This window comes from Spermophilus citellus (assembly GCF_964194105.1).
Source record: "Spermophilus citellus genome assembly, chromosome: 18".
In the NCBI taxonomy this organism is placed as follows: domain Eukaryota; kingdom Metazoa; phylum Chordata; class Mammalia; order Rodentia; family Sciuridae; genus Spermophilus; species Spermophilus citellus.
Window position 1 is genome coordinate 4771149 of NC_138200.1, and position 105253 is coordinate 4876401.

Consider the following 105253-nt stretch of genomic DNA (forward strand, 5'->3'; position numbering starts at 1 on the left):
AGCCAGTGACTGTGGGTTGAAATCACACCCTTGTTCCTGTCACCTTGCCATCCATCCACTGGGAACCCAGTGATTTTATGCCTGTTGAAACGAGTCTTCAAAATCTGGATCAAGTCCTCATTCCCACACTGTTGAAGACTAAATATCTAAGAAATGCCAAGGCAAGAGCAAAACATATTTTAAAAGCATAGAACAAGGGGGTGGTGGAAAGCGAGAGAGAGAGAGAGAGAGAGAGAGAGAGAGATTGATTCCTCCAGAGAGGAGGGAGTCCAGAGCTGATTCTTGAGGGGGGGGGCGGGTCTTGTTCCTAAGAGCAATAAAGAGCCAGATGTATGCAAACTTCAGGAATCAGTTCAGATCTTTTATTCAGGAACATAGTCACCAGGAACAGGGTTTGCAGGGATGGGGTCTTCTGTTGGACCCACTTTCTTGGTGGAAATGAGCCACTAAACAAAGAAAGGGACCAGGCTTACAGGGGTTATACTCAGAGGTGATTTAGGAGCCTGTCAGGTTGGGCAATCAGGAATCTGAGTTGTTTGGTTGGGGGTCAGCGACCAGCACCTGGAGAGGAATTGTCCTGGAGAAGATAAGTGTTTCCTAGAGGCTATGATTCTAGATTTGCTGGAACACTCTCTCTCCTCCTGTGGCCAGCATCTGGAAGGTTTTATCTTAGGAGAGATGAAAGCTGTCAATGTATTGCTTTCTTTTTCATTTTCCCAGGCCTCACAATCTTGGGGTTTTAAGTTTCCATTTTCTGTATCTCCTTTTCTAGATTTCAGGTTTCCTTTCTTCTCCTGCCCCCTCCTTTCACCCTGCCTACCTGGTGAACAAAAGGGCAGGAAGAGAGCCCTCCAGGAGGCACCTCTCCTTATTTCCCACATCTGCCCAGAGAGCCAACAGGGGAGATGCCCAAGGGGTGTTCACCAACAACTCTTTGCTGGAAGGACCAGTTCCCTGGGGGCAGGTGACATTGGTCACAGGTGAGGAGGAGGAGTGTTCTGCAGGAGTTAGCATTTCCTGTCCTTTGGCACCAGCTCAGTCTTCCCAGCCCCACCCATCATCTGTCTGTCTGGATGGCCTGTCCTTCTGTTCTTGTCTTGCCATGACTTCCTGGGTCACTCTATCCTGTGAAGTCATAGCCTGGCATGGGCCTTAACCTGGAGTAGGATTTCACATGCTTTTCCTTTTTTCACAGAAGTTTCTCCTGAACAATCTCTTTGGACCTCACAGTCCAGGCTCTCTGCTTCACCTTCTCATGTCTTTCATCCATTTCCCTGTGTCCTCTGCTCACTCTTGTCCTTCACAGCTGTGCTCTGTCCCTCTCTCAACACTTCACTGTTAACAGTGGCCCTGGGTGTTTTTAGTAAATGCCCTTGAGTGCCAGGGCTCACAGGTGAGGGAGTGCTGAGGCAGCCACTGGAGGAAGGTGAGGCCTGAGCCTCTCGGCAAGCCTCCAGGCAGGTTCCAGAGCGAGCATTCCCTAGGATGTGCAGGGCCAGCTCCACCCCTCTCCTCATCCCTGGGCCTCTCTTTATTTCATCTCTGTTCTCATCACATGAAAGTCCTTTGTTGGGGAGGGTCTGTTCATTCCACAGGTAACCCAGATACTAGCTGGGTTTAGTTTTACACCTTGAAAATCGAGTACTTACCAAGTCACTTCCACTCCTTGAAAAGTCGATGTTTCCCTGGGAAGTTGAGATAATACCTGAGGGGTTTCCCCTATCAGAAGCTCCTCTATACTCATCTCACCTTCTCTATAAAATTAGACTTTACCTTAAATAAGCAAAGCCTTAAAACTCAAGCACCTTCAAACATTCCTAAAAGAATCCACTTTCACAGTGAAACCTCAACTACTCATGAAGCCTTTCAGAAGATAGCATATGGGTGGCAGAGGAACATAGATACTAGGGCAACTGAGGGCAAAGGGACTCATGTTCTACAGTAATCACTTTTCCCCACAGCCCCTCCATGATGCTATTTCCTGGGGAATGCTCCCAGGAAGCCCTGTGTATCTTCCCCTCCCCCACTGCAGTTCTCAGCCTGTGGTGTTATGCTCTAGTTCGGGACCCCCAAAAGACCACCAGAGACCAAGATCGATGTAAGCAGCAAAGAGGTGTTTATTGCAAGCTAGCTTGGTTTTCCACGTGCACACAGCAACTGGTGACGCTGAGAGGCCCCGAGCCCAGGGTTTTCAGCAGTTTTATGCACTCTTTGGGGAAGGCAAGGACTTCACATACATCATAGCATCTCTTACATCATCACGCACCATGGGAAAAATCATAAAACAACTCTAAAACATGATTAGCACATTCACTGGCAGGAACAAGTTGGGTAGGGGTGATTGGTTAGTACAAGAGCAGGATTCATTTGAACTGATTGGTTTAAACCACCAAGGGGTGTACGTGCTGAACTACATGGTTTCCCAACATGTTATCAATCACCATAAACTACTGGGAGGGTCATCTGACATCTCACGTATTTTCCCTGTCTCATGATAATTGGTGGTTGCTGGGAGGTTGCTATGGGTCCTCACCTAGCCTGACAGAGTCAGGGACACCTGGTTCTGCAGTTCTCTATTGTTATTTGCAAAAACTCAGGAGGGTGGGTGTGTGCCTAGGACTGCTCTGTGGGTCTTTCCAAGGACAAGAGTCACACTACCCTCCTTGGACAGGCTTTGCTCTGAGGTACAGGTTGGTTTTTCAGTGGGACCTGCTCCTGCACTTCTCAGGACCCTGCCTGCACCAACAAGAATACAATCTAGCCTAAATACACAAATTTATTACCATTGAGCTGTGATAACTTGTACTTCATAAGAGTGAAATAGAGATGTGATCAACTATCTTTCCATTTTTCACCAAATCTGAGTGTGACATTATGCTACAACTCTTGTACACGTCCCAGCAGGAGAGGTGCAATTCCTAGGTGAGAACCCAGGGCTCCTTCTTGTGGCACAGCAGGCAGCAGGAGCACTGTGCTCCCACCAGCCTTCCCCTCTCCTGCCAAGTACAGTCTGGGTGTGTGGAGTGGCCCAGGTGGACGCTGCACAGGAAGAACTGGGAATGACTCCATTCTGTTTCCCTCAAGAACATGAACTAGGATTGCTGCCTGTAGGATGCTCTGCATAGGGTGCGAACCACCAGCTCTGCTCCCCTCCACCATGGCCACATGGGTGCCGCTACCAGCTGACGGCCACACTGCCTTTTAGGGTCAGAAAGTCATGTGACTTTTCCATATATTTTTATATTGGTGCATTGAGTGTGAAAAATGATGAAGCATCATATAAAAACATGCAATCTATATATACTGATAGTAAGATTAGGCTACATTTTACCTATATATTTTTTTTTTAAAGAGAGAGTGAGAGAGGAGAGAGAGAGAGAGAATTTTTAATATTTATTTTTTTATTTCTCGGCGGACACAACATCTTTGTTGGTATGTGGTGCTGAGGATCGAACCCGGGCCGCACGCATGCCAGGCGAGCGCGCTACCGCTTGAGCCACATCCCCAGCCCTACCTATATTTTAATACCATGGATGCTTTGCTACTGACCTTCATCTTCAGCCTTATTTTTGAGATAGGGTGTTGCTAAATAGTTGAGCCTGTCCTTCAACTTGTCTCAGTCTTCCAGGTTCCCGGGATAATAGATGTTTTCCACAGCACCCAGCAAGATTTTGTGGTTTTTATACAGACAAAGCAGAGCCTAAATAGAGTGCAGGCAGTGGACTCACGGCTCATGAGAATAAAGGGGCTGACCATGGGAAAACACACTAAAATTAGCTCATTGGTGTTCACCAACCACCCTTTGGGGCTGGAAAATAGAGCAATATGAACACTTAATAGGGAGGAGAGGGTGTGGAAAGTCACAAAGGTGCCCACCAGGACAAGGATTCTCTGGGTGGCTCTAGACTCAGGGGAGGTTCTGGGGGAAACTTTGATGCTGTGAATGTGCTGAACCCTCTGCTTGTGCCTGTACAGAAGGAGAACCATGGAGCCACTGGACCAGATCATTATAATAGAAAATACAACCTCAGGAAATATAAATAAGCCTGCATAGATTGATTCTGTTATTTTGTCACGACCTACAGAACAGTATCCTTGATCTCGTTTCTCTGTTGTGTTTTTCCTACTCCATTTGGTATGCATATAGAGAGGAAAAATGGAATTTACCACCATGTACAGGATCCAGCAGAGGGAAATGGAGAAGCCAATGTACTTTGGAGTTTTTCCTTTGAGATCCTTCCAACAGGAGTTCACGGGGCTGATGGTGATGTTCTGGAAGACGCTCAAGAGGCAGGTGATGAAAATGGACACACTCCTGCCCACTCGCTGAATATACAAAATAAGTTTGCAACCAAAATCACTGAGAAAATATTTCAAGCCAAAAGCTGTGATTGTCTGGGGAATTCCTTTAGAGAGAATGACCAAGGAGTTGGCTATCATCAGGTGCTTGAGAATCATATCTGTGGCCCTTAATGTACAGTCATTGTAGGAATGGACTAAATAATCATAAAGCAAAGAGAAATTTCCCAGAATTCCAACAGCAACCTGTGATAAGAACATCATACCTATTGTCACATTCCTGGAGACCATTTTGTCATTCAGCACAATGTCCTTTACATTATGGTAACAGTAGTTCCTCTGAGCAAAAAGACTCATTGAAAATAGTTGTGCCCAAGCACAGTGGGAAGCACCTGTATCTGCTTGCTAGCTGTGGGGAGGAAGGAGGAGAATCACTTGATCCCAGAAGTTTAAAGCCAGAGTGAGCAACATAGTGAGATCTCCATCTTCAAATCATGTTTGATGCCAAGAGTAACTTTCATTGCATGCACCTGTGGGATTTCAAAGCCCTCAAGATGCACAGGTTGATGGGGAGACTTAACAGTATGCTGTGTAGAAAAAATGAGCCTTGACCATCAGATGATGCTAACCTGGGAGAGGCAATAAAAAGTGAGAACAATTCATAGAAATAATTTAAAACTTAAAGTTTCAGAAAGAACTGATATTTGCTAGTCACATTGGAAAAAAGAACTTCAATTGCCACTCACACCATACACAAAAACAGATCTCAGAGCATTTCTGACCTAAACTTTAAAAGTGAGCATTAGGACATTGATAATAACAAAAAGAATATTTCTGTATTCTTAGTTAGAAAAATGAATATTAAACAGCACAAACACATGAAGCATATGGTTGAAATGACATGTTAGGTTATATTAAATTGAGGGCTACTGATCATCAAGTGCCACACACTGGGTGAGTTTGGTGTATACAGTACTGATACATCTTACAGAATGCATAATAGAAGAAAAGATAGGTGAACATTTTCAAAAGGTATTTCAAAGCAAAATCATCATTGAATAAATAAATAATAAATACGGAGGAGGGAGTTTCACATCGTTATTTAAACAGCTCCTCAGTACAAGTGCACACCAACCAGAATCAAAAATAAAATGGTAGGAAATACCGCAATTGGAAGGATGAAGATAGGCCAGGAATATCAAGAACTGGCAATGGTGTTAAAATTGGTGCAAACATTTGGCCAACTGATGGGGTTCACTTACTGGATGAGATATATGATCCTGACCTCTATGATCAGCAATTCCAATAAGACAAATGATCACGCAGTCCTTCAGGTTGGCCAGTGTCCATGTTGGTAAATTCAAGACTGACCCAATGTTCAGTTCCGCAGGAAACAGGGGGAATGGGGGCGATGAGGTGACTGAAAGGAATGTAGTGGGTACTGAAGTGGAACAAAGGGTCCAATGAACCTAGTATTTTGTGTAACTCTAATGCTCTAAAAAATAATTTTAAAATTAAATGAACAAAAACTGTTTTTGAGGAATCAGTCTACAAGTTACAAAATTATGTACTCTTTAAATTTAAAATAAATAAATACAAGAATATCTGTTGGAAACAAAGATTTAATTCCAGAGCAGAAATACTCATTTGTTGTCACTGAAGAAATAAAAGTACAGTAGAATCTCTAAAAGAATTATTCAGAATTATTATTTGGTCCTGAATAATGGAACATGAAACACTAATCTCTGATAAATACTTTAGGATAGAAATGGAGTCCTCACTGATATCAGGCTAAGAGCTCCTGGGCACGACAGCTACATGACTGCAACCGTCAGTGATGAAGCAGGATTTGTGGAGGACATTTCAGTACAAGAGACATGTCAGTAGAAGCTGGAGCTTGTGAATATTTTGCTGAATGACATGGAAAACAGAGAAAACTGTCATATATTTGTGATTAATGATTAAATATTATTAAACCAGGGGAAATACCACAGATCAAATTTTTCCAGCAACCACTGTGCAGTTCCTGTCCCTACAATGAGCCTTCTCTTGTGTGTGCGTCAGGGAGAGAAGTCTCACCACAGCCATCACAGCACGGGGACTCAGGGAGGTACAAATCCTGTCTGCACTGGGTGGATGGAAATGCAGTGTGAGGAGAACACAGCACTTTTGTTTCTGACACAGTCCCAGGTGTTCTCTGCACAGGATGAGGTGATGCTTACAGTTCCCTTGCCATCTTTCCTGTGGGCAGGGAGACATCACAAACAGCCATAGAGCACTTCAAAATATGCTCTATGATTTCATACAGTAATGTGGAGAACAGACTAGTGGCCAACTTCAGTCCTTAGGCTCCTTTCAAATAAAACCCACTAACGATGGTATTATTCACCTGTAAACCTCCTCAGGGTGCATTTTATTAAATAACACTGAGAGCCAGGAAGACTTGGCATCAGGTCAGGGACACTTCTCCTTATACTACTGAGCTCATAGTGAAGGGATTATTTCTTTTTCTTGTCCACCTTTTCACTGAATCAGTTTCTACCCCCAAACCCCTCTGCAGACATGACCACGTCCTCAGACTTCTTTTTCTGACTGTTGATGCTGGAATATAAAATACTCACCTTGCTTCTTGTGAACAAGGAGTGGAGCTAGTGTGAGGTCCTGACAGCAACACAGGGAGGAGGCAGTTGCACCCTGAGATAAAGGTTTTTCACTCCTGTGACCTCCCTTCCCCTTGGGGCTGCAATTATCACCTCACCTGTAGATACAATGACAGTGCAGGCCTGGGGAACCCAGGACAAGGTTGAAAAAAGGTTCTCCATACTTGACGATTACTAAGGCAATTATAAGTTCCTTGTTAGTAACTTCAAAATAAGTGTCAAGGACTTTGGGAGAGGCTGTTGCTTTTCCATGATCCCTGAAGGCTGATGGTGTCTCCTACGGAAGGTTCGGGAAATATTGAGGTGGGACCTCTGAGTGACCACAGAGGGTTTGTGTGTCTCACTGGACTTGTGAGTTCCCAGAGTTCCTGACCCCATATCTTACTAATCGTGGCTTCTGTCCCATCCTTTCCCATTCCTTTCTCTTCTGGGAATAGTCTGGGACCTGGAACTGGGCCTATCCTGTGGTTCTGTGGCCTCAGCTCCAGGCAGGCTGGGGTATGGAGAGTGTAGACCACACCCAGGGTGAGTGCTCCTGTTTGTGACATCTGATGGTGGCATCACATCCACTTCTTGGCAATGGATCATGTCACAGGAAAGAAGACTCAGAATGTAGCCAACAGGATGGATCACTTGAAGCATATGCTGAGGAGCATATGGAGAAGGTGGAGGCTTGGGAACAGGACACCTACCCCCGGCACTGGGAAGGATCTAGGTTTCAGTGATGAGGCGTGGTGTGTGCAGTATTCTGCTCCCAGGGGATGTGCACCAAGCCTTCTCCATATGTTCTATGGAATCTTAAGGAGCCAGTGCAGCCTGGGGATGCCCACAGATGAGCTGCTACATCATGACTGCATGAAGCTCCTGTGCTCCATGGAACAGCAGCAGAGGACACATGTGGCAGAGCTGGGGACACATCTTATGAGCATAGATAGCAGCTGGCAGAGCAGAAGCAAGCCATTCAGCATACATGTGGGCAACCACAGGATCAACTCCAACCCTCATACCTGCAGGAGAGGTGGAATACAAGGAGTTCCTGGAGGAGGGCTCCCTGCAGCTGGCCACAGTGTCCCTGGCGAGAGAAATCTGGAACCCAAGGCTGTGATAAAGTGTGTCCTGGTGGAGAGTGGCTGTCCTTCTTCTATTGTCAATGAGCTGATTGAAAATTCACAGGAACACCCTGGTCTCAGATTCTGGCCACACTAGAGAGACAAGACAGATGAACAGGCCATACTATGAGAACTATGTGGCCACATACATCTCTGGCAAGCAAGCTGCTGTCCCAAGGGCCTGTGAGAACCAGCCTGCGGATGATTACATGGTGCAGGAGCCAGGGCTTGTCATAGTTTGCATGGTGTAGACAGGATACAAGAGATCTGGATCAGCTATCAGGAAGAGAGGGAGACCAGGAAAGCCCTATCCCTGGGTAGCTGGGCCTTGAGTCACCAGTCTCCTTGATGCCTTGGCTGAGCTGGAGTCACTCATCTCCCTGCTGTTCTAGCACTGAAGGGTACTGAAGCCCTTTGCTCAGCCTTTCAGGGGAGAAGCCCATATTTCTGTTTTTTCCCCCCAGTATTTTCCCCCTTAAAATGTCTGTAAATTGTCAGTCTGGGTAGGAATGTCTTCACTATTTATTTATTTATTTTGCATCCGAAGTGCCCTTCAACAGATGAATGGATAAAGAAAATGTGGTATGTATACACAATGGAACATTACCTAACCATAAAGAAGAATGAAATGTCAGCATTTGCCAAGGGTGGATGGACCTGGTCACTATCTTGGTAAGTAAAATAAGCCATTTCCTGAAAACCACAGGCTGAATGTTCTGATATATGGATACTAACACACCATGGGAGAGGGGAGGGAAGTATAGGATTTTATTAGATTATACAAAGGGGAATAAAGGGAGGGGAGGGGTGGAAATAGAACAGTAGATGAATAGAAGATAACTTTCTTATGTTTATGTATGAACTCGACCTGTGAAATTCTACATCATGGACAACAGGAAGAACGGGATTCTGATTAGAATAAGTTATCATCTGTGTATGTATAATGTGACAAAATACACTTTAGTGTCATTATATTAAGAAGAATGAATAAAATAAAATAAGATTTTGAAGAAGCACAAGAAGATTCATTTCCTTAGAGGATCAGGATGGCAGGAGGAATCTCTAATCATCCCTCTCCTCTGAAAGCAGGAAACCAGAGCAGGCTGCCTGATGATTCCAAGCAGCATTAACGGGCAGCTCTGGGGTCTGACATCCAGAACAAGTGATAAGTGTGGAACCAAAACCTAAGAAGTAACTATGAGCCCAGTCAGTGTCCCTGGATGGTAGCCCTTAGGGGCAGATTGGCCTCTGTGCCAAGCACATCTCTGTTCAGCCACCTTAAGTGTGCAGGTTCCACTGGGTCTGCAGGTGCACAGATTGGATTCTGGGGATTCCCAGATGAGCCCTTTTCCCTTTCTCATAATGAAGGATGACAGGGTTGTGGGTGGGGGTTTGATTATGGGATTCAAGTGCTCAGCAAGAAGCATCATTTTAGCAAATGCTGCCTCCTCAACCCAACAGCAATGAATGGTTATCCAAATTATCTGCAGTTGTGATTGCTAAGGAAATAAGAAGAACACATAGGTGATGTACATAATGAATAAATATAAAATGCATTGGTCCAAGATCAGTCCTTTGCTTCTAAAGGGATGACCTCTATCCTCTATCATTGTCCACTAATAGGTTTGAGGGGCAAAGGCCACACAGGCTCACCATCCATTCTGACCATTTGTAACCCTGGGAATTCATGAAACACAGAAATCTGTGAGACTTCTGGTTGTGGTTCACTGCAGGGAAGGGATGCAAGTTACAGTCAGCCCAGGGAAGACGCTGACGGGCAGAGTCCAGGAGAGGTGCCCAGGGTGGAGCTCCCATCATCCTCCCTGTGGAGTCACAGTGGCTCTGCTTCCCCACTATTGAGACACTTCTGGATACTGTCAGCCAGGGCAGCTCACCTAGGCCTTGGTGCCCAGAGCTGTTCCTAGAGCCTGTCCACATACCTGAATTTAGCCTCAGCTCTTGTGGGGCTGACCTTTACTGACGGACCACAAACCAGCACATTTCACATAATTATAGCATCTGGTGTCCAGGCTCCAGGCAAATAAATCCTCTTCCTTCAGGCATCACATTTGGAGACCGCTGCCAAGTAGCGGAAGGAAAAGGATTGACCTCACCTAGGTAAGCTAGTTTTCCACTTCAGACCACCTCCTGGTCTCTGCTAAAGTCTCCTTACAGCAAAGTGAGCATTTTCCCCAGGAAATCTACATTTTGTACCTAACTGACAAAACTCAGGCAGCAGTGTGATCATATGAGTATGTCCAGCATTTGTAAGGGCCAGAGAGGGACAGAGATAGGGTCAAAGAATCAGTGACCCAGAGGAAAGAGACAGGTGTTGAGTGGGGAAAGTGACAGCATTTGATGGCTTAGGCATTGAAGAGGATCTCTGAGGACCAGGAATTGGATTAAGGACACTGGAATGATAGTGGATATGGATCCACAGGGAAGGAAGAGGAGGAGGTGATGGAAGGCAAGGAGTGCCCACCAGGGATGCCTGAAGTGCGTGGGCACAGGTGTGGCAAAGGGAGGGAACCAAAGGGTACCGCAGAGCTGGTGTGGAGGCCTTGAAGCATCAGTTTGAGGTGGGAGGGTCTGTTGCAAGTGCAGGCTCTGGAAGGTGGTCTCACTGGGTCTACAGAATGGACAGAACCTAAGGGGTGCACTTCAGGAGGGAAGCATTGAGGTCAGGAGGAGGGGGCCACTGGGCAGGTCAGAGGTCAGTAATCCATTCCTCCTTCCATTAGTGCCCCGTTTCCACTGGGCTTGCAGCTCACTCATGGATCCTCTCCATGTGAAGCCCATGGAGCAAAACAGAATAAAAAGAGGGTCCACTTTAATCTCAGAAAGGGTTACATCTGGGAAGAAAATAGTGCTGCCCATTGGAAAGAAAGTCTTGGTACTGGTGATTTAACCCAGGGGTGATTTACCTTTGACCTAAATCTTCCAAGCTTTTTGTTTGAGACCAGATCTCACTAAATGTACCTTCGGTGCTGAGGCTGGCTTTGACCTTGGGATCCTCCTGCCTCAGTCTCCTCAATAGCTGGATTACAGGCATGCACCACCAAGCCAGGCATGTGCCATTGTGCCAGTTATAATGTGTCCCTTGTGAGAGCAAAGCCTTTGCTTTGCAGATGTAAACCACAGAGTTACTAAAGTACAACACTGTTTTCTCTTGACAGATCACAGCCCAACAGAATGAGCCCAAGAGTCTGTCATTTCCCATGAACAGGGTGTCAAGCCAGCAAGCCAGATGCCCTCTCTCAGTTGCTAGGAGGAGAACCATGGACAGTGGGAGATAAAACCCCTGGTGTGAACAGTCCAGGTGAGGGGGAGAGCAGCTGGGGAAGGTGGGGTGAGCAGCACCTCCCACATCTGCCTCTTGGTGAAGACCTTCCTCTTTGGAGGGATTTATAGAAAAATATATTCTTTACCTCCTTTGGGATCTGATTTTTTTCCTTATTAGCCTACATCTTGAAGTTTGTTGGCATAATTTTCTTCCTACAAGTCCAAGATATTCCCTTCTTTATGCTTGCCAGTTCCAGTGCTATGAATTTGCAGCTTCAAGATATTCCCTTCTTTATGCTTGCCACTTCCAGTGCTATGAATTTGCAGCTTCAGGCTCTTCTGCAAAGGTTGAACTCGGAATTCTCTTTGAACTCTGACTGCTGCACCTCCCACCCCATGGGGCTGCTGCCCAAGGAGACCTGTCACTCAGTTTGCCTTGGCCCTGAGCCTATCCTCATGGAAGGTCCTCAATGCCCTGTTTTTTTATATCTTCTTATCTGTGCTCACCCTTCAAAGTCTTCTTCACTTCAGTAAGTAAATATTGTTTTGTTCCCAGAGCCAACTCCAATCTGATGTCCCCTGAAATCTCCTAGTTCAGATTCAGCTCTCTGGTGTTTTGATTTTGCCCATGGTGTTCAGGGAGAGGACGGCCTGGAGAAGGAATTTTATACTGATGAAATATTCCCCAAAGAGAAGAAAAGTTACAAGAAAAAGAAGAGCCAAGGGCAGTTAGAAGTTAGGTGAGGCCAAGTTTGTTGGCTTAGGCTTGTAGTTCCAGCTACTGAGGAGGCTGAGGAAGGAGGATCCCGAGTTGGAGGCCAACCTGGGCATCTTAGTGAGAGTCTGTCTCAAAATAAAAAATAAAAAGGGCTGGGGATATATTTCAGTGGTGGTTCCTTCCCCAGGACCAGAAAGTTAAATTTTAAAAAGGGGTATTAGATGAGAACTTAGTAAAGCAGGATGAGAGAACATAAGAGTTCAGGACAGAACTTCTCTGGTGTCCTGTTGGCAGTGAAAGTATGGGTACATTTTCATGGTAGTATAATTGCTCTGTCCAGTGTTTCAAGAACTATGTTAACTAAAAGTGGTGAAAGAGGGCATCCCTGTCTTGTTCCAGTTTTTAGAGGGAATGCCTTCAATTTTTCTCCATGTAAAATGATGTTGGCCTGGGGCTTAGTGTAGATAGCCTTTATGATGTTGAGTTAAATTCCTCTTATCCCTAGTTTTTCTAGTGTTTTGAACATGAAGATTTTGTCAAATACTTTTTGTGCATCTATTGAGGTGATCGTATGTCTTATCTTTGAGTCTATTGATATAATGAATTACATTTATTGATTTCTTTAAGTTGAACCAACCTTGCATCCCTGAGATGAATCCCACTTGGTCATGGTGCACGAATTTTTTGATATGCTTTGTATTCGATTTTCCAGAATTTTATTGAGAATTTTTGCATCTATGTTTATTAGAGATATTGGTCTAAAGTTTTCTTTTCTTGATGTGTCTTTGCTTGGTTTTGGAATCAGGGTGATATTGCCCACATAGAATGTGTTTGGAGGTCCTGTCTCTTTTTTTATTTTTTCCTGAAATAAATGGAAGATTATTGGTATTAGTTCTTCTTTAAAGGTCTTGTAGAACTCGGCTGTGTATCCATCTGGTATCCTGGGATTTTCTTGGTTGATAGGCTTCTGATGACAACTTCTATTTCTTTTTTTCATATTTTTTTAGTTGTTGATAGATAGACCTTTATTTTTTATTTATTTATATGAGGTGCTGAGAATCGAACCCAGTGCCTCACACATGCCAGGCGAGTGTGTTACCACTGAGCCCCAGTCCCAGCCCAGGCATCTTCTATTTCACCACTTAATGTTGGTCAGTTTAAATTCTGTGTATCTTCCTGATTCAATCTGGGCAGATCATAGGACTAAAGAAGTTTGTTCATGCCCTCAATATCTTCTATTGTATTGTATAAGTTTTCAAAATAATTTCTAATTATCCTTGGATTTCTGAAGTGTCTGTTGTGATATTACCTTTTTCATCACATATGCTGGTAATTTGAGTTGTCTCTCTTTCTCTTCATTAGCATAACTGAGGTTCTGTCAGTTTAATTTTTGAAAGAATCAACTTTTTGTTTTGTCAGTTTTTTCAATTGTTTCTTTTGTTTTGATTTCAGCTCTTATTTTAATTATATCTTGCCTCCTACTGCTTTGTTGTTGATTTGTTCTTCTTTTTCTAGGGCTTTGAGATGTAATGTGAGGTCATTTATTTGTTGACTTTTTCTTCTTTTAAGAAATGAACTCCATGCAATAAACTTTCCTCTTAGAACTGCCTTCATAATGCCTAGAGATTTCAATAGGTTGTGTCTATGTTCTCATTCACTTCTAAGAATTAATTTAACCTCTCCTTGATGTCTTCTGCCACCCATTGTTCACTCAGGAGCATATTGTTTAGTCTCCAGATGTTGAAGTATTTTTTATTGTTTATTTTGTCATTGATTTCCAATTTCATTCCATGAAAACTACAGAACTCTAAATAAAGAAATCAAAAAAGACCTTAGAAGATGGAAAGATCTACCTTGCTCTTGGATAGGCAGAATTAATATCATCAAAATTACCATACTACCAAAAGCAATGAACAGATTTAATGCAATTCTGATCAAAATCTCAATGGCATTCCTCATAGACATAGAAAAAGCAATCATGAAATTCATCTGGAAAAATAAGAGACCCAGGATTGCTAAAGCAATCCTTAGCAGGAAGAGTGAAGCAGGATTATTGTTACTTTCATCTCAAGGAAATAAAATTACAATCATTGGCACTGCTGGTATTAAGTTGATTGCTCATTTCCCCCTCAACCTATGAACAGTGCTTTGGTTTCACTAAGTAGAAACTCTATTAGCAGGTCCAGGTGTAGAGCCCTATGTCTCATCATATGCTTCCCAAACACACACACACACACACACACACACACACACACACAAATTCATGTGTGGCCTCAGAGGTGTGCGTTCTCACATGCTCAGTCAAATGCTGGCACACACACAGGCCTTCCAGGATCTCACAGTTGCCTTGCTCCTTCACTCACACTCGAAATGCAGACACCCACACACTCACAGTTCTGTTCCCTTTCTATCACTCACATAGTCACCTGTTGTGTGTGTGTGTTTCACAGAGGTCTCTGCCATCTATAACATTGTGCACATCTCTAAGTCTGTGACTGCCTGGATATGAGTTGTCACGCTGCCTTTGTCTTGTTCCCCACCACATGACAGCAGGACCATATTTCCCATGCACGGCATTTAAACGGTATTCTAAACTTAGCCACATGTTGTCATGAGATAGAGAGTGTGGGGGGTGGCTGAGTGTGACAGGGTGAAGGAGGGAGGGTGTGTGGTGCCCCTGTACTCCTCAGGGTCAGCATGACTCAGAGGGCCTGGGGCTTAGAGGGGTGGATAGCGCAGGGAGGGGAGAGAACTGGCAGTGGGCAGCTGCGTGAGGCCTAAGTGTCCTCTGCAGGCCCTTCTCCAAGAGAAAGCACTAAGCCCTCCTTCCCTGCCTGTCTGCCCCATGGGTCCTGCTGCCCTGGGGAGGGGGGCTTGTGGCTCATCTGACCTTGGTCCTGAGGCTCTCCATACGGGGAGGTTCTCAGGACCCTCTGCTTTCTATTTTATTATCTGTTCTCACCTTTAAAACCTCCTTGATTTAATAATTTAAGGTCCTTTTGTACTCAGAACACACTCCATGTAGACATTCCTGCTGTCAGACTTCAATTCTCTGCTGCCTTTGATTGTACCCAGGTGGTTCACGGAGCGAAGAGGCCTGGAGAAGAAATTTTCTACTGATGAAATCTGCCAAAGAAAGGAGGAAGGCCACGAAGTAAAGCAGCACCTCGGGCAGTTAGAAGTCATGGGAAGCCAGGTGTGGTGGCACAAGCCTAAAATCCCACCTCCTCGGGAGGCTAAGGAAGGAGGATTCCAGGTTGGAGGCCAACTTAGGCAACTTAGTGAGAGTCTGTCTCCAAAGAAAAATAAATAAATAAAAAGGGATAGGGCTGAAGCTTAGAGGTAGAGCACCCCTAGTTCCCTGCCCAGGACCAGAAAATAAGAGAAAAAGAAAAAAATGAGAACCTAGTACAGTGGGCTGAGAGCACAAGAGGTCAGGCTGGGAGTTCTCTGTGTCCTGCCGGCAGTGGGACTGTGGGGACATTTCCAGGCAGTGTGACCTTTATGGCCAGGCTGACTGTGGCAAACTTATGGTTCTAGTTGATGGTGGAGTTGTAGACTGTAGGTTTCCTGTTCTACATTTTTCTAGCTTCCCTTTTCTTCTCAGGTGAAGAATCCTTCTGTCCTGTTCCCAGTGAAGTTGACGTAAAGCTGCCATGACCATGATTCAGGAAGAGGCGGTCCATTTAGATACTGACCAAAGCCGGGCGACATCGGTGCAGAATTGTGGGATGCTGCTGTTAGTGGAAGGTTGAGGGCTCAGGGAACCTGAAGAAGGTGGACCCTACCTGTCCAGGAGCAGCATGAAGAGGGGCAGCACATCCTGTTAGTGCAGCTTGGTCCTCCACCCATTGTGATGTTCCCTGAGGGCCACTGCTGCCCTCCTTCTGTGGGAGTAGACCAGGGTGTCACAACTAGGTCAGTGGGCAGAGTGTCACCCAGAAGTAACACTGTGAGGCAGCGCTTTGAAAAAACTGGTTGCCGGTGGTGGCAGGAGGAAGAAGATGAGTTTTAGGAACAGGGTCAGCACCCAGGAGCTGTCCCAGCAATAGGTTGAGTCTGGAAGAGCCTGACTTGCCCTGGGCTCCTTGTTCCAGCCACCAGTGTCCTCTGTCCTGCTGTCAGGAGGAGCAACCTGATTTCCTCCAGGGGACTTTTCCTAGTTTCCAAACTCTAAATGTAGAATGGCCCCGGGTTTTCATCTTCTTTGAGTCCTCATGTTCTCTGAAGGTGATCTTGTCCTGTTCTGTTTCCTTAATAAATTTTTCCAAGTATCTCTCCAGTCCAGAGGTTTCTCAAAGTTTATGGATCCTTCAAATTCCCCATGTCTACACCTGGGCATGTCGTGGCCACCTTCAAGTTGAAACCCTACAATCCTGCCTCCCCATTCTGGGCTGCAGTGTTTCCCCTCTTTAAGAAGCACTCCCTGCCTCCCTTAGCTGGGATCGAACCCAGGGAAGTCCACCACCAGCCATACACAATGACCCTCTATATTGTTTATTTTGATACAAGATTCTCCCTAAATTTCTGAGACTGGCCTTGAACTGCTGATCCTTCTGCCTCAGCCTCTCAAGTTACTGAAATTATGGGTGTGGTCCCCCTGCCCCATTTGTGCCACCTTGTTTTCTGACTCCTGCCCTCTGTACCACCTGGCTTCTCCAGACCCTGCGATCTTTGTCTACATCTTTCTTCAGGCAGAAAAGTTCCTGGCCTCGGTGCCATCTGCAGTCCAGGATCTCAGGAGCCAAGGGCTGCAGGCCAGCTTGGGCGGCACAGCAAGCACATTGTCAATACAGAATGACACAAACTGGCCTGACACGGTGGCCAGGATGTGCAAACACTCCCCTGGTCCCTGCCTAGAAGTGGCAGTAGAGCATGACAGGCAGAGCTGGAGAGCAGGGGCAAGTGGGGTTCCTGGCAGCACAAGCCATCAGGAGCCTGGGTTGAGAGTCCATGGCCAGGGAGCCATGGCTGCTGACCTGTCACCCCAGGGCTCCATGGCCCAGAGCTGACACCTGCTGTAGCAGCCAGTGCCAGACCCCAACCCTCACTGAACATGTGCAATTCCGTGACTTCAACCTCCAACTTCCTGAGACCCAGGAGAAAATAAAGACAGACAAACCCCAGTCGCATTCAGCACTAACCAATAGCAACAGTGCTTTTCTGAAACTTAATTAGCATAACTGGGAACCAATAGCATTCTTCCGTTTTCAAACCCTGATTAGCATAAGTTTGAACCAATAGCGTTCACCCAAGTGCTATATAAACCCCGCACTCTAGCGGGAGCAGGTTTCCGTCTTCTGCTGTGGTTCTTGTTGCTCTGTGAACTTGAGGCGGCAATTCTTACTTTTCCACATCTCACTGTAACATGGGAGGGCTCTAGCCCACCCCTAGGAGCTGCCCAAGGCCATCTCACCAGCTACCACAGGTAGAAAATTTGAGTTTCTTCTCCAAACTGCAGTTTCATATTTTGATGTTTATCGTGGGCATCTTTGGGTAAGTGAAATGATCTAAGAAATATGTGGATTTTTTTTTCAGGATTTCTGAATTTCTTTTAAAATCTGTTTCAAAAATACCAGGCTTCTGTTGTGCTTTAAAAGAAAATATCACTCAAATATATCAGACACCTGTTGGTCTTTTGAAAAATCTCTATTAAAATGCTGGGCATCTGTTAGTCTGTTTTTTGAACTGTCAAAATACAAGGCACCTGTTGGCCAAGTGAAAGGGGCTGGGTGTAAAGGTGCCTGCCTCTAATACTAGTGGCTTTGTCTCAGCAATTTATCAAGGTTTAAGAATTTAGTGAGATCTGTCTCAAAAATAAAAAAGGGGGTGGAGGACCTGTGGAATGGTTGAATGGTTAGGCCCCTTTGGTTCAATCCCTCCTAACCCGCGCACCCCCCCCCACTTCCTCAGTAAATGCTTGGCCCATGTCTGAAGGCAAAGTTGAGAGTCCTACTGCAGTGAGGCTTGCTCAGCCCCCTTTCTTCCTGATGGAGGAATGTAGGTCAAGCTCTGTTTCAACTCAGGACTTGAGTTTCATCTCAAAAATCTGTTGTCAAAACCTTCCCTGACTTGCCCTTGGATATGCTCCCACTGCCCAGGCTAACAATCTGGGGTTGGGACACTAGCTCTTCTCATAAGGATTCTGCCCCTCTGTAAGAAGGGATGTGAGGAAGGCTGATGGTCACCAGGCTGTTGGTATGAAGCAGGGGGCTTGCTACTGGTGGAGATGATTTTCATCAATGTTACTGGTGACACCTGGGGTGGTGGAGGCTACAAGGCTGAAGGGCCCAAAGGAATATGCCAACTTTCCTGTAGCACACCTTGAATGATGGCTTACCCACAGGTTGGCCTTAACTCCCCACGAAGTCTCTTGGGGTCACTACATGACCAGCAGGGAATTTCTGTTATTGGTGCTTTGCTAGAGAGAACTTGGGGAGGTGGTCCTAGAAATCCTGCTGTTTTTTTGAGGTCCTTGGCACCAGCTCTGCTGGGAGGGATGTATGAGGATCGGTGGTTGTCACCAGAGGGGTACAGAGAATTCTTAAGATGGGGATACCAAGTGGAAGTTATCTAGTTTCTCAACCTTTTTCACAAAATTGAAGGACACTTCAGGAAAACAAGGCAAAGATAAAGATTTATTGAAGGACATCTACAGAATTTACACTCAGTAAATTCTGAGAAACCCTTGTCTGAAGACATGAGTGAGGTATCCAGCTTTGAGCTCTCTACATATGATTTAAGATGGACTGGGATCCTAAGTATAGGAGCTATTGTTAGATTTTACTGATTTGGTAAGGGTTAAACAAGCTACCTTGATTATTGAGTCTCCTGACAATCAGATCATGCGATCTCCACCTTATGCATGAAGGTTAGCAGGTTTTTGTCAAACAGTCTAGCTGTTCCTAACATCCTGGCACATTCTATAGCTCTCTCAGGTGGATGATATTGGAGTTGATGTCTGATCTTTGATAAGCTTATGTTGAATGTTGTTTGTCATCACCCAAGGATGCAAGCTCAACCTGACTTATTTTCACAGGTCTCCGTTTACTAAGGGTCCATTTCCTCTCCCCATTTTACCTTCCCACCTCAGGATGAGGGCCTGAGCCTATGGGCCAGTGATAGTGTCTTGAACATCCAAGAAGAGGGTGTGGGGGCTGATAGGGGATTTGTGTCAACAACCTGAGAGCTCCTGAAATTGCACCTTGAAGAATCTCTGTCATAGATGGAACATGTGTGGGGTCATTGATGGATGGGCAGCCTATAGTGTCAAAATTAGATACCTGAGGGATAATGGGCCCTTTGAAGTCCTTTTTGTGTTCGGTAATATGTTCACAGGTTCTGGGTATTAGGATGTGCACATCTTTGGGGTCATGACTCAAGTCTGTCACAGCTACTATACCCAGTGTAATGTTTTTGATTCATCAGTTCAGTTCATGTATGAGCATTAATTTCTTCATATTGCTGAGTGTTATTCCAGTGTATGAATGCATATGCAAAACCTTATTCCATTCTCTTCCTGATGGACACTTGGACAATTATTACTTACACCACACATAAATGTTAACTCCAAATGCCTCAAATGAAATTCTTGCAAAAATCTAGAAGATTACATAGAAAAATATTCAGGCAACTTTGGGCTTGGCAATGACTTTTTAGGTACAAACACAAAAGCATGTTCATAAAAGAAAAAAGCTAGAGGCTGGGAGAAATGTTTTCAAATTATATATCTGATAAAGGGCTTTTATGCAGAACTTATTACAAAGACCTCTTAAAAGTCAACAAGAATAAAAACAACCCAGATGATAATTGGCCAATGTCCTAAGCAAAAATTTGCCCAAAGGAGTTAACTAGATGGCAAAAGAATATAAGAAAAAATGCTCATCACATGTCATTAGGGACCAGAACTTCTCATCCAGAAAATCATGCAGCATGGCCTATAGAGGCAGTTTGACCCAGAATGGCATCATTTAAAAATATCCACTTTCAACCATAGCATGGCTCAGAGCATTCCGGTGGCCCAAACCATCATCTGGTACCTGGACAGACAATCTGTTGTTCATTGCTTCTCCTTCCCTGTGCTTGGTCCTCATTTGGGTGCAATTGGACCTGCTTATGTCATGCTACCCTGTCCCCTACAGATGCAGAGAGCAGCATGTGCACCAGAGCCATGCTCGGAGTTGGAAAAAAACTCAGAGCTGTGAGGGTCATTGTCCATCAGTGCATCATGCTACATGTCCTTCTCTCCAACACTGTTGCCTTTATATCCACCAAAGCCCTCTCATCCCTCACTTCCATACAGTCCTTCTAGTCTATCCTTGTTAGCACAAAAGGACCAGGGTGGACACACACTTCATGGATCAACTCAGCGTTTTATTAAAGAATGGAGTTTTATTGAGGAAGGGAGTAATCCCTCGGATGCACCATTTTTCCTGGAGGAAATGGTCCTGCAGCCCAAGGGAAAGTCTGTGCTTACATAGGTCACACTGAGAGGTGACTTAAATAATAAGGTGTCAGTTTGGGGCACTTAGGTATTTGGGGTCTGTCTGATTGGGTGAGATGGGGATGTCTATGGTCAGTGGCCAGTTTGGCTTTTGGAAAACAAGTTTGTGAGAATTGAAAAGTTTTACACAGAAAAGAGTGCAGGGTCTGAGATCAGCATTCTTTGATTATCTCTTTCTTTTCAGGGTCCCATTGTCGTATGACTGGGAAAGAATATATTTGAAGAAGGAGCAATGCTTTGGTTTTCTTTCTAGGGGTTGTTGTGTCACTGGGAAAGAATGCATTGAGAAAGGATCAATGTCACGAATGTGCTGCTTTCCTCTCTACACCTTCTTCCCAGGCTATACTATTTTGGGGTTTGTCATTTTTCATGTTCAACAATAGTGTCCCCCAGCATTACAAGAACCACTCACCATACCTTCTTCTGCATACACCATCACCTGTGTCTTTTCTCTTTCCCTATATCTACTCCTAGCCCCAACATTCCAGCCTATTCCCTGTCAATGGATGGAGTTGGAAAATATTATGCTAAGTGAAGTAAGCCAAACCCCCAAAACTAAAGTCTGAATGTTTTCTCCAGTTAGTGGATACTGATCTATGATTGGGGTGGGGACATGTGGGAAGAATGGAGGATCTTTGGACTAGGCAAAGGGGAGGGTGGGAGGAGTCAATAGGGTATCAAGATGATGGAATGAGATGGACATCATTACCCTAGGTACATAGGGTATAAAGGTGGTGGAATGAGATGGACATGGTTACCCTAGGTACATAGGGTATAAAGGTGGTGGAATGAGATGGACATGGTTACCCTAGGTACATAGGGTATAAAGGTGGTGGAATGAGATGGACATGGTTACCCTAGGTACATAGGGTATAAAGGTGGTGGAATGAGATGGACATCATTACCCTAGGTACATAGGGTATAAAGGTGGTGGAATGAGATGGACATGGTTACCCTAGGTACATGTGTGATGACATGGATGGTGCGTCTCTACACCATATACAGCCAGAGAATTTAAATGTTGTGTTCCATTTCTGAATGATGAGTTGAAATGCGTTCTGCTGTCATATACAATTAAGCAAAACAAATTAAAAATATATATTTAAAAAAATTGAGTGAATGAGACATTTGAGTCTGTGGTAAGAAGGAGGGCCATGGTCACAGGAACAGAGGACAAAACAGGATTGTGACTATGGGCTGAAGTCACTTATGGACAGAGATAGGAAAAAGTTCTGGAGAAATAATGTTCACCAGGGATTAAAGGACAGGGGAGGAGGTGCCTGTGTTTTATTTGACTCAGAGATAAAGGGAAGAGACCACACACTGACGTCTGCCTAGAAGATCTGCAGATCCTCTCTACTCACACTGCAATGGAGAGCAGGTGTCAGGGTCACCACAGAGGGATTGTTCCTAGATGCCTGATGACATCAAGGTGGGGATGGCTTGAGGAGGGTCATCAGGGTGAGTTTTCCAGGGCTCCCAGCTGCTCTGTGCTTTGACTGATTTGAACAACTCCATGGGCCCTGACATTCAGGGCCTCTCCCTATCTGGACCTGGGCTTCAAGGAATTTGGCCTGCTGCTGAGTAGCAAAATAGGAGGGAGCCCAGAGATGATTGCATAAGGACACAATCAGCTGGTTGAGAGGGCAGTTGACCTTCCTCTAGCCAGGGCCTTCACACTGTCTCAAGATGACAGATTTCCAAACCCAAATGTGTTAAATGGAAATATCCTGGGAGTTATTAGTGGTACAAGGTAGAAACAGAGGCACAGGAGGAAGATGGCAGGGCAGGGCCAGAGAATGACCTCTGATCCCGCCACAGCCCAGAAAGGAAGCAGTGACGCCATGGCTGACCACAGAGGTGGGTGGCAGTGTTCATGCTCTAAGAATCATCTTTAAATACAGATATTTGAAGATCTGTCACTGGAGCAGGAAATAAGGGTCAGAGATCTTGAGGTATCCTCAACTCACAGTTCAAACGAAAGCACGTCACTGCCAACCCCATCCTCCTCCAGTTTTCTCCAGGGTGCGCAGCTCTGACTGTAATGTGTGTATGGTGTAAGGCAAGACACATTTGTTGGTTTTACTGGTGCCTTTGCATGACCTCCATCTACACCACTTGGATGGAGCAATGTCCCCTCCTACTTAGTCTTGAACCCTAGAGAGCCCATCTTGTAAGGTGGTCTCTCTGATGCTTCTCTTGCTATTTGGGGGTCTCTTGGCCTCCTTAGCTTTCTCAACACACTGCCCTCTCAACTGCCTCATAGCCCTGTGTCTAACTTGTCTCTCTCTCAGACCCACTACCTCTCCCTGATCCTTTCTCCTTTCCAGCCACTCTGTTATAGCCTCTACTTAAATCCAGGACATCAAACCCACTCATATTAATATCTTCCTCTCAAACCTGTCTATTGATGACTCAAGATTTAAAACTTTTATGAATTTTGCAAGCTGCTGACCATCATCACTTTGTTTCATGCCAACCTCCAGGATCCCTTCATCCTATGAAAACATCATCCCGGTCTCCACAACCAATGGGCCCCGTGTCCTTAGTACCCACTAACACTTTGCCCCTGCATGCTCAAGTCCAGCCATGTGCTGACTCCTCTGCATTTCACCACCTTTTTCTTCCTCTCCACCTTCTCTTCCCTGTTCTTTTCTCAGCTTCCCAGGAACTCGGTGCTACCTTCTCCCCATGTCCTGTTCCTGCGTCCCCTTTTCTCTTGCCTTCTCCTCACACCCCTGTAGAGTTCCTGCCCAGGCACTCCACTGTCCTGAAATGGAAAAGCTCATAGTGATTTTAGGACTCTTCACTCTCACCAGTGTTTCTTCAAGGTTGGATGAATTGGAAATATTGGAAATGGCTGCCTTTTGTGGTCACTGCGTGATGCTCTGTAGTTAGTGTTCACAGCAGGGGTGAATCTATTGACAACAGAAGTGGTGATCTGGACTCTCAAACCATCTGGGGCTGCTACTGTCAATTCTGAGGGGCCCTTTACAGAATTATCTATTTCTTGTAAAATCTCTCCTGTCACTAATGGGATCAGTATTGGTAAAGTATATTTTCCCTGAAATTGTTTGATATTAACTGTCATGGAGTCATGCAAATGAGTGAAGATGAATTGTATTTTTTTCAGAGGATTGATGTTCAGAAAGCATTAATGCTCAGAATGCATTGTTAGCATATTCTTTTACTTGTGTCTTTAAAAATCCTTCCCATGTTGAGTCTCATTCCATTTCTCCACTAACAGGTAAAATAGGGGTTCCAAGTAGGTAAATGCGGAAAAGGAAGCAACAAGATTCGGAAAACAGGGAATGCAGTGAGCTGCCAGTCCCTCACATGTCAGACCACAGTATTTACTCTTCCCCTGCATGTGACTGTGTGACTCCAGGGATCATGGATAAGCAAAAGCACCTCCCAACACTCCAGGATCCTCATGATAGATGACAACAAAAAACTTATAATTGTTTTTGCTAAGTGTCATCTTGGGAGAAGGTTTTTAGCAGTGTCCTCAGCTCCCCAGCCTGCACACTTATTGCTACTACAGGCACAGTGATAATTGCAGGTCCCAGGGGAGGTGAAGTCATAGAGTCAGAGAACCCATATCTCAGGAGTGGCCACCTCTCTTCAATACCTGTTCCAGTCACAGAGGCCTCTGCACTGAGATCACCATCCTGCCAAAGAGAAAGAACCTGGTGAGTATTCCAATGTCAGACTAAAGAGCAGCATCTGTGAGGGAAGATCTATCTCAGGAGTCTGGGTAAATGATCACATCTGAAAACAGGATTCCCTGTTGCACCTGGTTGAATGCCAGAGCCACACAGGAAGCAGAAAAATTCCTAAGGAGTAGATTCAGGCAGGGAAGGGCAGTGAGTTCCTAGGACCTATAGCCATACTTGAGGGCTCTTAGTGGAGGGTAAGTGATTCTCACTGATAGGGACTGCTGAATAGACTATACCAATTTTCAAAATGCATTTGAATTCAGTCTCCTGAATTCTATGCTAACTTCTCTGGATTTCTAGAACAGGACTTACAATATCTCCAAGCCTATTGTTGGAGTCGGAAGAGCTTACAGGAATCCTCTAGTACCATGTAGAAAGGGATGTGAATGGTGAGCTTGAGTAGAACCTTATTTCTAACTCTGGGCATGGTGCAGCTTTTGGAGACAATCATTGTACCAGTTCTGAAACCATCTGACGTCTGTGAATTTTTGAGGCTGTTTACCTCTTACAGTGTTAAGAAACTTATAAAGAAAATTGAATATAATAATTGTGGTTTCCAACCACATATTATACATATATCTTGTTTTGCCTGTTTGAAAATATCTTCCTCTTTGTGTCAAATGCACCACCTGGTTTAGGAATTTCATTGTGGAGTTGGGTAGGAGTATGTAGGGATAGATGACAAACCTCTTCACCTTTGTCTCAATTTTTCTACCAGCCTAAAATTGCTCTAAACAATAAAGTCTATTGAATTAATATATAGGAATGATAGCTAAAAATCTGCTCTCTCAATATTTTGAATCATAAAATTTCATGCTGTATTCATGCCAGTGTGTCTCTGTGGCTCCTCTTTTAATATCAGTCACTGATATTGTTTCTTGCTAGCAGTTTTACTGAACTCAGGTGTTGTTTAAGACATTTCAGAGTGTATCCTCTTAAATCAGCACTGATGCCACTACTACCCTCGTGTTGATGTGTGACAAAGCATAGGACATAACATGGAGGAACAATTCCTGTGACAGATGTTGTTGCCCTTGTATTCCTAACCCACAGCCAAGTGAGCCCTGTGGTCACTGTCCTGACATGGAGCCAGGACTGTCTCCCTGAACATAATGCACCATGGGACAGGTGCCTGCTGTAACAATAAAAGCTTAAAATACACCGAATCAGAAGTTAATAGTAATTCAGAGAAAAAAAAGCTAGACACAGGAGTGGATTGTTTGAAGAACCCCACTCACCACTGTTAAAGAGGCCTGCAGGTTCCCAGTACTGACTCTTACCACTCAGCCAGGCTCATGTCCCCTCCACTCCTCTAACCAGAGCAAGAATTTAGACAGATGTTTAGCTTCTACGTGACGAGTTCTCCTGGTCATTATGCAAAGTCATCTCAGCACCTGCCTCAAGTCTTTTTTTTTATTGGTCATTATAATTATGCAACAGTGGAATTTGTTATATGTGCACACAATAAAACAGTATAATTTGATCAATATTATTTCTCAGTACCTGCCCTTTTCTTCCCCTCCCTCTCCATGATTCCTTTCTTCTATTCTAGTGGTTTCCCTTGTATTTTTTCAAATTTGTTGTAATTAGTTATAGTGATGGTAGAATGCATTTTGACCCATTGCACCCAAATGGAGCACACCTTCTCATTCCTCTGGCTGTCCATGGTGCAGAGCCACCCCAGTAGTGTGATCATAATGTATAGGGGTAATAATGTCTGTCTCATTCTACTGTCCTTCCCACCCCCACGGCCCCACCCCTCCCCTCACTCCCCTCTGCACAAACCCAAGTTCCTTCCTTCTTTCCTATCTCTCTCCCCGACTATGGATCAGCATCTACTTAACAGAGAGAACAATAGGCCTTTGATTTTGGGGGATTGGCTTATTTCACTTAGCATGAACTTCTCCAGTTCCATCCATTTACCTGCAAATGCCATAATTTTATTTTTCTTTAAGGTTGAGTAATATTTCATGGAGCATATATACCAAATTTTATCTTTCCATTTATCTGTTGAAGGGCACATAGATTCATTCCATAGTTCAGCTATTGTGAATTGAGCTGCTATAAATATTGATGTGACTGTTCGCTGTAGTATGCTGATTTTAATTTTGGGGGGTATAAACTAAGGAGTGAGATAGCCGGGTCAAGTGATGGCTTCCTTCCTGAGTTTTATGAGGAATCTCCATACTGATTTCCATGGTCCAAATGGCAATGTATGACTGTACTTTCCCCGCAACATCCTTGCCAACACTTATATTGCTTGTGTTCTTGGTAATTGTCATTCTGACTGGAGTGAGGTGAAATCTTAGTGAATTCTTATCTATTCTACTCTATCTGCTGTTTTCATGCTTGGAAAAGAATCCACCAGACATCATTAAAACCTGCTAGTAAAACAAAAGCATGCAATTTTTACAGTGGGGACACGGGAGAGTGGGAAATGCTGGGTTTTGGTTGAAAGAACACATGCAGCCCAGGCCTCCTGTTCCCCTGCAGGAAACTCTGGCTGGCACAGCAGGGAACTGGCAGGATGGCAGCCAGTGATGAGATGGCTCTAGGAATCATCTTCTTGTCACAGACTGTGGTTGGAGCTCTGGGCAATTCCTCTCTTCTCCTCCATTACCTGGTCCTTTACTTCACTGGGTGCAGGGTAAGACACACAGACTGGATTCTTCAGCACTTGGTTGTGGCCAACTTGTTAACTCTCCTGTCTAGAGGAGTTCCCCAGACAGTGGCAGCTTTTGGAGGGAAAGGTTTCCTCAGTGATTTTGGATGCAAGCTGCTTTTCTATCTTCACAGGGTGGGCAGGGGTGTGTCCATTGGCAGCACCTGCCTCCTGAGTGTCTTTCAGGCCATTAAGATTAGTCCCGAGAATTCCAGTTGTTCAGAGCTTAAAGTGAAATCTCCCAAATACATTGGTTTCTCCATTTATCTGAGCTGGATTCTGTACCTGCTTGTAAATATCATGATTATTTCACATATGACTAGAGAAAGGAGCAACAATAATATCACAAGCATGAAAGATTTTGGATACTGTTCTGCTGTTCATCTTGACAAAACCTTACAATCACTGTATGCAGCATTGGTGACATTCCCTGATGCCCTGTGCATGGGGCTCATGCTCTGGGCCAGCAGCTCCATGGTGCTCATCCTGCACAGGCACAAGCAGAGAATGCAGCAGGTTCATAAGTCCAGCTCCCCCAGGTCCTCCCCTGAGTCTAGAGCCACCAAAACCATCCTCCTCCTGGTGAGCACCTTTGTGTTTTTTTACACACTTTCCTGCATCTTTCAGGTTCGTGTGATTGTTATTTATAATCCCCACTGGCTGCTGGTAAAGATGGCTGCAATACTTTCTGGGTGTTTCCCAGCTGTCAGCCCCTTTCTGCTGATGAGAAGGGACTCCAGTGCATCTAGGCTTGGTCTCTCTTGGATAAGGAATAGGAAAACCCCTGATTTCAGGAGGAATATGTAAATTGTAGGTTTTTGCACAATTCTTCCATGTTTCTTCATTTGTACTCCCAAATTGAAAGAAGAGTGATACAGTCATATCTTGAAGAATGACAACCAGCATCATGCATTTTTTTTATTTTAGTGTGTGCATGTGTGTGCGTATGTGTACCTGAGTATGTGCATATGTATACCATTTAGATTTGGCTTTATTGTCTATCCAACAATATTTTGGGGGAAAGTAGATGTAACAAATATAAATTTCTGATTCCACATAACCATTATAACAACAGCTAAATTCTTCAGCATAAAATCTGCTTTCTTTATTTTCCTGCTATTCTATTTGATTAACTTGTGAAAACAAGTGACATGTATTTTTCATTTATCTACATATTATGGTTATGTCTCAGATGTGTCTTTTGAAGGAAATATCAAAGTGAACACTATCAAATGTTTTTCTTTTGCAATGAAATGAGACATTTTTTCATGTAATCTTGGACATGATGGGAAGCAAAGGTCTACTGATGTCCTCTTTATTAAACAGCTTATATAGAATTTATTGATTTCTGTGCTGCGTTTTTCAACAATGCAATTTTTCTCTTCATAAGCTAATAAGAATTTAATCATTATTGAGTGTCCACCTTGGTAATTCAAAACACTGGGTACTAATAAATTTTATTTTACTAATTACTATTGAATTAGTGTCTTTGAATCATTTGTATGTATGGGTTGGTAGGCATTTCTGATAAAATTTCACAAACTGAATACACTTGTCCAAGAAGCTGGTACATGGTAAAACAATGTCTTAGTCTGTATAACTCCTCTTTCCTGCATGTGTTCCCAAGAGTGACCAGTATGTGACTTCTAAACGTAGAGATCACTTTCAGTGTTTTGCACTTTACATAAATGAAATCATTCAACATCATCTGTTTTATATTTGACTTTGAAAATTCCATGTGCTTCAAATTTGTATTTTTCCATGTTGTTGATGACAGAATCTAACTGAAGGAATTTCAAACAATTCTAGCATTTCTCCCTTGATGCACACATGCTGTAGTTTGGATGTGATTTATGTTTCCAACCCAAGTTCCATGTATTGGAATTTTTGCCTCATTGTTATGTGTTGGGTGGTGAAACCTTTGAGAAGTGGGTGCAATACAAGGTGGGTGGTCATGTGGGGGTCACTAGGAGGGGATTAATGATGGATTATATTAGTTTCCATGAGAACATGAGTTGTCCTACAGCAAGTGCAGCTGTCTCCACTGTCTCTTGCTCCTGTTCTTCTCTGTGGTCTCTTCTGTACGGGATTCTACCTTTGTGATTCCATCTGCTGTGAGGCCCTCACCAGGACTGAGCAGATGCTGGCACCAGGCTCCTGAGTCTCCAGAAATGTAGTTCAATAAATTTCCTTTCTTTATAAGGTGTTTGTGTAGGCATTTGGATAGGCAGCAGAAACTGATCAGTACAACACATTGGAGCATCATGATCAGCACTGACATGTGGGATGTGCGACATGTTTTCATGATACTTTCATGTGTATCTTCACACACGTATATATGTGAACATACGTTTATGTGTAAGTATTTATAAATCACACACGTTTGATCATAGGTTTATATCAAATTGTCTTTAGCATGTATTGCCAGAGTTCACCAAATATTTCTATAAATTTCAACCCATTAGGTGCTCCTGCTTTTATTTTTATATTTTTAGAAGAAAATACTTTTATTTACCTGAACATAAAGAAACCCAAAATCTTATTAGAAGTAAACCTGATTAAATAATGCTGTTATGAAATTTACATTTCTCACATTCAATTGAGAGGAAAATGTTACATATCAGGACTCTTATTGGTGTAATGAACTCATTTCTACAGAATTTTAAAAATAATAAGTAGCAATTGGCATATGTTCTTAAACTGTGCTACAACAGAGTTAGAATCTCTGCTGATCAGAAGCAGCAGGATGAGGTCTGCTTTGTTAAACATCAAGAACTACATTTCTAATGAGACTGCTTCCTCAGTGCGCCATTTTTATTAATGTGGCCAGTGGTGGCTGTGGGCACCACATAATTAGCACATTTCTCCTGAAGTAATAGATACTTATTGATCAAGTGAGTTTTCTTCCAAATTCTTCACGCTTTCCAAGAAGAAACAAATATTCTGGTCTTCTTTCCCCAGGGAGGCACATGTGAAATGTAGCTATTATAAACCTAACTCACAATTAAATGTAGGCAAAGAATTATTATCAGAAACTTCTCTGGAATTGAAAACAATAGTCTTCTACATAACTCTCAAAAGTAGCTTTCCATTTTCATATACAACCTGATAAATAAAACATGTGATATGTATTTTAGCAGGTCTTCTTTTATACTGCACTTATTCCTCAATAAGTGTTAGAGCTCTGTTCTCAAAGAATTTCTACATATTAAGCATCTTTGAAGAAGTTTTGTTTTTATGCAACTGAAGATTTCCTTTGCTTATGTATCCATAGAGATTAATTTGAGCCTGTACATACATACATACATGGCATACATACATATGTATGAGTGAGCTATTTTCTCCTAGAATAAGACTAGACTTGAGGGGACAAGTGTGAGGTGCAGTCTAGGCTTCCTAGAACCCTCCTCTGTGTCGAGGAGGCAGGTAGAGTGTGCTGCAGATGCCACAAGGCTGTGGAAGGTCCTCATCTGTTAACTCCCATCACTGGTATCCCCAACACAGCTGCACCCACATCTGCTTCCCCTGCAGCACTGGCCTCTACCATCTGTCAGAAATGAGATGTGCTTGTTGTTACATCCAAAACTTTTTGCAATGCTCTGGATAACTCCTCCTCTGCGCTGGTGAATCAAGAATTTGAATCAAGAATTCAAAAATAGTTTCTTTTGCAGCTTGTGTGTCTTGCATACTTCTGGAAGAAGATACCTTTATTCAAGCTTCTCTCCTCTTTCTGACTGCTGGGACTCCATCTTCATGCCCAGCTCTAAAGGGCACCCTCCACATGTGGCCCTGTGGTTCTTTTAGCATTACAACCTTTTGGTCCAGTGATATGTGTGGGCACACACCATCTAACAGGTTACTGGATTATGTATTTTAGTTACCTACTACACACTCTAATACTGTAGAGATAGTAGCAGCTCCATTCAAGTGGAAATCTTTCCAGCTTGTTTTCTGAAAATATTAACATCCTGCTGGTAACCTCTCCTAATGTGTCAGCAGACATCTTTAACTTCTTCTTTGGTTAAGAAAAAACAAAACGTCTGGAAGGTACTGGGATTCTCTGCTGTGTGGAGGGTGGAGCATGTTGTCCCAGTGACACCTTGGGCTTGCAAGAAGCCCTTTATATCTTCTTTCCTGCTTTGTATAATCCCATATGGAGGTTGTTGAAGATTTCTCCGTTATTTTCTGTGTGTGTTTTTTTTTTTTTGGACTATCACACCAAGTCTTTACATTACCTGGACTCCTCTCTATCCAGGCTCTGGAATACAACCCTTCCAAATCTTTTCAGAAGTGTGTTGATTGTATGTTTATGCACAATTGTCAAATATTTAATTGCTCACTTCACACAGCTTTCTAGGGAGAGGCAAGGGTATTTCAGCTGGTTGCATGTGGATTGGCCTGGGAATGGTGGAGATGAGTAGGTTGGGTTGACCTCATTCTTGTGCACAGAATCCTTTAATGTCACTTTGGTTATTGCTTTTTAAAAAATCTATTTCTTTGTTTTTGCTGTGCTGGAGATTGAGCATGAGGCATTGTTCATATGAAGCAAGTTTTCTACCACTAAGTTACATCCCAGCCTCCTTTATAAAACACTGTGTTTGCAGCATGATCTCACTAAGTTCCTCTTGCTAGCTTCAAACTTGAAATCCTCCTGCCTAGAGTCCAGAGCATCTGGGATTACTGGTATTAGCCTCCTTGTCTGGATGCCTAATCACTTCAATCCTTACTAAATGTTGCTTGAAGCAAAGTTCTACTAAACTGTTCACTCATGGAAACAGTTTCCAGCATAAAGAGAGTGACAAAATGGGCCTGGACATTGTTCAACATTGATTGAGTTTCCTATGTGTGCTCATGTCTCAAGGGTGGGGGCATGTGCTGTTTTTGCTACATCCTGTTCTTTCCTGGATGTTTAGGCTAGTTGAGAACCTTCAGGACAAGGATTGTGTCAAATTTTGGGGCAGAATCCAGGTTTGATTACTGTAGAGAGAAACAAGATGGAAACCAAAAAAAATAGTAAGAAGTTTGGACATCTGTGAAAGAAGATATGCCCCAAAGTGTCCAGATCCTCAAGCTACATCAAGAGACATCTAGAGTTATAAAACCATCCCAAGTAAATGACTCTCGTGGGAACAGGGCCATGTGGCCTCCACCATGAATGCTGGTTGCCCCCATTCTGGGTTAAACATGTGTTTAAGTGCACTTTGCCCATGAGCCCATGTTAGAGGGAACTGTAGACTTGTCCCACTACAACAAACGGGCCACAGACACAAGGCTTTGGAGAGCTCCCTGCCTCATCCTCAGGTTGTGCTTGTGGACCTGTGAACCCTCCTGGGTGCTGTGTGTCCATCTATAAGCCTCAAGGAGAGAAGGGGTTTTGGTGCCTGTGCCATAAAGCTTCAGGTTTCAAGATCCAAAAGAATTTAGGCCCTACCAGGTGGAGAGATGATCTCAAGAGACTGAAGTCAGGAGAGCCTGAAGGCCGGATGTGGAACTGGGAATCTTCCAGAGGGAAGAGTCTCTGCCTCTCACACAGAGATAGGAGACAACATGCATAAGCCTGTTTCCCACGTCTATGACAAATCCCTAGAAGCTCAGTTCCCTGAAGAGAGAAGAGTTTGTCTCATGGTTTTGGAAGATCATGAGTATGGCACCAACAGCAGCTCAGTTCCTGTGAGTCTCCTGGGTTATGTCACAAGATGATATTAGGGGAAGAATGAAAGGCCAAGGTTCATTGTCGGAGATTAAAATGCACACACACAGATAGCAGTGACAAAGATGAAGCACTTTATTGCAAGCTGCTGCTATCTTATAGAGAAAGTGAGAGTCAGTTATCTTAAACCAGGAAGCTCCCAGGGCCAATCATAGTAAAGCTCAGGTCATCACCTACGGTGCATGCATGTCCACCCTGCATAAGATTCATGGGGGGCACGAACTGTCCACGAGTACGGAAGACGGGAGGACCAATTAGAAGGTTTTCAAAACCACTTGTTATCCGCCCACTGGCAACTTGCCTGCCGTCATGTTGCATTAGGGGCTCCTTATCTGAAAGGCCTGGGAGTTCTAGCCGCCCACTGGCAATTTGCCCACCCATGTTTGAAAGGCCCAGGGAGTTCTCAGGGAGACTCCCAGCAAAGAATGTGTGTGAGAGGAAGAGGTGACATGGGGAGATGTATTCTAAATGTCTACTAGGCCCATTGGGTTTATAGTACTATTTACGTTGGTAATATCTTTGTTGATTTTATCTTTGGATGACATATCTATTGGTGATAAAAGTGTGTTAACATCACTAGGTATTATTTTATTGCAGTCTATCTGGGATTTAATGTCAAGAATTATTTTATTTAACGTATCCTGACATTTGGGGCATATGTATTTACTACTGTTATTTCTTCTGGTTGAATTGTTCCTTTACCAGAATGTACTGTTCTTCTGTGGTTATTTTTTGCTTGAAATCTCCTTTGTTTTCATGTGAGAATAGCTAGCTCCTCCTGATTGTTTTCAGATTCCTTTGTGTAATATGTAAATGTCCTTTTACAAACTTCAGCCTGTGGGCATCTTTGTCTCTGTGGTCAGTCTCTTGCAAACAGCATCCTGTTGGATCTTGTCTTTTGATTTATTCTGCTAATCTATGTCTTTTAATTGGAGATAGAGACCATTTATTTTCAGAATTAGTATGAATATAACTTTGTAGTTTCTTGATATTTTTATTTATTTGCCATATTTAATTTGGTTTTGGTTTTCATTTAGTTGGTTACTCTTATAGTGAGCCTCATCCACTTGGGTCCTTTGGGATTTGTTCTGGATATCTCTGTGGGCTGGATATCTCTGAGGGCAGCATATCTTGCATATTCTTCATAGTTCTAGCTTGGTGATCATAATTTCTTTTAGTTTAGCTTTATCATGCAATGTTTTTATTTCCCAACTCATTTTGAAACACAGCTTTTTTTGTATATAGAAATCTTGCTGAAAAAATTTTGTTGAGCTTGAAATATCTCATTTTAGTCTTTCTTTGATATTAGTATCTGAGTTGAGAAGTCAAAAGTAAATCTTATTGATTTGCCTCTAAATGTGCTCTGATGCTTTTGTTTTTCTTGCAGATTTTAATATTGTGTCTTAATTTTCAATGTTGATTATGATGTGCCTTAGAGAGTCCTCTTGGCCTTGTCTAACGTGTCATCTATGATTTTCTGTATGTTGATTTCTGTATCATATCTTATGAGAACTGTTTTATGACACTATGTCATTGTGTTAAGATTGTTATTGATATTTTGATGGGTGTGCATTACATTTTTAAAATGGTTTTGATTATATTCTGTTCTATAATATTCTTATTATTGTTTGCATATAGAAAAATGACTGATTTATGTGTTGATTTTATATGCTGCTACATTACTGAATTCATTAGCTCTATGAATCTTTTGGTGGTATTTTGTATGTACCTTCTCAACATAGGATTATATAAACTGCAAAGAAGTAATTTTATATTTTTCCTATTTTTATTCCTTTGATTTTCTTCATAAGTACCATGTTAAATAGGTTTCCCAAAAGTGGACATCCTGGACTCCTTCCTCTTTTTATAAGAAATGACTTCAGGTTTTCTACACTCAGTGTAATGTTTCCCTTTGTTCATCATATAAAGCCTTTATAATGTTGACATTAGTCCCCTTTTCCTCTCCCTAGTTACTGTGTTTTAGAATTGAGTGGTTGGTGGAGATAGTCAAATGACTTTTCCAGATCTATTCAGATGATCATGTGTTTTTTTTTTCCTTTTTAAAAAATTTTAAATTAATTTTTTAAAACATAAATGACAGCAGAATGCATTACAATTACACATATACAGCACAATTTTTCATATATCTGGTTGTATATAAAATATGTTGACACCTATTTATGTCTTCATACATGGACTTTGGATAATGATGTCTATCACATTCCACTATCCTTGCTAATCCCCTGCCACCTTCTTTTCCCTCCCACCCCTCTCCTTAAGTCTATTTATGTGATGGGTCACATTTATTGATTTTGTAGTTTGAACCAATCTAGCATCCCTGCAGTGAAACCCACTTGATCATGGCATGCTGTCTTAATGGGTCTTTGAATGTGTTTGCCAGTATTGTATTTGAAATGTTTGCATCTACACTCTACAAAAGTATTGGTCTGAAGTTGCCGCAGTCTGGCTGGGCACAAAATCATGAGCCACTCACAGCCTTGTAGATTCAAACAGCAATTCTTTATTCCTGAACTCACACCGGCACTCTACACACGTTCTGGGGAAATTCACGTTCTGGCCAAATCCACATTCTGAATCCCAAATACTCTGGGAGCGGGCGTGCCTGAGGCAGCAGGATACGCCCTATTCCCAGCAGGGTACACCCTAAACCTGGATCCACCCTAATCCAGTAGGATCCTCCTTAAACCCGGATCCACCCTGGTCCTTGAGCAGGGTCACCTTTCTCAAACATACATGCAATGTGACTGCAAATGTCCAAGGCAAGTCCATTTCCACGAGTCCTTCACGCTGGCAAGGAAATTGTCGTACCTACTTGGCTAATGGCTCTCAGCATGAAGTTCTCTGTCTTTGATATGTTTTTGTCTGGTTGTGGCATCAGCATGATGCTGGCTTCATAGAATGAACTGAGCAGGTTTTTCTCACTTTCTGTTTAGTAGAATGGTTTCAGGAGGATTGGAATGAGTTCTTCTTTAAAGGTTGTAGATCTCAGGTGAGAATCCAAAGGTCCTTGGGATTTTTGTTGTGGAAGTCTTTTAATGCTGCTTCAGTGTGATTGGTTGACATTAGCATGTTTGTTTTCTACATACCCATGGTTCAATTTGGGTAGGACATGTCTTTAGGAATTTTTCAGTGTCTGAAAAATACTAGCTTATTGGAGTATACATTTTCAAAATAATCTCTAATGATCCCCAGCATTTTGGTCATAACCGTGGTGATATAAACTTTTTGAGCTCTAATTTTGTGAACTCTAGTTCTTTTTCTCTTTCTTTTGGTTACTTTGGCTGAGCTTTATTGTTTTATTTACATACCCTAAGAAACACTCTCTATCACAGTGATTCATCATGGTCCTTTTTTATTTTAAACTTCACTAATTTTGGCTTTGGTTTTGACAATTCTTGTCTTCTACTGATTTTGGTATTCATTTGTTATTCTTTTCTAGGGACTTACAGCACAACATTAGATTGATTATTTGATATCTTTCTTTTTTTTTTAATTGTAGCAACTCAGTTCTATAAGCATTCCTCTTAGAAATGCCTTCATACTGACTGGTCCAAGAGATTTTGATATATTGTATCTCTATTCTGATTTGTTTCAAGAATTTTTTAACTTCTTACCTTTTTTGTGATTATTTCTTCATTTAAAAGAGCATTATTTAATCTTGTGGTCTTCTATTATTTTCTGTTTTTGATCTTGATATTGCTTTCTAAAATCATTCCATTATAAGTTGATTGAATGCCAGGAAAGTTTGTATTTTTTGCAATTATTAAGATTTGCTTTTTGAAGACCTTAGAAGATGGAAAGATCTACCTTGCGCTTGGATAGGCAGAAATAATGTTATCAAAATGACCATATTATCAAAGTGATCATACTACCGAAAGAACTATACAGATCTAATGCAATGCCAGTAAAATCCCAATGACATTCCTCATAGAAATAGAAAAAGCAATCATGAAATTCATCTGGAAAAATAGGAGACCCAGAATAGCTAAAGCAATTCTTTAGCAGGAAGAGTGAAGCAGGTGGCATCACTATACCAGACCTTAAACTATATTGCACAGCAATAGTAACAAAACCAGCATGGTATTGGCACCAAAACAGGCTGGTAGACCAATGGTACAGAGTAGAGGACACAGAGACTAATCCACAAAGTTACAATTATCTTATATTAGACAAAGGTGCCAAAAACATGCATTGGAGAAAAGATAGCATCTTCAACAAATGGTGCTGAGTAAATTGGAACAAAATATGCAACAAAATGAAATTAAACTATCTCTCACCATGCACAAAACTCAACTGAAAGTGGATCAAGGACCTAGGAATTAAACCAGAGACTCTGCATCTAATAAAAGAAAAAGTAGGCCCTAATCATCTTCATGTAGGAATAGGCCCCAACTTCCTTAATAAGACTCCTGTGATGCAAAAATTAAAATCAAGGATCAATAAATGGGATGGAATCAAACTAAAATTTTTTTTCTCAGCAAAAGAAACAATCTGTGATGTGAACAGAAAGCCAACATACTGGGAGCAAAGTTTTACCCCTCACACATGAGATAGAGCACTAATCTCTAGGGCGTATAAAGAACTCAAAAAGCTCAACACCAAAAAACAAAAACAAAAACAAAAACAAAGACAAATAACCCAATCAACAAATGGGCTAAGGACCTGAAAAGACACTTCTCAGAAGATGATATACAATCAATCAACAAATATATGAAAAAATGTTCATCATCTCTAGCAATTAGAGTAGTTTTGATTTGCATTTCTCTAAGTTACTATCTCACTTCAGTCAGAATGGCAGCTATTATGAAGACAATCAATAAATGTTGGTGAGGATGTGGGGGAAAAGGCACACTTATACATTGCTGGTGGGACTGCAAATTGGTGCAGCCAGTATGCAAAGCAGTATGGAGATTCCTTGGAAATCTGGGAATGGAACCTCCATTTGATCCAGCTTTCCCTCTACTCGGTCTATACCCAAAGGACTTAAAATCGGCATACTACAGGGACACAGCCACATCAATGTTTATAGCAGCACAATTCACAATAACTGTGTAGCCAACCTAGATGCCCTTCAGTGGATGAATGGATAAAAAAATTGGCATATATACACAATGGAATTTTACTCAGCAATAAAAGAGAATAAAATCATGGCATTTGCAGGTAAATGGATGGAGGTGGTGAAGATAATGCTAAGTGAAGTTAGCCAATCCTCCCAAAAAACAAATGCCGAATGTTCTCTCTGATATAAGAGGGGTGATTCATAGTGGGGTAGTGAGGGGGAGCATGGGAGGAATAGACAAAATCTAGATAGGGCAGAGAGGTGGGAGGGAAAGGCAGGGGACAGAGGGTTAGAAATGATGGTGGAATGTGTTGATCATTATTATCCAAAGTACAGGTATGAAGACACAAATTGGTGGCAACATACTTTATATACAACCAGAGATATGAAAAATTGTGCTATATAAGTGTAATAAGAATTGTAATGCATTCTCCTGTCATTTATTTAAAAAAAAAATCAATAGAAATAATTGTAAGCAAAAAAAGTTTTTATTTGTGCTCTAAATATGATCTATTTTAGAGTGTGTTGCATTTAACACTAAGAACAATGTAAATTCATTTGTGGATGAATGAAATATTACCTAGATCTCTGTTAGGTTCTTGATTAAGAGTATTTTACATTTCTGAAAAATCTTAGTTTACTTGTTGATGATATATCTAGTCATGAGAATGTATGGTGAAGTTACAACGTATTATTGTATTGTGATTTATTTGATTTCTAATACTGAGAAGAGTTTTTTTTTTTTTGTCTGAAGATGTACCATTGTTTGGGCATAAGAACTTACAATTATTATTAACTTGTTAATGGATTATTCTCTTAACCAGTAGGAAGTCACCTTTTTATCTCTTCTTATTAATTTTGGCTTGAAATCTATTTTGTCTGACATGAGTATAGCTTTCCCTGACTGTTTTTTGTTTCTGTTTGCTTGGTATAAATTTCTCATCCATTGAACATCACTCTGTGGACAATGTGATTGTCAGGTTTGTCTTTTAGAAACAACATATCATTGGAGTTTTTAAAATCCAAATAGCCAATCTATGTCATTTTAAATATTTTTGTAGTTTTTGATGAACAGAATGCCTTTCTTTTCTTTTCTTTTTTTAATGTGGTGCTAAGGATTGAAGTGCTCTTCCAGTGAGCTACAGCCCCAGTTCCAATCTATGTCTTCGGATTGAATGTTTTAGGTCCTTTGATTCCATTTTGATTACTGATTTCTTCTGTTCCTCCTTGCTCATTCATGCATGTATTATTTAAGTGTATTGTTTAAATGATTTGATTTTCACCTTGTTTTTGGTTTCTAATTTCAGTTTTTGTGTGAAGTATTTTAATAAGGATGTTTTGTAGTGCTGTCTTATTGGCTATGGAGTCTTTTGGTTTCTGCTTAACATGGGAAAATTTTATTTCATTACCAATTCTGGTCTATAGTTTTGTTTTGCTATAGAAACTTCTCTTGGAGGCATCAGGGACTTCTGTTTTCAGAATGTGCATTGATTGGCTTCCATTTCTTTAGGGTCCTCTGGATCCTCCATATCGGGTAGTCCAGTAACCCTCAGTGAATTCTTTCGAATTGCAGGACCCTTAGAGAATTCTCCCCATTTCTTGAATCCTGGCTTCTATTACAGGACAAAGGACAACATATGGGCTTTTTGCCCCAAGCCCTTTGACTTCCTTTATTTTGCTCTTCTTGTTTTGCCTTTCAATAAGTGGATTTCACCAGTCTTAAAGTGAGAATAATGATTTTTACTTTTGTTCCCTCTAATTTCATGATTACCCCTTTTGTTTAATTAGCGTCAGCATCAGTACTGGAAATCAGCATTATATCCTTTAGATAATAGCTTATTTTCTTAAATTAATTCAGTTACTTATGTTTGAAGAAATATATCTGGAAACCACTAACAGGCAACAGTCATAAAGTTTGACAAAGAAAATAGAAGGTGCACACTAATACAACTTTGGTATCTATTTAGGTTCTAAAAAGACTTGCACATTAGTCAACTCAATTACATAAAAGATTTACTTTCTTTTAATACTGTTTCACAAACCTTAAAATCTTTTACAAGTTACCCAAACTTTTAGTTACATTTTGTGTCACATCCCCACTTAATTTTGAGACCAGAATAATGTTTACAACAAAAATTTATCTTTGGAGCATAATTGAAATAATCTTAGTTACTAGCCCACTTTGAACCTTCCAAGAAGGATGAGAGGCAGAATCCTAACTCAGGTGAGGCTGTCCTCTTGTCAAATCTTGAAGCCTTTTATTTCTGTAGCTGATCTTTTCCACTTTTTAAAGGGATCATTCTACAAGTTCTCGTGTATTGTTTCCTGCGTCTCTCTGAATATTAGAATACATAATAAGACATTATTACATTTGAAACATGAAATCAAACAGAAAAACTAACAGAGTTGTGAACTTCACTTAATGAAAACTATGGTAAACTATTTTCCTGTCTCATATAGTCAACGTTTGAACAAATTAGGTTCTCCATGTTACCTTCCAAAAATGCATTCGAATTCCCATCCCAGTGTAAAATATGAAATTTTATTTATAGCATTGATAACAGGTTACCTTGCCTGTAACACTAACATAAACTTTCATTTTATAAACTTTCACACAACATTTAGAAAAGGCTCATACAAACATTTTTAATTTCAGATGTATACATATATCTAGTCACATGTTTAGTTTGTTAATTGTATTTTAAGAACATAAAATAACAGTTGTTAAGTTACCAGTACCTTAAAATAGATTCAAACCTTAATTCCTGGAAGACATTAGTTTTCCTAAATAATAAAACCTAAGAGAAACACGTGATTATCTTAATTGATAAGAGAAGATCAATATTTGAGACTGTTTCATGTCAATATGTTAAAATTAAACCTTAGGAAAACCTCGTATAACTTTGTGCTGGTTATGGCCAGGTCACTCACACACACCAGCTTTGTGAGATGTATTTGCTACAAACCTTCTGCAGCATTCTACAACTTGCTTACAGCCTTAGTTTTGTCCTCACTTTCATCTTGGAATTTAGCTGTACCACATACATTTTCTCCAAAAGCACTAAAATATATTTACCTACACTAACTTTCTTGTAACTCATTTCTACTTTCAGACACTTTCTTAAATGTATGTTTTTTAAATCAATCTTTACGAATATAACCTGTGCCCCATGAGTTTTAGTGTTCACAAGTGATCAGGTTCTGTGGCATGTTGAAGGGGGAGAAATAATAAGCAATGAATTTATCATCAAGCTACCAAAGAGGTTCAAGAATCAAAATTCACCACGAGTGTGTTTTTAGGTGTATCAAGGCTATTTCCAATTCCTCCTTCCTCCACTAGAGGGCAGACTCTCACTGTGCCTTCAGGGCAGCCTTGGAGCCCAGGCAGTGGGGCTGGATTGAGCTTGGTTAAAATGACAGAAGTCTCCATTGTGCTGTCTGCTGTGGATTGTATGGGCTGCTCTGGACGGGGAACTGCAGGGCTTCTAGTCAACATAAAAGAGTTTGAAGTGCTCCATCACAAGTTCAGACATTTGTGGTCAACTTCAGGTTAAATGGAGAATCCCAGAGACAAGAGCACTTTCCCCTCACTTTTATTAGTGTCTGCCATCATGAAACTAGAGTTTGAGATGTAACTATATTCTCTGATATGCTAATTTATTTATGCGTTTTTTAATCACAATTTTGAAGAATAAAATATGTAGACAATACAGAAAACAAGAGTGAATAAAGTAAGATTTATTTAAATGAGGAGAAAAGAGAATTTCTGCAAGGGTAGAGAGAAAATTATAGCAACTTTTTCAGCTTAAATGTACCAGTTTATAGGGCTTATATAACTTCTGGTAGGGGCATTGAACAAAATTCAAGCTTAACAGGTATTGAAATAGTGTTAAAGATGTTGTCTTGCTCTGTGACACTCCAAGTGTCTGTGTCTTTTTAATCTTGAGTTTGAACATTTCTGTAATTTCTGTCCTAGTATGCACCAACTTCCATTTTTAGACACTCCAGGACAAAGGAGTTGGCTGGAATATTTGGAAGGTTTCTACAGTTTAACCTCAAAGAGTGGTGTTTACTCAAAAAAACCCTGAATTTAAACCAATCACCATGATTACTTGATGATTAGTGACATGTTTTTATAAAGTTCTAATTTATTAAAAAATACCATCATCAATATCTTACTGTCCCTAACTTACAAGCTGAGCCTTGTCATAGCTACGCATACGTGTACAGGAAAACAGTTATGTTGGTAGTGTGCATGGTTTCCAGAATTCATCAGGCATCATGAACTGCATCCCCTGCCTGAGGAAGGAATACTGTGTGATATTCTCCATGACCCAGTGAAACAGATCCCCACCTGCAGGGCCACCCCATCAACCTACTCTTCTCTAGGCCTCCCTTTATTTCACCTCCATTCTCTAATCACACAAACATTATGATTTTGAAAAAAACAATAAATTAATTCTTCTCATTTCCCAACTACTATTAAGTCTGGTCTCACTCCAGAGCAAAAGCTGTCCATACCATATAAGCATATGATATAGATATATGGAGAACGGTTCTCCAACAATATCCATCACTCATTTCTCCACTCTATTGTGGCCAACATTTTCAGTAGTCCACCATATGTCCATCATGTTGGTTAAAGTTACATTGAAGGATGGAGAATTAATCCATTCAGTTGGCCTCAGGAGCATGAATTTGGATGACCATATACAGGATGCTGTTCATCATACGAGGACAATATTCTTTATTTCTCTGCATCATGACTATAGAGATCCCTCATTCAGGCAGCTGAGGACTTCCATGATGATGCATGTTTATAAAGGAAAGAAAAGTGGCCCTTCTATGGTTTCTATATTGGTGTGTTAAGAATGAATATGACTAAACAATTGGACATTGTAGAAAGCAATTCCTATATTATCAAAGTTTGGAATTACATATTCAAAGCTGAACCTGGAGAGAATGAAGTTGGGTCTCATAAGAAGAAAGGGGCTGACAGCAGGAAAACACATGGAGATCAGCACATTGGTATTCACCAACCACCATCGAGGATTGAAATAAAGGTTAATTCATCATTTAATAAGGAGGAGAGGCTGTAGAACGTGCACACGAGGACAAAAATGCTCTGGGTAGCTTTGGTCTTGGGCAGAATCTAGAGGAAACTTTGGTGCTGTAAATGTCTGGACCCTCTGCTTGTGTCTGTACAGAATGAGAACCATGGAGCCACCAGACCAGATTATGAGCATAGGAAATACCAACAGTTCTGCAAAAGATGCTTCTGTGACTTTGCTATGATATATGTAAGGAGAGTACCCATAAGCTCTTTTCTCTGTGAGGCTTTCACTTCTTCATTTGGTAAGGGGATAAAGAGGAAAAGTGGAATTTATCACCATGTAGAGAATCCAGCAAAAGGAAATGAAGAAGCCAATCTTCTTTGGAACTTTTCCTTTGAGATCCTTCCAACAGGAATTCATGGGCTGATTGTGATATGCTGGAAGATGCTCAAGATGCAGGTAATGCCAATGGAAACACTCCTGCACACTCAGATTGTACAAAATTCTTTTCCATTTAAAGTCACTGAAGAAATATTTCAGGCCAAAAGCTATCCTTGTCCTGGGAATTGAACTAGTGAGAATGATTGAAACAATTGGCTATAAAGGTACTTGAGAATCAGATCTATGGATCTTAATGAGCACTCATTACAGAAAAGGACTAGATAGTAGTAAAGAAGTGAGAACTTTGCCAGAAATCAAACTATAGTAAGTGATGGAAACATCAGTGTATTACCACATCCCTGGAGTTCATGCAGTCATTTAGCACATTTTCCTTTAAATTATGGAACAATAATACTGTAATATTTCATCTCACTCCAGTAAGAATATCAGTTGTCAAGAGTACAAGCAACAATATTTGTAGGCAAAAATATGGGGGAAAAGTGCACTCATTCACTGCTGGTGGGACTGAAAATTGGTGCAACCCCTGTAGAAAGCAGTACAGTGATTCTTCATAAAACTTGGAATGGAAACAACATTTGATGCATTTATCCCACTTTTTGGTCTATACTGAAAGGTCTTAAAATCAGAATCCACAGCAATGTGGTCACATCAATGTTTATACCAGTTCACATAGCTAAAGTGTGGAACCACATAGGTGCTTTTCAATAGATGAATGAATAGAGAAACTGTAATGTATGTTCACAGCGGGATATTATTCAGCCTTAAAAGAAGAATGAATTTATAGCATTTGCAGGTAAATGGATGAAGGTGGAGAATATCATGTGAAGTGAAATAAGCCAATCCAAAAAATAAATAAATAAATCAAAGGCCAAATACTATCTCTGATATTTGTGTGGTGTAAGAAATAAGGACCATTAGATTGGGCAGAGGGGAGTGTCAGAAGGGACGGGGCTATGTGGGTATAAAAGACAGTTGAATGAGACAGACATGATTATCCTAAGTATGTGTATCTTTGCCCGAGTGCTGTGATTCTGCATTGTGAACAACAGAGAAATGAAAATCTGTGCTCCATTTGTGTGCAATGAGTTGAAATGCATGCTGCTGTCATGTTTAACTAATTAGAACAAATAATTTTTTTAAAAAATGCAGTGGGAAAAAAATGCACACTGAGCCAACAGAAGCTATGTTTTCAGAAATGTATGGACTAGATTGTGCAACAACCCTAATACATGTTGAATCCTCAATTTCCAATAAGATTATTTGGGGATGGAGCCTGTGAGTAAGTAATACAGGGTAGTTGACACAAGAAGAACAAGGTCATAGTCCAAAAGGAGGGTGCCTTTATAAATAGAGGAGACATGCTGCAGTCTGGCTGGGCACAAATAACCAAGCTGCAAAGTTTTCTCTCTCCCAAATGAGAAAAGAGTGAGAATGTAGCCACCTGCAAACCAGGAGGAGAGCCTTCTCCAGACAATAACCTGACTTCAGCTCTCCAGCACTGTAAGGTAAATTTATTTTTTAAGCCATTGAAGATTGATGTTTTGTTAGGTTAATCTGAGCTGGCTAATTCAATGGGAAACCAGAAGAAAGGTATTGCAAGAGCCAAATAAGGCAAATGTTTCGAGAAGAAAGGTGTCACTTAGTGTTGGTTTGGAATTTATTAAAATTGGGTGAATAACCTTCCTTATTTAGAAAAAAAATGCTTTTACATCATGATTACATTTTCTGCTTAGGCAAAGTTATATGATAGACACATCATGTGACATTTCAACAGAAGTTTGAAAATCTTTTAAAAGTTTCTTCATAGATACTTTGATTTTCAAAAATTATTATTTTGAGTCATTAATCCACTAAATTTGTATTATATATATATTCTTTTTTCTCTGAAACTCCATAGTATCAGTAAATTTATAAATTTCTGTCTCAATTATTGTGGGAAAAAGTAAATTATGGTAACAGTCATTGTTATGAACAGAATGATCAAGAATTTCTGTAATCAGGCACAGTGTTAGGTGGCTTCCCAGGAGGCTGAAACAGAAGTACCATGTGGTTCTAGGAGCTGGAGCTGAGCCTGTGCAACATGACAGTCAACTCAAAATACTATATATATATATATATTTTACACCAAAGAAAACATTCATCTTATGCACTTTTGGGAGAGCCAAGGACATCAAGATGCATGCATTATGTTATAAGAGATTGCCAAGACTTTTCAAAGACAAGTCGGCATTAAAATTAGGTGATGATATCCTAGGAAAAGCAATGAAAAGTGGGAGAACTGGGCAGAAAGCACGATTCAGTTTTTCAAGAATAAAGTGATATTGGGTGTTGATAGTGAAAAAGACCAAAATTCAATCACTATCTATGCAATGAATCAATTCGGAATGGATTTCTGATGTAAGTTTTAAAAAATAATGGAACCCTTATAATAAAAAGAACATCTGTGGTCTTAAGTATGAGTGTCTATTGACCAGAATGAGCACATTAAGGATATATATATATATTTGAAATGACAGATTATGACATATTAAATAAGACCTTGTTTTCATCAAGCACTGTACCTACACTCCCGGGTTGGGTGACAGCGAGAGAGTCCAGTGGGAGTGACACTTACAGAGAGCCCAACAGAAAAAATGAGGAACACAATCCAACAAACCCTATGAGAATAGACATTATTCAATGGGTGATTTGGGTAATAGTCTAGTGTCTGGGTTAATACCATTCCTGGTATCACACACCAATAGAAGCAAAGTAGAAAAGGCAGGAACTACAGAGTTCTGATGAGATAAACTAGGAATCTCGTGCAATGACAGTGCATTCTATAATTGGTACAGACATTTTTGAAAAGTCATAGGTTCTACTAATAGATTCATACTACATGCTGACAATCCCATTCTACAAGTAGAACCCAAATACAATTTCTATTTTTATCTTAAAACACAAGTTTTAGAATTTACATAGTACTCATAGTAATAAGAGGAAAGGCCACTGGGATATCTCCATTATTAGCCAAATGATTCAATAGACTGAGGATCACACTATAAAATCCCATACTGCAATGTCAACAAGTGCCAAAAACAGAATAAAAATCAGATGTACTGGGAAAAATATGAAATAATTTATCTGTCCGAATCCATGTGTTATAGTACAAAACAGGTAAAAGTCACTTCAACTCACATATGTTAGAACAGACCGAAAGCTGTAGCTCAACAATGTCACTCCTACAAATAAACCAGGAGACGTCTGCGTGGGGGCTGTTGACTTAGCAGAGGCCCAAGGGTCTTCTGGGAAGCCGACAACATTCTGCTTTTTGATCCGTGTGTTGTACACTGAAGTGTGTTGCATTTGAGGAATTCCACTGAACTGTGCACTCAAGATTTCTGCATGTTCCTTTAATTAAAGAGAACAAGTACAAATTACCAGAAAAGTGAGCTAGGGAAAGGTTGTGGGAAAACTGTCTGCACAGGTTGAAATATACAGAGTCAGATGCCCAGATGAAAACACAAACACAAGTCACTGAAGAATAACAAACATATAAAACATATACATTATGCCTATACTCTATAATACATATCGTGATGTGTGATCTCATCACACTGTTCTATCGGGGGTTGATGGCCAGTGTGTCATTGGTGGATCTTCTTCCTGCCCAGAGGGTTCTAATCCATCCTACAACTTAAAGACTCAAATAATTAGTGAATAACAAAATACAGATACTCAAATATATTTACAAAAGGCAAAGCCCCTGATAGATATAGTCCACATGGGCTCTGGAACTAGAAAAAGAAAAAGGCTCTGCTGGTTTATCTAAGGGGGTACATCAAAGGCAGCGATAAGGGATTCTGCCCCTCAGAAAGAAGAGGAAGTTTTTAAAAACAGATTCGTTCTGGTGCTCCCTGAGGAGCGTGTGTGTGTGTGTGTGTGTGTGTGTGTGTGAGATTCGCTTGTTAACTTGGGAGATAGCATTCCTCAGACCTTCTGGCCCGTCCCTGAAGTCTGAATTGCTTGGTTTCCATTGTGGTTGTGTGCTGCAAGTCAGATAACTTGGCTTAGAGTGGGAGAAAGGTAATCCTGTTTCCTGAGGATATGGAGAGGGAGAGGAAGAGAGAGAGGAAGAGAGAGAAGCCTGTTTTAAAATAAGCCACAGTGGCAGAGCAGAAAGGTCAATACTTAAAGGTGGACTACTGTGACATTTTCTCCAGGCCTGTGGATGTCAGCAGGAGGGTCCTCACCTCTGCTCTTTACATTCCTTCCCCATCCCCACAGCCCTCCAGGACAGCATTTCACACATGTGGCATCTGAGTGTGCTCTGGTGTTTGCTGATGATGGAGGGTGGGGAGAGAGCTGACCTGAGTCAGGTTCAGCTGAGTTCCTCTGTGAGAGCGAATGGAGGTCCTGTGGGTTAGATGAGTTTTGGGGGCTCGTGGCTGGGCACTGTGGAGAGTACAGTAATAGGGACATGGCTGTGGAAGAAAGGGCACATGGGCTACAGAGGGTGGTGCATCTTGAGTGCAGGGGGGGTTTGAGGGACCAAAGGGCAAAGTGTGCACAGAAATTAAGGGGATGAGACAGTTGGGGTCTCAGATCCTATGGGTGCAGCAGTCCTGGGGACAAAGGATACAGTGGGGAGGTGGAGACCATGAGCTCAAGTGTCTGAAAGACAGAGGTAGGAAAACTTTAAGGACAGTTAAAATCCCCAGGGATAAAATACCCAAGGGAAAAAGTGCATTTAAATCATTCCTTCATTTAAAGACTATTTGGATGGAAAGACAAACACACAGACACATGGACAGAAGAACTGCAGAAATCTTCCCCATGTACAGCTGCAAAGGAGAACAGAGGTCAGGTGGGCCACAGAGGAGATGCTCTTGGAGATGAGGTAGCAGCCAGTGGGATGGCTTCAGTGAGGAAGTGGGATTGCCAGGGCTCCCAGGCACAGTGTGCAGTGACTGGTTGGAATAATTTCATGGGCTCAGGAATTGAGGGACCCTGCCTAGTTGTCTGTACCTAGCTCTTGGGAAATTTGGTCAGTTGGTTAATAGCCATGTGTGTGAGAGCCCAGTTAGAGATATGGCTTAAATGTGGACTTAATCAGTTGCTCAAGGAAAGGAAATGTTTATCGTCTAGCCAGGGTCTCAAAAGTGTGTCAAGGGCTGGGATTGTGGCCCAGTGGTAGAACACTTGTGTGGCATGCATATGGCACTGACACCACATTAAGAAACAAACAAATATACAAAAATATTGTGTCCATCTAAAACTAAAATTTATTTTTTTAAAAAAATTGTGTCAAGCTGGGCACGGTGGCACCCAATTATCATCTTAGTGGCTAGGGAAGCTAAGGCAGGAGGATCACAAATTCAAATCGAGCCTCAGCAAAGTGAAGTGCTAAGCAACTCAGTGAGACCCAGGGCTGAGTATGTGGCTCAGTAGTCACGTGCCCCTGAGCAATACTTAAGTATCACCCCCCCCCCAAAAAAAGAAAAAAGTGTGCCAAGAAGTTCAAAATGTGTGTGTGTGTATGTGTGTGTGTGTGTGTGTGTGTGTGTGTGTGTATGTCTGTTGATAAAGTGAGGTCCTGGGAGTTGTTAGAAGTACAGTAGAGAAGCTGAGGGTGGAGACAGGAGCCAAGACCTGAGTTTGAAGGATAATGGGACAAGGAGGCATAATGGTAGCTCTTGGTGACTCAGGGAGGTTGGGAAGACTGTCGGGCTGAACAGAGTGAAGGCCCCAGAGGAAAAGTGCAGGAGCAGATGGGGACACAGTATTGTATCCCACAAAAGGTTTGTGGCTGAGATTTCCAAGGAGGGCCCTAGAGGTCATGGGTACCGGGTTGAGGTCATTTGAGTGAGCATATTGATGCCCGTGGAGGAAGTCTCAGAGGGGAGAGAAGGTGAAGAAAGTGTGTCAGTCCTTTTTTCCTGTGACAAACACTAGAGGAAAACTCCTTAAGTAGGAAAGGTGTCTTGGGCTCATGGATTTAGGCTGTGGTTGCATTCCTCCACTGCTTGTCTCTAAGGTGAGAACACATGGAGACACAGGGATCCAGGTGCCTGTCACCAGCTCACAAGGAAGAGCAGGCTCACCACCACTAGGACCCCATCCTCCCATTACTAATCACCTCTGTCCTGACCCAGGTCAGATAAGGTCACTTTCTGCTGTACATTGAGAGGTAGGGCTTAAGACTTTTCAGTATATTAATTTGGGGAGTACAGAATTCAAAGCCATGTTGCAAACTGGTGCAGCCACTACACAAAGTGATATGGAGATCCCTCAAAAAACTTGCAATGGAACCACCATTGGATCCAGCTATCCCAGTCCTCAGTTTACACTCAAAGGACTTAAAATCAGCATACTATAGTAATGCAGCCACATTGATGTTTATAGCATCTCACTTCACAAGAGCTAAACTGTGGAACTAATCTAGGTACCCTTCAACAGATGAATGGGTAAAAAAGTGAGGTATATATACACAATGGAATATTACTCAGCATTAAATAAGAAGGAAATTATGGCATTTGCCAGTAAATGGATGGAGTTGGAGAATACTATGCCAAGCAAAATAAGCCAATCCCCAAAACAAAGGCCAACTGTTTTCTATGATATGTGAATGCTAATTCACAATAAGGGGATCCAACTTTGGAGGAAAATAATTACTTCTTTTAAAAAAAGAATATTTTTTAGTTATACATGAGCACATTATCTTTATTTTGTTTGTTTATTTTTATGTGGTGCTGAGGATGAAACCCAGTGCCTTACACGCACAAGGCAAGCACCACTGAGCACAACCTCAGCTCTAGAGTTACTTTTGATTAGGTAGAGGGGTGTGAAGGGAGGAGAGGAGGTGTGGGGATAGGAAGGATAGTAGAAAAATATCAGGTATTATTACTTTATGTTAATATGCACCCGCATGACTGATGTGATTCTGCAACATGTAGAAAGAGAAAAATGAGAAACTATTCTCTATTTATGTATGATATATCAAAGTGCATAAGTGCATTCTACTGTCATGTATAACTAATTAGAACAAATAAAAACAAAAAAGGATTCAAGCTATTAATGTATACATATAAAATTCAAAAGGCATATTTTCAAATGTAGCTGTGTGTTTGCAATATAAGAAGAAAGCTGCCTAGAGAATTGGAAGGAAAGAGATTTTTTTCTTTTACAGGCAAATGTTAAACCTTCCATCCCATGTTCCACCCTCTTCCATTAATGTAACTCATTCTGTGTTGACGAAGAAGTTGACAGTTTAGTCCACATAGACAGACATACATCAGTGTTTATAGCAGCTTTATCCTAAGGAAACAGCAGGGGAAGAAACCCTCAAGGAGGTCTCCAACAGGCTCCTGGAGCAATTTCTGTGGTTGTCCAGACAATGGAATATCATCCAGTGGTGAAGAGCCATGAGCTATCCTGCCATGGAAACACATGGAGGAACCTGAAAATGCAGGTTTCTAAATGCAAGAAGGCAATCTAAAAGGCCACACTGCAGAGCTCTTCTCTATGGGCAATTACAGACACCCCATGAGAGGGTCAGTGGGTGTCAGAGGACTGCAGAAGGGAAGGATGGACAGTAAAGCACGGTGGATTTTTAGTGCCCTGAAACTTCAGTAGGATATGGCAAAGATGGGTCCATAACACGCATTTTTCCAGTTTTATATGCAGTTACAACAATGAGTGAACTCCAAAGTAAACAATGGACTTCAGCTAAGAATAATCTACGTACAGTTTGATGCTGTAACACAGATCACACATATTCCAGATGTCACAGTTATGGAGACTGTGTGCAGGGAGTAGGGGTATATTGAACTCTAGCATATGCTCGATCGTTCTTTAAATACAGATTGCTTTAAAAACTGAAGTATTAATGTAAAGATGTATAATGCATCGAAACCAAATGGCTCTTACCTTGGAAGTGAAAGGTACATTCACTATTGATAAGGAGTATCATTCAGAACACTAAGTGACTAAAGGAGAAAAACCTTTTTAGGGCATGAACAGATGACTAGGAGCATGGGACAGCACTCCAACTGCATTCATGATAAAAGTGCTAAGCAAGTGCTCTAAATGGGCACTTCCCTGATAACATTGTTAACCACTACCCTATGTGCCCCCCTCCACAAAAAAAAAACATCATCACACATCCCTACATCCCTTAGCAGCTCCAGGACTGCCAGGATCGGCATCCTGCAGAGCTTTGGCCACAGAGCGGATGCCAGTCCAAGACGATGCCACCTCCCAGCGGCAGTGGACCTGTGCAGTACAGCAGTAGTCACCGACCAGCACAACCCTAACTTAGATGTCAGGACAGGTGGACAGTGAGTCCACACAAGAGTATCTGCCCTCCAGGGACAGCCTGAAGTGACACAGGAAAGGTATTTTCCACTGTGTGGCTCATCTTTAATCACTGCCACTAGTTGACCTGTGGGAATGGGTGGCCTGATCCTCATGCTGGTACTCAGGAATATTTGGCCCTGGGAAGATGTGGCAGTTTACCCTGAGATGACCGTAAATGGTCCCCACTGGACTGTCATTCAAACAGTACTGCTCCGAGCTCAGTTCTCCACTTAGGGGACCTGCTCTGACTGTCCCTGTGTCCCTACCTGCACCAGCAGCTTCATTATTTACAAATGAATTGGTTCTCATATGAACACAAACCATCTCCAATACATAAAGGTATTATAATTTAGAGAGGCGTTAGTGCTGCATTTTAAGATTTAAGGTGAGGCCAGGAGTGGTGGTGTATGCCTGTAATCCCAGTGGCAGCTGAGGCAGGAGGATCACAAGTTCAAAGCCAGCCTCAGCAACTTATCAAGGCCTTCAGCAACTCAGTGAGACACTGTGTAAAACTTTAAAAAAGTAACTAAATGCTAGGGACGTGGCTCTGTGTTTAAGTGCCACTGAGTCCAATTCCCAGAATACGGGGGAGGGGGGAAAGGGTAGGTGAGGATGTGACCATTTATCTATTATATGTCAAAATATCTGTGTATTTTTAACAAAATGTGAAAGTGTGAAGTTATACTGCTACAGTCATGCAGAGCCCAGCAGGAGAGGTTTGATTCCTTCATGAGGAAAAGGCCTTTCCTCCTGGAGGTACAGCAGGCAGAAGGAGTGCTTTGCTCCAGGCCGCTCCCCTTTCTCCTGCCAACCACAGTCTGGGCGGTGTGGAGTGGACCAGGTGGATGCTGCACAGGAAAGGACTTTTCATCCCACCCAAGGATCCCTGCACACAGGAAATCAAACCCTTTCAGGAGAATTCTGAATAAGCCTGCCTGTTCCTTGCCCCTGAGAAATATTATCTTCATTTCATTGTGCAGGAAAAAAATTTCCCCTGTATTCCAGAATTTGTTGCTAAATCTGTCCTCCCAAGCTCTGTTTTCACAACTAGTCAAAAATTAACAGTTTGGAACAAACTTTCTTGGAAGCTATAAACTGACTGATCATGGTAAGGAGAATTATCCATGAACAAGGTGCGCTACTCATTTCTCCACTGCATTTACTCCAGACAAAATTTCCAGGAGTGTAGCACTTGGTCGACTAGTGATTCAACTGACCTGGAAGGACTGAAGAAGTCATCTGCTGAGAGCCATAGCCAAGTAGGAATGACACATGGCATTTTGGGTTGAAAGGTGACCCTGCTCAAGGATTAGGGTGGCTCCAGGTTTAGGGTGGATCCTGCTGGGAATAGGGCGGCTCCAGGATTAAGGCAGATTCTGCTGGGATTAGGGCGTATCCTGCTGCCTCAGGCGCCCGCTCCTTTGGAGTTCCCGTTGAGTTCTCCAGGGGTTTTGAGAGAATTGGTACATGGAGCCGGGTGGAGGCAGGGTGTTCACGGGAAGTGTGGGTAGAGTGTTGGTGAGAGTTCGGGAATAAAGAGTTGCTGTTTGAATCTACAAGGCTTTGTGGTGGCTCGGTGATTTTGTGCCCAGCCAGACTGCGGCACTCATCCATTCCATGTGCCTCCAGGAACAGGAACTAGGATGGCTGTCTACAGCATGCTGTGCATAGGGTGAGGACCACCAGTTCTGTTCCCCTCCACCACAACCATGTGGGTCCCACAGTCAGCCAGCTAAGGACCCCAGTGCTCTTTAGGGTTTTTAATAGAAAGACAAGTGACACTTCCATCCATTTTTCTGTTGATGTTTTGAGTATAAACACTTAAACATTTGTGTAAAAATATGCAACTGATGTAATTTTGATACAATTAGGCAGTTTTTAATTGTATTTGGAACTGGCAATGAAGACCAGGATTGCTTTGCTCCTGAGCTTCATCTATAGCATTTCTTATTTTTTATTCTTGAGATAAGGATTACATTGTTGAGGCTGGCCTTTCATTTGTGATCCTCCTCTTTGGGTCTCCCAAGATTTGGAGAAAATATGTTTTTCCACAGTACTCAGCAGGATTTTAAAAATTTTTTATGCAAACAAAGCAGAGTCTGGATAGTTTGGATACCGTGAATTCATGGCTCATGAGAAGAAAGGGGCTGACAGTGGGAAAACACAGTGAAATTAAGTCATAAATGTTCACCACCCACCAAATGTGGTTTGAAGACAGAGCAATATAAAGACTTAATAGGGAGGAGAGGGTGTGGAAAGTCACAAAGGTTCCCACCAGGACAAGGATTCTCTGGGTGGCTCTGGACTCAGGGCAGGATCTGGGGGGAACTTTGATGCTGTGAATGTGCTGAACCCTCTGCTTGTGCCTGTACAGAAGGAGAACCATGGAGCCACTGGACCAGATCATGAGCAGAGAAAAGACAACCTCAGGAAATACAAATAAGGCTGCATATAATGAATCTGTGAATTTTTCACGACCTACAGTAAAACAGTACCCATAATCCCTTTTCTCTGTTGTGTTTACACTGTTCCATTTGCTGTGTATATAGAGAGGAAAAATGGAATTCACCACCATATACAGTATCCAGCAGAGGGAAATGGAGAAGCCAATGTACTTGGGAGCTTTTCCTTTGAGATCCTTCCGACAGGAGTTCACGGGGCTGATGGTGATGTTCTGGAAGATGCTCAAGAGGCAGGTGATGGCAATGGACACACTCCTGCCCACTCGCTGCATGTACAAAATAACATGGCATCCAGAAATACTGAAGAAATAACTCATCCCAAAAGCTGTCATTGTGAGGGGAATTCCTCTAGCGAGAATGACCAAAGAGTTGGCTACCATAAGGTGCCCAAGAATCAAATCTGTGGACCTCAATGTGCACCCACTGCAGGAAAGCACCAAATGATAATAAAGTACAGAGAAATTTCCCAGAATTCCAACAGCAGTCTGTGATAAAAGCATCAGTCCTATTGCCACATTCATGGGGCCCATTATGTCATTCAAAACATTGTCCTTTATATTATGGCAAGAGTTGTTCGCCTCAGAAAAATGACTCCTTAATAATAGCTGTGCCCAAGTATCGTGGTGAGCAGCTTCCCTTGCTACCTGCAGAGCTGAGGAAGAATAATCACTGAAACCTACAAGTTTGAATCCAGCCGGAGCTGCATAGTGTGATTCCTCATCTTAAAATAATTTTTGATACCAAGACTAATTTTCATTGAAAGCACTTGTGGGATTAAAAAGACATCAAGGAATTTCCCTTTTGTTCACCCTTTCCCTCCCACCTCATGTCTCTGTTTAATGTTAATCTTTTCTTCCTGCTCTTCCTCCCTGTTCTGTTCTTTGTAATGTTGTGAACAACCAATAAAAAAAAAAAGACATCAAGGTGCACATGTTGATGGGGAGAATTAACAATGTACTTTATAGGAAAAAAGACTTGATGAGGTAATGCTAAATTGGGAGGAGCAATAAAAAAATGAGACCAAATGCTTAGGAAGAATTTAGCATGTACTATTTCAGAATGAACTGACATATTGTAGTCATGTTGGATAAAGAACCTCAGTCACCATCCACACCATACAAGAAATCAGATCTCGGTGGATTTCTGAACTAAAGTTTAAAGATCAGTCATGGCCTTTTTAAAATAATAACAAAAACTATTTCTATGGTTTTAGAAAACAAAACATGTATTAAACAGCACATACACATTAATTTTTACATGCCTGTGTTTTATGCTTGTGACTGTTCACGGTGCTCTCTCCTCAGCTTCCTTTCTTACATCCAAAGTCACTAAAGTTTTAAAGCATAATATTTATTCTGAAAATGGATCACTGGACTTTCTCTTTCTCATATTGTTATTCCAGGAATAAAAGAATAGTGTAATATATAAGTGAATTATTAGGAAATATACTTTGTTCCTCAACAATGGCACATGACAAATTAGTTTAAAATAAAAACAAAGTCCTCACTGATTTCAGGCTAAAAGCGTCTGTGCATTGATAGATACATTGGTGAAACTCTTAGTAATGAAACAGGATTTGTGGAGGACATTTCAATACAAGAGATGCATCAGTAGAAGTTGGAGGCTGTGAATTCTACCTCTTTGCATGAATTGAAATAAAAAGAAAAATATCCTGAGATTATGATAAATATTGTCATATGACTACACAGGAGAAGTTATGGAATTCATTTGGTCCCAACATCCACTCTTCAGTTCTCCTCATTATAATGTTACAGTCTGTATGTCCAGCAGGGAGAGAAGTCTAGCCACAGCCATCCCAGTGGGCGGATTCAGGGGAGACACAATTCCTATCTACACTAGGTAGATTGAAATGGAGAGTTGGAAAAAATAGCTTTTATTCCAGAAACAGTCCCAGGTCTGGGCTTCTGCACAAGAGGAGGTGGTCCTTACATTTCCATCCTCATCTTCACTAGAGGCAGGAAGGGCTTAAACCCACAGCCATTGTAGCAGTTCAAAATATGTTCTATGATTTTCTAAAGTAACAAGAAAAGCAGATTAGTTGCTAACTAGAGACCTTCAACACCTTCCAAATCAGAACTCTCTTAATGAATTTTTTCTTCACCTAAAAATGTCTTCAGTGATAATTTTGTTATAACTTTAGGAGCCACAAGGAGTTGGCATCAGGTCAGGGACACTCTCTTTTACTACTGCGATCATAGTGAAAGAATTATTCCTCTTTTGTCTGCCTTTCCACCAAATCTCTTTCTACCCCAGAATTTGTTTATGTCCTCTGCAGACTTCAGCAGAATTTCAATCAATTTTCTATCTCTTCTGAATCAAAAGACTGATATTGAAAATACTCACTGTGCTTCTTGTGTGCAAGGTGCTGGGCTCAGTGTGAGGTCCTGACAGCCAGCATGGAGGGAGGGAGGCAGCTGGGCCCTGAGATAAAGGTCTGTGCTCCTGTGACCTCACTTCCCCTCAGGGCTGCAATTATCACTTCACCTGGAGAGGCAAGGACAGTGCAGGCCTGGGGAGCCCAGGACAAGGCTGAAAAACTTTCTCCACACTTGCTAATTAATAAGGCGATTATGAGTTCCTTGTTAGTAACTTCAGTTGAAGAGTTTGGGAGAGGCTGCTGCTGTTCCATAATTCATGGAGGCTAACAGAGGAAATAGTGAGGTGTGAACCATGAGGGACTTATAGAGGGTTTGTGCATCTCACTGGACTCCAGGCTTCCCTGGCTAATTATAACAAATCTTACTAATTCTGCCTCTTTTCCCCCTCTTTCTCCATTCCCATCTTCTTTGGGGAGAGGCTGGGACCTGGATCCAGGCCTATCTGGTACCCTGTCTCCTCATCTCAGGAAGGCTGGTGTATGGAGAGTGCAGACCACACCCAGGGTGAGTGCTCCTGATTATGACATCTGATGGTGTCATTACATCCATGCCTTGGTGATGGAGCTTGTCACCAGGAAGGAGAGTAACCAACAGGATGGGTTACTTGCAGCATATGCTGAAGGGCACAGTGTGGAAACATTAGGGCTTGTAGTCTTGGGGACAGGGTACATGTCCCCCAGCACTGGAAAAGACCTGAGTTGCACTGATGAGGACTTGGGTGTCCTGTAACCAGCTCCCAGGGGAGACGTACAAGAAGATCTCATCCATTATTTTTCATGGTGTCTTGAAGGGTCCAGTGCCTCTTGGAGCTGCTTAACCACAACTGCATTAAGCACTTGGCTCTGTGGTATAGCAGCAGTTGACATAAAAGGCAGAGCTCTAGAAGACATCAGCTGATCATAAACAGCAGCTAGAAGATCAGAAGCGAGATATCCAGCAAACGTGTGTAATCCATAGGGTCAATGCCAACTTTCAAACCTGCAGGAGAGAATAGAACACTTGGAGTTCCTGGAGTGGGTGGAATCCCTGCAGCCAGCCACAGTGACCTGCTCAGCAGGATGATCTGGATCTCTGGGCTGCATGCCAGGATTTGGATCAATTAGTCCTTGGTGGAGTGTGTCTGTCTGGCCTCTATTGTCAATGGGCTAAAAATATCCAGGAACATGCTGGTCCCAGGGTCTGGCCAAACTAGAGACAAGCCAGATGAACTGGCCCCACTGTGAGGACTACATGGCCACATGCATCCCTGGTAAGCAGGTCATGGTCCTGATGTTAATTTTGAGATATTCGGAGCTGGAATGACTCCATTGTGACAGTTGTAACTTTACCCATCCATATTAGTTTGAATGGACTGAGCCATTGGAAGTCAGGTGTGGTGTCACTGGGGGAGACATGTCACTGGGTGTGAGCACTGGAAAAGGGCATCTTTCCTTGTGGCTTCTTCCTGTCTTCCCATTCTGCTTCCTGTCTGCCTTGAGGGGAGCAGGTACCCTCTACCATGCCATCTCCCCAAGATGCTCTGCCTCACCTTGGGCCCAGAGGAATGACGTCAGTCGTCAATGCACTGAGTCTTCTGAGACCATGAACCCACATTATCTTTCCTCATCTAGGTAATCCTTGTTGGGTGCCTTTGTCGCAGCAATGGAAAGCTTCCTAAAGTGGCCTGCATATAATTGGAGTCACTTTATCTTTTGCAGATCAAGAGGTTCTATGTATCTTTTCTTTAAGAAAGGACTATTGGCTATTCCATAATGAGAAATGAGGACAAGTGGTTACTGTTTAGAGTTTATAGCCCTATTGGTATCCCTTAATACTACAATGACATTCTGCCAAAGATCTCAAGACTTGGCTTGCCCTGTGTCCCTGGTTCTGGATTCTGAGCTTGAAAAAGATATATACATACAAAAGAAATAAAAATGTCAAAATTCACTAAAACATCAAAATCCAAATACACATTTATATTTTTAAAAATGTGTACCTGTATTGAATATAAAAATATACATGTGTCTGTGCATACATATCACTTGGATTATGTTTATTATGCATCAAATATTAATTCTAGAAAATTATATGTAATATGAATTTATATTTAAACACCTATTTCAACAATGGCAAATTCTTTGGCATAAAATCTGCTTTCTGTTGCTTTATTTCTCATTTGTTGATTCATTTTTAAAATTATGTGCCTGTATTTCATATGTATTCCTGCTTTTATGCCTGTGTTAGCTAATGAATATGATATATTCATATTGGCTAATGAATATGATATATTAAATATGGAAAACATTGGTCAAATATTCTCATTATGACACTTGTTCTATATAATTGGTATATTTCTAGATCCAGTTTTCAATCAAAAAATCAAAATGTGAACAAAGAATGTGTGATACTGACCATTCAAAGGATGAATAAAAAATAAAGTAATAAAAATCATCCATGATGAAGGCGGTTTGGTGTCCCTAACAGAGAACATCAGTTTAAAAAACAGTCTTTATAATATTGAAAGAACTACTAAAAGACTTAAGTAACCCCTCAAGGTAATGTGTGGTCAAATGGAATTACCAGCGAAGAGACCCAGAGGACCCTGAGAGCAGATCTGGAGCTGTCCCAGAACTGAGAAGGAAGTTTCCCAAGAGGGATGTAAGATATAAGCAGACAGAAGAGAGAACTTTAGATATATCTTGAAACACCAAGGGAAGAAGGATACAGGGTACCACGACAGGATACACCGTAACCATGTTTCTTTCAACAATCAAAGCCCTATCAATCATGTTTTTTCCCATGTTACAGGAGCATCATAGTTGTACATACTGATGAGATTTGTTGTTACATATTACATATTCACACAATACAGAGAATTAAAATATAATTTGCCCAGTGTCTGTCCCCAGCACTTCTAATATACTACCATCCCTTGGTCCCTTTTCTCTACTAATCTGCCTTTAATTTTTGGAGATCTACCTACACATTTCTTTTCCCTTTTTATCATTTTCACATGTAAGAGAAAAAATATGACCCTTGATTTCAGTTTGACTTCTTTTGCTTAATTTGATTGCATCTCATTCCATCCATTTTATTTTAATGGCCGGAAAAATAGCCTTGTGTATGTACGCCATATGTTCTTTATCTATTCATTCATTGATAGACACCAAGGCTGGTTCCATAGATTGGCCATTGTGAATTATGCTGCCATAAACATGGTTATGCATGTATAACTGTGGAAAGATAATTAAATTTTTCAGGATACATATTGAGAAGTTGTAGAGCATCATCATATGGTGGCTCCATGCCTAGTATTTTGAAGAACCTCCATACTGATTTTAATAGTGGAGGGACTAATTTACAGTCTCACCAAAAGTGTTTCTTATTCTCCACATCCTCTCCAGCACTGATTTTTCATATTCTTCTTTTTTAAATTTGAAAATATTATTATAGTTGTCAGTGGACCTCTATTTTATTTATTTGTTTAAATGTGGTGCTGAGAATTGAACTAAGTGCCTTACATATACTAGGTAAGTGTTCTACCATGGGAAGAGCTGTGCCTGAGGACTCCCCAGATCCTCAACCTATAAGGAAGAGGGGTCATGAGAGTGAGTTATAAGGCCATCAAATGGAAAGTGAGGGACAGGCCATCTAAGGGCTCCTATCACAGTGTTATGCTCACTCCACCGAGGATATTGTCAACACTCTGGATAATTTATTTTTTTCTTAAAAAAATCCTTCTTGTGATACAATGCCAAAGCCAACTCTAAACTTGTCCCACTCTAATGACCAGGGTCCAGATATTGTGCCCTGGGAAGTCTCATTGCCTTATTTCCAGATTGTACTGGTTGGCCAGGTAAAAGTCCCAGGTGTAGTGTGACCATGTGGATGTCAGAAGAACAGGTAGATGATATTGATTCCCCAAAGCTTTATTATTTAAAATACAGAATAAGATTTAGATCTTAGTAAGGAAGAGATGATCTGAGGAGGCTGAAATCAGAATCAAGGAGGGTGTGTGCAGTTGACACCTCCTGATCCCGAGGGAAGAGTCTATGCATCTCACATGGATATAGCAGAAAGACCACTTTATTAGCCTATTGTCCTCTTCTATGTCAAAACCCAAGACATTGCATATTTTACAGAGAGAGAGATCATAGTTCACAGTTTCATGTCCACCCACATTGGCTCAGTTCCTGTGTGGCCCCATGTTGTATCATAAGGAGGTGGTGGACATCATGAGAGGAACATGTGTGTGAGAGATCACATGGAGACTTTTAAAACTAGAGAGCAGACTGGGGCCAGTCCTCTCTTTCTATATCAACCCCTTCACGAGAACTAGTGAGATCTCGTGAGAAATATATGTATTATTTCAATGGACAAAGGCCCAATGACCTGTCAACCTCCACCAGGGTCATCTCATAAAAGTCCCACCACCTCTTAACATTGCCACACTGGACACCAAGCTTCTAATTAGAATGTTTGTGGGACACACCACACCCAGTAGGAAGGGCATCCATTTTTACAAGGAATCGTGAGCCCTTCCAAAACTCCATGAAAGAGCAGAGTGAGGCATAGGCAGCAGTGAACTCCACCCACGAAAGAAAGAACAGGAAATTCCTTTGCAGAAAAGCAAACTCAATACCAATCTCAGCAAAGACTAAATCCACTTCATACAAGTGGATATGGCAAACACAGCACACTGGAACTCAGAAGAAATAGGCAGTTTCTGGAATAATCCAGGTAAAACAAGGTTGTAGGTATGGACGGCAAACAGGGACATCATGCCGAGGCAGATCTAGGAGCAATTTGGTGTAACCACCTTCAAAAAGAGTGAGCTCTACTGTAAACATGCTTCCTTTGAGAGAGATTTCCCTCCCTGTTGGTTCTTTCTCCCTGTCCTCAGGTCACCTAGGAAGCCCTAGGCACCTAGAGCTGCATAGAAGAGTGTTCAGATCAAGATGTGGGAAAGAGGAACAGATGAATTCTATCTAAAAAAGGAAGAAGGTCCTATGTGACCACAAGTGTTTTCCAAACTCTTCTGTGTGGCCTTCAGTTTTTGTCTGTATCAGTGTATTTGACACCTATTAATCACTGGACTCTATATTTGTTAGATGTGCTTATTATTTGCAGTTTGGAGATAGTCAAGGTGGCCCCTAGCCTTGGGAAGACTAGCTCTGCCAGGGCTGGGAATCTCTTAAAGGAAGAAATTGACTTCACAGAACATGGGATTCATATAAAAATTCATCTACCCATGGCTGTGGGTAAAAACCTACCAGATAGGAAATAGGGTGAGCAGTTAAGGAAATCTCAGGTATAATATACTGACATGTTAGACGTTCTGTATTCTGTATAGGAGTTTTGCCACATAATTACATGATTAGTGTTCTTCACATGGGGGAATGCATGTCTATTTAAGAGAGACAATGGGTAAGTGAGTTTGTCATATTCTAGTGACCATTTTCTATATGTTATGGTGTTCTACTATCTACATTAACATGCATAGTAAAATTTATCATTTTTAAAAATTGGGCAAACTACATGAGTAGATGTAGTTTTAGAGAAGACAGAGTGGCCAGCATATATGTCAATTATACTTATAATGACTAATCAGTAAAATGCACAAAAATACAAGGAGATATTACCTCACAAGTATTGGGATGGTTAATGTGAAAAAAGACCAGAGAAAACAAGTGTTGGCAGGAATATGGGGCAAGTCAACCTTGGGCAGATTATGTGGGAGATCAGGAAACCTCACACCATGGCAAAGTGCAGGAGGATGCCTCTGAAAATGGAGAGTAAAACTCACCTGTGGGGCAGCAATCCCACTCCCTGCTGCGCATCTAAAGGAAAGTATTCATAGTCGGCAAGATGTCTGCACCTCCAGGTTCACTACAGCACTGTTCACAACAGGAAGGACAGCAGAAAGGTGAGACGTGGTGTCCACCAGAGTGTGCAGGTGTGTAGGTGAGGTGGTGTGTCCATCAACACTCAGGGGAGTTGTACTGAGCCTTCTACCAGGGAAATCCTGCCACTGTGCTGACCAATGATCCTGGAGGGCAGCATGGAAGTGGCAAATAAGAATACTGTTGGGGGGGGTTTGGAATATAGCTCAGTTGGTAGAGTGCTTGTCTCAGATGCACAAGGCCCTGGGTTCAGTCCCCAGAACAGGCAAAACAATAACAACAACAAAACTATTTGATCTCCCCCCATGTGCCTTCTAGAAAAGTTAACTTCACAGAAACAGAGTGGAATGAGTATTGTAAAGAGGTGGGTAGTGAGAGACATGGGGAGCTGGTTGGAAGTGCACAGAGTTCTATTGCCACATGAATGAACTCTGGGATCTGCTGTACAACATAGAAACTGCAGTTAGCAAGACAAGGTTGTGTTCTTGAAATTTGCTGAGGGATACACAATGTCCCCCACACAAGTTAGATATATTGCATGATAGGTAGGTAAATTAACTGGTTTTCAGTAATCATTCCATAGTATCTACCCATGTGAATTCCTCATGTACACCACAAATGTACAAAAATTCAGTTGTCAGTCTCACTCCATAAGCAGGGCTGATCTGAACACATGTTCCCCTACTGTTCTTGAGGCTTGGCTCCTCACTCTGAGCTGTAGCCACACACTAAACCTCCCCATCCCTCAGAGCCATTAATCCATTCCACATCCAACCCCCACACAGCTGTGTTGTGACATATTTAATGTCCGTTCCTCAGTGATGTCTCTCCTAGTGGCCTCAGGACAGCCCTTCTGCCTTCCATTAACCCAACAAGACTCATCATCCGAGCTCTGTCTTCTCTTGTATCCACCCTCAACTCCATTTCCTCAGTTGGTCCCTTAGAAACTTATGTTCATATGCTGCGTGGTTTCTTTACCTTTTTAAATAGGCTTTTCTTTTTACTTTTATTTTTTAAATACATGACAGCAGAATGCATCACAATTCTTACTACACAAATAGAACACAACATTTTATATCTCTGTTGGTATATAAAGTATGTTCACACCAATTCATGTCTTCATACATGTGCTTTGGATAATGATGCCCATCACGTTCCATCATCATTGCTAACCCCCTGCCCCTTCTCTACCCCTCCAGCCTGATGCTCTATCTAGAGTTTGTCTCTTCCTCCAACGGTCCCTCTCCTTACCCCACTGTGAGTCAGTCACCTTATATCTGAGAAAATACTCACCATTTGTGTTTTTGGGGGGATTGGCTAACATCACTTAGCATTATCTTCTCCAGTGCCATTCATTTATCTGCAAATGCATGATTTTGTTCTCTTTTATTGCTGAATAATATTCCATTGTGTATATATGCCATGTTTTTTAAAATCCATTCATCTACTAAAGGGCATTTAGGTTGGCTCCACAGTTTAGCTATTGTGGATTGTGTGCTATAAGCATTGACATGGCTGTGCCTCTGTAGTGTGCTGTTTTTAAGTCCTTTGGGTGTAGACCAAGGAGAGTGATAGATGGATCAAATGGTGGTTCCATTCAGAATTTTCCAAGAAATCTCCATACTGTTTTCTGGATTGTCTGCACGAATTTGCAGTACCACCAGCAATGTATGAGTGTGTCTTTTTCCGTACAGCTAGCTCCTTTGAACCCTCTTTATATCACGAGCCCGGCAAGCTGGGGTTAGTTTGGTGGATGTGCTGCCCCATTTTCTGTGTGTTCCCCACCCCCAGCACCTTTCTCTACTTTCCCAAGATTCCTCCCTAACTAGCTCTCCTTTGTCAGCACAAGCAACACAAACCATGATGACATCAGATATGTTAGGTCATATGTTTTTGCATAAATTTCAGTTTTCTTCTCTCATTATTCTGTAAAAGCCAATACAGAAATGTAAGAATAAGACAGATCCTTCTATGGAAGACATGTAAGAGTTGTAAGCGGTTGCCTGTTGGACCTGCTTAGAAATGCAGGAGGTAAATACAGGATGCTGGCCTCACTCTGGTTTGCAGTAGCCTCCTCACTTCACTCTTCCTCAAATGTGGACTGAAGCAATTAAACGCATCAGTCCTACGACAGCACTTGAGGACTTGAAGCATTTCCTTCAGAGGTTGCTCTTGGAAAGATTCACTAAAAGTGAACACAGCAAGGAATGGGCAGTGGACCTTGGTCTGAGACAAATCTCTCTGGGTCTTCCATGTATGTGGACATCCCCTGGGAGGATGGATGTGCCGTTTTGTTCATGCTTATTTATCCTGATACAGAGCTTTGGATTATAAGACATCATCAACCAGAGGATAGAAAACATATTTATTTAGTACAGAGGGAGGTGAGACTCCAGGAAGGGAAACCCAACTCCCAACACGTCAAGGGTTTTGGAGATCCATGGAAAAGCCATTACAGAGGAGTCCCCAGATCCTGAACCTACACAGAGAACAGCCCTGAGAGAGAGTTATAAAGCCTTCAAAGGGACGTGAGGGATGGGCCATCTAAGGGCTGCATTCACCACGCCATGCTCTCTCCACCCTGCACAGAGGTTGCCAGTATCCTGGAGAGTTCTCTTCTTAAAAACATCCTCCTCGGGACGGCATGATAAAGCCAACTCTAACTTGTCCCACTCTAATGACAATGTCTCAGATACTGCTCCCTGTGACATCTCACTGCCTCAGCCCCAGACTGAGCTTGCTGGACACGTGAGAACTTCAGGGGCTGTGTGTCCATGCACATGTCAGAATGGAGAGATGGTTTTGATCCCTGTGCCCCAAAAGAGTAGGATTCAGAAATCCAGAATAAAATCATTCCATATTGAATGGAGAGATGACCTTAGGATCCTGAATTCAGTAGAGCATCAGGGAGAGAGTATGGAAATGGGGCCTCTCAACCCAGAGGGAAAGATCACTGCATCTCATAAGGGTATTGCCAAAAATATTGGGTATTAGCCAGTTGTTCTTCTATAAGAAAACCCCAGAGGTTGGATACTGTATAGAGCACAGATGTTTACTTATTTTACTTTCAGAGTTTTAAAAAATATTTATTCTTTAATTGTAAGTGAACACAATCTTTATCTTATTATTATTATTTTTTAATATGGTGCTGAGGATAGAACCCAGTGCCTCATGCATGCTAGGCAAGCACTCTACATCTGAGCCACAACCCCAGCACACTTTCAGTGGTTTTGAGAATGATACCACCATAAATTTCTCTGTGGCCCTCTTCTGGTTCTCAGGATAGTAGATGGCAGGACTCTGTGTGAGAGGGACAGGTGAAAGCCAGAGGCAGGCTGGGGCCAGTCCTCTCCTTCATAACAACCCTCTTGAGAACTAGCCAGATCCCAGGAGATCCACGTTGGTCATTTCAATTAGCAAAAATCCAGTGACCTGTCTCCACTAGGCCTCACCTGATAAAGACCTCACCACCTCCTAACATGGCCACACTGGACATCAGGCTTCCAAGACAAAATCCCTGGAGGACAAACTTCAAGAGTATTGGATATTTACAGAAACGATAGATCTGGCCTGGTTCTGCCACTGTCTTTGGGGAGGAACCCATTAAGAACCTGCTCCAGTCCTTCTGTGGATGTTGATCTGTTTCTCCTCCTGTCAGGACTGGGGGTCCGTATTGGGAGAATACATGTATCCACACTAGAGGATATCAGTTACAATTGGATTGAGCAAGTGAGTCCAATTAACTGACTCTCATTTGTGCAGATGAATCCAGTGACTTCCAAGGTGAACACCTAGCACCACATTCTTCCTTTTCCTGGTACCTGTGTTAATATCCTTCCTATAGGTTTCTCTCTCTCCATTTCTCTGATGATACCTTCAATGATGTTGCCACTTGTTGAAATGAAGAACAGGAACCAACTAGACTTGTAGTAGAAACTTCTCAGGGAAGCAAGGAATGCAATGGGACATGCATAGCTCACTGCCAGTCCTTCACATGACAGGCCTCAGAATTTCCTGTTCCCTCCAAGTGAGACACGCTGCCTTCAGGGACCAAACACTCCAGGGTCCCCTTAAGACATGTTATGAAGAAACCTATAATTGTTTTGCTACGTGTCACCTGGGGAGAGAGTTTCCAGCCGTGTCCTCAGCTCCCCAGCCTGCATGCCCATTGCTGCTACAGGCACAGTGGTAATTGCAGGTCTCAGGGGAGGTGAGGTCACAGAGTCACAGACCCATATCTCAGGATGTGGCCACCTCCGTGCAGCACATGTCCATGTCACAGAGCTGTGTGCACTGAGATCACCATCCTGGTAAAGAGAAAGAACCTGAGGAGTAATGCACAATCAGTGTGAGAGCAGCATCTGGGAGGGAAGACCCAGCTCAGGAGACTGGGTAAGTGATCACATCAGAAAAACGGGGGGCTGGATGGAACCCGTAGAAGCCAGAACCACAAAGGGAGAAGAAGAACTGACGAAGAATGGGCTCCAGGTAGTAAAGATGAATGGGGTCCCAGCCTCAATGCCAAACCATGATGGATCCTAATTAACTTAATGTGATCCTCATTGACAGTGACTGTTATGGTTTAATCCAAGTGAAAAGGAAATGTGATTTTTCATGATGTACAAGGATGTTGTTTTCAATTCACTCAGCTGCTCAGTTTCTCTCATAGGGAATTCCACCCTAAATGTCTGTGATTTCTAGTGCTGGACCTACAGTCTGTCTCTGCCTGTTGTGTGGAGTAGGAGCAGCTCACAGGAATCCTCTAGTCCTGTGCAGAGAGCGAGCTGACGGTGATGCTTGGGCCACAAGTTTTCTCTGACCCTGAGCATGGTGCAGCCAATGGGGACAGTAATTGTACCAATCCTGAAAGCCTCAGAGTTAAGGAGAATGAGGCCATTTCTCTCTGATGTGGAAACAACATGTATGGAAAAGTGGACATGATTATTCAGTTGTCCAACACCACCTGCCTGTTCATAATATTCTGATTGTAGGGAACTCACCATCTGGACTAGGAATCTATAGTAGAGCAGGTTGAATGTCCTGGGGATATAGGAAATCTCTTCACTGTCTGTTCAAGTTTCTGTGAACCTAAATTTCTCCAAATGATGAACTCTGTTAAATTATGCAGTCAAAAACCTCAGAAATTCTGACATTTCAATGTTAAAATGAACATGTTTTTGTGCCACATAAGCCAGTTAGTCTGGGAGGTTTCTATTGTGATGACATCACCCGTCTCTCTTCCTTGAAACAGTTTTTTTTAACTTGGATATTAATTAAGTCATGTACATATATGTCTTCATAAACCAGTGAATATTTTATTTCTACTCTAAATTCTGTTATCACATATGGATGCTTTATATCCCAATATTAGGACCTGGCTTGGGAATGTGGCACATTCCTATGATAGTTGTCACTGTACTTGGGCTCCAAACCCACCACCAAGTGATTCATGAGGTAGCTATCCTGATGGGGAGCCTGTCCTGCCTCATTGCTTGTGACCCACCAGGGGACAAGTGCCTGCAGTACTAAAGTCCCCTCACTGCATCTGCAGTTATTAAACTATCTAAATGTTCATTTATAACTCATATTACATGTAGAATAAACCTTTATAAGCAAGTGGAAACATTTTCCTAATCAGAAGTTTAAAGTAGCACTCATTCAGAAGACACTAGCAATGCAGAAAAGCAGAAGTAAAATGAGCTGATGGGTAGAAGAACCCTGCTCCCTAGCTTTAGGGAAGCTTGGTGGTTCACATAGCCTCAGCCAGTTTCAAGGCTCCTTACTGCACTGGATCAGTTATGAATTGCTGTGCCCAAGTTCTCCTGGTCATCAGCAAAGTCACCTCAGCTCCTGCCTCATGTTGTGAAGATTGAATAATCACCATGTGCTGCCTTCACAGCAGGGATTTATACACACTCCTTGCCTTAGCTAGTCACTCCAGGCTCATTACAACCTGGTAGTGAAAATAAAACATTAAGTAAGTTTTCACAGTGGGAACTCTGGAGGAGTGTGTAATTCTGGGTTTTGGTTGACAGGAAATGTACAGCCCAGGCCTCCTGTTCCCCTGCAGGACCCTCTGGATGGGACAGCAGGGACATGGCAGGATGGCAGCCAGTGATGTGGCTGTAGGCATCATCTTCTTGTCACAGACTGTGGTTGGAGCTCTGGGCAATTCCTCCCTTGTCCTCCATTACCTGGTCCTTTACTTCACTGGGTGCAGGGTAAGACACACAGACTTGATTCTTCAGCACTTGATTGTGGCCAACTTGTTAACTCTCCTGTGTAAAGGAGTTCCCCAGACAGTAGCAGCTTTTGGAGTGAAAATTTTCCTCAGTGATGTTGGATGCAAGCTGCTTTTCTATCTTCACAGGGTGGGCAGGGGTGTGTCCATTGGCAGCACCTGCCTCCTGGGTGTCTTCCAGGCCATTAAGATCAGTCCTGGTGACTCCAGGTGGGCAGAGCTTAAAGTGAAAGCTCCCATGTACATTGGCTCCTCCATATACCTGAGCTGGATTCTATATCTCCTTGTAAATGTTGTTTTTCTTATGTACATGACTGGGAGAAGAAGCAACAAAAACTTCACAATTCTAAAAGATTTCGTATACTGTTCTAGTGTTCGTCATGACACAACCACAGACTCACTGCATGCAGCATTGCTCACATTCCCTGATGTCCTGTGTGTGGGGCTCATGCTCTGGGCCAGCAGCTCCATGGTGCTCATCCTGCACAGGCACAAGCAGAGAATGCAGCATCTTCATAAGACCAGCTCCCCCAGGTCCTCCCCTGAGTCCAGAGCCACCAAAACCATCCTCCTCCTGGTGAGCACCTTTGTCTCCTTTTACATACTTTCCTGTATATTCCAAGTTTGGTTAGCTATTATCTATAATCCCAACTGGTTTGTGGTGAGCGCGGCTGCAATCATCTCTGGGTGTTTCCCAGCCGTCAGCCCCTTTCTGCTCATGAACAGAGACTCTACTGCATCCAGGATCCACTCAACTTGGATGCAGAATAGAAAAAAATGACAATTATGTGAGAAAAATATACATCATTTAGTTTTGTACAATCTCATCTCCACAGACTCTTAGTGATAAGGCAGTCACACTGTAAGTGCAACACATGCACATACGTTTGCATAGTGTGTTATAATGTGTGTCTCTGCATCTACCTGAGTATGTCTGCCCATCATTCAGATGATGTTTAGTATGCATAAAACAATATTAGAAAATTTTATGTAAGTTGTGCAAATTCAATATTTTAACATAATGCTCATTTGATAATGACAATTTGCTTAAATGCAATGTTTATTTATTGGATGTTTGTCTTGCCATTCTGGTTGATTAAGTGGTTATAATTCCATGGATATATCTTTATTTACCTACTTCAATTCTTAGGTCTTAGCTATTTCTGGAGTCAGATGTGCTACTGCTGTGCCTGGGGGCCTTCATATCTCAGTCTTTTCTCTTGGAAAAAAAAATGTCCAAATGAATATATTCAATAGAATTTGACTCAAACCACAATTAGTCTTCATGTTGGTGTAATCATGGACACACCTGGGAAGGATTTACTAACAAACCATGTGACACTTGTTCTGTGTTTAAATATCTGCATTGATTCCTTTTCTCCAATTTATTTTCATAATTTCATACTTCACCCTTTTTCTTTCATGACGTGTATTAAGTATATCTTAGATCAACCTAGAAATGATAGTCCACATGTGAATAGTCACACAGTAAAGATATTTAGAATGTTTGGCCTCTTCCTTGACAATATAAGACTATTGGATTATAACCTGTTTACCTTCTTTCAATGTACTTTTAATTGCTCCTATGTCTTTAAAATAATTTTATGCAGGGCTCATGATTGGTCTGCTCAGTGAGTTTCACTAAGTGACCACAGCTCTGCAGGAAGCTTCAATGTCAAAAGAAGCAAGGTCCCCCTCACTGGTGCCTCCTCATTTCTCTCCAGTCACTGTCCCTGGGTGACCACGATGTGACAGCTAACTACATGGTCACTTTCTTCCCTTTGTATTCTGTATAAATGGATCCACACAGCACGACTTCTTTAGTGTTTGACTTTTAAAGTTCCATATGCCTGTTACCTTCTCTGCATTATCACAGTTAGTGACAGGATTCCACTATGGGGGTTTCCAGCAATGAATCATCCCTCCCTTGATGTCCAGGTGAGGCTTCAGTTTGGGGCCTCGTGGATACTCTTACCATGACAGTTCTGCCTCATGCTGGAGACACAGCAGGGCTTTCTGTTGGGTATCAGTGTGGGAAGAGTTGGGTCTCCAGCTTGCACGTAAACACAGGTTGATTTCTCTGCATTTTCACTAAATACTTCCAATCAGTTTTCTAAAATTCATATACACATTTCATAAAAACATCTCTTAATTTCAAACTATACAACTTGAAATATTTACCTTGATTCTTATGTCTTTTTTGTTGTTTTCTTTAACCGTTATTTTCCCAGGACAGGCACACAGGTGAGTAGTGGAACATCTGTTACTCACCACCTCTGTGATCCTAGTCCCTTCTTGGTTTCTTTGGTGACTCCTGCCCACTGTCCCCCTAGAGTCTTCTCTAACCTCTGCCCTGTTGTCCCCTTGCCCAGGTCTCTTATCTCCCTGTCTCAATCTCCCCCTCCCACAGTTTTAACCTCCTTGGATCACTGCCTTCTTCCACAATCTTCCTGCCCCAAACATGCTACTCACCCCTACAACACCTCGTTCCCTAAACCCCTCATGGAACTTCTGCTGTGACTTCTACAAACCACCAACTTTCACCCTTTTGCCCAATATCTCCCCATCCCCACTTCCTCCTTCACTCTCACAAAGTCCTGCCCTCCCTCCTTAGCATCTGATGTGCTCCATGCCCTTAAGTCCCCTCCCTGCACTTTGCCCATGTCCTCAATCCCTGTAAAGCGAATTGACCCCTCAGCTTCTTGTAACACCATCAGACCCTCTCTCCTACTTTCTCTATGGTGCCATGCCACAGACTGTTACCTCACCCTCTTACCCACCAACACCCTGTCCCTTTACCCTTCTGGATCCCTCTGTCCTCCACCCAAGCAGTGTCTCTCCTGCAAACACTGCGGCCTTCTCACCAGGCCTCACACTCATGCCAGTTTTAAGGCTGTCTCTGAATTTGGATGTTGAATGTCCCCACAGTTTAGTGTGTTAAAGGCCTGGTTCTGGGAGGAGGACTTTTTAAGATGGAGGACCCAGTGTGAGATCCTCAGGCCCTGGCTCTTGCCTGTGATGTGGACTGTGGGATACTGGCACTTCCTCTTCCTATCTGCTTCTTGCCTTCCAAGCTGAATGGTTTCACTCTGCCACAGACTCTCACCATCATGTGCCACCTTGCCACAGTGCCAAAGTAATGGCACCAATGGACATGGAATGGACCCTCCATAATTATGAGCCCAAATGACCATTTCCCTTTCTGAGTTGATTGTCTCAGGGACTTCATCACAGGGAGGGAAAGTTGACAGAGTTATGTGTTACTTTATTCCAATAGGACTTTTTATGGGTATAAGGATTAAAATGATGGCAGAGGCTCTCTTTGCTATCACCCAGAGTTGTAGTTATGTAACTCTTCTGTATATGGACAGGTCATCAAGACACATGCCTGGTGACTACATAAGTTATAAGAATGTGAATGTGTATATCTTTGGGGGTATTATAAATATGAGTGGTGAGGGTGTATGTGCAAAGTTTCTGCATAAATGATTGAACATGCTAGTGAGTCTGTGTATGTGAGGGAACGTATGAACATAAGCATGTGAGTGTATACGTGTACTTGAGTGTGGGTTCCTGCATATAAATATTTGCATTTCTGACAGTGTAAATGAGTGTGTGTAGACTTAGATCTATATCCTTATAATCCTTAATCTACATTTTTTTGTATATGTAACCTTAAAACCTGACAGAAACAACTTATAGGAGGGGAAATATTTATTTGGGGCTCACTGTGTGAGAGGTCCAGTCAATGGCTGGCCAATTCCTTTGCTGTGAGACAGAGATGAGGCAGAAGATCATGACATAAGAGTATGGTGAGGAAAGATCTTGCCTAATGGAAGTCAAGGAGAAGAGAATGATAAAGGTGCCAGGGACAAAAATATAAAGCCCAACGTCATGCCTCAGTGACCTCCTTCTTCCAACAATGTCCCGACTACCCATAGTTACTACTTAATTATCTCAAATTAGGATGCACTGATTAGGGCAGAGGTTTTGTAATCTCATAATTTCACCCTAAAGTACCCCTGCAGTAACACAGGAGATTTTGGGAGATGCCTCATATCCAGTCAAAAGCATGGCACCTCTGGCCATGAGAGGATGAGAGCAGAACATAGCTGGAAAATAATTCCTATATATCTAGGGTGAATGGCAATAAAATGTTACCTTCAAAGGACTCGTGTAGCTCTGTCTTGGGGACTTGCCATTTGCCAACCATGTGGCCTCTCATTAGACTGGCTCTGTCCATAGCTAGCAGCTTATCTCAGCAGACATTGCACATTACTGGCATCTCTTAATCCAGGGATCTATTTTTTTCAATATTTTTTTAGTTGTAGATGGACACAATACCATTTAAAAATTAATTAAATAATCAATTAATTAATTAATTAATATTTATATGGTGCTGAGGGTGGAATCCAGTCCCTCACACATGCTAGGCAAGTGCTGTACCACTGAGCCCAAACCCCAGCCCCTAATCCAGAGATCTTCAGTCCAATTTTAGCTTAGTTTTACAGCTTAATGCATTGCCCTATAAGGGGCTGCCTCAGTGGTTTCCAGACCTACTACACTTTGCCTGTCCTCCCATATCTTCCTTTTAAATCTCAATGGGAGCCTTCGTGATCCCTCAATTCCATCATCCTGCATTCCTACCATGCCTGGACAGGTGAGCATGGTGAATAAAATCCTTTCAAAATAGCTTCCTAAGAATCCCTGCATGGGAACATTGTCCCTATGTTCTCCTCTCAATAGAGTTTTCTTTTTCACCCTCTTGAGCCTAATATGGGTTGGTCCTGCTAATCCCTGAGATATCTCCAAGGAATTTCCCCATTATCTGTGTAAAGTACTTAATTTCTCTTTATTGACAGTAATCTCTTCAATAGCCACACTTCATTGGTGTCAATTTTACCTGTGCTTTTTGAACAAAACTGCATGTTTTAAAAATTCTTCCTGTGGAGACCAGCTCCAACAGGGGGTCTCAGGAGACGAACGGATGGTGAGGAGTCGGCGAAAGGGGGGTGGAGAAACAACACAGACACCAAAATGAAGGTGTTGATCCCAATCTTTACTTGTGAAGTTGATCATATATACTTTTCATTTTGGCAAGCTCGCAGTACTTTGTGGTTACAAAACAGGAAACATTATTCAAAGAAACAAAATATTACGTAGCTACAATTAGAATAGAAGAATGTATCTTGGCTTATGCATAAGCAAGCATTTGTACTTTCAGTTCAAGTTTTGCTTTGAGCTGTTTCTGCTTAGTTAACTTTTAATAATAGTTAGAAATGTCCCAAACTATTGGCCTATACCTTGACTATTCTTTTTTGACTTACTGACTGGAACTGGTGCCATGGTTATGGCAAGTGGTTGACTTGTTATTAATTTTAATCAAACAAGAGTAAGAGCACAAACCATTGTGCACAGGAACAAGAACAAGTTTCCCAGTACTAAGCACTCATCTGTCTTCTTAACATTAATTTTTCTTCTCTAGATTTTAATTTAATTTCTCAAAAACTTCCTTGACAGGAATACAGGGAGTTTTTCATTAGACAATAACAATTTACATTCCACAGCTGAATCATTGCATTTAGAGCAAACAGATCCATTCTTTAGAAGTAGTTGCATTAATTGGGAAAGTCATGTTTTTTCCTTCATACTTAATGGTCCTATGAGAAGTCGCAACTATACTTATTAATGGAATACAAAAACAAATCAGCCCATTCCCAGAAACATACTGTGCTCCTCCAGAGGATGGACGCCTTGTGCCATCCACCTCAGTAGGGCCTTGCCATTGCCTGAGTCAGGGGAGGGGCGCAGCACTTTCCACTCTACTTTCTGTTCCTGCTTCTCCCAGTCTGCCACACCCTTGCCAAGGCCTGAATATTGTGGTGACTGGAAACGTTCCCCACCAATTTCAATAGTACATCGTCATAAAATTTGGCCCCACACAAAGTCCCGGGATGTGAGGAGAATATAACACACTTGCCTTCGAGCCAAATTTCCACTCTTTATTCCTCTTTGAGGTTTCATGCACACAGTCCTTACAGTCTGCACTCCAAGCATCACTCTGATTTTCTGTGTTTGCACCAGAAGCCCCATGCAGCTTCATCTCCATTCTGTCTCAACCACAACTCTCACAGACCAGATGAACTGGATTTAAAAGAGCTGGCTGCAACATTAAGCTAAGAAAGTAGCAAAAAATCACACAACATTAAGCTAAGAATGTAGAATAAAAATCACACAGCACAGAGAGCAGTGGGTTTTTTGTTATTGTTGTTTGTTTGTTTTATTTTGTTGTAACTGAGCTTATTTTTATTAGATCATTTATTTATTCTAAGTTATTATACATGATGGCAGAATGCAATTCATTTCATATTAAACCTATAGAGCACAATTTTTCAAGTCACTGGCTGTACACAAAGCATTTCCACACCATTCGTGTCTTCAAAGGTGTACTTATTGTAGTGATGTCTAACTCCTTCCACCACCATTCCTACTCCCTTTCCCCCTCCTTCCCCTCCCTCTCCTTTGTCCTATCTGAAGACTCTCCATTCCTTGCATGCTCCCCCACCTCCATCACCATAATGAGTCAGCATCCTCATATCAAAGAAAACATTTGGCCTCTGATTTTTAGTTTTTAAACCCAGGTTGGGATGGCTCTGTGACCTTAGGGGTCAGCTTCCACTCTGGAAAGACTGTGTGAACCCATGTTTTCTTTATTTTATATCAGGGACATCAGAGGCAGGGATAAGGATTCAAGGGTGGAGCTTGGCTTCCTGATGTCTTGTGGTCAGCAGATTGATTGACATCTTGGCAAGCCACACCCACCTCAGGTGCTGTGTGGGATGTTAGGCAGAGCTGGGGGGAGGCAACAGCATCACAGGATCACACCCTGACAGATTGTGCAGAGCCAGGCCTATGCCCTCATTTGGCTGCTATGCATCATAGTTCACACGCCGCCCATGGATGCCTTGTGACAATGCTATGTCTCCAATCCTTTCCAAACTCCTTACATGTAGCAGTTCTAGTGTCTTGTGAATGACATGGTTTTACCAGTCACAGCATGGACCCCACTTCTCAGTACCAATTTCTGTCCCACTTCTCAGTACCAGCTTCTCATTGCTGAGACCAAAATACCTGGAAACTACCAAGATGAGGAAATTTTTATGTTGGTTCATGGTTTTAGAAGTTTAGTTTGTGCTTGGCCAACTCCATTGCTGTGGATTTGAGGAGAGGGATGGAAGGCGAGTGACTCAACTGAGATGGAAATTCAACCAAGAGATTTTATTGGGGGCTGCCTAAAGGGGAAGAAAAGGAGAGGAAGAGAGCAGCAGCCTCAGCTTAAGAAGGGTTGCTTTGGCGATGTGGCAGGTGCTGATTGGCAGGGTGACTTGGGAACCTTCAAGGCCAGCCCCAGTGATGTCATTCCCCCAGCCCTTGTCCACATGCCTAGAGTTGCCATCCATTTAGTTCACTCAAATGTGGAGGGACCTATTCGGTTAGAGCTCTGATAATCCAATTATTTCACCTGTGCACACTCCCTCAGTAAGATTTGTAGGATAACTCATATTTGAACCTTAAAACCCTGACATGAATATCTGAGGTGATTGCTTTAATTTGTTTAAAATTAGAGTTGGTGGTCTTTTCTTTGTGTTGGGGTTAAACACACACCAAGAGCATGGATTTCTCCTCCTCCATTATCTGTCCGTCCATGGGAATTATGTATGAAGTATTTCATCTCTGAGTTTTATGCACTTGGTTGTATGTGACTTGAGAGGAGTGGCAGGAGGAGTGGTTGATTTGGGATGCAGAATTTCTGAATTCTGCCATTGGAAATTTCCCATGAGGTGACACTAAATAATGTTTCCTTGTGGTTCGAGAGGCTGAGTCAGGAAGCATCTTCCAGCTAGGTACTGGCCTAAAGCATAATGAAAACTCAAAGCATGTTCTGGTTTCTGTACAGACCCTGGAGTGATTGGCAGCCCCTCCTCTTCTGTGCTTGGGCCACTGTGTTGTAGTCAGAGCAACTGGTGCTGAGCTAAAGCAGAGGTTGTCTGCAGAGTGAGCATGTGTGCACTAGAGTCAAGCTCTGGGTGGAAATGGGCCAGGAGACACAGGAAGTTCATTTCCTTAATGTATCCTGCTATATCCTCCATCCCTTCATACCTGGACCTTTAGAAATCCACTAAATCGCCAATATTCCTCGTTTTCACAAATTTTTTCTACTCCATATTATTGACTGATTCTGTGACCTTTTGTGAAAACAACAACAAAATTACCCTTTCCCCTTTCTTCCAGAGATCACAGACTCCCCCCCTAACTGTTAGGTCCTTAGGCCAAAGTAACTCCATTTTAAAAATTTTGGGGAGCTGGGGCTGCTGGTCTCTAGCCCACGTTAGGGGATCAGCCACTGATCAGCTTCCTTTGTGTACATAGAACACAAGCTTGCTTTAATTTGTTTAAAATTGGAGTTAGTGGTTTTTTCTTTGTGGCAGGGTTAAACACACACCAAGAGCATGAATTTCTCCTCCTCCATTATCTGTCCATTTGTGGGATGTATGTATGAAGGATTTCATCTCAGAGTTTTATGCACTTGGTTGCAGCACCTGCCCACCCAGGCATGACCTTCCCATTATGCCCACCTAGAAAAAGTCCCTAACTACCAAGCCACTGCAAAGATACCATATAACCAGCTCAGGTTTATTTTTTAACTCCTCCATTGTACGTGACTCTCTAGTTGAGAAGTTTTTTTTTCTTTTTTTCCTCAGTAGGTTGCTGCACCTTGCAAAAGGGCAACCTGGCCGATATTCTGTCAATAGACCTTTGTTTGAGCTTAGAGCTATGTCTCTTGTCATATTGCAGACACCCCCTAACACTCACCTGAGTCTCTCCTGCAAACTGCACCATCTGTGTCTTTCTACCCCTCCCCTATCTACCTATATACTTCCAGGCCATTCCTCTGTGCCCAACCCTCTGAAACGCCATATCATCACAGGTCCACCTCATGCTCTGAATACAGCCCTTTCTGCTCTGCCACTGAGACTTATTAATTAATTAATTTAAACATTCATCATTTATTTTCATTGGGTTCATTGAAAATCCATTCTTATAGCTGTTTTAAAGTATACAACAAATTGTTAACTACAGTTCCCCTGCTGTGCTACAGATACCAGATTTTATACATTTTATTTACATTTTTACCTTCATTTCTTTCCTTTCTTCTCCCTTTCCTGTCCTTCCTTTATTCCCTCCTTGATTCCTTTCCACTCATACTTGGGATTAATCCTACAAGAGCTCTGCCAGTGAGTTACATCCCTATCCTTTTTACTTTTTTCTACTGAGACAAAGTTTCACTAGGTTGTTGAGGCAGGCCATGAACTTGTGATCCTCCTGCATCAGCCTCCTAAGTAGCTGGGATTAAAGACTTGTACCACAATGACCAACTCTTTTCTATAAGGGTGTTTTCATACCTAATAAGCAGCCTACCTCCATGCCCCCACTCTCTTACGCTTCCCAGCCTAAGCATTATGTATGCTATTCTTTATTTCTATGACATCCACATTCTTTATCTTTACATCTTCCATATATGATTTATTTTACTTATAGGATATCTACTTGTTAAATCTAAAAGTTGAAGAATGCATAATATCTCAAAAATTATTAATCTTTATAGCTGAATAATATTCTATTAACTATTTCAACCAAATTTTCTTTATTCAATCATTCTTTGATGGAAACCTTGACTAATTTCCTGCCTTAATTATTAGGAATTGAGTCAGAAGTAGAGACACCCAAGGATTTTGAAGATAATGTTGCAAAATGAATTGAAAAACTGAGATTTTTCTTGATTGTATAATGGCTTACCTCTGAGGCTTATTTTAAAATGCATGAGTTTTCTTTCCCTCTTCTCCCTCTACCTCGCTCTAACTTCAGGGGAAACAGGGTTAACATTTCCCATCCTAGGCCCAGGTCTCTGTCTTAGAGCACACACCCACCACAGGAACCAAGTAATTCAGACTTCAGAGAGGGCTCCAGGAGATCCAGGGAATGGCTACCTTCCAAATTAACCAGTGAATCCTACCCCCCAGCCCCAGGGAGCACCTGGAATGAATCACTTCTCTCAAAGCCCACTGTTCTTCCTCATGAGCAGCATCACGGCCTCTGGGACTGAAGTCCCCTGTGCTTCTCCTTTGCCAGAAAAGCAATGCAACTTCTTTTTCCTTTTCCTCTAAACCCTGTCCTGGTTATTGAATTGGCCTTAGGGATAAGGACCCAGTTTTCAATGACAACAGTGCTCAACCTCCAGGCACCTCTGCATGCTGCCCCTGACCACCACCCACCTACCTGCAGCCCTGCCCTTTGCCCCTGGTGCTTCAGTGCATTAACAACCAGGGTCCCCTCCCTCAGGCTCCACGTCCTTTGCTTAGACTCTGAATTGGCCTCAGTCACTGTCCACCAAGGTGGGCTCCTCCTCTCCTGATCTTTGCCCACAGCTGGTCTCCATCACATGCTTTCCACTGACCACAGACCGTTAGCCAGTGACCCTTTGTTGCCATCACACCCTTTTTCTTGTAACCTGGCCATCCGTCCACCGGGAACCCAGTGATGTATGCCTGTTGAATCCTGTCTTGGAAATCAGGATCAAGTCCTCATTCCACAATGTTGAAGATGGAGTACCCAAAAAATGCCAAGGCAAGAGCAAAAAATTTATTTAAAGCATGGGGGATAGGGAGAAAGAGAGAATCCAGAGAGGAGACAGTCCAGAGCTGATGCTTGAGGGAGTGGCGGGGGGGGGGGTCTTGTTCCTAAGGGCCGTAAAGAGTGGGATGGATGCAAATTCAGTCATCAGCTCAGCTCTTTTTCTAAGAACAAAGTCACCGGAACAGAGGATGCAGGAATGGGGTGACCTGTTGGACCCACTTTCCTGGCTTCCAGGGGTTATACTCAGAGGTGATTTAGGAGCCTGTCAGGTTGGGCAATCAGGAGTCTGAGTTGTTGAGTTGGGGGTCAGCGGCCAGCTCCTGGAGAGGAATTATCCTGGAGAAGATAAGTGTTTCCTAGAGGCTATGATTCTAAATTTGATGGAATACTCTCTCCCTGCCTGCTGCCAGCATCTGAAAGGATTTATCTTAGGAGAGATTAAAACTGTCAATTTACTTCTTTCTCTTTCACTCCATTTTCCCAGGCCTCACAATCTTGGGGTTTTAATTTTCCATTTTCTGTATCTAATAGCTCCTTTTCTAGATTTCAGGTTTCCTCTCTTCTCTTGCCCCCTCCTTTCACCCTGCCTACCTGGTGAACAAAAGGGCAGGAAGAGAGCCCTCCAGGAGGCACCTCTCCCTATTTCCCACGTCTGCCCAGAAAGCCAACAGGGGAGATGCCCAAGGGGTGTTCACCAACAACTCTTTGCTGGAAGGACCAGTTCCTTGGAGGCAGGTGACATTGGTCACAGGTGAGGAGGAGGAGTGTTCTGCAGGAGTTAGCATTTCCTGTCCTTTGGCACCAGCGCAGTCTTCCCAGCCCCACCCATCATCTGTCTGTCTGGATGGCCTGTCCTTCTGTTCTTGTCTTGCCATGACTTCCTGGCTCACTCTGTCCTATGAAGTCATAGCCTGGCATGGGCCTTAACCTGGAGTAGGATTTCACATGCCTCTGCCTTTTTCTAGGTTCTTCTCCTGCCCATGCTCTTTGGACCTCACAGTCCAGGCTCTCTGCTCCACCTTCTCACGTCTGTCATCCATTTCCCTGTGCCCTCTGTCACTCTTGTCCATTGATAACTCAGCCTAATTCCCTCTTAAGATTGGGAGCCATCTCTCTACAAAGGCATGAAAAGTTAATTTCAGCTTTACTATAAATTACTGCAATTTCTACACTTGCTTGGAATGCCTGCCCATGCCTTGAACTCGCCTGTGCCTGCCTGGTTTTCCCTGACCAGATAACAACACTTTCTGAAACATTAGTGGCACCTCATAAGTTCTGGCTTTCCCTGGCCAGACAAGGACCCTCTCTGAAGCTTTAATGGCACCTCATAAATTCTGATGTTGGGATCTAATTTACTCCCTCTGTGCTGAACCATTTAGACCATTAACCAGCCTTTGTGTTATACTTGTCAAAATCTGTTATCTGTAAGTTCTCAAGACACCCCCATTTTTTTGTACCTTTCTGTACTGTAAAGCTGTGCTTCCAGAGAGCTGCGGGCTGTCTCCTGTTCCCCCAGTTTTGGGGGAGAGAGCCCTGGCTGGTCAGAATTACAAGCTTGCTTTAATTTGATTTCAGTTGGTGTCGGTGGTCTTTTCTTTGCATTGTGGTTTAACACATCAACATCTTTGAACTGTCCCTCCCCTCAACACTTCACTGTTAAACAGTGGCCCTGGGTGTTTTAGTATATGTCCCTTGATTGCCAAGGTTCACATGGTGATGGAGTGCTGAGGCAGTCCACTGGAGGAAGGTGAGGCCTGGGCCTCTCAGCAAGCTGCCAGGCACATTCCAGAATGAACATTCAGAATCTCCTATGTACTCAACTCACCTTCTCTATAAAATTAGGCTTTACCTTAAATAAGGAAGACCTTTAAACTCAAGCACCTTCAAACATTCCTAAAAGAATCACTTTCACAGAGAAACCTCAACTACTCATGAGGCCTTTCAGAAGATAGCATATGGGTGGCAGAGGAACATAGATACTAGGGCAACTGAGGGCAAAGAGACTAATGTTCTATAGTAATCACTTTTCCCCACAGCCCCTCCATGATGCTATTCCTCAGGAAGCCCCATGTATCTTCCCCTCCGGCACTGCAGTTCTCAGCCTGTGGGACCTGCTCCTGCACTTCTCAGGACCCTGCCTGCACCAACAAGAATATAATTTAGCCTAATTACCCAAATTTATTACCACTGAGCTGTGATAACTGCTACTTCATAAGAGTGAAATAAAGATGTAATCATCTACCTTTCCATTTTGAATAACAGCTGAGCACATTTTCACCAACTCTGAGTGTGAGATTATGCTGCAACTCTTGTACACGTCCCAGCAGGAGAAGTGTGATTCCTAGGTGAGAACCCAGGGCTTGCTTCCTTGTGGCACAGCAGGCAGCAGGAGCACTGTGCTCCCACCAGCCTTCCTCTCTCCTGCCAAGTGCAGTCTGGGTGTGTGGAGTTGAAGTGGCACCCCCTTTCTCCACAGAAAAGCCCTCTTCACCATGGCTGATTTTAGGACTGTCAGCAAAATAGGCCATTGTAGATAAACTTCCTATTTTCATGTCACCCTGTCTACTTGGCCATTGGCCGAGAAGATACCTGCACTCCAGGTGCTGGACGCCCCTTACTAGTTTTTCACAAACATCCAGAATAGTACTTTGTAGAAATGTGCAAACAAGGCCTCTGGCCTTGAGCTGGGGCTTCACAGAGATGTCTACATTTTTAAGATAAGAGGAGTTACCAACTGGGCTCCATGGTAACAGCTGGCAGGGGGAGGAAAGAAAGGGGAGAAGAAGCTCTCCCCTTCTCAGGTATTGTCCTTGGAGGGTTAACTTACCCAGAACAGTGAAAGAAAAAGCTGCTTTTATGTGAACTTCTGCAGACTGTGAACTTCTGAGCCCCTCTCCTTACATGCTGGGTATAAAACTCTGAAACTCCCTGAACTCGGGGTTCAGGGGATTTATTGATTACAGCAAAAGCTGTGCCCTCTGAACCTGGCTGCAGCCAAATAAAACTGTTTCCTGCTATCTTCAGTTCCTTGACTTCTTTGTCCCTAAAACAGAATGGCCCAGGTGGATGCTGCACAGGAAGAACTGGGAACACAACTCCATTACTTTTCCCTCAAGAACATGAACTAGATTTGCTGCCTGTGGGATGCTCTGCATAGGGTGAGTACCACCAGCTCTGTCACCCTCCACCATGGCCACGTGGGTGCCACTACCAGCCGAAGGCCACACTGTCTTTTGGGTCAGAAAGTCATATGACTCTTCCATTTATTTCTATATTGGTGCTTTGAGTGAGAAAAATGATGAAACATCATGTAAAAACATGCAATATATGTATTTTAGTAACATTAGGCTACATTTTACTTATATTTTGATACTGGGGATTAATCCTATGAGTGCCGTGCTACTGAGCTTCATCCTCAGCCTTATTTTTGAGACAGGGTGTTGCTAAATTGTTGAGCCTGGCCTTCGACTTGAGATCCTTTTGTCTCAGTCTCCCAAGTTGCTGGGATAATAGATGTTTTCCAAAGCACCAGCAAGTCTTTGTGGGTTTTATGCAGACAAATCAGAGCCTGGATAGAGAACAGGCAGTGGACTCATGGCTCATGAGAATAAAAGGGCTGACCATGGGAAAACACACTGATATTAGGTCATAAATTTTCACCAACCATCCTGTGGGTTTGGAAAATAGAGCAATATGAACACTTAATAGGGAGGAAACAGTATGGAAAGTCACAAAGGTGCCCACCAGGACAAGGATTCTCTGGGTGGCTCTGGACTCAGGGGAGGCTCTGGGGGAAACTTTGATGCTGTGAATGTGCTGAACCCTCTGCTTGTGCCTGTACAGAAGGAGAACCATGGAGCCACTGGACCAGATCATTATAATAGAAAATACAACCTCAGGAAATATAAATAAGCCTGCATAGATTGATTCTGTTATTTTGTCACGACCTACAGAACAGTATCCTTGATCTCGTTTCTCTGTTGTGTTTTTCCTACTCCATTTGGTATGCATATAGAGAGGAAAAATGGAATTCACCACCAAGTACAGGATCCAGCAGAGGGAAATGGAGAAGCCAATGTACTTTGGAGCTCTTCCTTTGAGATCCTTCCAACAGGAGTTCATGGAGCTGATGGTGATGTTCTGGAAGATGCTCAAGAGGCAGGTGATGGCAATGGACACACTCCTGCCCACTCGCTCCATGTACAAAATAAGTTTGCATCCAAAATCACTAAGAAAATATTTCAAGCCAAAAGCTGTGATTGTCTGGGGAATTCCTTTAGAGAGAATGACCAAGGAGTTGGCTATCATCAGGTGCTTGAGAATCATATCTGTGGACCTCAATGTACAGTCATTCCAGGAATGGACTAAATAATCATAAAGTAGAGAGAAATTTCCCAGAATTCCAACGGCAGTCTGTGATAAGAACATCAGTCCTATTGCCACATTCTTGGAGGCCATTTTGTCATTCAGCACAATGTCCTTTACATTATGGTAACAGAAGTTCCTCTGAGCAAAAAGACTCATTGAAAATAGTTGTGCCCAAGCACAGTGGGAAGCACCTGTATCTGCTTGCTAGCTGTGGGGATGAAGGAGGAGAATCACTTGATCCCAGAAGTTTAAAGCCAGAGTGAGCAACATAGTGAGATCTCCATCTTCAAATAATGTTTGATGCCAAGAGTAACTTTCATTGCATGCACCTGTGGGATTGCAAAGCCCTCAAGATGCACAGGTTGATGGGGAGACTTAACAGTATGCTGTGTAGAAAAATGAGCCTTGACCATCAGATGATGCTAACCTGGGAGAGGCAATATAAAGTGAGAACAAATGCATAGAAAGAATTTAAAACTTAAAGTTTCAGAAAGAACTGATATTTGCTAGTAAAATTGGTAAAAAAAAAAACAAAAAACCTTTGATCACAATTCATACCATACACAAAAACAGATTTCAGAGAATTTCTGACCTAAACTTTAAAGACGAGCAATAAAACATTTATAATAACAAAAAAGAATAGTTCTGTGGTTTTAGGTAAGAAAATGAGTATTAAACAGCACAAACTCATGAAACGTGGTTAAAATGACATGTTAGGATACATTAAATTTTAGGCTAACACTCATCAAATGCCACACACTGGGTGAGTTTGGTGTATACAGTGCTAATACATCTTACAGAATCCATAATAGAAGAAAAAATAGGTGAACATTTTCAAAAGGTATTTCAAATCAAATGTCATCAATCAATGAATAATAAACATAAGGAGAGGGTTCCAAATCATTATTTAAACATATCCTCAGTATAATTACAAACCAACCAGAATCAAAAATAAAATGGTAGGAAATACCATGATTGGCAGGATGAAGATAGGCCAGGAATCTCATGAACTGGCAATGGGATGTTAAAATTGATGCAAACATTTGGCAAACTTATGGTGTCCACTTACTGGATCAGATATAAGCCACTATGCAATTACAAATGGACAGATAATCATGCAGTCCTCCATATTTGCATGTATCCATCTTGGTGAATTCAATACCGACCCAAGGTTTAGTTCCATAGAGAACAAGGGAAATTGGTGGGGGATGACATGAGCAAAAGGAAAGTACTGGGTACTGAAATGGAGAAAATGGTATGCCATGCTTGCATAATTATGTCAAATGAGTCCCAGTGTTGTGTGTAACTATAATGCTCTGATAAAAATTTCAAAAATTAAATGAACAAAACTGTTTTTGAGGAATCAAAATAGATTTTACAAAATTATGTACTTTCTTAAATTTAAAATAAATAAATACAAGAATATCTGTTGGAAACAAAGATTTAATTCCAGAGCAGAAATACTCATTTGTTGTCACTGAAGAAATAAAAGTACAGTAGAATCTCTAAAAGAATTATTCAGAATTATTATTTGGTCCTGAATAATGGAACATGAAACACTAATCTCTGATAAATACTTTAGGATAGAAATGGAGTCCTCACTGATATCAGGCTAAGAGCTCCTGGGCACGACAGCTACATGACTGCAACCGTCAGTGATGAAGCAGGATTTGCGGAGGACATTTCAGTACAAGAGACATGTCAGTAGAAGCTGGAGCTTGTGAATATTTTGCTGAATGACATGGAAAACAGAGAAAACTGTCATAAATTTGTGATTAATGATTAAATATTATTAAACCAGGGGAAATACCACAGATCAATTTTTTCCAGCAACCACTGTGCAGTTCCTGTCCCTACAATGAGTCTTCTCTTGTGCGTGCGTCAGGGAGAGAAGTCTCACCACAGCCATCACAGCACGGGGACTCAGGGAGGTACGAATCCTGTCTGCACTGGGTGGATGGTAATGCAGTATGAGGAAAACACAGCACTTTTGTTTCTGACACAGTCCCAGGTGTTCTCTGCACAGGATGAGGTGATGCTTACAGTTCCCTTGCCATCTTTCCTGTGGGCAGGGAGACATCACAAACAGCCATAGAGCACTTCAAAATATGCTCTATGATTTCATACAGTAATGTGGAGAACAGACTAGTGACCAACTTCAGTCCTTAGGCTCCTTTCAAATAAAACCCACTAACGATGGTATTATTCACCTGTAAACCTCCTCAGGGTGCATTTTATTAAATAACACTGAGAGCCAGGAAGACTTGGCATCAGGTCAGGGACACTTCTCCTTATACTACTGAGCTCATAGTGAAGGGATTATTTCTTTTTCTTGTCCACCTTTTCACTGAATCAGTTTCTACCCCCAAACTTCTCTGCAGACATGACCACGTCCTCAGACTTCTTTTTCTGACTGTTGATGCTGGAATAGAAAATACTCACCTTGCTTCTTGTGAACAAGGAGTGGAGCTAGTGTGAGGTCCTGACAGCAACACAGGGAGGAGGCAGTTGCACCCTGAGATAAAGGTTTTTCACTCCTGTGACCTCCCTTCCCCTTGGGGCTGCAATTATCACCTCACCTGCAGAGGCAATGACAGTGCAGGCCTGGGGAACCCAGGACAAGGCTAAAAAAAGGTTCTCCATACTTGACGATTACTAAGGCAATTATAAGTTCCTTGTTAGTAACTTCAAAATAAGTGTCAAGGACTTTGGGAGAGGCTGTTGCTTTTCCATGATCCCTGAAGGCTGATGGTGTCTCCTACGGAAGGTTCAGGAAATATTGAGGTGGGACCTCTGAGTGACCACAGAGGGTTTGTGTGTCTCACTGGACTTGTGAGTTCCCAGAGTTCCTGACCCCATATCTTACTAACTGTGGCTTCTGCCCCATCCTTTCCCATTCCCTTCTCTTCTGGGAGTAGTCTGGGACTGGAACTGGGCCCATCCTGTGGTTCTGTGGCCTCAGCTCCCGGCAGGCTGGGGTATGGAGAGTGTAGACCACACCCAGGGTGAGTGCTCCTGTTTGTGACATCTGATGGTGGCATCACATCCACTTCTTGGCAATGGATCGTGTCACAGGAAAGAAGACTCAGAATGTAGCCAACAGGATGGATCACTTGAAGCATATGCTGAGGAGCATATGGAGAAGGTGGAGGCTTGGGAACAGGACACCTACCCCCGGCACTGGGAAGGATCTAGGTTTCAGTGATGAGGCGTGGTGTGTGCAGTATTCTGCTCCCAGGGGATGTGCACCAAGCCTTCTCCATATGTTCTATGGAGTCTTAAGGAGCCAGTGCAGCCTGGGGATGCCCACAGATGAGCTGCTACATCATGACTGCATGAAGCTCCTGTGCTCCATGGAACAGCAGCAGAGGACACATGTGGCAGAGCTGGGGACACATCTTATGAGCATAGATAGCAGCTGGCAGAGCAGAAGCAAGCCATTCAGCATACATGTGGGCAACCCACAGGGTCAACACCAACCCTCATACCTGCAGGAGAGGTGGAATACAAGGAGTTCCTGGAGGAGGGCTCCCTGCAGCTGACCACAGTGTCCCTGGTATAATTTCTTCCTACAAGTCCCAGATATTCCCTTCTTTTGGCTCACCAGGTCCAGTGCTACGAAGTTGCAGCTTCACATTCTTCTGCAAAGGATGAACTCTGAATCCTCACCACCTTCTGACTGCTGCACCTCCCACCCATGGGGCTATTGCCTGAGGAGGCCTGTCACTCAGTCTGCCTTGGCCCTGAGCCTTTCTTCATAGAAGGTTCTCAGGACCCTCTCTTTTCTATTTTCCTATCTGTGCTCTCCCTTTAAAATCTTCTTCACTTTAACAACTAAAGCTCCTTTTATTTCCAGAGCTGACTCCATGCTGATGTCCCCTGCTATCTTCTAGCACAGACTTCACCTCTCTGCTATTTTGATTTTGCCCATAGTGTTCAGGGAGAGGACAGGCCTGGAGAAGGAATTTTATACTGATTAAATATTCCCATATAGAAAAAAATCATAAGAAAAAGAAGAGCCAAGGGGAGTTAGAAGTTAGGTAAGGCCAGGTGTGTTGGCTTAGGCTTGTAATTCCAGCTACTGAAGAGGCTGAGGAAAGAGGATCCCAAGTTGGAAGCCAACCTGGGCAACTTAGTGAGAGTCTGTCTCAAAATAAATAGTAAAAAGTGCTGGGGATACAGTTCAGTGGTGCAGCACCCCTGGGTTCCCTCTCCAGAACCAGAAAATAAAAGGAAAGGGCGGGGGTATTAGATGAGAACTTAGTAAAGCAGGATGAGAGAACATAAGTGTTCAGGGTGGAACTTCTCTGGTGTCCTATTGGCATGAAAATTTGGGTACATTTTCATGGTAGTGTAACCTTTATTGCCAGGATGACTGAAGCTGACTGTATGGTTATAATTGATGGTAGACTGTAGGACTGTAGGTTTTGTGTTCTACATTGATCTTGCTTTTCTTTTCTTCTCAGGTTAAGAATTCTCTGGTCCTGTTCCAAGTCAAGTTAGTGTAAATCTGCCATGACCTTGATTCAGAAAGAGGCGGTCCATTCTGACCCTGACTGAAGCCAGCTGACATCAGGCAGAATTGTGAGATGAGGCTGCATTAGTGGCAGGTTGAGGGCTCAGGGAAGCTGAAGCAGGAGGACTCTCCCTGTCCAGGGGCAGCATGAAGAGGGGCAGCCGATCCTATAGTGCAGCTTGCGCCACTGCTGCCCTCTTTCTGAGGGAGTAGACCAGGGTGTCACAGGCAGGTCGGTGGACAGAGTGTCACCCAGAGGAAGTTTTCAGTCACTGTGAGACAGCGCTTTGAGAAAGCTGGTTGAAGGTGGTGCTAGGAGGAAGAAGGTGAGTTTTAGGAACAGGTTCAGTGTTCAGGAGCTGTCCCAGGGATAGGAACAAGTATGGAAGAGTCTGAGAAGCCCCTGGGCTGCTTGTTCCAGTCACGTGTCTCCTGTCAGGATGAGCAACCTGGTTTTCTCCAGGGGACTCTTCCCTGGAGAAAGGTGCAGCTCTGGGAGTGGGTGTCACCTGATGGGGTTAAATCATAGCCACCCGTTTGTTGTAACCCTATCCTTTGTTCTTTTTTGGATAGGATGCTGCATAAAATAGCTTCCCCCATTAATAAAACCTGGGTTGGAAGTGTGCTCCTCCTCTTTCTTGCCTGCCCTCCCTCTTGTGGGGAGCTGGGTCGAAGGGGCCATCACAGAACCCTAGGAAATAGGTATTGACTTGAGGACAGGAATATGTGTGAGAGGGAGCCATGACATGGAGCTGGGAAGCCAGACAGCACACAGGGCCACTCCTTTCTTAAATAACAACCCTCATGAGAACTAGCCAGGGTCCATGAACTACCTTGGCCTTTTCAATGGACCAAGGCTCCAGGGTCTGTCAACCTTCCCCAAGCCTCACTTCTTCATAAGGGGCCCACCACCTCCTAACATTGCTACAGTGGACACCAAGTATTCAAGACAAACACCCCTGGAGACAAACCACAACCAGGGGAGAGGAAATCCAAATCTGTCACAGAAAAGGCCAGCCTTTCCAAAAGTTCTCTGAAATAGAGAGGCACAGACACAAGTGATTCACCCAGGAAAGATGGAAATAACTGGAAATACCTTGGCAGAACAATGCAAATCCACATCAACCTTGGGGGAAAATACACATAAAAAGCAGTGGTGTTAGTAAAAATGGGGAAGGTGGGATCTCCCAGAGCTAAGCCCTTAGAGGTAGAATGGCATCAAACATAACCTGTGATTCATATTAAAACTTACCTATCTGGAGAGGTCAGTAAAAGGTAACAAGAATAAATACGTAGGATATTCTGACTGTTGGTGCTCCTGTATTCTAATTGGAAGATTTGCTAAATGAGCAGATTGTAACTGTTGTTCACCTGGGGCAATATATGGGAATCTGGATTGATAAGTTCTTTTTCTCCTTTACTCTATATTTTGATGTATCATTCTGTCTACAGTACAATTGATTTAAAAATTGAACAAAGTATTTGAGTTGACTTTTTTTAACATTTATTTTCTGACAAATAACCCAATCAACAAATGGGCCAAGGACCTGAACAGACACTTCTCAGAGGAGGATGTATAATCAATCAAGAAGTACATGAAAAAATGCTCACCATCTCTAGCAGTCAGAGAAATGCAAATCAAAACCACCCTAAGATACCATCTTACTCCAGTAAGATTGGCAGCCATTATGAAGTCAAACAACAACAAATACTGGCAAGGATGTGGGGAAAAGGGTACACTTGTACATTGCTGGTGGGACTGCAAATTGGTGCGGCCAATTTGGAAAGCAGTATGGAGATTCCTGGGAAAGCTGGGAATGGAACCACCATTTGACCCAGCTATTGCCCTTCTGGGACTATTCCCTGAAGTCCTTAAAAGAGCATACTATAGGGCTGGGGATGTGGCTCAAGCGGTAGCGCGCTCGCCTGGCATGCGTGCGGCCCGGGTTCGATCCTCAGCACCACATACAAAGATGTTGTGTCCGCTGAAAACTAAAAAATAAATATTAAAAAAATTCTCTCTCTATCTCTCTCTCTCTCTCTCTTTAAAAAAATAAAATAAAAGATCATACTATAGGGATACTGCTACATTGATGTTCATAGCAGCACAATTCACAATAGCTAGACTGTGGAATCAACTTAGATGCCCTTCAATAGATGCATGGATTTTAAAAATGTGGCATTTATACACAAAGGAGTATTACTCAGCACTAAAAAATGACAAAATCATGGAATTTGCAGGGAAATGGATGGCATTAGAGCAGATTATGCTAAGTGAAGCTAGCCAATCCCTAAAAACAAATGCCAAATGTCTTCTTTGATATAAGGAGAGCAACTAAAAACAGAGCAGGGAGGAAGAGCATGAGAAAAAGATTAACATTAAACAGGGACAAGAGGTGGGAGGGAAAGGGAGAGAAAAGGGAAATTGCATGGAAATGGAAGGTGACCCTCATTGTTATACAAAATTACATACAAGAGGAAGTGAGGGGAAAGGGGAAAAAAATCAAGGGAGAGAAATGAATTACAGTAGATGGGGTAAAGATAGAAGATGGGAGGGGAGGGGAGGGGGGGATAGTAGAGGGTAGGAAAGATAGCAGAATACAACAGTCACTAGTATGGCAATATGTAAAAACGTGGATGTGTAACCGATGTGATTCTGCAATCTGTATACCGGGTTAAAATGGGAGTTCATAACCTACTTGAATCAAATGTATGAAATATGATATGTCAAGAGCTTTGTGTAATGTTTTGAACAACCAATTAAAAAAATACAATAAAAAAATTTAAAAAAAAACATTTATTTTCTGTTTGTAAGTGGACACAACTCCTTTATTTTATTTTTAAGTGATGCTGAGGATCGAACCCTGTAACTCACACACATGCTAGACAAGCACTCTACCACTGAGCCACAACCCATCCCTTGAGTTGACGTTTTACCAAAGAATGACATAAAGTGCCCAGCACATACATGAAACAGTGCTCATCATGAGAAATCAATGAGTACATGCACAAAACACCAGGAGAGATTACTTCCCAAATGTCAGCATCACTAATATAAATAAGACAAGAGACAACAAGTGTTGTCAAGAATGCATTAAAAACAACACCTCCGACACTGTGGGAGGTGAGGTAAATGGAGACACCCCTCATGGAAAAGGTGCAGATTTCTCGAAGAACTGGAAGTAAAACTAAAATACCACATAGCAATCCCACCTCTGGGTCGATGTCTGAAGAAGATTCCCATCTCAGAGAGACCTTCTCATTGCAGCACTGTTCACAAGGGTGATGCATAGAAAAGACCAGAGAGTCCGTGGTGGGTGAATCCACCTAAGAGTAGTTTTGATTCGCATTTCTCTAATTGCTAGAGATGTTGAACACTTTTTTATGTATTTGTTGATCCATTGTATTTCGTGTATTTTTAAAAAGAATAATGCTATTCTGCAAATGCTAAAATTGTCCTTTCAAAATTTGTCATATTTTCTTAATAATTTCTTCTGGAAATCCATTCTGAATTGACGTGATTGTGATGTGGATAATGATCGACATTTTTCCTATTTGTTGTGGCTAAGATAACCTTCAGGTTACATTGAAAATGTCTCACTTCACGTTCTTTCTCACTGTCTCCTCATTTCCCAGGTCAGAAACCCCATCCTCAGTGAGGACTTCCCCATGAAATCCTGAGTATTCTCTACCTCTGTTCTTGCTTTGAAATCTCTGCCAGTCCCACAAAGCACCATCCGAATCATTCTTGGGGTCCATCTCTACCATGAGCCCCTGTGCTTAGAGGAATCGTTGTTGTCCAGGGTGTGAGGAAGCTGTGCTTATGGGCAGCAGAGCCCGCAGGCACTGGGCATCAGGACTGCTCCTCAGACTGCTGTGAGGACCCTGGGCCAGGCCTGTCTTCTCTACCATTGCCTTTCCTCGTCACTCCCAGCAGGTGGTCTGATCATGGGGTTCCCAGGCACCCATGTTTACCAGCTCCTAGTCCCACTTTCTGAGGGCCTTTCCCAGGAAATTGTAGCCTTGGGGATGAAACATTGCTTTAATGACTGGCTGCAGGCTTCTGTGTGTGCAGAGTGGGCAGGAGTGTGTTTAGGGGTACCACCTGCCTCTTGAGTGTCCTGCAGGCCACTGTCAACAGCCTCATGTAGACACATGAGAAGGGCCTTAAACAAAACCAAAACAAAGCCCAAGATGCTTTGGGCTTCTTCAATTCCCTCTTCTGGATCCTACAGAAATCAATTAATTCCATTTTTCCTCTCGGGGTTGTACATGGCAGTGTGTTGACTTCTCGCCCAAGAGGAGCCCCTGGAGAGACTTCCTTCTGACCACGGGCTCCATCCCTGTGGGTAAAGGACAGGGATAGGAGTGCCATGGCCAGTCTCCACCACGCCTCCCCTGAGGGCCAGAGGGTCCCTCCCTGCAGGTTCTTCCTCCCTGCACTCCTGTCAGGCCTCAGCCACTGTGGGCTCCTGCAACTGCACAGACCAGTGTTAGGCTGAGACGTGGAGAGACAGGAAATGAGGAAACACTATGCAGAAGGGAAAGCGGGTCCTGTGCTACCTCAGGGCTCTTCAGAGAAACTCTGTTGAGCAGTGTGGCCTTCAGTTCTGTTCACCTCTGTTAGTCTGTGTGCCAGCTGTGAATCACGGGCCTCTCTGTTTCCTACACATTCTTGATGTTTGCATTTTGGGTGCTGATAGGGTGGTCTTGCCAACTGTGGAAGACTGGATTTCCCTGGACAGCAATGGATAGAGTTAGAATTGGGCTCCTCAGAGGATGGGATTCATATGGAAGTTCACCTGTCCTAGGATGTGGGCAAAACGTTACAAAATAGCAAATATGTAGAATGAACTATTCAGAAGTTCTAATGGACACAAACACTATCTTTAATGGTAATGTATTCTGGTTAGCATTTTTTCCCAAATGAGGGGATTATAACTGTTCTTGCCAAGTGGAAAATATTGGCAACTATGAAAGAGATGGTAAGTTAATTTCGCATCCTGGTAATCATTTCACCACATACCTTCAGGTGTCATGTTGTCTTCCACAACACACAATACAACTTACTTTTTCCAGATATTAGACAACATACTTGGATGGGCATTTTTCTGAAGAAGACAAGCCAATGGCTGGCAGATCCATGAAAGGATGCTCAGAATCGCCAACCATCAGGGGAATGTACAAAGCCACACCCAGGAATCACCTCATAACTGTTAGGACAGATGATTCCCAAAGATGAAAAAGCAAGCACTGGGGACTATATGGAGTACAGAGGACCTGGTGCCCTGTGGGAGAGCACGTGAACTGGCAGAGCCACCATGGAAAGCAGTGAGAGGGTCCCTCTGAAAACTGAAAGTGAAGCCACCTTCCTTCTGGGTGAGCGTCTAAAGGGAAAGAACCCAGTGCCTCAAAGAGACAGCTGCACTGTTCACAGTGGGCAGGACATGCAAGCAGCCCAGGTGTCCACCAGGCCTGTGTGGGCATGGGGTCTCTTCATGTAAGGGAGCGTTATGGGGCCTCCTAGGTAGGGAACTACAGCCACCGTGAGGACAGGAGTGAACCTGGAGGGCAGTGCAGGAGGTGACATAAATCAAAGACAAGCCCTGTGTCTCACTCAGATGTGGAATCTACAGTAGTCAACGCCTCAGAAACAGAGTGGAAAGAGGGTTGTGAAGAGGAGGGTAGTGAGGGACATGTGGGGTTGGTCAAAGTGCACAAAGTTCCATTACCACATGAATGAACTCTGGGACCCACTGCCCAGTGTGGAGACCGCCTTAGCAAGACAGTGTGGTATTCTTGAAATTTGCTGAGATCCTGATTGTCCTCACCCCGACACACCAGGTAACCATGGAAGTGATGGGACATGCCTAGCTCACTGCCTAGCTCACTAGTTCACATGACAGACCTCAGTATTTCTTGCACCCTTCAAGTGAGACTCTGTGTGTCTCCAGGGAATATGGATGAGTACAAGTGTATCCAAACTTTCCAATATCCTCTTAAGATTTATTATGAAGCAACTTATAATTGTTGTTGAAGAGCATCACCTGGGGATAAAGTTTTCAGCAGTGTTGTCCTCAACTCCCCAAGCCTGTATGTCCATTGCTGCTATCGGTACAGAGAAAATTGCAGGTCCGAGGGGAGGTGAGGTCACAGAGTCACAGACCCATATCTCAGGACCTGGCCGCCTCCCTGCAGCACATCTCCTGGTCACAGAGGCCGCTGCACTGAGATCACCATCCTGGTAAAGAGAAAGAGCCAGGTGAGTAATCCAGTGTCAGTGTGAGAGCAGCATCTGGGAGGGAAGACCCATCTCAAGAGTCTGGGTAAGTGATCACATCGGAAAAGGGGGGTGCCGATTGAAACTGGTTGAATGTGAAAGCCATACAGGAAAAAGAAATCCCTGAGGAGGGGGTTCAGGTAGTAAAAGAAATGGGGTCCCTGATCCTGCACCAATCCCTGATGGCTTCGTCTCATCTTCACTGCCAGTGTTTGTTGGGGTGTAATCCAAGGGAAAATGAACTGTGATTCTTTCAAGGTACATGAGGAGGTGTTTTAAAGTCAATCTTGAACTCTGCCTCCATGACCTCAATCCGAGTGTATATCTTCAGAACTCTGCAGCCAGACCTGTAATCTCTCCTTGCTTCTCTTACGGAGTAGGAAGAGCTCACAGAAATCCTCTAGTACCGTGGAGAAATGATCTGACGGTGACTGTATAAGCAGAAAGGTTTCTCTAACTCTGTGCATGGTGCAGCCAATGGAGACAGCAATTACAGCAGTCCTGAAACCATCAGTGGTTTATGATTATGGCAAGGCTATTTTCCTCTTAATGTGGTAAGCAACAAGAAGGGAAAAGTGAACATAATCGTGATTGTGTCCCACATGACCTGTCAGAGATTTGTCATCATGTTGTCGACACGACTTTCTTCATTGCAACAAATGCATCATCTGTTCTATGAGTCTGACGGTGGAGCAGGCTATGAGTCCACAAGGCAGATGTAGGAAATCTCTTTGCTGTCTGTTTAATTTTCTGTGAACCTAAAGTTTCTTTCTTTCTTTCTTTTTTTTTTTTTTTTACTATTTATTTTTTAGTTTTTGGCAGACACAACATCTTTGTTGGTATGTGGTGCTGAGGATCGAACCCCGGCCGCACGCATGCCAGGCGAGCACGCTACCGCTTGAGCCATATCCCCAGCCCCTAAAATTTCTTTAAACAGCAAAGTCTGCTAAATGTAGGCATTGAAATACCACAGAAATTCTGATATTTCCATTTTTAAATATAAAAGTTTTCATGCCTAACTTTGGTGCTTTGGGTAGACTCATATGTAACTTATTCAATAAGTGAATATTTTATTTTTATACTACACATTTTTATTCCAAGTTAATTCTTCGTGCCCCAAAGCTGAGGATGTGGCCTGTGAAGTGGGCACCATTTATGTGATGAGGGCCATTGAGGTTGTGTTCCTAATACACAACCAAGTGAGTTACAGGGTAGCTGTCCTGATGTGGAGCCAGTCCTGCCTCATTGCAGGTGACTCACTGTGGGACAGGTGTCTGCTATAGTTCCCTCAGTGCACCTGCAGTTACTAAAACATCTAATTGGTGTAGCATGTACAGGAAATAAAACTTTACAAAGAAATGGAAACATCAAGATAAGAATCTACAAAATATGAGTTTAGAAGATATTAGAAATATAGAAAAGTAATAGTAAAAAACAAGCTAGAATGATAGAAGAACCCACCTAGTTAGCTTTAGGAATGCTTGGGGATTCATCTACCCTCTCTGTAAACAGTCAGCCAGTTTCAAGACCCCTTTTGGCACCTGATCAGAGTATGCATATGGACAGAGACTTCATCTCTGTGTCCATAAGTTCTCCTGGTTGTCACTCAAAGCCATCTCAGCACCTGCCTATACTTGTGAAAGAATCACCACGTATTGCCTTCATAGGTGGAATTTATACACACTTCATGCCTTAACTATTTATACAAGCCTCATTAAACCCTGCTAGTGAACCAGTTATGGTTGCACACACCTGTAATCCCAGGGACTCAGGAGGCTAAGGCAAGAGGATTGAGAGTTCAAACCCAGCCTCAGCAAATTAGCGAGGCCCTAAGCCACTCATCAAGACCCTATCTCTAAATAAAATTTAAACAGGGCTGTGGATGTGGTTTAAGTGTCCCTGGGTTCAATCTCTGGTACAAAAGAAAACTGCTAATGAAAATAAAACCTTAAGTAAAATTTCACAGTGGGAATGCTGGATTTTGATTGAGAGAACACATGCAGCCCAGACCTCCTGTTCCCCTGCAGGACCCTCCGGCTGGGAAACCAAGGAACTGTCAGGATGGCAACCAGTGATGTGGCTGTAGGCATCATCTTCCTGGCACAGACTGTAGTTGGAGCTCTGGGCAATTCCTCCCTTCTCCTCCATTACCTGGTCCTTTACTTCACTGGATGCAGGGTAAGACACACAGACTGGATTCTTCAGCACTTGATTGTGGCCAACTTGTTAGTTCTCCTGTGTAGAGGAGTTCCCCAGACAGTAGCAGCTTTTGGAGTGAAAGATTTCCTCAGTGATGTTGGATGCAAGATGCTTTTCTATCTTCACAGGGTGGGCAGGGGTGTGTCCATTGGCAGCACCTGCCTCCTGGGTGTCTTCCAGGCCATTAAGATCAGTCCTGGTGACTCCAGGTGGGCAGAGCTTAAAGTGAAAGCTCCCATGTACATTGGCTCCTCCATATACCTGAGCTGGATTCTATATCTCCTTGTAAATGTTGTTTTTCTTATGTACATGACTGGGAGAAGAAGCAACAAAAACTTCACAATTCTAAAAGATTTTGTATACTGTTCTAGTGTTCGTCATGACACAACCACAGACTCACTGCATGCAGCATTGCTCACATTCCCTGATGTCCTGTGTGTGGGGCTTATGCTCTGGGCCAGCAGCTCCATGGTGCTCATCCTGCACAGGCACAAGCAGAGAATGCAGCACCTTCATAAGTCCAGCTCCCCCAGGTCCTCCCCTGAGTCCAGAGCCACCAAAACCATCCTCCTCCTGGTGAGCACCTTTGTCTCTTTTTACACACTTTCCTGGGTCTTTCAGGTTTGCTTGTCTGTTTTGTATAATCCCCACTGGCTGCTGGTAAACACATCTCTGTGGGTCTCTGGGTGTTTCCCAGCTGTCAGCCCCTTTCTGCTCATGAGCAGAGACTCCAGTGGCAGCAGGCTCTCCTTGGCCTGGAAAAGGAATAGGAAAACCCCTGACCTGTGATGCATATGTCATCTGTAAGGTTTTGCTCAATTTTTACTTGTATTCATTCTTTACCACAAAATTGTAAGAACAGTTATGCTAGGTCAAATCTCTTGAGAATACCCAGCATAGACACTGGATATTAAAAATGTCTGCATGTGTACCTATGTGGGTGTGCACATGAGTCCTGGCCATGCATATCACTTGAATTATGTTTTTATCCATCAAGCAGTAATTCTGGAAAGTTATATTTAACAAATGTAAATTTAATATTTAAAAAACAATGCCAGTCACAACAATGGAAAAGTACTTTAGTGTGAAAACATCTTCTGTGATTGTTTTTATATTCCACTTGTTAACTTATTGACATATGTGGAGTGTATTTTTATTGATCAGAATTTCTCTATATGTCTTAGCTATGTTTTCTGAAGTATCAAGGCAAATCTACTCAAACAATATTTGCCTTTAGTAGGTAAAATCTTTTTATATATTTCACATAATATTGAACATAATAGGAAACCATTGTCAAGTTAGGAAACCAGTAGTATTTAATTTTCTTGTTTGATTTCTGCTGTCTTGTATTCAGAATGCTGTTGCATCTTTTCAAAACATAATCGTGATGTTAACTTATTTAATACATTTACTGTATACTTTGGCAATATACAGTATTCAATTTTAAATTTAAAATTACTGATATGTATCTTTAAAGTATTTTTATGTACAAGTCCAGCATGCATTACCGAAAGAAACTTTACAAACTGAACACATACCTTTGCATACAGCTCCTTTGTATAAAGACACTATGCTTAGTCTCTTTAGCATCTTCAAGAGTGACCAGTGCGTGACATCTAACAGTTCAGTTCACTTTCATCTCCTTTGTATTTTATAAAAATGAATTAGTTCAGAATAAAATATTTTATAAGTTTTTTAAAAATATGTTTTACTTGTAGTCAGACACAATACCTTTATCTTATTTTTTTTTTATGTGGTGCTGAGGATCGAACCCAGGGCCTCGTACGTGCTAGGCGAGTGTTCTACTGCTGAGCCAGAACCCAAGCCCTAAAATATTTTATATTTGACTTTGACTATCCCATGTGCTTTCAAATTTGTATTTCCACATGTTGGCGACAGAATGCAGCTGTGTGAATATAAAACAATTAGCCATTCTTTTCTTATTTTTTAATTTATTTATTTATATATGACAGAAGAATGAATTACAATTCTTATTACACATATAGAGCACAGTTTCTCATATCTCTGGTTGTATACAAAGTATATTCACGTCAATTCATGTTTTCATACGTGTACTTTGGATACTCACATTCCACCATCATTTCTAACCCCATGCTCTCTCCCTTCCCTTCCCACCTCTATGCCCTATCTAGAGTTCATCTATTCCTCCCTTCCATGCTCCCCCTCCATTCCACACTATGAATCAGCCATACCAGCACAATTCACAATAGCTAAATTGTGGAACCAACCTAGATGTCCTTCAGTAGATGAATGGATAAAAAAATGTGGCATATATACACAATGGAATATTACTCAGCAATAAAAGAGAATAAAATCATGGCATTTGTAGGTAAATGGATGGAGTTAGAGAAGATAATCCTAAGTGAAGTTAGCCAATCCCAAAATACCCAATGCCGAATGTTTTCTCTGATATAAGGAGGCTGATTCATAGGCATTCTTTTCTTGATGCTCACATGCTCTGAATATTATTTGATTTATTTTTCCCCAAAGGGTTGTATGTTGAAAGCTTTGTCTCCAGTGTGATGACGTCGAGGTGGTGGACTTTTGAGAAGGGAGACTAGTAGAAGGTGTCTGTGTCATGGGGTAAACACCCTTTAGAAGGGCTTATGCTGACCCTGTGGAATATATTAGCACCCACAAGAAGGGGTTGTCATAGAGAGAGTTCAGGTGTCCCCAGGTCACTGCCCTGAGGTCTCCTCTGTATGTGCTCACATCATTGTCATTCCACCTGCTGGGAGTCCCTCACCAGAGCTGAGCAGATGCGGGCACCAGAATCTCCAGACTTTGAGCTAAATATATTTCTCTACCAAATACCCAGCCATAGGCTTTGGGATGTGGCAGCAGAAGTAGATTAATACACCAGGGGAGAGTCTTTCAGTTGGGAGCATGGTGGTCAGCACTGCCGGGTAGGTTCCCCAAGAAGTTTTGATGATACTGATATGAATTTCTGCTATGTGTACATACAGGTGTTCTGCCATTTTTGGTCCTAGGTTTGCACCTATTTGGCTTTAGGTTATATTGCCAAAGAGTTTACCAAATGTTTCTGTGAATTTCAACAGAGTTGATGTTCTCATTTTCAATAAATGTCATTTGACATGTCCCACTTGATAGTTAAGAATACATGTTCTATTCACATGTCCTATTAAAAGACCACTGAGATGTTCTCTTTCATTTTCTTCTACGACATCAATTGAAAATTTACACCAGAAAAACATCAGGGTCCGTGTTTTAGATCCGTGTTGGTGGTGATTTGAGTCTTTTTGCCAAAGCAAACAATGAATTTCAGTATCTTCTGAAAGTGTGTATTAGGTATTTGTTTCCTTGCCTGTCATCGCCTCACCCAGGTGAACGTCACTTCCCTCTGAGTTGTGTCTCATGCCAGGTCTCCCACTCATTCTCTCTCTCCTTGTCTCACTATCAATATCTCCTTGTCTCCTTGTCTCACTCACCAATGTCTCAGCATCAATCTATGCCAGGTGTGGTGTCAAAGCTCTTTGGTGGGAGAGAATCCTGGGAAGACTGTGGAGTAGCGAACACCATAATTATGATCACTGTCATAATCTGTGGAAGCTGTCTGGAATATACTGTTGGCTTAGAACTTCCAGCAAAGAGCTTTAAAGGAAAATTTAATATCAGATGTTTTTTCAGCTTTTAGCACAGCAGCATTCACCCACCCCCACCCCACACCCAAGGCATCAGCCATGTGTCTGGGCCCCTGCAGCAGCCTGCCCACAACTTGAAGAAGTCAGCGTGGGTATATAGGAACCCTGGGTGTCAAGTGCGGACCTGTGCTTTCATTGCTGATTGCCTTCTGAGCCTTGGAGCTCCTGACACAGGCAGACAGTCAAGGTCACACCTACTCCCTTTTCTCTCCTGCAATTCAAAGGGCTCCTTTTTTGGTTTCTTTGCTTTTCTTTTTTTGCCTCTTCCTTTTTCCCCTCCCATTCTTCATTTCTGCAGTAAGTCACTGAACATCCAGGACATTCAAGAGCATTGCCACGTCCCATGGAATTTAAAACATCACTGTGTATGCACAGAGCCAGAACCCTTTCAGAACAGACCTGAGAAGACCTTAAGTTTTCACTGTGGATTCATCCCCATCTTTGGAAAGACAGCCATGTAATGGTTTGGATGCGGTATCCCACAGAGATCACCTGTGAGACAATGCAGGAAAGTCTGCAGGAGAAATGATTGGGCTTAACCTAATTAGTGAATTAATCCCTGTTGGGATTAACTGAGTGCAACTGGAGACAGGTGGAGTTTGGCTGGAGGAGGTGGTTCATTGGGAGCATGGCTATGGGGTGCATATTTTTTTTATCTAGAGAGTGGAGTCTCTCTCTCTCTCTCTCTCTCTCTCTCTCTCTCTCTCTCTCTCTCTCTCTCTCTTCTTCCTGATCATCAGGTGAGCTGCTTCCCTCCACCACACTCTTCCACCATGATGATCAGCCTTACCTTGAGCCCTAAAGAATGGATCTGCTTTCTATCGATTGAGACCTCTGATATCAGGAGCCCCCAAATAAACTTGTCCTTCTCTACAGTTGTTCTGGTTGGGTCTTTATCGTCACAGAAGTGAAAAAGCTGACTAAAACAGACCACTACAAGAAAAAAAATGAAGCCAGCAAATTCTGGAACCAGTGAGAACATAATTTCAAGAGTTATTGTATTATTATATTCATATGTCTAGTTTTCAAATGCAGTGAAAAGGCACATTTAGGAACAGGAAAGTATGATCCATTCAAAGTTCAAATAAACCAACAAAATCCACCCTGAGAAAGGCCATAAGGTGGAACAAGCAGGCAACAACTTTTGAAAAACTATCCTTAAAATGTTCAAAGTACTAATAGCAAACTTGCAGAAACCCCTCAAGGTTATGTATGAATGAAATGGAAATGTCCATAGAGAGACCACTAAAAGAAAAAGACACCAAATAGAAATTCTAGCCTGAAGCAATGGTGCACACCTCTATTCCCAGCAACTCAGAAGGCCAAGGTAGGAGTACAGTGAGTTCAAAGCCAGCCTTAGCAAACTTAGCAACACCCTGTCTCCAAATAATTAAAAAAAAAGGCTAGGGATGAGGTTCAGTAGTTAAGTGCCCCTGAGTTTAATCTCCAGGAAAGAAAGAAAGAAAGAAATTCTGCAACTGTAAAGTTAAATAATCAAAAACTTCAGCAGATGGATAGTGAGATTTAAGCAGACAGAATAATGAACAAATTTGAAGATAGGAAAATAGTTTTTTTTAAAGAACAGTAAAAGAAAAGATTGAAGAAAAGTGAACTGAGCCTGTGGGCCTGTGGGACACTGTCAGGTTGACTATTATATACACTGTGGATGCCCCAGAACAAGGAGAGAGAGGAAGAGGAAGACAGAGTATCCGAAGAAATAATGGCTACAGATTCCCCCAAGTTGATGCCAGCCACAAGTATAAACCCGGGGCTAAATGATCTAGGGAAAAGGCAGATGTAGGGTGTGGAGTGGGGAACACACTGAGTTGTTGGCAATCTGTAACTGAGAGCTGGAATTTCTAAGGAGAAGACAGGAACTGGGCTGAAGTCACTGGGCTGGAAACAAAGAGTCCTAAGAGAGGACAGAAGTTGTTGGTTCCATAAAAGATCAGGAGCATCAGGCTGAGGTTCCTGGAAATGCACATGGTTGGAGTTGGCAGAAGAAGGAATCCACAGTGGGAGCAGAATGGATATAGGGTCGGGGGAGTGGAATCTAGAAGGGCTGGGTGCCGGCCAGGAAATGAAAATGGCAGTCAAAGAGTTAGAGGGAAACAGGGCAGAGAGAGGCCTTGAGCATGAATAAGGGTGGAGATGACAGGGCTGGAGACACATCTGCCAGGGGCCTGTCAGTTCACATGTGAGGAGGTGGGGGGGTTCAGATTTCAACATACAAACTTTGAAGGTACACAATTCAATCCATAAGAGAATTGCAGATTTATGCCATGTGATCGCATATTCTCAAACTGCAGACGTGACTCTTCAAGATAAGGAGAAAGGGACTAAGAAAGCATTATCCTATTTCTCAGGCAAATACCAAGTCCCAAGTCAGAATCTTGTCTTCTCTGCATCAGAGATACTGAGCCCAGACAAAATGTTAGGGGTGTGTGTGTGTGTGTGTGTGTGTGTGTAGAGCAAATTCAGGTAAAAGAGCATATGTATCTCAAAAGTGCAGGAGTACATACCTTAGTGATGAAAATCATTAGTGCCAAAGATCAAAATAGTATTGATCACAGAATAAGAAATGGCAAACATGTCTTTCGTTTTAAAAGTGTTTCACCATTAAAATTTTCTCTATGTGTATTTTTATATGACTGCCTTGACTTATCAAAATCTAGCAGCTTATCACAAAAGCCTGGTTGATGGCTCATAGATTAGAAATCTAAGAGCATTGCTTCACCCTCCCATTGCAGTATCAGAAGGCTGAAATCAAGGGTCTTGCAAGCTCTGTTCATAAGACACTGGGCAAGCACTCACTTCTCAAATCTTTTAGATTGTTGGAAAAAAAATTATTTCCTTCTATAAGAGGACAAGGATACCCACCTTCGCCACTTTTATTCAACAGAGCACTAACAGGCTGAGACTGAGGAATTAGGCAAAAGATAGAAATAAAGAGCATCCGAATTGGGAAAGAGGAACTAGATGGTCATGCAAGAACAAGGATAAAATTGGAGGTCACTGTGATAAGGAGAAAACTGAACCTTTGCACACGATTGGTGGAAATGTAAATTATGACGGCCATCATGGACATAAATGCAGAGGTTCCTCAAAAAAATTAATACAGCTTACATATGAAGAGCAGTCCCACTGCTGGGAACTTACCTCAAGGAAATAAGGTGGACTCATTGGAGGCATTTCCGTATTTACGCAGCACTGTTCACCACAGCCGCAGAACAGAAACAAGCCAAGAGTCCATCTTCTGAAGAATGGATAAAGAAAACATGGTACCCACACATAGTGAAAATCTATTCAGCATGAAAGTGGATACAATCCTGTAACTTTCATGAACAAATGATAGTATTGGAGGTCACTATGTTCAGTGAAATACAAGACACAGCAAGAAAGGTAGCACACGATCTCAATTACAGGAGGGAAATAAAAAGGTGACTCCACAGCTGAAATGATCATAGTAGTTCTGAGGGTAAGAGAGGTCACCAAAGCCCAGACCTTCATCTCGGGGCCAGCTGCTTCTCTGCCTCAATTCTGGCTCTCAAACCTTCACACTGAGGGGCTGGGGATGTGGCTCAACCGGTAGCGAGCTCGCCTGGCATGCGTGCGGCCCGGGTTCGATCCTCAGCGCCACATACTAACAAAGATGTTGTATCGGCCGAAAACTAAAAATAAATAAATATCTAAAAATTTTTAAAAAAAAGAAAAAAAAAACTTCACACTGAGCCCACCATGTCCAGAGGGAAAGAGTCAGGTGAGTATTTTGTATTTCCGTCTGGGAGGCAGAGTGGATAATGACAGGCGGTCTGGCTAAGTGCTCATGTCTGCAAAAGGGAATCCAGGGTAGAAGCAGTCCCCATGCAGAGAGGGACAAGCAGAGGAATATTCCCTATCCCTGGGCTCAGCTAACGAGGGGAGGTAAGGGTCTGAGAGCCTACACCAACCCTTGATGGCGTCTCCCAGAATTTAACACTAAGGAGGATTGCTGGTGACTCATCAAGTGATGGAGAGTTGAGATTCCAAGGCTTACGTGGAATTTATCTGTTGTTCCAATTAGCCAACATGAATCAAAGGGCAACTTGACAGGATTAATAGTATTATGCTTATCTTGCCTTAATGTATATAAAAGAGTAAGGATGAAACTATGTGATTTACCTAATTTCCTTCTTAAGTTGAAATCATTTGTGCAATGAGAAATTTGTATTTGGAAATATACTTCTTCGTAAATGGTGCAGATAGCAGAGACAGTGGTTGTCATCTACTGAAAAACCTGTGCTCTTCTGCACCCATATAACCATGTACACACACCTGTGTCCTTTGACCTATCTAATACTCATCCTTCTGTGACCTATCCTACGGACCTCAGACAGCCCCCCCACCTTCCATTACTTATACAAAACCTATCATCGGGATCCTTCTTTTTTTCTGTGATAACTACTTCCAATTCCAATATCTTAGGCTATTCCCCATGGCCTCTAAGCCAATGCAACCAAATGTCTAATCTTTAATTTTCAGGAATCCCAACTCTCAATTCAAACCTCAAACCAATTACAGCCAATCCCATTATCCTCCATTTTGCTTCAGGTGCACTGCTCTTTGTATTATTATTTCTTTCATGTATGCATGGTCCTAAGTCAAGACACCTTCCTGGGTTTCACTGGTATCTTTTTATATCCTCCAGTTATACCACAGGGTTGTAAAAACCGTACCCTCATAATTAGTTGTAAAATCTGGAAGTGAATATCTTTTTACCGGGATTTTCTGATGTTTCTCTTGTTCTTCTTGGTTGTCACAGCCTTCTCCACCTACTACCCCCCCACCTCCCTCTGCCCTGTGTCTAATTAGTCTTCCTCTAAGATCTGCTGCCTCTACTCAAACTCACCCTCTCTTTCTGACACTCTAGGCCTGTTTGGACAAATACTTAATCCAGGACATCCTACCCCATGTGTATTTACAACTCACCACCAAATGTATGCACAAGTGC

General features: G+C 42.5%; 5 protein-coding genes and 1 pseudogene across 6 annotated transcripts; 3 read left to right on the plus strand and 3 right to left on the minus strand.

The window, feature by feature from the left end:
• Nucleotides 1-3606: 3606 nt before the first annotated feature.
• On the minus strand, nt 3607-4590 carry LOC308637330 (vomeronasal type-1 receptor 4-like; the record flags this gene model as incomplete). The annotated part of the gene is made up of 1 exon (XM_081273641.1): nt 3607-4590. One exon carries the CDS (start codon nt 4588-4590, stop codon nt 3607-3609), a length of 984 nt encoding a protein of 327 aa, XP_081129767.1.
• Nucleotides 4591-26817: 22227 nt separating this feature from the next.
• LOC308638120 (vomeronasal type-1 receptor 4-like) lies at nt 26818-27759 on the plus strand (the record flags this gene model as incomplete). The annotated part of the gene is made up of 1 exon (XM_081275200.1): nt 26818-27759. One exon carries the CDS (start codon nt 26818-26820, stop codon nt 27757-27759), a length of 942 nt encoding a protein of 313 aa, XP_081131326.1.
• A 25844-nt stretch (nt 27760-53603) lies between these two features.
• Nucleotides 53604-54527, minus strand: LOC308637331 (vomeronasal type-1 receptor 4-like; the record flags this gene model as incomplete). Its single annotated transcript, XM_081273642.1, has 1 exon — nt 53604-54527. One exon carries the CDS (start codon nt 54525-54527, stop codon nt 53604-53606), a length of 924 nt encoding a protein of 307 aa, XP_081129768.1.
• A 13858-nt stretch (nt 54528-68385) lies between these two features.
• On the plus strand, nt 68386-69303 carry LOC308637333 (vomeronasal type-1 receptor 4-like; the record flags this gene model as incomplete). The annotated part of the gene is made up of 1 exon (XM_081273649.1): nt 68386-69303. One exon carries the CDS (start codon nt 68386-68388, stop codon nt 69301-69303), a length of 918 nt encoding a protein of 305 aa, XP_081129775.1.
• A 2964-nt stretch (nt 69304-72267) lies between these two features.
• LOC308637334 (vomeronasal type-1 receptor 4-like) lies at nt 72268-83675 on the minus strand (annotated as a pseudogene). Its single transcript has 2 exons — nt 82680-83675; nt 72268-72290 (listed from the first exon to the last, which is right to left on the minus strand). The product of its transcript is annotated as a vomeronasal type-1 receptor 4-like (transcript).
• Nucleotides 83676-96442: 12767 nt separating this feature from the next.
• On the plus strand, nt 96443-97369 carry LOC308637335 (vomeronasal type-1 receptor 4-like; the record flags this gene model as incomplete). The annotated part of the gene is made up of 1 exon (XM_081273650.1): nt 96443-97369. The coding sequence occupies one exon, from the start codon at nt 96443-96445 to the stop codon at nt 97367-97369; it is 927 nt and encodes a 308-aa protein (XP_081129776.1).
• Nucleotides 97370-105253: the final 7884 nt, after the last annotated feature.